The sequence below is a fragment of the Macaca nemestrina genome, chromosome 4, assembly GCF_043159975.1.
Source record: "Macaca nemestrina isolate mMacNem1 chromosome 4, mMacNem.hap1, whole genome shotgun sequence".
NCBI lineage: Eukaryota > Metazoa > Chordata > Mammalia > Primates > Cercopithecidae > Macaca > Macaca nemestrina.
This window is the reverse complement of record NC_092128.1, coordinates 131975711-132119889: the sequence shown is the minus strand read 5'-3', so window position 1 is coordinate 132119889 and position 144179 is coordinate 131975711. Positions and strand designations below refer to the sequence as shown.

The window sequence follows — 144179 nt, the reverse complement described above, 5'->3', positions numbered from 1 at the left end:
AGAGGGGCCACATGCCCTGTCAGTGACGATGGTGTCCCGAGGCTGGGAGGATGACAAGCACAGTTCTCTGCAGAGGTGGCCCACAGAGGTGAGAGCCAGATAAAAATGGTGGGCAGAAGCCCCAGAGGGTCTGTCCATATGCCACGATACCAACAAGCAATGCCATGAGGCTGCGGGGAACTCGTTAGGCACACGGAGGGATTTCCAGGCCTGTGTCTGCCCTTCTGTCCATGTTGAGTTACCAGTGTTGACACCCTGGCACCTGGAGGGATTTGTGTGGGTCGCCTGGCAATCACGCAGGTTCCTGTAAATACAAGCAGCCTAGGTCTGACAGGAATTTCCTTACTGCTTTCCTTCAGAATTGATATTAGAAGTAAATTGTTCTCTTTGAAGTGTTCAACCCTAACATGTCCCACTGGGAAAACTCTCTTTTTCTGTGGCCAAACAGTATCAGGCTTTGTGGATTTTACAGAAGAACCAGAATCGAGGGCCAGACCTCACCCTGGGCAGCCCTGCCATGTCTTTAAGTGATGGGGCTTGTCTGTGAACTGTCCTTGTTGGAAAGATGGGGGATAACTTTAGTGCTGGCCACCATTGCTGGTGACACACAGCCTTATTTAAGAAAGTACATTAAAAACTCAGTGCTTGCGGCCCTCAAAAAGATTCCAGTCTCTTTTTGGAGGAACTGGTTAAACCTATTATGATCTAATCAGACAATGTAATATTTTGCCCTTATGAAAAATCCTGCTTTTGAAACCTTCTTACTGACATTGGAAAATGCAAATGTTACATCCACTGAAATAATATTTAGGGAGTGCCTTTGCCCAGAACATGAACTGAAGAGGGCCAAGCAGAAGCACAAACAAGTCACATAAGAACCTGCTGGGAAGAACTCTGGTGGTAAAAACTGTTTTCCATACCATAGTTGACTGGTTTGCTTTTCAGACCTTGTGAGCCAGAGATGTTCCCAGAATCACGCAGTGCGGGAGCCTTGGTCCTGCAAAACTGGCAGGTGATCAGCAGTGAGTGATCACCGATGTGATCACAGAGGTGTTTCCCAGCCAGGCCTCATGCAGGGGCCACGCCTTCCCACCTCCTCACACACCCTGGTCCCAAAGTCATCTTGGGAGCACAGTCTCTGAACCCTTATCTAAGGATTAAAGAATAGCAGAAAAACCAGACATTTAGGGGTATTTGGATATTTAAAAGAGCCCAAGAAAGCCAGGCGACTTGTGTGACCTTCATTTTTACCCCATAGGAGAGATGCAGGGACTTGGGTGCTGTGCTGTCCTGGAGGCTATGGGACAACCCCCCACCCCACAGAAGTAGGGGTGCACTGTGTGCAGTTGCACTCGGCCCCTCCACCGCCTCCTGTGCCAGGACACCTTCATTCAGTAGGGCTAAGATTTTTTTTTTAATGTTCACAAAGCCTCTTAATCCTGAGAACAGCTTGACTGTGCACTGAGTTCCAGAGAACAGGACTAAAATGTCTATACAATATGAGTCCAATTACATTTACGGCTAAGCATCCAAATATACCTAGAAAAAAAAAACTTAGAAGGAAATGGGCCAACATATTAACAGCTTCCCTCCCACATTCCCACATACACAAATGTGATGGTTTTAAGGAAAATTAAAACATTTCCTTAAAAACAACTTTATTGAGATATAATTGATACTGAACTTTGCTTTAAGCAAACAAAAAATGAACATTAAGGCTGGGTGAGGTGGCTCACACCTGTAATCCCAGCACTTTGGGAGGCCGAGGTGGACGGATCATGAAGTCAGGAGATCGAGACCATCCTGGCTAATACGATGAAATGCCTTCTCTACTAAAAATACAAAAAATTAGCCAGGTGTGGTGGTGGGCGCCTGTAGTGTCAGCTACTCGGGAGGCTGGGCAGGAGAATGGCGTGCACCTGGGAGGCAGAGCTTGCAGTGAGCCGAGACTGTGCCACTGCACTCCAGCCTGGGGGACAGAGCGAGATTCCATCTCCAAAAAAAAAAAGAACATTAAGATTTATTTTTTAAGATTTAGGGTATAAGAAAATGAAATAAATGCATCCAGATTGTAAAGGATGAAGAAAAACTACATTTGCAGATGATATGATCTAATATATAGAAAATCCTAAGGAATCCATGAAAATAAACTATTAGAACTTATAACCAAGTTCAGCAAAATTACAGGATACAATAACAATTTATATACAAATCAATTGTATTTCTTTTTCTTTTCGAGATGGAGTCTCACTCTATTGCCCAGGCTGGAGTGCAGTGGCATGAGCTCAGCTCACTGCGACCTCTGCCTCCCAGGTTCAAGTGATTCACCTGTCTCAGCCTCCCGAGTAGCTGGGACTACAGGCACCCACCACCACACCCAGCTAATTTTTGTATTTTTTAGTAGAGACAGGGTTTCACCATATTGGTCAGGCTGGTCTTGAACTCCTGACCTCAGGTGATCCACCCACCTCGGCCTCCCAAAGTGTTGGGATTACAGGCATGAGCCACCGCGCCCAGACAAATCAATTGTATTTCTATACACTGGCAATGAACTATCCAAAAATGAAATTAAGAAAACAATTCCATGTATTAATAAAAAAGAATAAAATAGGAATTTAATAAGAAGTACAAAAATTATACTCTATAAACTACGAAACACTGTTGAAAAATGTTAGACGGTGTAAAAAACTGGACGTTCATCTCATGTTCATGGATCAGAAGACTAAATATTGTTAAGATAGCAATATTCCCCAAACTGATCTACAGATTGAGCAGAATCCCTGTCAGCACGCACCACCACCCCCTGCCCTCCAGCTGGCTTCTTTGCAAAAATGGGCAAATTAGTTCCAATATTCACATAGAAACTCAAAAGACCTAGAATAGCCAAAATGATACAGTAATAAAGACAGTGTGGTACTGGCATTAAGATAGACATATAGAACAGTAGAATAGAACCAAGCATCCAGAAATCCTTACATTTACAGTCAACTGATGTTCAACAAAAGTGCCAAAATAATTCAGTCAGAGAAAAGAATAGACTTTTCAACAAATGGTGCTGGGACTAGATATCCACATGCAAAAGAATGAACTTGGACTACTAATTTACTAAAAATAGATCAAAGACCTAAATTTAAGAGATTAAAAACTCTTAGAAGAAAACACAAGAGTGAATCTTCATTACCTCAAATTTGGCAATGGTTTGTGAGATGAGACACCAAAACCATGAATAACAAAAGAAAAAAATAAATAGAAATTCATCAAAATTAAAAATTCTGTGCTACAGAGGACATTATCCAGAAAGTGAAAGACAATACACACAATAGAAAAGAATATTTGCAAATCATATATTTATTAATGGAATTGTATTCTAGAATATACAGAACTCTTACAACTCAACAATAAGACAAATAACCCAATTAAAAAGTGGGCCAAAAATCTCGATAGACATTTGTCCAAATATACAACCACATGAAAAGATGTTCAACACAACCATCAAAGAAATGCAAATCAAAACCAAAATGAGATACTATTTTACATCCACTGTATTAGTCAATTTTAATGCTGGTGATAAAGACATATCCAAGACTGGACAATTCACAAAAGAAAGAGGTTTAATGACTTATAGTTCCACATGGCTGGGAAGGCCTCACAATCATGGCAGAAGGCAAAGAGAAGCAATCCACATCTTAGGGGGATGGCGGCAGACAGAGAGATTGGGCAGGGAAACTCCCCCTTATAATACCACCAGATCTCGTGAGACTTATTCGCTATCATGAGAACAGCACGGGAAAGACCTGCCCCGGTGATTCAATTACCTCCCGCCAAGTCCCTCCCACAACACCTGGGAATTCAAGATGAGATGTAGGTGGGGTCACAACCAAACCTTATCATCCACTATGATGGCTTTCATCAAAAAAGCAGGTAAGTGTTAGTGAGAATGTGGAGGAAGCAAAAGTTCCACACGCTGCTGATGGGAATGTAGAATGGTGGATCTACTTTGGGAAACAGCCTGGCAGTTACTTCAAAAGGTAAACACAGTGTTATCATTTGACCTAGCAATTCCACTTGTTAAAAATAAACAGAGGGCCGGGGCGCAGTGGCTCGTGACTGTAATCCCAAAACTTTGGGAGGCTGAGGCAGGAGGTTTACCTGAGCGCAGGAGTTCGAGAGCAGTCTGGATGACATGGCGAAATCCTGTGTCTACAAAAATACTAAAAGTAACCAGGCATGGTGGCATGCAGCTGTGGTCCCAGGTACTCAGGAGGCTGAGGTGGGAGGATTGCTTGAGCCTGCAAGGTAGAGGCTGCAGTGAGCTAAGATCGTGCCACTGCACTGCATCTTAGGTGACTGAGTGAAACCCTGTCTAAATAAATAAATAAATAAAAATAAACTGAGGCACATCAAAATTTTCATGAGTTTATTTAGCATTCAGTGATTCATGAATTCAGCAGTACCAGACCACAAGCAGTTCCGTGAAGGTGTGCAAGAGGAAACTTTTATAAGGTGTTTGTGGAAGCAAGACAAAGAAAATATTTGATTGGTTATGGTGGAAAGTCCTTAGTTAGAGGTTAGTTGGTGGCTTCTGATTGGTTAAGCTTTAGTTTCATTTACTGTTTACACTGAATTGGGTTTTGGTTTCTTACATAGGAACCCAATGTGCCGGAGCTGTCTCAGCCTAATAACCTCCCAATTAACTATTTTAACACATTCCTAGGTGTATACCCAAGAGAACTGAAAGCATGTGTTTACACATAAACTTGCACGTGAATGTTTACATCTGCATTATTCATAATAGCCTAAAGGTGGAAAGAACCTAGTGTGCATCAACTGATGGCTAAACAAAATGTAATATGTCAATACAATGGCATCTTGTTTGTCATAAAAAGGAATGAAGCACTAATACATGCCACAACATGGATGAAACTTAAAAACATTATGCTAAGTGAAAGAAGCCAGTCACAAAAGACCACATATTCTATAATTCCATTTATAGGAAATGTCCAGAATAGACAAATCTATGAAGATGGAAAGAAGATTAGTGGTTGCCTAGGACTGGTAGGTGGGCTGAGGAGATTGAGGGGTGATAGCTAAAGAATGTATACACAGTTGCTTTGGGGGATTATAAAAATGCACTACATTGATAGTGATGATGGTCACACAATTCTGTAGGTATACTAAAAACCATTGAATTGCACACTTAAGATTGATGAATTGTAAAGTATGTGATATCTCAATAAAACTATTATAAAAAAATTTAGGTGCTAATTACTTTGGAAAAGAGTCCTTATTTAAAATAATTCACAGCACTATTTCCTTAACTATCAAACTTAAAAATTGCATTTAAAACTATGGTTCAATTCCAAGGAGGTGTAAGATCTTTACGAGGGGAACTAAAAAATACTGCTGAAAGAAATCATAGATGACACAAACAAAGGGAAACACATTCCATGCTCATGATGGGAAGAATCAACATTGTGAAAATGACCATACTGCCCAAAGCAATCTACAGATTCAATGCAATTACATCAAAATACCATCATCATTCTTTATAGAACTACAAAAGTCCTAAAAGGCATATGGAACCAAAAAAAAAGCCCACATAGCCAAAGCAATACTAAGTAGAAGAACAAATCTGGAGGCATCACACTACCCGACTTCAAATTGTACTACAAGGCTATAGTTACCAAAACAGCATGGTATTGATATAAAAATAGGCACATAGACCAATGAAACAGAATAGAGAACCCAGAAATAAAGCCAAATACTTAACAGCCAACCGATCTTCAACAAGCCACACAAAACATAAATTGGGGAAAGGATACCCTACTAAATAAATGGTGCTGAGAAAACTGGCTAGCTAAGCATGAAACTGGATCCTTGTCTCTTACCTTGTACAAAAGTCAACTCAAGATGGATCAAAGACTTAACTCCAAGACCTGAAACCATAAAAACTCTAGAAGATAACATAGGGAAAACTCCTCCGGACATTGGTTTAGGCAAAAGATTCATGGCTAAGACCCCAAAGCAAATGGAACAAAAATAAATAAATGGGACCTAATTAAACTAAAAAGCTTCTGCACAGCAAAAGAAATAATCAGCAGAATAAACAGAGAACCCAGTGGGAGAAAATATTTGCCAACTATGCATCTGACAAAGGACTAGTATCAAGAATCTACAAGGAACTCAAACAAATCAGTAGAAAAAAAAAATCCCATCAAACAGTGAGCAAAGAACATGAATAGACAATTCTCAAAAGAAGATATACAAACATATGAAAAAATGCTCAACATCACTAATCACCAGGGAAATTCAAATTAAAACCACAATGAAATACCACCATACTCCTCCATAATTTAAAAGTCAAAAAACAGTAGATATTGACATTCTAATGGTGAAAAGAGAACACTTTTTTTTTTTTGGAGACACAGTCTGGCCCTCTCCCCCAGGTTGGAGTGCAGTGGTGCGATCTTGGCTCACTGCAACCTCTGCCTCCTGGGTTCAAGCAATTCTCCTGCCTCAGACTCCTGAATAGCTGGGATTATAGGTGTGTGCCATCACGCCTGGCTAATTTTTTATATTTTTAGTAGAGATGAGGTTTCACCATGTTGGCAAGGCTGGTCTGGAACACCTGACCTCAAGTGATCCTCTGGCCTTGGCCTTCCAAAGTCCTGGGATTACAGGCATGAGCCACCGCACCAGGCCAAAAAGGGAACACTTTTACACTGCTGGTGGGAATGTAAACTAGTACAACCACTATGGAAAACAGTATGGAGATTCCTTAAAGAACTAAAAGTGGAAAGCCATTTGATCCAGCAATTCCTACTACTGGGTACTGACCCAAAGGAAAATAAGTCATTTATGAAAAAGACACACGCAAATGCCTGTTTATAGCAACATAATTCACAATTACAGAAGCTATGGAACCAACCTAAGTGCCCATCGACCAATGAGTAGATGAAGAAAATGTGGAATATATATACCGTGGAATAAAACTTGGCCGTAAAAAGGAACAAAACAATGTCTTTTGCAGCAACTTGGATGGAGCTGGAGGCCATCATTCTAAGTGAAGTAATTCAGGAATGGAAAACCAAATATTATATGTTTTCACCCATAACTGGGAGCTAAGCTATGAGGATGTAAAGGCATAAGAATGATATAATGGCTGCATAAATGTCTTCTTTTGAGAAGTGTCTGTTCATATCCTTTGCCCACTTTTTGATGGGATTGTTTGTTTTTCTCTTGTAAATTTGTTTGAGTTCTTTGTAGGTTCTGGATATTAACCCTTTGTCAGATGAGTAGATTGTAAACATTTTTTCCCATTCTGTAGGTTGCCTGTTCACTCTGATGGCAGTTTCTTTTGCTGTGCAGAAGCTCTTCAGTTTAATTAAATCCCATTTGTCAATTCTGGCTTTTGTTGCCATTGCTTTTGGTGTTTAGATATCTATGCAGCCAACAGACACATTAAAAATGCTTATCATCACTAGCCATGAGAGAAATGCAAATCAAAACCACGATGAGATACCATCTCACACCAGTTAGAATGGCGATCATTAAAAAGTCAGGAAACAACAGGTGCTGGAGAGGATGTGGAGAAATAGGAACACTTTTACACTGTTGGTGGGACTGTAAACTAGTTCAACCATTGTGGAAGACAGTGTGGCAATTCCTCAAGGATCTAGAACTAGAAATACCATTTGACCCAGCCATCCCATTACTGGGTATAAACCCAAAGAATTATAAATCATTCTGCTATAAAGACTCATGCACACATATGTTTATTGCGGCACTATTCACAACAGCAAAGACTTGGAACCAACCCAAATGTCCATCAGTGACAGACTGGATTAAGAAAATGTGGCACATATACACTGTGGAATACTATGCAGCCATAAAAAAAGGATGAGTTCGTGTCCTTTGTAGGGACATGGATGTAGCTGGAAACCATCATTCTCAGCAAACTATTGCAAGAACAGAAAACCAAACACCGCACGTTCTCACTCATAGGTGAGAATTGAACAATGAGAACACTTGGACACAGGAAGGGGAACATCACACACTGGGGCCTGTTGTGGGGTCGGGGGAGGGGGAGGGATAGCATTAGGAGATATGCCTAATGTAAATGATGAGTTAATGGGTGCAGCACACCAAAATGGCACATGTATACACATGTAACAAACCTGCACGTTGTGCACATGTACCCTAGAACATAAAATATAAAAAAAAGTGATATAATGAACTTTGAGGACTCAGGGGGAGGGTGAGAAGCGGGTGAGGGATAAAAGAGTACACTTTGGGTACAGTGTACACTGCTCAGGTGATGGGTGCACTCACCTGAAGAGAAAACAAAAGAAAAAGTATACTCATACCCTTTCATAAATGCCATCTCCTAAGAAGAATGCCATACCCTCTAGGAAAAGAATATCAGGTGTATGTGTGTAAAGAACATATTTTAGCAATTGTTTCAATGCAGCTCCTTGGGCTAGATCCACGCTCTTGGCAGTCTTCCTCTGTGTCAAGCCTTGAGCAGGACACAGGGGCCTGGCTGAGCTTGGGGCCACTGAGAGTGGGCTGAGACCTCAGTCCTGGTGACAAGTGAAACCAGACAGAGCCTGGCTTGAGGATTTCCTGAAAACTCATTCCAGGTGGGCATGGTGGCTCACGCCTGTAATCCTACCACTTTGGGAGGCCAAGGTGGGTGGATCACTTGAGGTCAGGAGTTCAAGACCAACCTGGCCAATATGAACCCCATCTCTACTAAAAATACAAAAATTTGTTGGGCATGGTGGCATGCTCCTGTAATCCTAGCTACTTGGGAGGCTGAGGCAGGAGAATCACTTGAACCCAGGAGGCAGAGGTTGCTCTAGCCTGGGCAACAGAGCGAGACTGTCTAAAAAAAACAACAAAAAAACCTAATTCCACTTCAGGTCTGCTTTATGCTTCTCCTGGGACGTTGACAGGAAGTTGCCAAGTCTAAGTAAACAATGAACCAAATATATTTGTATAGAAATGTAAGGAAGAGGTGAACCACAGGGCTGGGCCTGCCTTGGGAGTCCAACATAAGGAATTCATGGCTCATGAGTATATTGTAAGAAAGAAATAGATCAGCCACGGTCCAGAACTGCAGCATGGGAAAACAAGCCATTCAGACTTATGAATAATCACTCTTCACTGGCTTATCATCACATCCACTCTAGAACACGGGACTCCTCAGGGATGTAGTTTAAGTTCCCTACAATTGGGGTCAAAGGTCACACCTTGACAATGGGGAGACTTCTATTCCCCATTCATCGAACCTGAGTGGGTTTTACTTGTTTGTAGTTTTAGAAAAATAAGCAAAACTGTATATTCCTCCATAAATTTAATCTTAAATTTCTTTATGCCCAGCTTGTTGGCAGATGCTTTTTCATGAGACCGTTTTAGATATCTGCATATATCACACACATATATACACATATCTCACATTCCATTCACAGTGTGACGTTTTCCATCAGTACCTTTCCTGGGCACTGATGAATTCAGAATTGCACTTAAGAGAGTAGATAAAATTCTGAATCTCGGACTGGCCTGAATTCACATTAAGGCAGCCATGATAAGTCTGTGAGCTCAATGAATATCTTCTGCATTTTAGAATTCCAGAGACCTGGATTCTTATAATAGACTCCCTCCCAGACTACCATTTTCCAGCAACCGGACTCAAAGTCCTCAGCTAGAAAGAGGGCTGATCATACCTGCGCAGCCATCCTCACAGATCTGGGGAGGTCATGAATATGAAAGTGCTTTGTGAGCCGCACAGACAGACCTGGGTTTGAAGTTTGTATCCACTTTTGTTTTTTTTCTTTTGAGACGGAGTTTTCCTCTTGTCACCTAGGCTGGAGTGCAGTGGCACAATCTTGGCTCACTGCAACCTCCACCTCCTGGGTTCAAGCAACTCTCCTGCCTCAGCCTCCTGAGTAGCTGGGATTACAAGTGCCCGCCCCAACGCCCAGCTAATTTTTGTATTTTTAGTAGAGATGGGGTTTCGCCATGTTGGCCAGGCTGGTCTCGAACTCCTGACCTCAGGTGATCCACCTGCTTCGGCCTCCCAGAGTGCTGGGATTACAGGCATGAGCCACTGTGCCTGGCTATTTCCACCACTTATTGACGGGGGGACCTTGAAAAATTTACTTCACTTCTTTGATCCTTAGATCTTTTATCTGTAAAGATGGACACTAGTATCTGTCCACAGATGAGCTATACAGATTAAATGGGATCAATGTATTTAAACAGCATGAGGTAAGTGCTCAATAAATGGTAACTATTGTTATTGCGATTACACTGGCATTTACAGCAGTTCCATCAATACTCTCACCAGTTTTATCAGCCTCATCCATATGCTTGGAACAACAAAAAAGATATTTTTGGAGTAGAGGATGGGAAAGTTTGGAAAATGTGGAGAAGGATGCATCATGGGTACGGGGAAAGTTAGGAGGAAATGGCCTTTCTGAAGTGAAGGACTGTGGAGAGTAGGAAACTGGGGCCAGGAAGTCAGGAGGTGCCAGACAGCGAATGCTTCTGAAAGCTGGATTAAGACCTTTGATCTTAGTCCTGAAAGCATCAGCCTCTGTGACTGTTTTCAGTGCTGGCCAGAATGACTGGGGGTCTCTCTGGTTACCCAGACCCTGGCGCTAGGTCCTCACAGCAAGCAGCAGAGCTTCTGAGTAAACAGGGCAGTGGGTGGGGCCCACAGTTGAGAGGGGTCCCAATTGGGTCTCCTCACTTTGCCAAGAGCTCTCATGATCAGCCCCAGTGGTCACTGGCTCCCTGTGGCCATAGCACTAGCTGGACTCATTCAGGCATCAGGCCCTCAGGCATGGCCTAATACCCTGACTATGTTTTTATTTTTAAATCATTTTTTAAGTAATAAATGATTATTAGTGTAGAAAATCTGGAAAATTCTTCAAATGGCAAAGAAGAAAATAAAACCAGTAATTTTGTGTTTTAGTTCTAACTACTGCCTTTTTGGATCTACACAGTTTTAAAAAACAGTTTTGTAATCGACTTTTTTTATTATGATAGAGCATAAACATTTTCTCAAGCCTTAAATATTCCTATACAATCACACTATAATCGATCACATAGGCTAAATGAGTTAATGCATGTATAACTCTTCAATCAATGAATGGCACATGGTAAGCACTCAGTATGTCTTAGCAATTATTATACTAGGGATATGTATTTAAACCACATGTATAATTAAATCAGCCCTTTATCATTGGGCTTGAGGATGGTTTTCGCTTTTTCATTTATATAGTAATGCTCCAGTGTGCATCTTTGTGAACAAGCGTATACTCACATCTCTGATGACTTCCTCAGGATGTATTCCTAGTAGAGTGGCTGAGTCACAGGATATGCAATTTTTAAAATTATCAACACAGGTTGCTAAGTACCTTACCATTCATATGTGCTCTCGGATATTAAATGTTTTTTTTTTCCTCTCCTGATGAGTCTGGGTTTGGAATTGGTTTCCCTCCTGAGAGAGAGAAGTTCTGCAGCTGAAAAAAAACATGACTGCTCCATTTCATGACGGCAGCTGCAAGGTATGACCACAGAGGCTTAAAGAAAAGCTCAGAATAGCTCTGCTATGTAACCAGTTAGGAGGTTTTGGGTAAGGGAACTGACTTTTCTGCATCTCAATTTTTTGACCTTAGAATGGTTTTAACAACACCTGCATCCTTTAAAGTTCGTGAGAGGATTAAATGAGAATTCTAAATCTCTTCCAACACATACTAAGGGTTCCTGCATGACAATACTCATTAGTAGACACAGAAGCTGTACAATCATAGTACAGTAGCACAACAGCAATAACTGTACCAGCCAGAACTGAAAAGCCCAGCCACAACCCTTACCACTGCCTCCTCTAATGGCTTTAGCCAAATGGAGACAACATCGGGGTGCAGTGGGCTGGCCCTTTCCCCGTACCCCAGCAATCTGGACTGGAATACAAGTCTTTGTCTTTCCCCTACCTCTTCCGCTGGCCACAGTGGGAGACACCCAAACCCTCACAAGTTTACCCCTCCCCACTAGCCATGGAAGTGACAGAGACCTAAGCCTGGACAGCCTGAGGCCTACCTCACCCTTGGGAAGCAGGGAAGAGGTCCTGATCTGCCAGTAGTGGGCCTGATCTGCCAAAGGTGAGCCTAATCCATGAGAAGCCAGCATGATACTGTATTCCAGAAATGAGGTGATTCTCCAGAAACACGCCTGACCTAGTGGAAGTGGGCCTAACTCATGGGAAGTAAGCTTGATCCTGTCAGAAGCTGACTTGGCCAGCCAGAAGTGAGGATGAGGCTTAATTGGCAAGGTTGGGATGAGAGGGCCTAATACTTCTCAGGGGCCTCCTGCTTTCTGTCAGATGGAGTGCAGTTTCTTACCTTTTTTCTTTTTGTTTTTTGAAAATAGTATATATATATATATATTTTTCTGAGAAGGAGTCTCACTCTGTCTCCCAGGCTGGAGTGCAGTGGTGCAATCTTGGCTCACTGCAACCTCTGCCTCCCGGGTACAAGCAATTCTCCTGCCTCAGCCTCCTGAGTAGCTGGGATTACAGGCACGTGCCACCAGGTCTGGCTAATTTTTGTATTTTTAGTAGAGACGGAGGTTTCACCATGTTGGTCAGGCTGGTCTCAAACTCCTGACCTCGCGATCCACCTGCCTCAGCCTCTCAAAGTGCTGGGATTACAGGTGTGAGCCACCACACTTGGCAGGGCTAGGCATTTCTTCAGGTAAGTCCTCTCCCAGGTTCCCATTACCCTAGTTCCAGGCCAGGATGGCTAGAAGTGACCAGGGAAGCAATGGGCCATGAGCTGGTGGCCCTGTGGGCAGTACCCCGCCCTGCCCTGGGCCTTGAATTTGGATGTTGGGGGAGTCTCGCCCAAGTCCATTTCTGTTCCAACTCCATTGTCTCTTTGGACTTCCTTTTTCTTTTTTCTTTCTTTCTTTCTTTCTTTTTTTTTTTTTTTGAGATAGTGCCTGGCTCTGTTGCCTTGGCTGGAATGCAGTGGGGCGATCTTGGCTCACTGCAACCTCCACCTCCCGGGTTCAAGCAATTCTCCTGCCTCAGACTCCTGTGTAGCTGGGACTACAGGCATGTGCCACCACATCCAACTATTTTTTGTAGTTTTAGTAGATATGGGGTTTCACTATGTTGGCCAGGCTGGTCTTGAACTCCTGGCTTCAGGTGATCTGCCTGCCTCCTCCTCCCAAAGTGCTGGCATTATAGACATGAGCCACTGCGCCTGGCCAGGACTTCCTCTTCTGAGTGCCCTGCTGACCTGTCCTGATGACCGTTCCTGCAGAGGTCTGCGGGACCCCCAGTTACCTGGCCCCTGAGATTATTCAGTGCTCCATGAATGAGGACCATCCGGGTCACGGGAAGGCGGTGGACATGTGAGTGTGCCGGGGATCACCCGCCTGGGCTGGGCGAGGGAGGGAGCAGGCAGGGCTAGGTCGGTGCCCCTGGCGCTGGGTAAGTGACCCTGGGCCCACGCACGTCCAGACAGAGCACTGACGTCATCATGCACACGCTGCTGGCCGGCTCCCCGCCCTTCTGGCACCGGAAGCAGATGCTGATGCGAGGATGATCATGAGCGGCAACTCCCAGTTTGGCTCGCCCGAGTGGGATGATTACTCGGACACCATGAAGGACCTGGTGATAAGCCAGGCCGACTGGCTCCTGAGTTCAGGGCCGCGATGCCAGGCTCCCCTGCCCGGGGAGGCCCCGCCTCTCCTGACATGCTGGAGGGGACCTACCTTGACGTTCTCGGTTTCCCTCTCCTCCCCTCCCAGGCCTCCCGATTCCTGGTGGTGCAACCCCAGAGCTGCTGCACAGCGGAAGAGGCCTTGGCACACCCCTTATTCCAGCAGTACGTGGTGGAGGAAGTGCGGCACATCAGCCCCCGCGGGAAGTTCAAGGGACAAAGCGTCCCGACCCAGGCCCTGCGGCAGTTGCCTCCAGCTCCCCAAGTGCAAACCTCTGAGCCCTCTCCTCTCCCAGGGGTCCTTACAACCCGTGGGTTCCTAGAGCACCCACCCCTTCCCTCCCAGCAGCCCTGTGATGGCTTCAGAGATGGCAGGTGTCAGCCCACTGGCTCCTCCCTGCAGATGCTGGCCAAGTGGGAAGTGGAGGACACTAGGAGAGCCCCGCAGAAGGCACCCAAGGTTTCGTGGCAGATGAGCCCACAGCGTCCCTGTGCTGGAGGGGCAGGGCCTGGCAGGGGGTTGCTGTAGTCCAGCTTCTCCACCTGGCCCTGCAGGTGACCACTCTGACCGTGCTGGCTTCAGTGCGGATCTACTACCAGTACCGCCGGGTGAAGCCAGTGTCCCGGGAGATAGTCATCCGAGACCCCTAGGCCTTCCAGCCTCTGTGCCGGCTCATCAATGCCTATGCTTTCCGAATCTAAGGCCTATGCTTTCCGAATCTAAGGCCTACGCTTTCCGAATCTAAGACCACTAGGTGAAGAAGGGGCAGAAGCAGAACCGGGCTGCCCTTTTTGAGAACACACCCAAGGCCATGCTCCTCTCCCTGGTCGAGGAGGACTACTGAGAGGATGGCCAGTCAGGGAGGGCTAGGGGACAGGCGGGGAGGGGAAGCCACGCAAATACAAGTCAAAGATCTCCCCTGCAGACCTCTGCAGAAGGAGTGCTTGGCCCTGGCCAGGAACCCCTGGAGCTGAGGTCATGATCTCCTCTCAAAGGCTGTGCACAAGGGAAGCGGGTGTTCTCACCACACAGCAATACCTGCAGGCTGGGGCAGGCCCTGGGTGGGCAGAGATCACAGGTGGACTGAGAACCAGGAGCCGCCTGCTCCTCCACTTCCTGGATGAGCCACCATCTCCGTTTCTCTTTAGGGGAGGCCCAGAGTTACTGACACTTGGGCCCTCTTAGGGTCCCAAGGTGAGAATCAAAGACACAGAAATATCTGAGATACACAATCACAGATTTTATTGACCCCATGACATCAAGTGACAGTGTGGGAGCAGGCTACTCTCCAGGGACATAGTTTTGGAGGCATATGGAGAAGGGGGCCCAGATGAGGTGGCTCACACTTGTAATCCCAGCACTTTGGGAGGTCCACGTGGGAGGCCAGGGGTTCACTTGAGGCCAGGGGTTTGAGACCAGCCTGGGCAACACAGTGAGATCCTATCACTACAAAAATTCAAAAAATTAGCCAGGCATGGTGGTGCATACTTGTAGTCCCAGCTACAAGGCTGAGGTGGGAGAACTGCTTGAGCCCAGGAGCTCAAGGCTGCAGTGAGCTGTGATCACCATGGCACTCTAGCCTGGGCAACAGAGCAAAACCCTGTCTCTGAAAAACAAACAAACAAACAAAAAAACAACATAAAAAACAGAAGGGGAAGCTTCTGATATTTGTCTTTCTGGAGTACTGTTGGCTTTGTGATTCCCACAATGCACTGCTTCATCTAGTACATTTGGTTCTCCCAGACCTTTTTAGGACTGAACTGTGCTTTAAATAGTTACATGCCTGCCTGTTACACAGTGGAAACTAGTTTTCTTTCGAGGGACACAAAACGACAGATGAGGCCATGAAGAAAACATGCTCCTTCCACAGCAACTGGCTGGGAAAATAAACACACAAGTGATCCTCCTGCCTCAACCTCCCTACTAGCTGGGACTACAAGTGTGTGCTACCATGAAGGGCTAAGTTTTTTAAAGCAATTTTAGTAGAGATGCGGTCTATGTTGCCCAGGATGGTCTTGAACTCCTGGACTCAAGCAATCCTCCCACCTCAGCCTCCCAAGTTGTTGGGATTGCAGGCGTGAGCCACTGAGTCCAGCCCTTCATCACATATCTAAAAACAATCATTAGAGGTAGATGCAACAGGTGTTATTGTTATTAACTCCATTTAACAGAAGAGAAACACTGAAGCAAATAGAAGTGAAAAATTGGGCTTTTAAAATAGATTTTTGGCCAGGCATAGTGGCTCACACCTGTAATCCCAACACTTTGAGAGGCCGAGGCAGACAGATTACCTGAGGTCAGGAGTTCGAGACCAGCCTGGACAACATGGCAAAACCCCATCTCTACTAAAAATACCAAAAAATTTAGCAGGACATGGTGGCACGCACCTGTAATCCCAGCTACTTGGGAGGCTGAGGCAGGAAAATCACTTGAACCCAGGAGGCAGAGGCTGCAGTGAGCTGAGATCGCACCATTGCACTCCAGCCTGGGCAACAAGAGCGAAACTCCGTCTCAAAAAAAGAAAAAAAAGAACCCCATAAATATATACAACCCCCATAAATATATACACCTATTATGTATCCACAAAAATATAATATCTAAAAAAAAGTCAAACTGTATTCACTAATGCTGTGATTACATTTCTAATTTTATAAACATATATCCATATTTTCAGGGTTGCTATTGCTAATCATGGTAACAAATGAAGTATTAGTGGGTTTTGAGAGGTTGAAGGATCACTACACCTGACAATTCTCTATCACTTACCATGCATGTGATAAAATAGCTTTAGATTTTAAAAAATATTTATTTATCAAGAAACAGGGCCTTGCTCTGTCACCCAGGGTGGTGTACACTAGCACAGTTATGGCTCAAGGCAGACATACAGTGAATTCCTGGGCTCAAGTGATCCTTCCACCTCAGCCTCTAGTTTTTTTATGTTTTGTAGAGACAGGGTCCTGATATGTTGCCCAGGCTGGTCTCAAACTCCTGGCCTCAGGAGATATCCCACCTTGGCCTCTCAAAGTGCTGGGATTACAGCTGTGTACCACTGTGCCTGGCCTATATGTTTTGAAAATAAAATGTTATTTCCTCCTGGGCTGTCCAACTTGAAATATTATCCTATACAAGATGAGGATATCCTTGGGGAGGTCCAAATCCCAATGATGGGACCATAAGCAAGTTAACCTACAGTAGACTCAATGAGGGAAAATGCTGACATTAGAGTTATACGCAATATTGATATGAAAAGCATGTAGTAGCTGGGCATGGTGGCTCATGCCTACAATCCCAACACTTTGGGAAGCCAAGGGAAGAGGATTGCTTGAGCCCAGAAGTTTGAGACCAGCCTGGGTAACATAGTGAGACCATCTCTCTTAAAAAAAAAAAAAAAAAAAAAAAAAAAAAAAGCTGGGCATGGTGGTACATACCTCTGGTCCCAGCTACTCAGAAGGCTGAGAAGGGAGAATTACATAAGTCTGGGAGGTCGAGATAGCAGTGAGCCATGATCATACCACTGCACTCCAGACTGGGCAATAGAGCAGGACCCTGCCATGCCAAAAAAGAAAAGCTTATGTTATGGCACTTGACTCTCAGTCCATGCAACTGCAGCAAAGGAGAACCATGGCTGTCACCAAAGAAAATGGTGTACACATAAACTATGTAATGAGCAGTTAAAACTCATTTAATATAAAAATTGGAAGGCTGGGCATGGTGGCTCACACCTGTAATCTCAGCACTTTGGAAGGCCAATGCAGGCAGAAGGCTTGAGGCCAGGAGTCTGAGACCAGCCTGGCCAACACAGCGAAACCCCATTTCTACTAAAAATACAAATATTAGTGTGGCGGTGCATGCATGTAGTCCCACCTACTTGGGAGGTAGAGGCATGAGAATTGCTTGAACCCAGGAGGCAGAGGTTGTAGTGAGCCGAGATGTCACTACTGTACTCCAGCCTGGGTGACACAGTGAGACTCTGTCTCCAAAAAAAAAATTTGGAGATATTAACAGAACATAGTATTTTGGGGCACTGGAACCTCTCCCAGATAAACATAGTACTAAGGCTGGACTAGGTGGCTCACTCCTGTAAGCCCAGCACTTTGGGAGGCAGAGGCAGGTGGATCACTTGAAACCAGGAGTTCAAGACCAGCCTGGGCAACATGGCGAAACCCCATCTCTTTTTATAAATTTATTTTTAAAGTAGGTAGAGAGATAGATAGATAGATAGATAGATAGATAGATAGATAGATAGATAGATAGATAGATAGATAGATAGATAGATCTAAGTATTAAACAAATTTGCTACTAGCGTCAGGATAGGCTAGCTCCATGGTAATTGCATCATAATATAACCTTACATTTATTAAGTTAAAGAGAATAAGAAACTTGCACTCCTAGTGATAATGAAATTGATAATTTGGGAGAAATCTCCTGCTGAAGACAATTAGAAAAGCTGGACAAAATACAAAGCCATCTGCTTGAAAGAATGGGAGAGTGAACCATTATCATGATAGTGAAGAATTACCAGACCATGATTCAGAGGGAAATAAGGTCCTGGGAGGCTAAAAACTTTTTTTTTTTTTTTTTTTTTTGGAGACAGGGTATTTTGCCCAGGATGGTGTGCAGTGGTGCAATCATAGCTCACTGCAGCCTCCATCTCCCCAGCTCAAGCAATCCTCTTGCCTCGGCGTCCCTAGTAGCTGGGACTACAGGCGCTCACCACCATGCCTGGCTAATTTTTGTATTTTTTGTGGAGATGCAGATCTCAGTTTGTTGCCTAGGCTTTTCTCAAACACCAGGGCTCAAGAGATCCTCCTGTCTCAACCTCCCAAAGTGCTGGGATTACAGGTGTGAGCCACCACACCCAACCAACATTTTTTTTTTTTTTTTTTGAGACAGGGTCTCACTAAAAATATTTTAAGTAAAAATTAAAAATGGAGACGAAGAGTTAAACACAGGCCAGGTACAGTGGCTTATGCCTGTAATCACAGCACTTTGGGAGGCTGAGGTGGGCGGATCACGAGGTCAGGAGATTGAGACCATCCTGGCTAACACGGTGAAACCCCGTCTCTACTAAAAATACAAAAATTAGGCGGGCATCGTGGCATGCGCCTGTATTCTCAACTACTTGGGAGACTAAGTCAGGAGAATCTCTTGAATCCAGGAGGTGAAGGCTGCAGTGAGCTGAGATCGCACCATTGCCTGGGCGACAGAGTGAGACTCCGTCTCAAAAAAAAAAAAAAAAAAAAAATTAGCTGGGCGTGGTGGCAGGCGCCTGTAGTCCCAGCTACTTGGGAGGCTGAGGCAGGAGAGTGGTGTGAACCTGGCAGGTGGAACTTGCGTTGAGCTAAGATCACACCACCACACTCCAGCCTGGGCGACAGAGCAAGATTCTGTTTCAAAAAAAAAAAGTTAAGCATAGATAAAAGAACACCTTAATATTAAAATATAGCAGCAGTAGAATTGGCAAACTCAAAGAATTTAAGTATTTAAATCATGTTAACATTTTTGTATATTTTGTGAAATGAACCTAGAAGATGCTAACATCTCTCCGGATTTCCCAAGTCTAAAAGTTGACAGCAATACCCTCAGCATGACTTATTCCTCAAGCAGCCCACCTCTCAGTCTCACTCTTCTCCATCCTCTGGGCCCTTCACATTTTCCTCATTGCCTTAGCTCAGAGATATGGACCATTCGGTCCAGGGATTCGAATCCCAGATCAACTATGTTCTTGGCAAGTTACTTGGCCTCTCTAAGCCTCAGTATCTTACTTTATAAGTTAAGGCAGAATGTGTATTTCACAAGTTTGTTGTAAGAGTATACTGGACAATGAGCATGTGAGTTCTTAATACTATACTCTCACGTAATAAATACTGAATAAGGCTGGGCATGGTGATGCAGGCCTGTAATCCCTGCACTTTGAGAGTCTGAAGCGGGCTGATTGCTTGAGTCCAGGGTAACATAATGAAACCTCATCTCTATTTCTACATATAAAAAAGAAAGAAAAGCTGGGCACGGTGGCTGATGCCTGTAATCTCAGCACTTTGGGAGGCCCAGACAGGTGGATCACTTGAGGTCAGGAGTTCAAGACCAGCCTAACATGGTGAAACCCCATCCCTACTAAAAATACAAAAATTAGCCAGGTGTAATGGTGCACACCTGTAATCCCAGCTATTCAGAAAACTGAGGCACGAAAATCTCTTGTACCTGGGAGGCAGAGATTGCACTGAGCGGAGATTACGCCACTGCACTCCAGCCTGGGCAATAGAGTAAGACTGTCTCAAGAAACAAAACAAAACCCAATAAAATGTGTTTCTATTTCCCATTCTGCATAGCAAGAATCTGAATACTCACACCTCATGGGTTACTGTTAGCACTGAATACAGTAATGGAAAGTGTTTCATCACCACGTCTGGCCCTCAAAAAATGTTAGTTCCCTTCCACCTTCCTTTCCTTTGCCAGCTTCCTGTGTGTGTTTGAAGCAAAGAAGTTTAATTTTTTAAAAATTACATATAACTAATTAGTAATGAAGTAATAACCTACAGTTTCTGATTTGGGGAGAAGAAAATGGAACTGACTTTCCAAAAAATATCTGGACCATAAACTTCAGGTTCCCAAAAGTGGTAAAGATTGAGAAATAATTAAGCATTAACTAATCAATAAAATACTAAGTATTTTGTTTGTTAATACTTTCAACTTGATCCCAGTGCAAGAAAACAATCTGAAATGGGAACAAAGATTTACTTTTTTCTAAAACACAAGTTCACTACTATATAGAATTTTTTTTTTTTTTTTTTTTTTTTTTTTTTTTTGAGACGGAGTCTCACTTTGTCGCCTAGTGGAGTGCAGTGGCATGATCTTGGCTCATTGCAACCTCCTCCTCCTGGGTTCAAATGATTCTCGTGACTCAGCCTCCTGAGTAGCTGGGACTACAGGCACGCACCACCATGCCCAAGTAATTTTTTGTATTTTTCGTAGAGACAGGGTTTCACCATATTGGCCAGGATGGTCTCAATCTCTTGACCTTGTGATCAACCTCCCTGGGCCTCCCAAAGTGCTTGGATTACAGGTGTGAGTCACCACATCCGGCCAAGCATCTCACTTCTTCTTCTTTCTTCTTTCTTTTCTTCTTTTTCTTCTCCTTTTCCTTCTTCTTCTTATTTTGTATGTGTGTGTGTGTGTGATGGAGTCTCCTTCTTCTTTCCTCCTCCTCCTCCTCCTCTTCCTCCTCCTTCTTTTTCTCCTCCTCCTCTTCCCCTTCCTCCTCCTCTTCCCTCTTCCTCTTCTCCTTCTCCTTCTTCTTCTTCTTCTTCGTGTGTGTGTGTGTGTGTGTGTGTGTGTGTGATGGAGTCTCCCTCTGTTACACAGGCTAGAGTGCAGTGGCACAATCTTGGCTCACTGCAACCTCTTTCTCCTGGGTTCAAGCAATTCTCCTGCTTCAGCCTCCCAAGCTAGGACTACAGGCATGCGCCACCACGCCCAGCTAATTTTTGTAATTTTAGTAGAGACGGTGTTTCACTATGTTGGCCAGGATGTTGTCGATCTCTTGATCTCGTGATCCACCCGCCTTGGCCTCCCAAAGTGCTGGGATTACAGGCATGAGCTACTGCGCCCAGCCCCATAGCATCTCACTTCCAATCACTGCTCTTTCTGCAGGAGAACATCAGGGCCTTCTTTCAAAACAGTTACTTGGTATTAACGGTACATAATTAAATCAGTAAAAAGCAAAACTTCTCATTTGTTGCACTCATAGCAGACATGAAAAGCTGATGATAATTAGCCAGCACCTTCTGGATATGTCTTCAGCACTGAGTCTCATTGTCAAGGTAATGCCCTGAATTGTTTAGATTAGTCTGATTCATTTGCTAGTTGTGTCTTATTTTAGTATGATAATAATGCAAAAGAATGAGATGCTTTCTCCTATCCTTCCTGGCAACACTTGTGCCATTATCTGTCGTAGTCTCACAAAGGCTGGCTACTTGAAAAGGACTTCTGCAGGTTTGATGTAGTCAGTTCTTGAAATATCACTCTGAAATAAAAAAACCAAAAGGTTGACCAACACAAAAAGATCTGAAGTTAAGCTCTGTAGCAAAATAAACATGTACAATAATAGGGTGCTCAATATTACATTATAGTGTAACTTGAATTATGCTGACATCAGATGAAGATGTTGGCCAGTTTTACAAATTTTTCTTCCTAGAAAAGATAATACGTACAAAATGGCAGGGTAGCATTTGAACTATTGTGACAAGATTCCAGAAATTAACATCCATGGGTCAGAATCAGTCAACATGGTTTTATATTGACATACTTGGAGTCAATACACAAATATCTACTAAACGACAAAGGCTTTTTCTTTTTCCCCAAGTCCAATTCTGTGGTGCAGTGTGCTACTGAAGTCTCAGTAGTGATACAAAGAGATTCCTTAAAGGCATATTTAAGTACATATAATGTCTGCCCTCAATTGAAAGAGTTGGTAGCAAACATTTGTTCCATGTGCCATATGTAACATACGCCAAAATGAGATATGGCTGTTTGGAAACAGAAAAGCAATGGCCGAGAGGTTAGCCCCACCCCCACTACCACCAAAAGGGATAAAATAAAATGAGTGTATCAAGCAATTCTGAAATGACAGCCCTGGAACTAGGCTATTATCACATGGAAAGACACATAAAATAGTGGATAGTCAGTGGTTAAATTTGTATCATATTAACATTACTTACCGTTTTAGCTTCTGAGACACAGCCCATGTAGGTATTACAATTTTTTTCCAGTGGAATTTCATTAGTTGAGAGGCTAGTATGGTAATGAACATGGCATATTAGGCGACTTAACAGTGTCATCTAAGGCCGGGTGCGGTGACTCACACCTGTAATCCCAACACTTTGGGAGGCTGAGGCGGGCGGATCACCCGAGGTCAGGAGTTTGAGACCAGCCTGACCAACATGGAGAAACATCATCCCTACTAAAAACACAAAATGAGCTGGGCGTAGTGGCGCAGGCCTGTAATCTCAGCTACTCGGGAGGCTGAGGTAGGAGAATTGCTTGAACCCAGGAGGCAGAGGTTGCAGTGACCGAGATTGTACCATTGCACTCCAGCCTGGACAACGAGAGTGAAACTCCATCTCAAAAAAAAAAAAAAAAAGTGTCATCTAGTATGCTGCTATTTAAACTAACCAAGCACATAATAGCCCTTTAATATTTTAGGAAAAAAATGCATTAACCAGAGTAAATATGAGAGATTATTTCAGCTTGACTAGAAAAACTTGCAAACTAATTGTCCAGTCATTCAATGAAAGTTAATTAAATGCACGATACTATACCAAAATCACTTGGCTAGAGATATATAAAGACCCTATCTTCAGGAGGTGGATGTTGTAGTGAGCCAAGATTGTGCCACTGCACTCCAGTCTGGGTGACAGAGTGAGACTCTGTCTCTATCTCAGGTTTCTGTCTCTGACTCTAAGATTTCTATCCCTGCTATGCTGGCTGTAAGAACCTGGACATAGAGTCATCAATTTCTTTCCCCTCCCCTCCCCTCCCCTCCCCTCCCCTCCCCTCCCTCCCCTCCCTCCCTCCCTCTCTCTCTCTTTCTTTCCTTTCTTCCTTTTATTTCTCTTTCTTTTTCTTTCTTTCTTCTCTTTCTCTCTCTCTCTCCCTCCCTCCCTCCCTTTCTTTCTCTTTCTCTTTCTTTCCTTTTTCTTTCTTTCCTTTCTTTTTCTTTCCTTTCTTTCTTTCTTTTATTTCTTCCTTTCTTCTCTTTTCTTCCTTTCTTCCTTTCCTTCCTTCCTTCTGGCTGTAAGAACCTGGACACAGAACCATCAGTTTCTTAGTTTCTTTGTTTCTTCTTTCTTCTCTTTCCTTCTTTCTTTTTTCTTTCTTTCTTTCCTTCTTTCTTTCTTTTTCTCTTTCTCTTTTCCTCCCTATCTCCCTCCCTCTTTCCTTTCCCTTTCTTTCTTTCTTTTTCTTTCTCTCTCTCTTTCTTTCTTTCTATGCAGATAATGGGTTTTACTCTGTTTATTTCAAAAGCTTCTTGTAACAATTCAATGAGATAATGAGCGTTAAATGTGCTTGGTAAATTGTGAAATGCTGTACAGATGTGAGGGTTCGATGTCGTGTCTGACTTTTGAGTTCTGCCTTTCAGAGTCTGCTAGATCAATTGAATTTGAGAACTCAATATTATTTTAGTTTGCTATAAATAAAGCCTAGGTGTGCATCTAAACTCTGCTGGCTAGTATTACATGTTAGATTTAAGAGCAGCCGAGGAAAAATGAGAGAGCAATTCATGACCTTTCCAGGTCAGATTCATAGATACCCACATGGAGTCTATTAATTGTATGGACATCTGTGAAAGGAATGAACTCACTAAAAGAAAAATTGATTCCCTCCACCTGGAGAAATAACTATAATATTTTAAACCATGCAAAGGACAGAATTTATATGTTTCCTGAAAAAACCTGGCACTATATATATTTTAAACACAACCAAAATCTGGCAAGAGGTTGTAGGAGAAACAATTTTACAATAAAAAAGTATTTTTTTGAAAAGAGGCTTTGTACTTCTAATGTTTTTTTGATTCTCAAACTGTCTGGGCTGAATAAGCAAGTGAAACCTGATATTTGATATTTGTAGCCAATTTTCTATTCAGTAATCTCACTCTATCCCCAACTGTTTTTCTTTTGCTAAGGAAATGAGATTTCCTGGTGCTTTACTTAAAGCTGAGTCTAACGGATATTCACAAAACCAGAAAAAAAATCAGTTAAATAATGATTTTTTTTTTTTCTGTGTCATGTCAATGAAGTAATTCAGTGACATCTAATTGAACATACATTTATTAAGTGACTATCCTGGGTAATGTGGCAGATGCTAGAAAAACAAACAGCTGAAGTTATGAATTTGTTCTTAAGAAAATAATAGTTTAGTAAGTAATTATAATTTAATGTTATCAGTGCAATAATAAAACCACCTACAGAGGTAAAAATAATCTAACAAAGAAAGAAATCGATTTTCTGGGTTAGATAAGAAAGAATCTCTGGAGGAATAAGTCTCAGGCCTATTTTATTTGTTTATTTTTTAAAATTTTTATATATTTAGGGGGTGCAAGTGCAGGTTTCTTCCATGCAAATATCATGTAGTGGTGAAGTCTGGTCTTTTAGTGTGCTCATTATCCAAATATTGAACATTGTACCCAGTAGGTAATTTTTTAACGCTCACCCTCCTCCCAGTCTCCCACTTCCTTTGTTCAGCTCTCATTTATAGGTGAGAATATGTTGTATTTGACTGTCCATTTCTGACTTATTTCAGTTCAGACATTGGCCCCCAATTTCCTCCATGTTGCTGCAAAAGACATTTCATTCTTTTTTATAGCTCAGTAGTATTCCATGGTAGATATATGCCACATTTTCTTTATCCGGTCCTTCCCTGATGGACACTTAGGTTGATTTCATATATTTTATGTCTTTTTAATGTTTCTAGTGAATTCATCTTTATTGTTCAATTTTTTTTTTCTTGAGACGTAGTTTCACTCTTGTCACCCAGGCTGGAGTGCAATTGGCGTGATCTCAGCTCACTGCAACCTCCATCTTCCTGGCTCAAACGATTCTCCCATCTCAGCCTCCTGAGTAGCTGGGATTACAGGCACCAGCCACCATGCCTGGCTAAGTTTTGTATTTTTAGTAGAGACGGGGTTTTGTCATGTTGACCAGACTGGTCTCGAACTGCTGAACTCAGGTGATCCGCCCACCTCAGCCTCCCAAAGTGCTGGGATTACAGGCATGAGCCACCACGCCTGGCCGATTTCGTATCTTTGCTATTTTGACTAGCACCATGATAAACATACAGGTGCAGGTCTTTTGATAGAGTGATTTCTTTCTCATATCTATTTTAAAGGATCCTACAGGCTATGACAGTTTTACAAAGTCAGGAAAGGTGGATATACAAGGCCAAAGGAATGGATTGTACAAAGACACCATAACATTGCCTGGAAAAATATGTTGAAGAGCTACAAGGTATTTGTATTGCTGGCAAAATTGCAAAGCAGAGAAGAGTGGTAGCTGAGACTAAAAAGGCAGTCAGGAGTTGGAGGCACTCCAACATTTTCCATTAGCATGGCATCCCTGTACCCTACTTAACTTGGACTTTATCCCACAGATCTGCAGCATCCAATATGGACCACCTTAGTCACATATGGTTATTTAAATTTAAATTAATTAAAAATTTTAAACATTCAATTTCTAATTCTAGCCAACCAGTCTTGACATCCTCAATAGCCACATGTGGCTTGTGGCTAACACACTGAGTAACTCCGATACAGAACATTCCCATCATCATTGTCTATTGGCAGCATTACCATGGATGTTTGGGAGTCTTAGAACTGGCATAAGTGGGAAAAGGCTACGTCACTATTCACACTTTAGAAAAATAACTTTGGCAGCAGGATAATTTGAGGAAAAATAAGAAAAGATAGCATGCAAAACTACACAAAATTTCACAAAACTACAAAAGCAGTGAGAATGGGATAGAAGAGGCAGATGTGAGAGAGGTAGAGGTGGAGGAAGCCAAGCTCTATCACTGTGTTAGCCAGTTAGTTGTATGACTAAGCTGATTGAGGGTGCCAATCCAGATGGTCATCGAATAAATAAATATGTATGTGTGTAAAGAAGGGTTTGGCTATTTTGTTTGTGTATGGGAAGTGGAGTAGGGAACTTCCGGATATAATGCGATGGCAAGGATTAACCAGTTTCTATGACTCCATGTAGACCATAAAGTTGGCAGCCTGAAATTTTCATTTTCACACAATATTTCTGACATTTCTGAAGCCACAGGCATATTCAGCTTCACATCAAAGTATTAAATCATCTGTATAAATCTTTGGGATGTAGAGAGGCAGGTTTAGAAAATGAAGTTCTCACAAAAATCTTACCAGGAGATACCGTTCAACTTTTCCAATCTTCTAATCTCTTAGTAATCTCTTTGCCCATGGTAATGACTGAGTCTGATGTCATCTGACTGTGTCTTCTGACTGAATAGATAAGCTAAAGCCCAATTGATGAATGGCCTATTTAGTCAAGGGTATATTTGAGGTTTCTGTCCATTGCATCATTTGCTCAAAAACGGAAGCCACATCATTTGGTTGTAAATTATAATCAGAAGAAGGAGGACATGGCTAAGAGCCAAATAACTTAAATTGGAGATGGGGGCATATTTTGCTCCCTGGAAAAATTGTAAAGTTGGGACATTATTTCTCCTAAGGAACTACTCTCTCTCATGTTTCCTCTTAGCATTTCTTTTCTCTTGACCATTTCTTCCCATATACCCATAATATAAATCTCCTAAATCTAATAATAATAATAATAATAGCTAGAATTGGTTAAGCATATATTATGTGCCAGCCCTGTGCTAAAGTCTTCTGAACACTATCTCCTCACATTACCCCAGTTATGAGTGGTTGAGTCAGGATTCAAACCGAGGTCTGGCTGATTCAAAAAATATGTTCATAAATGCTCTATGCTGTCTCTTCTCTGGAGAATGTTGTGAGTCTCACTGGCTCCTTTATCAAAGAAAGCTTGCAGAACCTGGCACTTAGGTGTCATTTCCAAAGTCAGAGGAATGGCTTTCTTCTTCTTCTCTTCCTCCTCCTTCTCTTCCTACTTTTTCTTCTTCTCCTCCTTCCATCCTCCTCCTCCCATCTTCCTTCTCCTTCTCCTCCTCACTCCTCTTCCTCTTTCTTCTCCTCCAATCTTCTTCCTCATCCTCCTTCCTTCTCCTCATCCTTCCTCTTCTCCTTCCTTCTTCTCCTTCTCCTCTTCTTCATCTTCTCTTCTTCTTTCTCTTCTCCTTGTCCTTCTCTTCTTTTTCCTTTTTCTTCTTCTTCTTTTTTTTTTTTTTTCCTGAGATGGAGTCTTGCTCTGTCACCCAGGCTGGAGTGCAGTGGTGTGATCTTGTCTCATTGCAACCTCTGCCACCCAGGTTCAAGCGATTCTCCTGCCTCAGTCTCCTGAGTAGCTGGGATTACAGGCACGTGCCACCACACCCGGTTAATTTTTGTATTTTTTTTTTTTTTTAGTAGAGACGGGGTTTCACCATGTTGGTCAGGCTGCTCTCGAACTCCTGACCTCGTGATCCACCCACTTCGGCCTCACAAAGTGCTGGGATTACAGTTGTGAGCCACCGTGTCCAGCCTCCTTTTTCTTCTTTTTCCTCCTCTTCTCTTTCTCCTCCTCCTCCTCCTTCTTCTTTCTTCTTCCTTATTTGTATCTCCTCCTCCTCTACTTCTTCTTCTCCTCCTTTGCCTGCTCCTTCTCTTCTTTTTTATTTATTTATTTATTTTTGATGAAGTCTTGCTCTGTTGCCAGGCTAGAGTGCAATAGCGCGATCTCGGCTCACTGCAACATCCGCCTCCTGGGTTCAATCAATTCTCCTGCCTTAGCGTCCCAAGTAGCTGGGACTACAGGCAGGCACCATCGCGCCTGGCTAATTTTTGTATTTTTAGTAGAGTCAAGGTTTCACCATGTTGGTCAGGCTGGTCTCGAACTCCTGACCTCATTATCCGCACGCCTTGGCCTCCCAAAGTGCTAGGATTACATACATGAGCCACCACGCCTGGCCTCTTTTCTTTTTCTTTTAGTGAGTCACACAAGAAAGGAACAGCAACAAGAACAAACAGCCTGCAGAGATGGAGGAAAGAGATGGCAATTTGGTTCCTGTGAACCCAAGAAAGATTTTTCCTTTTCTTCCTTCAGGATCAAATACATTCATGATGACAAGACCAACCTGGGAAAATGGTAAGGCATAAACTAAATGTGGATCTAGAATGAGGTTCGGTGTTTTGTCAGGAACATTTGGAGTCAGCAAGGAAGCCCGAATGCCAACAGGACCAGGTGAGGGAGATGCCACCACTCTCAATGACCGCAGTCCTCAGGAGGATCAAATGATCACTCAAGACGATTGTTCTAAGGGAGGAGAACTACCTTCCAGGGAGGGATTATAAATATCTACTAAAATACATGACAAACATGCAAAGTCACTAAATATTAACAATGTAACATGCTGTACCTTCCAAAGTAGCTAAGATGTTTGGGTGTTTTTTTTTTTCTTTTTTTTGAGAAAATATATGTTTGATAGGAATGTGCTGAAATGGGGAATCATGTACTTTGCTGATGGGTGAGGAAATATGAATAATCTGCTGAGAAAGCAATTTGGCAATGCTCATAAAATGTTCAATGTGATTTCCTTCCACCTTTAAATTCTACCTCAAGAAATAGATCCCTAGTCTGGCCAAGATAGTGAAATTCCGTCTCTACTAAAAACACAAAAATTACCCAGGCACGGTGGCAGATGCCTGTAATCCCAGCTACTCAGGAGGCTGAGGCAGGAGAATTGCTTGAACCGGGAGGGTGGAGGTTGCAGTGAGCTGAGATTGTGCCATCGCACTCCAGCCTGGGCAACAGAGTGAGACTTCGTCTCAAAAAATAAAAATAAATAAAAAATAAAAAATCGATCCTAAAGATATAATAGAAAGATCATTAGCCTTTGTAGTCAAACTTCTTAGATCTAAATACCATTTCCACCCTTGTTAAATGTGTGACTTCCAGCAATTTCCTCTCTGTGTCTCAGTTTTCTCACCTATAAAATGGGGAGGTGATAATACCTATCTCATGGAGGTAAAATGTATATATATAAATAATGTGCTTGGAACAGCGCCTAGAACATAGTGGGATTATCATTGTTATTAATATTAATATTAACATTGAGATTGATGGAGAATGATAGGAGTTTCAATCAAAGTTGGGTTACATATCAGCTGTGTGACATTTAACAAGCTATCAATCCTTGCTGAAATTCAATTTTTTATTTACAAAATGAGTATAATGTATATTTTGTGCTTCTTGAAAGATTAAGGATTATGTACAATACATACATATAAAATATACATAGTATACATATATGATTTAATATGCAATTGGGAATTTTCAAATATATAATTGGGCCTTACATATGACTTACTATATATAATAAAATATAATACAGAGATAATATAAGCCATATATAATATACATATATAGTGTCTCTATGTTTACCTATAAATTACATACATATTATAAACAAAATATACAACATATACATGCATAAGCAAAATACATACATTATAAATGGACATCACATAAGCTAAATTAACAACATCTGTTATTAAATTTAAAATCAGAAGAATTCATCATAAACCTGAAAAGCTCACACGGAGAGAACATTTGAGGGTCACTAGTCTGTTGTAACATCTCATTTGTGTTCTGTAGTGTTTTCCAATGAACAGATTTTTTTTTTTTTTGAGATGGAGTCTCTGTCACCCAGGCTGGAGTGCAATGGTGTGATCTCGACTCACTGCAACCTCCACCTCCTGGGTTCAAGTGATTCTCCTGCCTCAGCCTCCCGAGTAGCTGGGATTACAGGTGTGTGCCACCATACCCGTCTACTCTTTGTATTTTTAGTAGAGATGGGGTTTCGCCATGTTGGCCAGGCTGATCTCAAACTCCTGACCTCAGGTGATCCCCCCACCTCATTAACATAATTTTGGGCTAGGAATGCTTACTTACGACTCTGTGAGAAAAACGAACCCTGTTCATTTCAATGTCATATTCCATAACCCCAAATGTCCAATATACAAATCACATGGACTTGTCACAAAATCACATTTTGGCCCTTTGAGGCAGCAAGAGTCAGCTTGGAGATTATTCCTTTTAAGTGTTACCTTATAATAAACAAATAGATAAAGAATCACTTCTCTAAGGATATTTTCAGGTTAAAGAAGACTATTTCAAAGGTAATTCAGGGTGTGTGTGTGTGTGTGTGTGTGTTGTGGAAAGTTTTCCTTTCCTTAAATTAATTACTTTATATATTATTATATATTTTTTAAAGATGGCGTCTCCCTCTCTTGCTCAGGCTGGAGTACAGTGGTACAATCATAGCTCACTGAAGCCTCGAACTCCTGGGCTCAAGCAATCCTCCCACCTCAGCCTCCCAAGTAGCAGGGACTACAGGCCTGCACCACTATACCTGGCTAATTTTTTTGTAGACATGGGGTCTCTCTATGTTGCCCAGGCTGGTCTTGAGCTACTGAACTTAAGGATCTTCCTGTCTCCACCTCCCAAAGTGCTGGGATGACAGGCGTGAGCCTTGAAAACTTTCCTTAATATCGTTTTCCTCCAGGTCGTATGGATCATGCTCTGTTTTTTCTCAGAGAACACAGATTCTTGGATCCTGATCTGATTTCTCATGGTGGATGCAGTTGCCTCGTAAGAAAACACCTGACAGAAGAGACAGAAGAAGTGTTTATAGCTGTCCCCAGGACAGCAGCTTAATTTCACCTTTTCAGGCAAACTGTCAGCAACTGTCCTAGTCAGTAGACTTGGTGCCCACCCCAGTCTCCTCTGACGCAAATGGTAATGAAACGTTGCTGTTGTTTATCTACATCAGGTCTCAGCACCCTGCATGTTCGGAGCTAAATCAATGACACAGATTAGATACAAATTGTCCCCTTGTATAAGAGCACTCTATGCTCAGATGAAAACTATTGATTTCCAATCTACTACCCAAAGGACTCTATCATCAGGCCACATTGGATACTTTGCTTCAGTTTTGACTTTTGGATTTGGGCCTGAGACTTCATCGTCAGGCCATAACACTCATTGTTGTTTAATTAATATAGAAGAAAAACGAAAGAATTGCTGTAAATCAGGGCATTCCAGATTGTGATATTATCTTGACGCTGCTGTTCCTACCATGCTTCAGCTGTGATCAAGCACGCTGTCAGGACCTCAGCATCTGACTCTTCCTGGTAAATCAAGAACATCATTAACACTCAATTATGATTGCACTTCCAGTTTGGAAAAGCCACCTCTGCTCCTAGTGAGAATTAAGATTTTAACACACTTATCGCCGTTATTGATTTACATTGTAAAGATAGGGTGTAGTATATCTGTAAGATGTACCTTACCTGTCTCTACCTTCATAATTCCATTTCCTCCCCCTCCACAAATTATAGCGCATCATAGACAAAGGATGAATTTCCGAAATTGACAGTGAGCCTTTACAAATGATAAGCAGAAACGTCAGTACCCAAGCTCAGACTAGCCAGAGCAGAAATCCCGTCTATTTGGTTAGCCACTATCCTCCCCGTGCCCAGAAACCATGCTGGCGTATAACAGGTGCTCTAAAAAAAAAAAAATCTAAAAAATATTGTTTGGCCAAGCACGGTGGCTCATGCCTATGATCCTAGCACTTTAGGAGGCTGTGGTGAAAGGATTGTTTGAGCCCAGGAGTTCGAGCAGAGGTGGATCACTTGAAATCTGGAGTTCGAGACCAACCTGGACAATATGGTGAAACTGTGTCTCTACTAAAAATACAAAATTAGCTGGGTGTGATGGCGCATGCCTGTAATCCCAGCTACTCAGAGGCTGAGGCAGGAGAATCGCTTGAACCAGGGAGGCAGAGGTTGCAGTGAGCTGAGATTGTGCCATTGCACTCCAGCCTGGGCAACAGAGTGAGTCTTGGTTTCAAAAAATACATAAGTTTGGCCGGGCGCGGTGGCTCAAGCCTGTAATCCCAGCACTTTGGGAGGCCGAGGCGGGTGGATCACAAGGTCAGGAGATCGAGACTATCCTGGCTAACATGGTGAAACCCCGTCTCTACTAAAAATACAAAAAACTAGCCGGGCGTGGTGGCGGGCGCCTGTAGTCTCAGCTACTTGGGAGGCTGAGGCGGGAGAATGGCGTGAACCCGGGAGGCGGAGCTTGCAGTAAGCCGAGATCACGCCACTGCACTCCAGCCTGGGAGACACAGCGAGACTCCGTCTCAAAAAAAAAAAAAATACATAAGTTTAAGAAATGAATATTAAATTAAATTTTTAAAAATGGATAAAAAACATGAATAAGCCAATGAACATATAAGCATGCCTAATCTCACTAAGAAATAAATGTAAATTATAATGAAATAAATAAAATGCAACTTTTCAGCTTTTATACTGATGAAAATGGAAAATGGTTGGTAATATCCTGAACTGAGACCAGGTGAGATGGCTCATGCCTGCAATCCCAGTACTTTGGGGGGCCAAAGCAGGCTTGAGGCCAGGAGTTTGGGACCAGCCTGGGCAACATAGAGAGATACTTGTCTTTACAAAAAAAAATTTTTTTTAAATTAGCCAGGCATGGTAGTGCACACCTGTATCCCCAGCTACTCAGGAAGCTGAGGTGGGAGGATCACTTGAGCTCAGAAGCTAGAGGCTATAGTGAGCTATAATTGTGCTGCTGCACTCCAGCCTGGGTGACAGAGTAAGATCCCTAGTCTAAAACAGCAGGAACAACACAAAAACTTGGTGGAGTTGTGAATAAGACATGGTGAGGAATTTAAAGTAGTCAATTCTTAAAGGAAAGTCATGTGATATCTATTGAAATTTACAACATCCATATCCTGGACCCAGCAATTCCACTTTTCAGATTTCGGTCTGCAGGAAGATCATTCTCATGCAAAAATATGTGTGTAAGAACGCTCATTTTAGGAACATCTGTAATAGTGAAATATGGGAGAACATCCAAGTTAGTAAATATTTTAATAACTACAGACAATATTTGTTGAGCACTTACCTGGTGCTTGTTTCTTTAGTTCATATTTCACAGACAATAAACTCAGGAAATTGATTCTATTAATATCTTTCAGCCTCAGATAAAGACAGGTTCAAAGGCAGATGCTGAAATAGGAAAAGCTTCGGGCTTTTTTGGTTTCTTTTCTTTTTTATAGCAGTGCAACATACTCTTCTAGGTACTTAAAATTTTTAACACATTTAATTTAATTTAATTTAACAAGATGGGCCTGTTATCGTCACCCTCATTTTACATTTGAAGAAACTGACATGTAAAACAGTTTAAACAGCTTGCTCCATCTCTCACAGATAGCAAGTGGCAAAGACAGGTACACCATGCTATGCGCTTGCCAGGTTAAAGGAATACCTGGATTTTTATCCTTTTTCTGACTTAATTAAATGGTTTTTTTTGTTTGTTTGTTTGTTTTTGAGTTAGAGCCTTGCTCCATCACCTAGGCTGGAGTGCAGTGGCGTAATCTCGGCTCACTGCAACCTCCACCTCCCGGGTTCAGGTGATTCTCCTGACTCAGAATCTTGAGCAGCTGGAATTACAGGCACCTCCCACTATGCCTGGCTAATTTTTGTATTTTTAGTAGAGATGGGTTTCTACCATTTTTGCCAGGCTGGTCTCGAACTCCTGTCCTCAGGTGATCTGTCCACCTTGGCCTCCCAACATGCTGGAAGTGCAGGCATGAGCCACTGTGCCCAACCAATTAAATGTCTTAAACCTCAAGTTCTTTATCTGTAAAATAGGAATAATGCCATTATCTTACAGAATTTTATGAGTTAAAATATCTACATCAAGTTGCATCAACCAACATTTACTGGAAATTCTAGCTAGTGCAATCAGACAAGAACAGATTAGAAAGGAAGAAATAAAACTGGCTTTCTCCACAGATAATATGATTGTTTGTGTAGAAAATACAAAAGAATCTACAAAAATCTCCTGGAACTTGTAAGCGAGTATAGCAAGATTGCAGTATACAAAGTTAATACATAAATGTCAATTTCTTCTCTGTTTTCCAGAATGAACAATTGAAATTTATAACTTAAAAAATACTATTTACAGTTGAACCACAAAAGTGAAACATTACATAAAATAATAGATATAAATTCAACAAAATATTTATAAGGTAGATGGATATGTCCTTCAATAAGTAAATGGATAAACAAACTGAAGTTCACCCATAGAATGCAATATTTTTTGTTGATTAAAAAAATGAGCTATCAAGCCATGAAGAGACATGCATGAATATTAAATTCATATTGCTAAGTAAAAGAATCTAGCCTGTTCAAACTATAAAACAAATGATTCCAGTTACCTGACGTCCTAGAAAAGACAAACTATAGAGATGATAAACAGATTATTGGTCCCTAGGGGCAGGAGTTCTGGGGGAGAGAGGAGGGTTGAATCAGTAATGCACAGAGGTTTTTTTTTTTTTTTTGAGACAGAGTGTTGCTCTGTTGCCCAGGCTGGAGTGCAGTGGCACAATCTGGCTCACTGCAACCTCTGCCTCCTGTGCTCAAGCAACTCTCCTGGCTTAGCCTCCCAAGTAGCTGAAATTACAGGGGCCTGCCTCCATGCGCAGCTAATTTTGTATTTTTAGTAGAGACGAGGTTTCACTGTGATGGCCAGGCTGGTCTCGAATTCTTGACTTCAAGTGATCTGCCTGCCTCAGACTCCCAAAGTGTTGGGGTTATAGGCATGAGCCACCATGCCTGGCCCACAGAGGGACTTTTAGGGTGGTGAAATCATTCAGTATGATATTGCTGTGGTAGATACAAGACACTAGGCTTTAGTCAAGTCATAGAACATTTTACACATAAAGAATAAACCTTAATGTATATAGATTTTTAGAATATCATTTAAGAGTTCAGAAGGTCCCAGGATGGAATGCAGCAAATGACAAACTAATCTATATTATATTAAAAATGCATGAAACAACCTCACTGAAGTAGATTGGGGAAAAATTTGCTGACCAAAGTAGAAATGAGTAGAGTCTGTAAAACTAAAGGCAAAAGGAACAGGACATAAGCATTGTACTCTAGCTGATAAAGTTGTATAGCACAGGGGTACACGCTAACAGTCCTGATACTGCTATACATTTACACTGGAAATGTACAGTGAAGTAAATGGATGGCAGATGGTGAGAGTCAGATTTCTCATTGTTGGAGTGGAAATGTGTAGATCTACAGGTGAGGAGGCTTGAATATTGATGTGATAATGAATTAAGAGTTGAAGACATCAGCAAGAACTCATGATTGCCTCAAGATATTAATAGACAAAGATGGGTTAAATATAGAAAAATAGAACAATGTGTGTATGTACACTTGTTAATATACACACATACATTTCCTTTCCCTATCAACTATGAAGGCCATGAATCAACCTTAGCCCAGTAGCAAGAAGCACATGTGGTATCTACATTTTGGGTTTTAAGACCATGCAAACTATCGTAAAAACAACCCAGCTCCTTGGAGAAGTGGCTGATTCTAGGACTGCAGCAGGAAATACAGAAGATGAGCCTGGAGCAGCCGGGAGCGGTGTCTCACGCCTGTAATCCCAGCACTTTGGGAGGCCAAGGCGGGCGGATCACGAGGTCAGGAAATTGAGACCATCCTGGCTAACACGGTGAAACCCTGTCTCTATTAAAAACACAAAAAAATTAGCCGGGCATGGTGGCGGGCGTCTGCAGCTCCAGCTACTCGGGAGGCTGAGGCAGGAGAATGGCGTGAACCCGGGAGGGGGAGCTTGCGGTGAGCCGAGATTGTGCCACTGCACTCCAGCCTGGGAGACAGAGAGAGACCCCGTCTCAAAAAAAAAAAAAAAAAAAAAAAGTGAGCCTGGAGCATCTTGGAGTGCCAGAAAGTAAGGAAGTGCTCCCTGCTAGGGAAAAAATGACAGCACATGGGTGCACACATACACACATGGGTATTTTTGATGAGGATTTTTGAAAAGAATTTAGGACCCAACTGTAAGAGCTTCCAATGGCTGAAGCTGGAACAATTTGAACAAAAATATAATAATAATATTCAATTATAATTCAAAGTATAAAATACTTTATATATGTGTAGAAAGTATTATATGTATATAATACTTATTTTATATACTTTTTTATACATAAAAGTATTGGCCGGGTGCGGTGGCTCATGCCCTGTAATCCCCGCACTTTGGGAGGCCAAGGCAGGCAGATCACCTGAGGTCTGGAGTTCAAGACCAGCCTAACCAACATGCAGAAACCCCATCTCTACTGAAAATACAAAAAATTAGCCAGGCATGGTGGCGCATGCCTGTAATCCCAGCTACCTGGGAGGCTGAGGCAGGTGAATTGCTTGAACCAGGGAGGCAGAGGTTGCGGTGAGCTGAGATTGCACCATTGCACTCCAGCCTGGGCTACAAGAGCAGAAGAACTTCATCTCAAAAATAAATAAACAAAAAGTACTTTATATATACAATACTTATATATACTTATTTCTATAAAACTATATATACTTATAAACATACCTTTTAATATAAAATATATACTTATATAAATATACATACACTTATTTATATAAACATATTGAAAGGAGCTGGGCACATTCCTCAGCCCCGGGCTCAAAACTCCCTGAGCCTAGCACAAACACATCCCATCCTCCCATCCCACCACCATATATCTCTCAAACTCCCTGAGCCCAGTATAAACACCACCTGGAAAGTCTCCGATAAGGGGACAGCCGTTCAAGGTTACTGAAAGCGCAGGAGCCAAAAGAATTTCTTTGTTCCCCTACAACTTTCGGGCTATAAAAAGCAAACGCTCGCATTGTTCAGGGCCCTCTTGTATACTGTGTATAGGAGGGACCAAGTTCGAACTTGTAGTAAAGATCCTTGCCGCTTGGCTTTGACTCTGGACTCTGGTGGTCTTCTTTGGGGAACAAACAGTCTGGGCATAACATCTGGGGGCCCGTCCGGGATTCCCCAAGCCCACCAGACCCCTGGTCAACGGATCTGCTAAGATCGATCTACTGATAGGTGAGCTGGCTCGTCTCCGTTTGTCTGTCTGTGTCTGTGTGTCTGTTCTGAATCTGAATCTGTGACTCGCGAGGTCTGAAACTGAGGCTGGCACAGTCCTGGCGGACGCGCTATAGGACAGCCAGTGGAGACCGGTGGGAGACGTCCCCTGGCTCTCTTCTGATTTAAATTGCGATCTGAGTTGCCGGGAGCGTGTTCGCGATCCGGGCAACAGCTGAATCTGACCCCGTTCCCCGGGTGCGCGCTTGCGGTCTGAATCTGACCCCGGTCCCCGGGTGCGCGCTTGCGGTCTGAATCTGACCCCGGTCCCCGGGTGCGCGCTTGCGGTCTGAATCTGACCCCGGCCCTCCGGCGCGCGCTTCCAGCCCGGTCCCTGGGCTCCCGGCTTCCGGCGCCGCGCTCCCGGCCCGGTCCCCGGGCTCCCGGCTTCCGGCGCGCGCTTCCAGCCCGGTCCCTGGGCTCCCGGCTTTCGGCGCCGTGCCTGCGGCCCCGGTCCCCGGGCTCCCGGCTTCCGGCGCTGCGCCTGCGGCCCCGTCCCCGGGCTCCCGGCTTCCGGCGCAGATTTCCTTTACAGGGATTCTAACCCACATTCCTTTACAAAAAGAGACACAGAAAGTGAGACTGGGGAGAGGAAGAGAATGAGTGAGAGAGAGACCATAAGAGACGGGAGAGGGAGAAAGTGAGAAGGGAAATCGGAAAGAGAAAGGGGATGAAACGGCAGACGTGGAGAGTCAGAGAGAGAGACAGAAAGAAAAAGAGACTGAATGTGAAGGAGAAAGGACACGGGATGAAAGAGAGAAAGAGAGCGCGCGCGAATGAAAGAGCAGGAGAGAGCAGGCGGAGGGGAGGCAGCCGGCACTCACGGGCCTGCTGAAAGGGAAAGTAACTTTGAGGGACCGGCGGGGCGGACGCAAAGGCGTACTTCGCGCACTAGCCCCCCCCCCAGCCGCCTGACTCCACGGTGGCTTTACCCCTCCGGGAAATAGGACCCCCAGATGACACAGGAATCCCCAGGCTCCAGTACTGGCCATTCTCCACCAGTAATCTGTATAACTGGAAAACTCAGAGTGCTCGGTTTTCAGACAACCCCAAAGATCTACTGGCTTTACTGGATAGTGTCATGTTCACCCACCAGCCCACTTGAGACGATTGTCAGCAGCTCCTCCGAATCTTGTTTACCACGGAGGAGCGAGAGAAAATACAGGTAGAAGCTAGAAAGCTGGTCCCGGGGGACGACGGTCAACCGACTGCCAACCCCGACCTCATAAACGTGACCTTTCCTCTGACCAGGCCGGCATGGGACTACAACACGGCAGAAGGTAGGGGACGGCTACGCCTTTATCGCCAGACTCTAATGGCAGGTCTCCGGGCAGCTGCTCGCAAGCCCACTAATTTGGCTAAAGTATATTCTATTCTGCAAGAAAAGACAGAGAGCCCAGCCACCTACTTAGAAAAATTAATGGAAGCTTTTAGACAGTACACCCCCATAGATCCAGAGGCTCCAGGAAGTCAGGCAGCTGTTGTAATGTCATTCATAAATCAGGCAGCCCCAGATATTAAAAGAAAACTCCAGAAATTAAAAGACTTGGAAGGAAAGCGGATTCAGGACCTCCTTCAGATAGCCCAGCGGGTTTACAATAACAGAGATACTCCAGAAGAAAGGCAATTTAAGGCCACTGAAAAAAATGACCAAGGTCCTGGCAGCAGTAGTACAGAAAAAGCATCTACAGCCAGAGTACACCCAACCCAGGCGGCCCCCCAAGGCATGATAATCTGAAAAAAGACCAATGTGCCTACTGCAAGGAGGCTGGCCACTAGGTAAGAGACTGCCCCAAAAAGAAACAACGAGGACAGGGACCCCCTAGGTCTACACCCGTACTAGTCACTCAAGATAAAGACTAGGGAAGATGGGGTTCGGATCCCCTCCCCGAACCTAGGGTAACTTTGCAAGTGGAGGGGTCCCCGGTCCAGTTCTTGGTCAATACAGGAGCACAGCACTCAGTCTTAATTAAAACTAATGGAAAATTATCCTCCAGGTCCTCGTGGGTACAAGGGGCCACAGGAGTTAAAAAAATACCCATAGACAACACAAAGAACAGTAAACCTCGGAGCCAAGAATGTAACCCATTCTTTCCTGGTTATCACTGAGAGCCCCTGTCCCCTATTAGGGAGAGACCTGCTAACTAAAATGGGAGCACAGATCCATTTCCTCCCTGAGGGGCCCATCGTGATCAACTCCCACAATCAACCCGTATCCGTCCTAACTATAACCCTAGAAGATGAGTACCGGCTCCACCAGGAGCAAACGTCCCCTGACCAGGACATAGCAACCTGGCTCCAGCAATATCCAGAAGCTTGGGCGGAAACGGGGGGCTTAGGACTAGCAAAACACCGTCCTGCTTTATTTATTGAACTTAAACCTGGGGCAGACCCCGTGCGGGTACGCCAATACCTGATGCCCCTAGAGGCCAAGAAAGGAATTGCCCCGCATATCCGCCGGCTCCTTGACCAAGGAGTCCTCCGCTCATGTCACTCACCCTGGAATACTCCATTGTTGCCGGTACAAAAACCTAATAGTGGAAAATACAGACCTGTACAAGACTTAAAAAAAATCAATAAGAAGGTTGTGGACATACATCCAACTGTGCCTAACCCATATACCCTCCTGAGTACCCTAAACCCTAAACATCAATGGTACACTGTTTTAGATTTAAAAGATGCTTTCTTCAGTTTGCCTTTAGCCCCTCAGAGCCAAAAGCTCTTCGCCTTCGGGTAGAATGACCCTGATAAAGGCATAAGTGGCCAACTGACATGGACCAGACTGCCGCAAGGATTCAAAAACTCTCCTACCCTGTTCGATAAGGCCCTCCATGAAGACCTGGGATAACTTTCCTGCCCCCAACGACCTTAAACCCTGCCTCGCTGCTGCCCAACCCGGACCTGGACGCCCCACTCCACGACTGCACCGAGATACTAGCTCAGGTGCACGGAGTTCGAGAAGACCTGCAGGATCGCCCACTTCCTGACGCCGACCTCGTCTGGTTCACTGATAGGAGCAGCTTCATGCATCAGGGCCAGAGGTACGCTGGAGCGGCAGTGACTTCAGAGACTAAGGTAATCTGGGCGGAACCCCTGCCCCCAGGGACATTGGCCCAGAAGGCCGAATTGATAGTGCTCACCCAAGCTCTCACCTTAGGGGCGGGGAAAAAGCTGACGGTATATACAGACAGCCGATATGCTTTTGCAACAGCGCATATACATAGGGCCATTTACAGGGAGCGGGGGTTACTGACGGCTAAAGAAAAAAAGATAAAAAACAAGCAAGAAATCCTAGCCCTGCTAACAGCCCTATGGAGGCCAGAAAAGTTGGCCATTGTGCATTGCCCAGGGCATCAAAAACTAACTACTCCAACTGCTCAAGGCAACTTTCTGGCGGACCAAACTGCAAGAAAGGTAGCGAAGGCTCCCAGCCAACTCCTTGCACTCCAGCTCCCTGACCCGGGCCCCCGGGACTTGCCATATTTCCCTGATTATTCAGAACAAGATCTCCAGTGGATTGACAAGCTTCCCCTGAAACAGATCCAGAATAGGTGGTGGACTGATACTAATGACCAAACTATCCTACCAAAAAATTAGGACAACAAGTGTTAGAACACATCCACCGAACCACCCACCTGGGTGCTCGGCGGATGATAGACCTGATCAGACGCTCTAAGCTCAAATTCAGACATACAGCCGAGATGGCCAGCAACATCGTGACAAGTTGCAAAGTCTGCCAGCTTAACAACGCCTACCCCCAATCCCAGGCTGCAACAGGAACAAGGCTCAGGGGAACCAGGCCCGGTATCTACTGGAAAGTAGATTTTACTGAGATAAAGCCAGGAAAATACGGGTATAGGTACTTACTTGTCTTTGTAGATACTTTTTCAGGGTGGACTGAAGCATTCCCCACCAAGAAAGAGACTGCTCAGGTTGTAGCAAAGAAAATCCTGGAAGATATCCTCCCCAGGTATGGCTTCCCCGTCCAGATAAGGTCAGATAATAGGCCGGCCTTCGTCGCTAAGGTAAGTCAAGATTTGGCTTCCATCCTTGGGGCAAATTAGAAACTACATTGCGCTTACAGGCCCCAGAGTTCAGGACAGGTAGAGAGAATGAATCGGACCTTAAAAGAGACCTTAACTAAATTGACTATGGAGACTGGCGCTAATTGGGTGGTCCTTCTCCCCTACGCTCTTTTCTGGGCCCGTAATACCCCTTACAGACTGGGCCTTACTCCTTATAAAATTATGTATGGCAGACCCCCACCCTTAGTTCCCGGCCTAAAAGATGATCTGCTCAAGTCCGAAACAGAAAATGTCTCTGAACTCTTATTTTCCCTACAAGCCTTGCAGAAAATTCATCAAGAAATCTGGCCCAAGCTGAAGGAACTATATGAGACCGGTCCCCCACCGACACCCCATCCGTACCAGCCGGGAGACTGGGTCCTAGTCAAGCGACACCGACAAGAGACCCTAGAACCCAGGTGGAAAGGACCACTCCAGGTACTCCTAACCACACCCACCACCCTGAAGGTAGAAGGCATCGCATGGTAGATCCACTACACCCACGTCAAGCCAGTGGACCCAACCTCCGATCTTCTGGGACCAATCACGGCGGCGGCTGAAGCACCGGACGCGTGGACTGTGGACAGAGCTAGAAACAACCCCTTAAAACTCACCCTGCGCCGGCAGCATAGCTCACTGCAAACATGCAGTTAGGTAGTCTAACCCTAACGTTAGTCGCCCTAGTGGCCGCTGGGAAATCACAAAACCAGCTCATAATCCCTTTGTCTAGAGATTCTGGCTTTATGAAAACCGAACCCACCCTAGGCAACCTCATAAGCCCGGAAAATTATTGGCCAGTGCTGATTGCCCTTCCTCAGGGTGCAACAGCCCAATTCTACTAAATTTTACTGGTTTTCAAATAGCCAAACCTATGACACCAATAATATGCTTTGAGTTTGATCAGACTAAATACAATTGTAAACACTATTGGTGGCACCAAAATGCCAGCTGCCCTTATAACTATTGTAACATCCATAGACCCCATTATAGAGGAGAGAGAAAACAGTTAGACCCTAAATGGCCCTTCCATCATAGACGGGATAGAGACTTTTCACATACATGAATAGTTAGAGACCCCTGGAACTCCCGCTGGACCACACCTCAACATGGGGCTGTATACTACTCCCCCTCCTCCACATGGCCTAGCAGTCACCTCTATCTGTGGCGAGGCCTAGTGCAAGTACTGCCCCTGGTCCACGGGAATATCCAACGACAGGAAAACAGACTAACACAAGACTTACGTCCTTTCTCCTGGTTAAAGTTATTACAAGAAGGACTAGAACTTGCTAACCTTACAGGACTTCATAGCCTGTCTGGCTGCTTTCTGTGCGCCACTCTAGGGCGTCCACCACTAACCGCTGTCCCTCTGCCATAGGGATCCTCTACCTTTGCCCAAGCTAACAACCTCCGAAACCTCTCGTATGCTCCTATCCTGAACGTGCCCCTATATCTAAACCCCAGTCAGGAGAAGTTTCCCTACTGTTTCTCAGGAACTAATTCCAGCCTCTGCAGCATCACTGCAACGCCCCCTAATATCACCTTAAGGGCTCCATCAGGCATATTCTTCTGGTGTAATAGAACCTTATCTAAGAACCTACCTAGTCCTTCTGTTAATAACCTACTGTGTCTCCCTGTCACATTAGTTCCCCGGTTGACTCTACTAACTGCTGGCGAGTTCCTAGGGTATACCGGTAACTAGACTAGTGCTGTTATTCACCCAGACCCTAGACCAAGACCTGCACGAGCCATATTTCTCCCCCTCATTGCAGGAATCTCCCTCACCGCATCCTTCATTGCGGCCGGACTAGCGAGGGGAGCCCTAGGTCACACCCTCATAGAAAGTAACAAGTTGTACCAACAATTTGCCGTTACTATAGAGGAGTCGGCTGAGTCCCTTGCCTCCCTTCAGCGGCAGCTCACGTCCCTAGCTCAAGTAACCTTGCAAAACCGGAGAGCCCTAGACCTACTCACTGCAGAAAAAGGTGGTACATGTATATTTCTAAAAGAAGACTGTTGTTTCTACATAAATGAATCAGGACTTGTAGAAGACCGGGTCCAACAGTTACGCAAGTTAAGCACTAAAATAAAAACACGGCAGTTTGCTTCAGCTGCAGACCAATGGTAAAATTCCTCTATGTTTTCTCTGTTAGCCCCCTTCCTTGGACCCCTGCTAAGTCTACTATTTCTGCTTACCGTAAGACCTTGTGTTGTTAACAGAATTTTACAATTTGTTAAGGAAAGATTTAACACTGTACAACTCATGGTCCTCAGAGCCCAATACCAACCTGTAAACGCTAAAACAGAATCAGACTTATAAGACCCAAGATTGGCTCTAAAGATACCTGAAGAGAAGGGGGGAATGAAAGGAGCTGGGCACATTCCTCAGCCCCGGGCTCAAAACTCCCTGAGCCTAGCACAAACACATCCCATCCTCCCATCCCACCACCATATATCTCTCAAACTCCCTGAGCCCAGTATAAACACCACCTGGAAAGTCTCCGATAAGGGGACAGCCGTTCAAGGTTACTGAAAGCGCAGGAGCCAAAAGAATTTCTTTGTTCCCCTACAACTTTCGGGCTATAAAAAGCAAACGCTCGCATTGTTCAGGGCCCTCTTGTATACTGTGTATAGGAGGGACCAAGTTCGAACTTGTAGTAAAGATCCTTGCCGCTTGGCTTTGACTCTGGACTCTGGTGGTCTTCTTTGGGGAACAAACAGTCTGGGCATAACAATATAAATATTTTATAATAAATATTTTAATAAATGTATGTTAATACATATATAAATACATATCTATAAATAACAAATAAATGAGGGAAAATAGTCAACTCTCTGATACGGAATTCCAAGTAATTCTATGTAGCTACTCCAGCCTCAAGGAGATAAAGTGTAAAAGAATAAAACTTTTCTTAAGTGTGGGCTACACATAGTGACTTCCTTCCAAAGACTTCAGTATGTAAATGGGGTAAAAAAGTAACTTTCCAGAGGAGAAACCTGAGAAACTCTACCCAGCCAGGCGATCAAAGTCAACATTAACAATCATAAATCATGTTGAAAGTATGAACCTTTGATATAATGTGATAATAGCACTTTACCTCTGTAATCTTCTTCTCAAAAACCCATAACCTCAGTCTAATCATGCAAAGAATATCAGACAAATTCCAAGAGAGAGGCATTCTACTGTATATTTGACCAGTACTGAAAACTGTCAAGGTTATCAAAGACAGGAAAAGTCTAAGAAACCATCACAGCCAAAAGGAGTCTAAAAAGACACATCAACTAAATGTGGCATCGTGGATGGAATCTTGAACATTAGGTAAAGATGAAGGAAATCTAGACAAAGTATGGACATTAGTTAATAATACATCAGTATTAGTTCATTAATTACAATAAATTTACTACATCTTGGACATTAGGTAAAAATTATTGAAATTGGCCAGGCACAGTGGCTCGCGCCTGTAGTCCAAGCACTTTGGGAGGCTGAGGTGGGTGGATCACCTGGGGTCAGGAGTTCGAGACCAGCCTGGGCAACATAGCAAAACTCCATCTCTACGAAAAATATAAAAATTAGCTGGGCATGGTGGCACATGCCTATAATCCCAGCTACTTGGGAGGCTGAGGCAGGAGAATCACTTGTACGTGGGAGGTAGAGGTTGCAGTGAGCTGAAATCGCACCATTGCACTCCTAGGTGACAAGAGCAGAACTCCATCTCAAAAATATATATATATATATATATGGAAACCTAAACAAAGTATGGACTTTAGTTACTAATGAATCAGTGTTAGTTCATTAATTATAATAAATTAGCCAGTAATGTAAAGTGTTAATAGGGAAAAATGGGTGTGAGCTATACAGTTACTTTCACTATCTTCTCATTTTTTGTGTGAATACAAAACTCTTGTAAAATAATTTTTTAAAGTCAGCATTCTCACAAAAAGTATTGTTCTGGACCAACTCCCACATGATCTGCAAGAATGTAGCCCCCTGAAGCAGCCCACAGAATGTTCTGGGAATTTCCAAGAGGCACTTGTAATGTCCCCTTTTCCCCTCTCTTCTCAAAACTTCTTCCCAGAGTTGCCTATGGTGATGTTTCCTGCTGAAATGTTCTTCCCAAATGGCAACACTTCCGTCAATGTTTGCAAAGGCACTGCCACTGCAGCTCACCAGAGGAGCCATGTCTGCAGTGGGAGCCACGTCTGCAGTGGTACCCACTGATCTTCCCACCAAAGCCACTGCAGCAGGTATTGTTACAGTTCTTTGCTGCAACCCCTTTGCCCTGTGTCTTGAGTAGGAATCATGGAGACTGCACTGGACTCCAGGAGCAGAGACCTTTCTATGCTCGATCTCCAGCCTTCTTCTCCAGCATAGGCATATTGCCCTTGAACCAAAACTGCAGTTTCTTATTCCTACATCAGAAACATCTTGATTTATCTGTGGACGTATCCACTGCTAGTTTTACTCAAATAGTTCTGCAAGAAATTGAGTCAGATTCACATTAGATCTCGTCTTCCTCTTCCTCTTTCTCCTCTTGTTCATTCTTCTATGAAATCGGGATATTTTTACTACAGTTAATCATGTGGGAACAAATTCCAAACGCCAAACCACTCTATATAAGGTGACCTTAGAATGAGTCAAGTTGATGGATTCTTCAGGTTGAACTCTGTTTAGGATGTCGACCCCAGGTCTGGGAGCTTTGAAGGCAATGTGTGATGTGGCCGATGTGAAAATTCTCAGCACAATTCCTAGTGCATTATAAATGCTGAGGATTATGAATGCTCAGAAGTCCTTGTGAATTTTGCCAGTAGTTATGTCTACTGTTACCATAAGTTCTTTAAATAAAGATGAAAACAGTTAATGTCTAAAGACAAGAGTCAGAAGATCATAGCTCACTGCAGCTTTGAACTCTTGGGCTCAAGCAGTCTTCCCGCCTCATCCTCCCAAAGTGCTGGGAATACAAGAGGGGCACCACTATACCCAGCCCAGAAGTCTTTTTAGAGAGGAGGGTATCTTTGCTTAGGGAACTACATTTATGATCTGTGGGAGTCTGTCCCGCAGACCCTGACCCAACCATGGATGAATAAAGTACACCAATACACAGATATTCTACTTTGCCAGTTTGACTGAGCATCCGGGCCACTTAGTTGCAGCTGAAGCCCTGACCAGCCAGTGAGACTCACATTTATTCGGTAAGTTTTCATTGACAAAGGCTTGAGTCAACACCACTAGAGGGTAATTGACATTGTGGACTTCCAGAGCAGAAAGCAATTAAGCACCGGAGGTAAATCAAAGGTTAGTCTTACGACCACATGAGTAAACAAGTTAGTTAGATAAACTACTCTGCATTCCTTTGTATTTGTGCCCTAAGCTCTCTGGCTCCTGCAAAGAGACTCTGGCTGCCTTCAGCCAGATCTATTACCAAAGTTAGGCAAACTCTCAGGCCTTCCAAGAGGGTTTGTGATTATTACAACTAATTTTTTTCCCACCAGCCTGACTGAACCCCCACAATGAGCCACTCAGTGTAGAATGCGAGTCGAGGCTGGAAGGAGATGGTGCTAAAAAGAAATGGGTAAGCTATTATTCTACAACAGAATGAATACAAATTCAGAGGAGAATAGAGAAGAGAAAGAGATCTGGTTCAATAATGAACTTTGAGAAGAAGGAAGCTAAAGATCCTATTTTAAATTGTTTGTATTTGAATATCCAGAAGTCTGCTACAAATACAACGATTTTGTGTTAGTGGGTTTGAGGGAAATCAAGGAAAAGAGACAGTTTCCGTGTCTGGATAATGGGAAGCAACATCATTTTGTAGTGATAATGTATCATGACAAGAGTAAATGACAAAGCTTTAAGCCAAAGGTGGCAAAGAAATGCAAGCCCGCCCAGAATCTTCAGAAGTCTTTGGGAGAGACAATGGGCTATCCACAATTAAGGGAATGAGATTGCAAAACAATGTTAAAATCCAGAGTTTAAGGGGAAGGATCATTGATGTCACCAATGTCTGAGTTACAACAGCATACCTTTGAGATTGAGTGAAGTTCGGAGAATGAAGTGAGTTGCGTAGGCTGACCTGGCTGGATCATGTTAGAATTGGGACTAGAATTTGTTCCTCTGACTCACCTCCACATGGGGAAGTAAAAACCTCCTGTCCTGTTGGCCTTGCAGTGAACTGATCTATTGCTTTTTCTGCTTTGATTCAACTAAGGTCAGCTCTGATCAAGCTCATTCTCAGAAACAGCCATTTGCAAAGTTCAACTTAAAGTGCTCACATATGTGTCCCAGGAGACAGGAACAGGCATTGGCACAATCAATAGCTAATGGTTGGTGTTTTATGTGTGGTGAGGTGATGATACCTGCAGAACTCTAACATGAACAGATAAGGCTATTTTGTGGAAGGAACTTCATTTTTCAATAAGCAAAGTGTCTATGAAAGTGGCCTCTTTGGCTGGGTGGGGTGGCTCATGCCTGTAATCTCAGCACTTTGGGAGGCCAAGTTAGGTGGATCACCTGAAGCCAGGAGTTCAAGACCAGCCCGGCCAACATAGTGAAACTTTATCTTTACTAAAAATGCAAAAATTAGCCAGGCGTAGTGGCTCATGCCTGTAATCCTAACTACTTGGGAGGCTGAGGCAGGAAAATCGGTTGAACCTGGGAGGTGGAGGTTACAGTGAGCTGAGATCATGCCATTGCACTACAGCCTGGGCAATAGAGGGAGACTCCATCTCCAAAAAAAAAAAAAAAAGAAAGGAAAGAAAGGAAAGGAAAGGAAAGGAAGAAAGGAAGAAAGGAAGAAAGGAAGAAAGAAAGAAAGGAAAGAAAGAAAGAAAGAAAGAAAGAAAGAAAGAAAGAAAGAAAGAAAGAAAGAAAGAAAGAAAGAAAGAAAGAAAGAAAGAGAAAGAAAAGAAAAAAGAAAGTGGCCTCTTGAAAACCTCCAAGATGAGCTTTTGTCTTGAGTAAATGTCCAATAAGCCTGCTCCAACTTGTACCCTTTTAATGAATCCTTTGTGCCTGTTACATGCCAGATGTTATTTTAGGACATCAGGGAATAGGAGCTGACCTGGAGAGCTTCTTGAAAGCAGTCCAGACCAAAGCAGATGTCTTTAGCTGGTATCTCCATGTTACTCCCACTTTCCTGCTTCTACCACCTTCCCTGGGTTTCTTTGTTCCTGACCTGTGGTTCACATTCAGGATTATTTCTTCCAGAACCTGCCCTTGTTTGGACAACTATATAATGGTTTCTGTTGTTCTTGATATGTTTGCAGATTTTTTTGTTTTGACCTCTAATCAACACTTTGCAATGTTTGCAGGCTTTTAATATTTGGGATGTGGCTTTTTGCCTGACTGTGCCTCTGGAGTCATGACTATACCTCCCTTCCACTAAATGATTTTTGGGACAAATTTCTAAAATGTTTGATTTTCATCTGGTTTCCAGCCTCATGCTTCCAGCACTCAAAGAAGAATTATAATATCAAGCATTTGTTGGCCATGTGATATACTTTTGCTGTGTCCCCACCCAAATCTCCTCTTGAATTGTAGCTCCCATAATTCCCAAGTGTTGTGGGAGAAGCCTGGTGGAGATAATTGAATCATAGGGTGGTTCCCCCCATACTGTTCTTGCGGTAGTGGGTAAGTCTCATGAGATCTGATGGTTTTATAAGGGGTTTCCCCTTTTGCTTGGCTCTCATTCTCTCTTATCTGCTACCACGTAAGACATGCCTTTGGCCTTCCACCATGATTATGAGGCTTCCCCAGACACATGGAACTGTGACTCCAATAAACCTCTTTTTCTGTATAAATTACCCAGTCTCAGGTGTGTCTTTATCAGCAGTGTGAAAACAGACGACTACACTATGCACTGTATACCATCAGAAGCACAAAATTCAACTGTCTGATCACTTCCATGAGGGGAGCTTGGGTAGGTTTATCATATAGGGTTGCAGTTAGGAATTTGCTCCCAGAGGATTAACTATAGTAAAATCCCCTGATTTCAAAAAAGGAAGAAGAGGAGAGAGAGAGAGGAAGAGGAGGAGATCTAGTGTGAATCTCACCCAATTTCTTGCAGAGCCATATGAGTAAAGCTAGGGATATGAAACACTAAAGGCTAATTTAGGTTTAAGGGACATGAAGAGAAATATAAACAGAAGAAGATGCCAAGCATGAAGCGTGAGAACAGGGACATGTTAGGCACAGGGTAAGAGGATCTGTTTGGAAGAAGCCTGTGGAAACTGGGCTCACTTTTATTGGTAACTGGCTGGTGAAAGAGTCTCAAGGCCATAGAATAAGAGGTGGCGGGAACTCTATCCTTTGTGTGTGTGTAACCTCACAATTGATGCAATCTAGTAACTTTTCAAGAGATGTTTCCCAACGGGCTGCCTGCAAATTGAAATAGACCCAGAAATTGCACTGTGGCTCTCATCAATGATTTTTCTCTTGTGAAATGATTTTTGCACCTGTGGAGGGGAAAAGGTCATATAAACTTCTCACGTATTTGCCTTTCAGAATGCAGATAATCTTTCTAGGTTGAGTATAATGGAATGGCCTCTCTTTCCATTTCTGTCCCCAGCCCTCTTAATAGCTGACTCTTACTTCCTTCAGCTGTTGCTTTGTTAGAAATAAAACATGACCCTCTTCCCCAGGGCTTTGCTATTTAACTGTTCTATGATGGTTAACTTTAAGTGTCAACTTATCCAGGCTATGGTGCCCAGCTGTTTGGTTCAACACTAGCCTAGATGCTGCTGTGAAGGTATTTAGTAGATGTGATTAATGTTTGCAACCAGTTGACTTTAAGCCCAGGAGACAATCTGGAAGGGGCTCCTTCAATTAATTGAAGGCCTCAAGAGCAAAAACTGAGGTTTCTAGAGAAGAAAGAATTCTACCTCAAGGCTATAACAAAGAAATCCTGTCTGAGTTGGCTGGGTGCGGTGGCTCACGCCTGTAATCCAGCACTTTGGGAGGCCGAGATGGTAGATCACGAGGTCAGAAGATCAAGACCATTCTGGCTAACATGGTGAAACCCTGTCTCTATTAAAAATACAAAAAATTAGCTGGACGTGGTGGCACACACCGGTACTCCCAGCTACTCAAGAGGCTGAGGCAGGAGAATCGCTTGAACCCAGGAGGCGGAGGTTGCAGTGAGCCGAGATTGCGCCACTGCACTCCAGCCTGGGGCACAGAGCGAGACTTCATCTCAAAAAAAGAAAAAAAAAAAAAAAGAAATCCTGTCTGAGTTCCCAGTCTGACCTACAGATTTACTTATGAATTTGACAATTCCCTAAGTCATCATGTGAGCTGATTCCTTAAAATAAATCTTAATCTCTGTCTCTGTCTGTCTCTCTCTCTCTCTGTCTTGTCTCTCTCATTATATAGAGTAGATCTAGTTTGAACCTGTGAATTCTAGTGTGACTCTAGGGTGAGTGTGAATATACATCCTACTGATCTTGTTTCTTTGCAGAACTGTGAGTGATACATGTTCCCTGGGAACATCTATCTACATGGAGAGGAAAAAACCTAGGGTACGAGAAAGGGGTCTTTTAATACTTGAAGATCTGTCACGTGGAGAAAAGGTACAAGATATTTTTTCTTTTGCCTCCGAGGGTAGTACTAGTGACTGAAAATGATAGGAAAGATTCTTCTAATAGTTTTAGCTGGCTAACAAATTGCCAGGCTGCCTTCTCTCCAACCTTGGGAGAGTTGGAGCATCTGGAAAGAATGTGGTTGGCACTGTGATGTAGCACACACACACACAAATCCGAGTTTAAGGAAAAGATTGGTGTTAAAATCCTGGCTCCATCACTCAGTTGCTGTGCAGCTATGGGCAGTTGCATCACTTTTATCCCTCAGTTTTTAAAATAGATGTATTTAATTATTTCATATTATCTGTGAAATTCAAATAACAGTATTTACTCTGCAGGCATGAGGATGAGAGACACATGGAAGTGCTTGACACTGTCTGATATAGTTTGGCTGTGTCCCCACCAAAATCTCATCTTGCATTGTAGCTCCCATAATTCCCATGGGTTATGGGAAGGATGCAGTTGGAGGTAATTGAAGCATGAGGGTGGGTTTTTTCCATGTCATGCTGTTCTCATGATAGTGAATAATTCTCATGAGATCTGATGGTTTTATAAGAGGGAGTTTCCATACACAAATTGTCTCTTGCCTGCTGCCACATAAGACGTGCTTTTGCTCCTTCTTTGCCTTCCACTATGATTGTGAGGCCTCCCCAGCCATGTGGAACTGTGAGTCCATTAAACCTCTTTCCTTTATAAATTACCCAGTCTTGGGCATGCCTTTATTAGCAGCATGAGAACAGACTAATACATTGTCCAACAGAGGTTGCTCTGATTGCAATTATTATTTTATTGCTTAGTAGGTTAGAAGAGATGAGGGTCTCCACATTTTCTACAGATGTAATTGTAACCTATAAATTTCTGAATATGTGCTGTGGCTGGAGAAGGCATAGATCTGGAGGCTGAGAATGAAGATCCCTTAAACATAAATGGACTTGATCTATGGCGCTCATTGCACATGGGTGGGTTCCTTTGATGTCCACATTAGGTCTAGTCCATCATAAGAGAAATCTCTGTTTTATCATAAACATGGTTGAATGCTTAGCTATTTCTCCTGGAGATCTGGGCAGATGTTCTGGGTTTAGGGGAAAGATCACAGATTAGAAAATTTTACAAGATTTCTTTTCAATTGCTGAGTGCCCTACAGAGAATCCATTTATTTATTTATTTATTTATTTATTTATTTATGTTGAATTAAAATGAAAGTAAACTCTGTGGCTTCTCACATTAACTGGTCTTCTATGATGAGAAATGGTCAACTCTCTATGAAATAATTAAATAAATCTTAAAGAATGGGCCTTGTGGCTTACATTTACTTTAGAGAATATCTTTTCATGTAGAGATGATTCTCTAAAATAATTTTAAAAGAAAAAAAGAGAATACATGACAATCACTTCAGAAATTTTTTTTTCATTTTGCATTTCAACTGATTCAACTATCTCATTTGCTGTTATTTTCACTTGTTTTGAATTCCCAAATTTTATTTTGTTTCATTATTTTTACATAAATATATTCTCTGTTCAATTTAGTGGTAAGCAAATTGTTTATATTTAAATGTGGTTTACTGTATTTCATTATCAGTTCAGTTCAAGCCTATACTTCTAAAAAGTCTACATTTTCTAATCAAGTAGTGAGATAATTGTTTACATGTTTTTTTAATTTATATTTTGTTATGCCTTTTGATATAATTTCCTTTGATTAAAGTCTAACAGATGTGCCATTTAAGAAATCTTTAAACAGTATTTACTTATTCCTTTAATATTTTTGAGTATCTACTATTCAATGGCATATGTACATTTAAAAGCTTCATTTCATCCATTAATCCAAAAAGAGAGTTTCCAAAGTTTTAACGCAATACATGCCACCCTGGTCATGTAGAAATGTCTGTGAAGAACAGAAACATCAAGGCATTTATATTTTTGCCCAAGATTGATCCATTTATAGCTTAGACTACTAGGAGGACATTATTCTTTCTCCCAAAAGGGATTTGAAATGTCTATTCCTTGTTTCCATACAAAAGGGAAAAATGTAGAATCTGTCCAAGATATAGATCCAGCAGTGAAGTTAGACACTTGCAAAATCACAAAATCACCTGTTTTTGCTAAGATGTAAAATTCTGCCAGGATTTTTCAAAGCACATTGAAGAAGAGAAAGTTTTCACAGGATCTAAGAGTAAAGGGTTCATGGATGCTGACTGCATTATTAAGATACACTAATTGACAAATAAATAAATTACAAAAGACCATGAATGACCAAGAATGAGTGTGCCATAAGACAAGGCTTACAATGAATCCATTCTGTGCACCTGAGCTCTCTTTGACACAAAGCAAAACAAAGCAAAAGCCTCAGTGTTTAGACACTGCAAGCTGAGCTTCAACTAACACCAGATCCTTTCTGAGATGTGTAATGCAGGTTCTGAAGCTGATGCATAGCCTGGATGAGTAAACTGCTGGACACATCAGATCTTCCTGAACTAGAAAGAGCAAAAGTGCACTCTGAACAAGAATTAGAGCTTTAACCATATAGCTTAAATTATATTGTTACTTCCCATTGAGCATAAACTGGAATAAACATTTCTGATGATTCATTCCATATACATATTCAGAGAAAAGTGTATACAGTTCCTCCCACGAAGTATGTGTTTAGTAATTCTCAAAACATTGTTATGCTGCCAATTTCTTATACACCTGCATCAATATCCCTTCCACATTTTGCTCTTTGTTTAAAAATGCACTGGATGAAAACCCTACCTCATGATTATGGTCTTGCAATCAATATTCCATCAACAAACAAAAGCCACCCTAGGTATTCTAAGTAGAAAAGGCTTTAACAGAGGGCATGACGGGCTTACATAATTATTGGAAGGGCTGCAAGAATGATTGAGAAGCTTTGAGAAGGAAATAATGAACAAGAGCTCACCTGGAACCCACAGCAAATCTCAGGAAGCTCAAATAATGCCAACACCACCAATGTCAGCTGCCCACAATTGCAAGCCAGGTAAATTCTAGGAGCTTTCTCAAGAGGCACTACTTCATATTGGCTATCTGTCTATGTGACTATGTGCACCTGCCTTCAATACTACTACTAATCATAATAGTAATAGCTTCTCTTTCTTTTTTGCCATTTTTTGGGGGGCTTGTTTTCCTTTTTTTTTTTCTACATTCTTTTTTTTAAATTATACTCTATGTTTTAGGGTACATGTGTACAACGTGCAGGTTTGTCACATATGTATACACGTGCCATGTTGGTGTGCTGCACCCATTAACTCGTCGTTTACATTAGGTATCTCTCCTGATGCTATCACTCCCCGCCCCGGACCCCACAACAGGCCCTGGTTTGTGATGTTCCCCTTCCTGTGTCCAAGTGTTCTCATTTTTCAATTCCGACCTATGAGTGAGAATATGCGGTGTTTGGTTTTCTGTTCTTGCGATAATTTGCTGAGAATGATGGTTTCCAGCTGCATCCATGTCCCTACAAAGGACATGAACTCATCCATTTTTACGGCTGCATAGTATTCCATGGTGTATATGTGCCACATTTTCTTAATCCAGTCTGTCACTGATGGACATTTGGGTTGGTTCCAAGTCTTTGCTATTGTGAATAGTGCCACAACAAACATATGTGTGCATGTGTCTTTATAGCAGCATGATTTATAATCCTTTGGGTTTATACCCAATAATGGGATGGCTGGGTCAAATGGTATTTCTAGTTCTAGATCCTTGAGGAATCGCCACACTGTCTTCCACAATGGTTGAACTAGTTTACAGTCCCACCAACAGTGTGAAACTGTTCCTATTTCTCCACATCCTCTCCAGCATCTGTTGTTTCCTGACTTTTTAATGATCGCCATTCTAACTGGTGTGAGATGGTATCTCATTGTGGTTTTGATTTGCATTTCTCTGATGGCCAGTGATGATGAGCATTTTTTCATGTGTCTGTTGGCTGTATGAATGTCTTCTTTTGAGAAGTGTCTGTTCATATCCTTTGCCCACTTTTTGATGGGGTTGTTTGTCTTCTTCTTGTAAATTTGTTTGAGTTATTTGTAGGTTCTGGATATTAGCCTTTCGTCAGATGAGTAGATTGCAAAAATTTTCTCCCATTCTGTAGGTTGCCTGTTCACTTTGATGGTAGTTTCTTTTGCTGTGCAGGAGCTCTTTAGTTTAATGAGATCCCATTTGTCAATTTTGGCTTTTGTTGCCGTTGCTTTTGGTGTTTTAGACATGAAGTCCTTGCTCATGCCTATGTCCTGAATGGTATTGCCTAGGTTTTCTTCTAGGGTTTTTATGGTTTTAGGTCTAACATGTAAGTCTCTAATCCATCTTGAATTAATTTTTGTATAAGGTGTAAGGAAGGGATCCAGCTTCAGTTTTCTACATATGGCTAGCCAGTTTTTGCAGCACTATTTATTAAATAGGGAATCATTTCCTCATTTCTTGTTTTTGTCTGGTTTGTCAAAGATCAGATGGTTGTAGATGTGTGGTATTATTTCTGAGGGCTCTGTTCTGTTCCATTGGTCTATATCTCTGTTTTGGTGCCAGTACCATACTGTTTTGATTACTGTAGCCTTGTAGTATAGTTTGAAGTCAGGTAGTGTGATGCCTCCAGCTTTGTTCTTTTGGTTTAGGATTGTCTTGGCAATGCAGGCTCTTTTTGGTTCCATATGAACTTTAAAGTACTTTTTTCCAATTCTGTGAAGAAAGTCATTGGTAGCTTAATGGGGATGGCATTGAATCTATAAATTACCTTGGGTAGTATGGCCATTTTCATGTTCATTCTTCCTATCCATGAGCATGGAATGTTCTTCCATTTGTGTCTTCTTTTATTTCATTGAGCAGTGGTTTGTAGTTCTCCTTGAAGAGGTCCTTAACATCCCTGGTAAGTTGGATTCCTAGGTATTTTATTCTCTTTGAAGCAATTGTGAATGGGAGTTCATTCATGATTTGACTCTCTGATCGTCTGTTATTGGTGTATAAGAATGTCTGTGATTTTTGCACATTGATTTTTATATCCTGAGACTTTGCTGAAGTTGCTTATCAGCTTAAGGAGATTTTGGGTTGAGACGATGGGGTTTTCTAAATATACAATCATGTCATCTGCAAACAGGGACAATTTGACTTCTTTTCCTAATTGAATACCCTTTATTTCTTTCTTGATTGTCCTGGCCAGAGTTTCTAACACTATGTTGAATAGGAGTGGTGAGAGAGGGCATCCCTGTCTTGTGCCAGTTTTCAAAGGGAATGCTTCCAGTTTTTGCCCATTCAGTAGGATATTGGCTGTGGGTTTGTCATAAATAGCTCTTATTATTTTGAGATACGTCCCATGAATACCTAATTTATTGAGAGTTTTCGGCATGAAGGGCTGTTGCTGAATTTTGTCAAAGGTCTTTTCTGCATCTATTGAGATTATCATGTGGTTTTTTTCTTTGGTTCTGTTTATATGCTGGATTATGTTTATTGATTTATGTATGTTAAACGAGCCTTGGATCCCAGGGATGAAGCCCACTTGATCATGGTGGATAAGCTTTTGGATGTGCTGCTGGATTTGGTTTGCCAGTATTTTATTGAGGATTTTTGCATCGATGTTCATCAGGGATATTGGTCTAAAATTCTCTTTTCTTGTGTGTCTCTGCCAAGCTTTGGTATCAGGATGATGTTGATCTCATAAAATGAGTTAGGAAGGATTCCCTCTTTTTCTATTGATTGGAATAGTTTCAGAAGGAATGGTACCAGCTCCTCCTTGTACCTCTGGTAGAATTCGGCTGTCAATCCTTCTGGTCCTGGACTTTTTTTGGTTGGTAGGGTATTAATTATTGACTCAATTTCAGAGCCTGCTATTGGTCTATTCAGGGATTCAACTTCTTCCTGGTTTAGTCTTGGGAGAGTGTAAGTGTCCAGGAAATTATCCATTTCTTCTAGGTTTTCTAGTTTATTTGCGTAGAGGTGTTTATAGTATTCTCTGATGGTAGTTTGTATTTCTGTGGGGTCAGTGGTTATATACCCTTCATTATTTTTTATTGCATCTATTTGATTCTTCTCTCTTTTCTTCTTTAGTAGTCTTAATAGTGGTCTATCAATTTTGTTGATCTTTTCAAAAAGCCAGCTCCTGGATTCACTGAGTTTTTGAAGGGTTTTTTTATGTCTCTATCTCCTTCAGTTCTGCTCTGATCTTAGTTATTTCTTGCCTTCTGTTAGCTTTGAATGTGTTTGAATGCTTCTCCTGTTCTTTTAGTTGTGATGTTAAGGTGTCAATTTTAGATCTTTCCTGCTTTCTCTTGTGGGCATTTAGTGCTATAAATTTCCCTCTACACACTGCTTTAAATGTGTCCCAGAGATTCTGGTATGTTTTATCTTTGTTCTCATTGGTTTCAAAGAACATCTTTATTTCTGCCTTCATTTCATTGTGTACCCAGTAGTCATTCAGGAGCAGGTGGTTCAATTTCCATGTAGTTAAGAGGTTTTGATTGAGTTTCTTAATCCTGAGTTCTAGTTTGATTGCACTATGGGGTCTGAGAGACAGTTTTTTATAATTTCTGTTCTTTTACATTTGCTAGGAGTGCTTTACTTCCAACTATGTGGTCAATTTTGGAATAAGTGCTATGTGGTGCTGAGAAGAATGTATATTCTGTTGATTTGGGGTGGAGAGTTCTGTAGATGTCTATTAGGTCCGCGAGGTGCAGAGTTAAGTTCAATTCCTGGATATCTTTGTTAACTTTCTGTCTCATTGATCTGTCTAATGTTGACAGTGGGGTGTTAAAGTCTCCCATTATTATTGTGTGAGAGTCAAGTCTCTTTGTAAGTCTCTAAGGACTTGCTTTATGAATCTGGGTGCTCCTGTATTGGGTGCATATATATTTAGGATAGTTAGCTCTTCCTGTTGAATTGATCCCTTTACCATTATGTCATGGCCTTCTTTGTCTCTTTTGATCTTTGATGGTTTACAGTCTGTTTTATCAGAGACTAGGATTGCAGCCCCTGCTTTTTTTTGTTCTCCATTTGCTTGGTAGATCTTCCTCCATCCCTTTATTTTGAGCCTATGTGTGTCTCTGCATGTGAGATGGGTCTCCTGAATACAGCAAACTGATGATCTTGACTCTTTATCCAATTTGCCAATCTGTGTCTTTTAATTGGAGCATTTAGTCCATTTACATTTAAGGTTAATATTGTTATGTGTGAACTTGATCCTGTCATTGTGATATTAGCTGGTTATTTTGCTCGTTAGTTGATGCAGTTTCTTCCTAGCCTCGATGGTCTTTACATTTTGGCATGTTTTTGCAATGGCTGGTACCGGTTGTTCCTTTCCATGTTTAGTGCTTCCTTCAAGAGCTCTTGTAGGGCAGGCCTGGTGGTGACAAAACCTCTAAGCAATTTGCTTGTCTGTAAAGGATTTTATTTCTCCGTCACTTATGAAACTTAATTTGGCTGGATATGAAATTCTGGGTTGAAAATTCTTTTCTTTAAGAATGTTGAATATTGACCCCCACTCACTTCTGGCTTGCAGAGTTTCTGCTGAGAGATCTGCTGTTAGTATGATGGGCTTCCCTTTGTGTGTAACCTGACCTTTCTCTCTGGCTGCCCATAACACTTTTTCCTTCATTTCAACTTTGGTGAATATGACAATCATGTGTCTTGTAGTTGCTCTTCTCAAGGAGTATCTTTGTGGCATTCTCTGTATTTCCTGAATTTGAATGTTGGCCTGCCCTGCTAGGTTGGGGAAGTTCTCCTGGATAATGTCCTGCAGAGTGTTTTCCAACTTGGTTCCATTCTCCCCATCACTTTCAGGTACACCAATCAGATGTAGATTTGGTCTTTTCACATAGTCCCATATTTCTTGGAGGCTTTGTTCATTTCTTTTTACTCTTTTTTTCTAAACTTCTCTTCACGCTTCATTTCATTCATTTGATCTTCAATCACTGATACTGTCTCTTCCAGTTCATTGAGTCGGCTACTGAAGCTTGTGCCTTTGTCACATAGTTCTTGTGTCACGGTTTTCATCTCTATCAGTTCTTTTAAGGACTTCTCTACATTGGTTATTCTAGTTAGCCATTCGTCAAATCTTTTTTCAAGGTTTTTAGTTTCTTTGCACTGGGTTTGTAATTCCTTCTTCAGCTCAGAGAAGTTTGATTGTCTGAAGCCTTCTTCTCTCAACTCATCAAAGTCATTCCCTGTCCAGCTTTGTTCCATTGTTGGCAAGGAGCTGTATTCCTCTGGAGGGGGAGAGGCCCTCTGATTTTAGAATTTCCAGCTTTTCTGCACTGCTTTTTCCCCATCTTTGTGGGTTTATCTACCTTTGGTCTTTGATGATGGTGACATACAGATGGGGTTTTGGTGTGGATGTCCTTTTTGTTTGTTATTTTTCCTTTTAACAGTCAGGACCCTCAGCTGCAGGTCTGTTGGAGTTTGCTCGAGGTCTACCTGAGACCCTGTTTGCCTGGGTATCAGTAGTGGAGGCTGCAGAAGAGTGAATATTGCTGAACAGAAAATGTTGCTGTCTGATCATTCCTCTGGAAGCTTCGTCTCAGAGGTGTACCCGGCCGTGTGAGGTGTGAGGTGTCAGTCTTCCCCTAGTGGGGGATGTCACCTAGTTAGGCTACTCAGGGGTCACGGACCCACTTGAGCAGGCAGTCTGTCCGTTCTCAGATCTCAAACTCTGTGCTGGGAGAAACACTACTCTCTTTAAAGCTGTCAGATAGGGACATTGAAATCTGCAGAGGTTTCTGCTGCCTTTTGTTTGGCTATGCCCTGTCCCCAGAGGTGGAATCTACAGAGGCAGGCAGGCCTCCTTGAGCTGCAGTGGGCTCCACCCAGTTCGAGCTTCCCAGTCACTTTGTTTACCTACTCAAGCCTCAGCAATGGCGGGCACCCCTCCCCCAGTCTCACTGCCGCCTTGCAGTTCGATCTCACACTGCTGTGCTAGCAATGAGGAGGGCTCCGTGGGCATGGGACCCTCTGAGCCAGGCGGGGGATATAATCTCCTAGTGTGCCTTCTGCTAAGACCCTTGGTAGAGCGCAGTATCAGGGTGGGAGTGACCCGATTTTCCAGGTTTTGTGTATCACGGTTTCCTTTGGCTAGGAAAGGGAATTCCCTTCCCCCTTGCACTTTCTGGGTGTGGCGATGCCTTGCCCTGCTTCAGCTCTCGTTCGTTGGGCTGCACCCACTGCCCAACATGCCCCAGTGAGATGAACCTGGTACCTCAGTTGGAAATGCAGAAATCACCCATCTTCTGTGTTGCTCATGCTGGGAGCTGGAGGCTGGAGCTGTTCCTATTTGGCCATCTTGGTGCCACCTTTTTTTTTTTTTTTTCTTAATGCTTGCCCTGTCTTTGGAGAGTTTTAACTTGGAACCACATGGAGATGGAGATTCTAAGAAATATATCTCGAGACTTCTCTCCTGCAAGGCAGGAAAGACTCTAGAAGGGTTTGTGATGATGTCAAGTTCTTAAAAAAAATAATCAAGCACAATGAGGAATCAAATGGAAAATACAGTGAAAGCAAGAGACATTACCATAGTCTGGTTTGTAACATGGCAAAAGGTTGAATTATTGGCCAGAAAATCTTCATTTTCCCTTTCCTCCAGCCCTGTGAAAGAAGCTTACTTTTTCTCTTTCTAGGGTTTCGGTAGATATCCTGGATTTGGGGGAAAGACCACAGACTAGAAAAATTTACAAGATTTTTTTTCCAATTGCTGAGTACCCAACAGTGAATTCATCTATTTATTTATTTATATATTCATGTTGAATTAACTTGAAGGTAAATTCTGCAGTTTCTTACATTCACTGGCCCTCTGTGATGGAAAATGGTCAACTCTCTACAAAATGATTAAATAAATCTTAAAGAATGAGACTTGCAGCGTGGGGAAGACACAGAAAGAAGCTAGAAGGGTGCCAAATACCAATAGACAAAAACCTGACACAGACAACCCTCTGACTTCTCCTTATCTGTGAATACTTTCTTCATATTTAACTTCAAAATATGAAGAAAGCAGCAATGTTATACTTCCTCTTAACATAATACAGCTCTACATTGTATAAATAAAGATGTACTTACTCTCTGCCCAAAAAGGAAAAGGTTCTAGTCCCGTCAGATACTGTATCCATCTCTGGCTGATGTTGGTTATTCTGCTCAATTCCAATCTCTCTTTAATATTCTTGTATTAGTCCATTTTCACGCTGTGGATAAAAACATACATGAGACTTGGCAATTCACAAAAGAAGGAGATTTAATTGGACTTACAGTTCCATGTGGCTGGGGAGGCCTCACAATCATGATGGAAGGCAAGGAGGAGCAAGTCACATCTCACATGAACGGCAGCAGGCAAAGAGAGAGAGAGAGAGAGAGCTTGTGCAGGAAGATTCCCATTTTTAAAACCATCAGATCTCAAGAGACTTATTCACTATCACGAGAACAGCATGGAAAAGACCCCATGATTCAAATATCTCCCACTGAGCCCCTGACACAACACAGGAGAATTATGGGGGCTACAAGATGTTATTTCAGTGGGGAAACAGAGTCAAATCATATCAATTCCTTAACGTGAATAATAAACACTTGGTTTAACTCCCATCAACATTCCTTATGTATAATTTTAAGAGAAGAGGAGAAGAATCTTAAAAGGTAATTGATTATTGTAAGCAAATATTTACATAAAGCAAAGAAGTGGTGCATATATTTTATAGTGCTCCATTTTGCTTGTTTGCCTGTAATTGCTTATGAGGCCACAAGTGTTATTCAGAACTCGCCTTTTCCACTATCCACGTCATGTTCCCTTTGCACTCAGCCTGCATCTCAGCTATAGTTTTTCTCTGCTTGGGTAACAAACTTAACATCATGAAATATCAGATCCCTCATGAAACGCGGCCATGCCTATATTTGCTACACTCTTCAAAAAACTTAAATTTTATGGAATGGAATTACTAAGAGCCTCTCCCAAAAGAAAAATATTCCCAGATTTCAGATCTGCACCTCTCGGAATTTATTCCCATCCGTATTCCTTGAAATTCTACCAACACTAATTACAAATGATTGCTATTATTTTGATAGCAATAGGTCAGATCTTGCACATATCTCTCTAGAATAAGCTGAGGTTTCACCTAGAGACAATGAGAGGCGGCAGGGGTGGCTCTTGAGAGACATCTTGAGGTTGGTTCTCTGCCGATGACTCTCTCAAGTAACATCATTGCAGAGTTTAAGCAAGGAGAGATGAGATTCCTCAGGGGTGGAGGGGCTGCTTCTGCCTTTAAGGTGTCTCAGTACAATTGGGCAGATGATTGGAGGGGAAGACAAGCCACTCCTATTCATTAGAATCGCTAATACTAAGAGCCCCAGTCTTCTCTGAGCAATGATTATCAAGGGCAGAGCAGCAAAAGTCAAGAAAGACTTCCTGTCTCTGAGGTACAGCGCTACTATTCAAGCAAACAAGAAACCACCACTGTCGCTCGGGCCAGGAACCCACAGGGAAGATCACAGCTGCCCGCAGCACCACCAACAGGTGTTGCAGTGCCAAATTGCATGTCTGCCCAAACCTTTGATTCTGCCTGTGACTGGCAGGGGAGTGGAAATGGCTTCTGCTTCTCTTCCTCCTTCCAAATCTTGCATGTGTGACTCTCAGAGCACAATGTAAACCAGAATCCTGCTGGCAAGGAAATGGGGGAAACAAGGCCCCCGGTCCTGTTCTGCACCTAAAATTCCAATGAGGGCATATAAGGAGTTGGAAACGGGGCTGTGTGCTGCAGACGCATGTCTGGTCCATCAGGGTTATGTATTCCTCCTACTCATTGATGGTTCTCAGTACTTTCCATGCCACTGCATAATTTTCTCTGAGTTCCCTACTCATTGCTGTAACCTCAGCACCTACCCCATGGTTTATCACACAGTAGGGGCTCAGTAAACATTGAACATTAGAAGGTTATTACTTGGGTTCATGACTATGAAAGCCAGACTCTCCACTCTACTCTATTCTTCTCTCTTTTTTTTTTTTTTTTGTTTTTGAGTCTCACTCTGTCGCCCAGGCTGGAGTGCAGTGGCATCATCTTGGCTCACTGTAATCTTCACCTCCCAGGTGCAAGTGATTGTCCTGCCTCAGCCTCCTGAGTAACTGGGATTACAGGTGCCCACCACTACGCCCAGCTAATTTTTGTATTTTTAATAGAGATGGGGTTTCACCATGATGGCCAGGCTGGTCTTGAACCTCACCTCAGATGACCCACCTGCCTCGGCTTCCCTAAGTGCTGAGATTACAGGCATGAGCCACTGGCCTCTACCCTTCTCTTTACTAGAGCAAAGGAATATTTCCATTTCTATTAGGCACTAGCTCAGAGAAGACAGAAACTGCTTTTAATATTCTTTTGCTGCTTGAAGAATTAACTCAATCATATTCCCTGACCATTTCACATGGAATTAAACTCCTTGGTCTATCAAATGGTGTTTACTTCACTAGAGGGAGGAGAAACATTTATGAAGTAGGTCTACAGTGGAGCCAACCTTATCTGCTGCTATAATTTTTCCCCCAGTTTTTAAAGGCCTCATTAAAGAGATCGAGGCCATGATTCCACAGGGATTTATAAACTGAGCAGGGAAATGTCAGAGAATGAGATAATGAAGACAACAGACTATTTGGTGAATTATCACCGGAGCCACACTGTATTTGGCTGTGAGCACTGTATATTGTGGCTTAATTAGAAACACTCATTAACCAGGAGCCAGACTGATATTTTTATCTTGCGGCCACACGTCTAAATTATTCCTCAAATGGAGTATGTCGTAGCAGCCAAGATATCCAACCCTGACATTACACACATGGGCCCAACCAAGCAATAGGCCTGGAAGAAAATCAGACAGTAGCATCCTGACATATTCTCTTATTTAACATGTGTGTTCACTCATTTAATAAGGAAGCATGGTGCTAGATGCTCTGGAGAATAGAAAAGGTCTTCTCTGGAGAATGAAAGGTCTTTTCTGCATCTATTGAGATTGTCATGTGGTTTTTGTCTTTGGTTCTGTTTATATGCTGGATTATGTTTATTGATTTGTGTATGTTTTTTTGGTCCCAAAGTTCCAATAGGATAAAATCAAAGGAAAAAGTGGGCAAGTGGCTTCATTGCTCTGCATCTCAGTTTCTGCTTCTGAAAAGGGGATATTAGTTTATACTCCAGAGTGTTGTTGGAAGCAATAAAAGATAAATGACACAAAGGCATGCCATGAAGAATAAATGAGATAGATAGATAGATAATAGATAAATAGATATGTATAGATAGAGAGAAACAGATGGATAGGAATAGAGAGACTAATTAGATAAATAGATGATACATAGATAGATATGTATAGATGGAGAGAGAAACAGATGAATAGGAACAGATAGGAACAGATGATAGATAGGAACAGATAGGAACAGATAGGAACAGATGATAGATATATAGATAGGCATACAGAGAATAGATGGATACATAGATGATAGATAGATAAATAAATAAATATAGATATATATAGATGGAGAGAGAGAAAAATGGATAGATGGATAGGGATAGATACATAGATAGATATAGATCAATATATGGATACATAGATAGAAGATAGATAAATATATATGTGTAGATGGAGAGAGAGAAACAGATAGATAGATGGATAGGGATAGACAGATAGATGGATACAGAGATGGATAGATAGATAAGCAGACAGATATAGACAGATAGGATAAATACATATATATATGTGTAGTTATAAATATGTATATATGTAGTAATATGTATATATGTATTTATACACCTGTGTGTGTGTATGTGTATGAACTCTGCATGCATCCCAGGTTGTCAGAGACAAGAGGGAGCCCAGCAGAAAGTACCTGCTGAGGTAGACAGAAAACTATCTGAATGTTGAACGTGTTCCCCACACCACACAGATGCATAGCACAGCATAAAACATTTGGCATTTGGAAGCATTTTGTGCTTTTCTGTTTGTTTTGGGTTAAATTTTGTTTGTAGTTATACGTATTTAGGGGGTGCGAGTGCAGGTTTCTTAGAGAATATATCGTGGAGTGGTGAAGTCTGGGCTTTTCATGTACCCATCGCCTGAATAATGAACACTGTACACAATAGTACTTTTTCAGCCCTCATTTCCTCCCAGCCTCCCACCTTTCGTAGTCTCCACTCTCTATTATTCCCTCTGTATGTCCATGTGTACCCATTGTTTAGCTCCCACTTACAAGTGAGACCATGCAGTATTTGGTTTTCTGTTCCTGAGTTATTTCACCTAGGATTATGGCCTCTAGTTTAATCCATGTTGCTACAGAAGACATTTTATTTCATTCTTTTAAATGGCTGAGTAGTATTTCATGGCATATATATACTAAATTTTTTAAATTCAATCTTCCCTTGATAGGCACTTAGGTGGATTCCACATCTTTGCTATTGTGAATAATGCTATGATAAACATACTATTGCAGTTGTCTTTTTGACATCTTTATTTTTAGAGGCATTTTGAAGCATGAGTGGACTGTGGGAAGGCAGAGATCCATCTGTGAGAAGGGCATTTCAGGCAAAAGAAATGACTTGGACAAAGGGGTGACAGTGTAGAAATATATGGTGTGAATGAGGATAAAATGCAACAAGCCCCATTTGGCTTGAGCCAAAAATACTGCAGGAGAGAGAACTGGATGCAATTAGCGCATGAATCAGAAATAATTTCAACATCTTAAAGGGAAGCAATGAAACTTGATTTCCATCATATCTGGGAAGTGAATAAAGCCCAGAAAGTTTAAGGTATCAGTTTGAGGAACTTGAGTGTCATGGTTCATGCCACTGGGCCTCTGGGGACTGTGTTGAATAAATATTTAGAAATAGTACTTTATGAGTATTGCTGTTAATTAAGTATTAAGGAGTATTCGGGAGTAATCATGTAATTGCCTGATGGATTCCCCCACTGCACAGATAGAGCCAATTTACCGAGACAGCAGTATTGTAATAGAGAAACAGTTTAATAAACACAGTGCCAGCTAAGCAGGAGACAGGAGTTTATTACTCAGATCAGTCTCCCTGAAAGCCTGGAAGTTAGGGTTTTTGTGGATAATTTGGCAGGGAGGGGCTAAACAATGGGTATTGCTTACTGGCTGGAGATAAAATATGGGGGTATGGAAAACAGTCCTCATGAGCTGAGTCGGGCTTTGGGTGGGGACCACAGGACTGGGTTGAGTCACGAGGGTCCAAATGGAGTTAGGTGTAAGAATGCAATAGTCTGGAAAACATCTCAAAAGGCCCCTCTTAGGTTCTACAATAGTGATATTATCTATATGAGCAATTGGGGAAGTCACAAATCTTGTGATGTTTGGCTTCATGAATCCTGAGTGATTGGGGATTATAAGAAAGCAAGCTATGGAACAATGGCAGGTTATTATTTAACTATGCCTACATCTTAGCAGATTTCAGACCCCTCCTACAATTCCAATCTCATGGCCTTTCATGTGTCTTACAAAGGTAGTGTCGGTACTGGGACAAGGAGAAGGTCAGTTTTAGAAAAGGACTCCTATCATCCTTGATTCAAAGTCAAATTATAAATTAAATTTCTCCCATGGTTAGGTTGGTCTATACCCAAGAATGAACTAGCTTGGAGGTTAGAAGCAAGATGGAATCAGTTAGGTAACATTTCTTTCCCTATCATAATTTTTCTATGTCATATTTCTCTCACTGTCATAATTTTTGCCAAGGTGGTTTCAATAATAACGGAGATACCTGAGCTATGACATTTCCAAGTTTTATCAGCATCTCTTCTAGAGATTAAACAGGTGCTGCAGAGACTTGACCTTCAAACCCATAGGTGGAACGAATGGTACCTTGTGCCAGGCTCACAAAATGAGCCCATGAGAAAAGGTGACACATCCTGTGGTCTTCCACGAAGTGTCTCTAGCAGTCATGGTGGCAGCATTCCAGCAGATGGTAGCTGAGGGCTGCAGGATAGAAAATTCCCAAAGCAATGGTTTCTTCCAGTTGTGCAGTGCAAGCCTTCTCCTGCAAGAAAGAAACCAAAGATCAGACTACAAGCAGCAAGGTCAGAGTCCACGGGAAGAAGGTTTACAGGCACCTTCCTGCAGAAAGCCAAACATCAGGAACCAGAAAAGAAAGCTTCCCAAAGAAGCCAGAGAGGTCAAGACTAGCCCCACCTGGCTGGAATTTCCAGAGACAAATGTTAAACCACAGCCTGAAAATACAGTTGCATGTTTCAGCTTGGTCTTATCCTCTAGGTGAGGCTAGACCCTGCCTGCCTGGTCTCATGCTTATTACTCTACACAACGTAGGTGGACAAGAAATATCCCTGGAATGACCTCGGAGGGGAAAACAATGCCATCTTCAGTTTTGATTTTCAGAGAGGGGTTCACAAGGAAAGTATATTTGTCCAGGAATCAGGATGTCTGAGTGCCAAAGCCCCTAGTACACAGGCTATGGAACCACCAAATTTGAGTTCCAACCCAAAACTCTTGTCTCCAAACCAGATGAAGAGACAGGGTCCCAGGCCATGTCAACCTGTCATACTAAATCAGAAATGTGGTCTCTGCTCTGGACTTCTGCTGTGGTGGTTTGCCCTTGACATGGTAGGTGATATGCTGATCCTGACCTCACTGAATAAATAGTGAACAAGTATTTAAAAGAGGTACAAGGCTGGGTATGGTGGCTCATACCTGTAATCCCAACTCTTTGGGAGGCCGAGGCAGGAGGATTGGTTCAACCCAGTTCGAGACCAGCCAAGCAACACATCGAGACCACCATCTCTGCAAAATAAAAAAAAAAAATTAGCCAGGTGTGTTGGTGTACACCTGTAGTCCCAGCTATTCATAAGGCTGAGGTGGGAGGATTGCTTGAGCAAGGGAGGTCGAGGCTGCAGGCAGCTATGATTGTGCCTCTGCACTCTAGCCTGGGTGACAAGCAAGACTCTGTCTCAGAAAAAAAAAAAAGAGAGAGATATAAACATTTTAACATTATTTTATGAAATACTATAAAAGATAAAAATTACAAACTTATCCTGGATGCTCTGTCTGCTCTTCTCTGCTTCTTCTTACTGTGTGATCTTTGGACAGTTGTTTAATGCCTCCAAGTCTCACTCTTCTCACCTGCAAGAATGTAATAGGTCCTGTAATCCCAGAACTTTGGAAGGCCAAGGCGGGTGAATCACTTGAGATCAGGAGTTCAAGACCAGCCTGACCAACATGGTGAAACCCTGTCTCTACTAAAATAACAAAAATCAGCCAGGTGTGGTGGTGGACGCCTGTAATCCCAGCTACTTGGGAGGCTGAGGCAGGAGAATTGCTTGAAACCAGGAGGTGGAGGTTGCAGTGAGCCAAGATCACGCCACTGCCCTCCAGCCTGGGTGAAAGAGCAAGACTCTCTCAAAAACAAACAAAAAAAGAATGTAACAGCAAGTGCAATATTTTTCCTAAGGCTGTTCAAAGAGTGAGTGGTGGGTGTTCTATAAATTGTGATTCATCCCTAGCTCTGCCAGTAAGCGTTTGCTCTTACATAACCCATTTTTTCCTTTCCAAAGTTCAATGTTCTCATGTGCAAAATGGGGGGTTCAGACCAGATAACCCCTATGAAATAAAAGTGAGCTTTCTGCTTTTCATTGTGCTGTGTTGCCATAGCAGCACCTGGTGAGTAAGTAAGCAGTGCCCCACCTGGCAGCAGGATGAGAACTAGTGCCTCGAGGTTACTGTGTTAGTCCATTTTGCATTGCTATAAAGCAATACCCGAGACTAGGTAATTTAGAGAGAAAGAGGTTTATTTGGTTCATGGTTCTGCAGGCTGTATAAGAAGCATGGTGCCAGCATCTGCTTCTGGTGAGGACCTCAGGAAGCTTCCGATCATGGCAGAAGGTGAATGGGGAGCCAGTATATCACATGGAGAGACCGAAAGTAAGAGAAAGAGGAGGAGGTACTGGCTCCTTTAAACAACCAGCCCTTCATCCCTGTAATCCCTGCACTTTGGGAGGCCAAGGCGGGTGGATCACAAGGTTAGGAGATTGAGACCATCCTGGCTAGCATGGTAAAACTGCATCTCTACTAAAAATATAAAAAGTTAGCTGGGCATGGTGGCCAGTGCCTGTATCCCCAACTACTCAGGAGGCTGAGGGAGGTGAATCGTTTGAACCTGGTAGGCAGAGGTTGCAGTGAGCCATGATCATACCACTACACTCCAGTCTGGGTGACAGAATGAGACTCTATCTCAAAATAAATAAATAAATAAATAAATAAATAACCAACTAACTCTTCAGTGAACTAACAGAGAAAGAACTCAGTCATTACCTTGGGGCGGGCACCAAGCCATTCATGAGGGATCCACCCCATGACCACACACCTCTAACATTGGGGATCATATTTCCACATGAAATTTGGAGGGGACAAACATTCAAATTATATCAGATACTTTGAGTTATTTCAGATAAAAGTTGAGTCTCTAACCTCCTTGATAGCCAGGATACACAAAACTGGTTTTCATAACTTTCAAAAGTGAATTAACTAAAAAGGGAGAAAAGGGATTTTTGTTAGGTGCTTTGTTTGAAGAGAAATCCTTAGAGGGCTTATTTCTCCTTGGAGAATAATGTCAATTCTTATTAATAGCTTAGAATATACTCTTGATAATATTTGAAGGGGTGGAACGAGTCATCACCATTCTCTTAATCTCAAGTACCCAGGGAACTTGTTTAACAAAGCACACTCTGCACAGCCCCAAATCCGTTAAACCTTGAGTCACCACAGCACATGTCTCTTGCAAGGACAGGGTTGGGGGTAGGGTCACAGATTAACAGCATCTCAAATACAGAACAAAATGGAGTTTCTTATGTCTACTTTTTTCTATATGGACACAGTAACAGTCTGATCTCTCTTTCTTTTCCCCACAATATTAAGGAAGTATTCTATGTCTTTATAAGACTTTAAAATAATAATGGATTGACTTGATAAAACGCCCTTTAATACCTACTTATTCATTGATTTATAGACTCATTTTTCAGAGATGTACTATAAAGTATAGTAATATATTAATGTTTTCCTTAATATTGATTACTTCTATACCTGGGATAAACCTTTTGTGCTTTTATATTATTATTTTAATGTATCATTAAATTCTACTTACTGACATTGTTATTAATCACATAGTTTTGTATTCACAAATGACATTATTCTAAAGTACTTTTGGTTATCTTGGTCAGGTATTGGGAACAGGAACATCTACCAGATAGGATAAATTTTATAGCTTTCTTTTTGTAAAGACAGGGAGCAGAAAACACTCACATTAAATATTTCTCATTTGTTTCATTCCTTAGTATAATTTCAACTTCTTATTTGATCTTATATCAATTTGCCATTGTCAATTTATGTTATCTAAAAATACATCTCATTAAGATGTTTCATTATTGATAGAATATAATTACGTATACCTCATAATTGCATTTATAATAATGCATTGTTATTATTTTCTATTGTTACATCTCCTTTTTTCTCTCATTTTTTGATACTTGCTAGTGTTTTAGTCATTCTTTTTTTTTTTTTTAAGATGTAGTCTCACTCTGTTGCCCAGGCTGGAGTATAGTGGCGTGATCTCTGCTCACTGCAACTTCTGCCTCCCAGGTTCAAGCAATTCTCCTGTCTCAGCCACCCAAGTGACTGGGATTACAGGTGTGCACCATCAGGCTGGTCTAACTTTTGTATTTTTAGTAGCAATTTCACCATGTTGACCAGGCTGGTCTCAAACTCTTGACCTCAAGTGATCCACTGGCCTCGGCCTCCCAAGTGCTGAGATTACAGGTGTGAGCCACCACACCCGGCCCCAGGTATTTTAGCATTTTATTTACTATATTTTATTTAATATTAATTACTATTTGTTTACTAATTAATATTACTAAAATTATTTTATATCTAGTATATTTTATACTAAAATAACTAGTACTTTAGTCATTCTATTAGTCTTTTCTAAAATACATTTATTGATAAGTTTCATGTAAGTAGATACTATAATTATTTTCTTTATTTTTAAATTTTAGTTAGAATGCTTCATTTTGTTTATTTTCACCTTTTTATTTTATTACAAAATATTCAAAGCTAAGAATTTATTTTGGAGTCCTGCTTTGACCACACTGCAGTCACTTAAAAACAGAGTTATTTTCTGACGAATGCTTTTTTAGGCAATTCCATCATTGTGTGAACATCATAGAGTGAGCTTACACAAGGTTAGATGGCAGGGCCGACCACACACCTAGGCCATATGGTAGAGCTTATTGCTCCTTGGCTACAAATCTATTCCGCATATGACTGTATTGAATACTGTAGGCAACCGCAACACAGTGGCGTTTGTGTATCTAAACATATCTGAACAAAGAAAAGAAACAGCAAAAATACATTATAATAATCTCATGGGACTACTGTCACAGACAAAATTCATCACTGATCCAAGTGTCATTATGTGGCGCATGACTGAATATATGTTTCTATAATGGTTTTGGTGGCTAGGGGTTATTTTGTGTGTGTGTGCGTGTGTGTGTGTGTGTGTGTGTGTGTGTTTCTGAGACAGATTCATACTCCGTTGCCCAGGCCGAAGTGCAGTGGTGCAATCTCGGCTTACTCCAACCTCTGCCTTCTTGGTTCAAGTGATTCTCCTGCCTCAGCCTCCCCAGTAGCTGGGATTACAGGCATCTGCCACCATGCCTGGTTAATGTTTGTATTTTTAGTAGAGATGGGGTTTCACCATGCTGGCTAGGCTGGTCTCGAACTGGTGACCCCAGGTGATCCTTCCGCCTCGACCTCCCAAAGTGCTGGGATTAACAGGGTGAGCCACCGTGCCCAGCCGGTTTCTATAGTGTTTTAAAATAAAAAAAGAAGTTTCTTTATTTTCTGAATAATCTGTGGTTTTAAAGTTTTGAGACAATTGTTACTTAATAAAATGTTTGTTGAAATTCTGTATTTATTGAATGTTTTTGAATCTTTGTGCTTTTTAGTGTGTATCATATAATCAATTTGTATAAATAATCATAAGAAAAGAAGGTATATTTTCAATAAAGTAAAAAAAGCTTATCCTATTCATTCCATCTAACTTATTTTCATTGTTTATATCATTTATATCCACATTTAATTTTTGTATCGCTAATCTGTCATTCACATATAACAATCAGAATCATTCTCTAGGCTGAGTGAGATGGCTCTTGCCTATAACCTCAGCACTTTGGGAGGCCGAGATGAGCAGATCACTTGAGGTCAGGAGTTCAAGACCAGCTTGGCCAATATGGTGAAACCCCATGTCTACTAAAAATATAAAAATTAGCCAGGCATGGTGGCAGGTGCCTGTAATCCCAGCTATTCGGGAGCTGAGGCAGGAGAATCATTTGAACCCAGGAGGCTGAGGTTGCAGTGAGTCAAGATCATGTCACTGCACTCCAGCCTTGGTGACAGAGCAAGACTCTGTCTCAAAACTGAGCAAGAAAAAAAATTATTCTCTAGTTATGATTTTCATGTCTTTCCTATGGATTGTATTTTATTTATTATATTGATTCAAAGAATAAAACTTTGATAATCTCAAAATTGTATTATTGATTATAGATTTTTATCATAAGTCATTTTCCTGTTTGTCATGGTCAATAGTTTTGCTTTAGATGATATGTTACTATTTTCTATACTAGAAGTCACCTTTTCTGTTTTAATTAATATTACCCTCCTCAACTTTGCTTTTAGACTTTTGAGGTCATTTAGCTTTAGCAAGATGTTTCACAAGCAGCAACTTGTTAAACAAATACAGTCCTGTAGTGTGACAGTGTTTGTTTCTTGGCAGTGGAATTTAAACCATTAGGTACAAATCATTGGGGTAAGTGCCTCCTGGATCCAGCCTCTGTCAGTCTATTTCATGCTGCATTTTAATACTCTGCTATTGAATCTTCTATTTGGTCTTCTGATGTCTGGGCAATTCTCTACCTGTTTTCGTCTTTGTCACTTATTTGGAAGACAAACATGCAGTTTTTGATTCTGCTAAGAATTCCCTTAAAACATTAATACCAAAATTACCTCTCCATAACTAAGCTCTCCAATAAAAATAGCCAAAACAGCTACTTTTATTAGAGAGCTTAGTTATCTTAGCTCTCTTTCTCTGGTCTTTTTTTTTTTTTTGAGATTGAATTTTGCACTTGTTGCCCAAGTTGGAATGCAATGGTGCGATCTCAGCTTACTGCAGCTTCCGCCTCCCGGGTTCAAGCGATTTTCCTGCCTCAGCCTCCTGAGTAGCTGGGATTACAGGTGCCCACCACCACACCTGGCTAAATTGTTTTGTATTTTTAGCAGAGATGGGGTTTCACCATGTTGGCCAGGCTGGTCTCGAACTCCTGACCTCAGGTGACCCACCCACCTCAGGCTCCCAAAATGCTGGGATTACAGCCGTGAACCACCGTACCCAGCCTATCTTAGCTTTCTTTTATGAAAGACAAGGAAATGATACTTTTCAGCTTTTTTCTTCACTCCATTCATTTTCACATTTCACAGTACATCTGGGAGCCTGCAACTCCTCCCACCTTCACACTGCCCCCCACAACCCTCCCACACCACCCTTTCCACCTCTACCCTCTCCACTCTGCAATTAATCTAAGAGTCTGGAAACTGCTTCCCTCAACCCCTTTGACTATCTTATTCTTTTTTCAGGATCTTTTTTGATCTTCTGCAAGAGACTCTATTCTAAGTACAACTCAAATATTGGCAGACTTCATCAATGTTTCAATTATACATGAGGTCACACAGACGTCGGCAAATGTGCTTCTTTTCTACCCTGCTTTCTCCTTTGGTATCATTTCACCCCAAAATATTTGTTCATCTCTTTGGTGGGCAGAATAATGGTCCCTTGAAGATGCCCAAATCCTAATCCCCAGAACATGTGCAATATGTTATCTTACATGGACAAAATGATTTTGCAGATGTGATTAAGGTTAAGGACTTTGAGATGAGGGTATTATCTCAGATTATCCAGGTAGGCTCAACCTAATTACATGAGTCCTTAAAAGAAACTTTTCCAGCTGAAGTCAGAGTCAGAGAGAGAGGCTGGGCACAGTGGCTCGTGCTTGTAATCCCAGAACTTTGGGAAGCTGAGGCAGGAGGATCACTTCAGCCTAAGAGTTTGAAAGCAGCTTGGGCAATATAGCAAGACTCTGTCTCTACAAAAGAAAATTTAAAAATTAGCCAGGCATCATGGTGCATCCTTGTAGTTCCAAGCTACTTGGAAGCTGAAAAGGGAGGATCACTGAGCACAGGGGTTGAGGCTGCAGTGACCTATGATTGCATCACTGCACTCCAGCTTGGGCAACAGACCAAGACCCCATCTTAAAAAAAAAAAAAGGTCACAGAGGGAGCTGTGATTATGGGACAATGGTCAGAGAGATGCAATATTCGTGGATTTGAAAACAGAGAAAGGGGCTATGAACTGAGAAATGTGATGTGAGCAGCTTCTAGAAGCTGAAAAGCGCAAGGAAATAGATGATTCCCTAAGGCAGGTGTCCTCAACCCCCAGGCTATGGCCTGTTAGGAGCTGGACTGAGCAGCAGAAAGTGAGTGGAGGGCAAGCAAGCGAAGCTTCACCTGAATTTACATCTGCTCCCCATCACTCACATTCCTAAGATGGAGTCTTGCTCTTGTTGCCCAGGCTGGAGTGCAATGGTGTGATTTTGGCTCACTGCAACCTTCGCCTTCTGGGTTCAAGCAATTCTCCTGTCTCAGCCTCCCAAGTAGCTGGGTTTACAGGTGCCCGCCACCACATCCAGATAATTTTTGTATTTTTAGTGGAGACTGGGTTTAGCCATGTTGGCCAGGCTCGTCTCGAACTCCTGACCTCAGGTGATCCACCTGCCTTGGCCTCCCAAAGTGCTGGGATTACAGGCGTGAGTCACCGTACCTGGCTTCTCTCTCATTCTTAAATAACAGAGTAATTCATTCCTTCAACAAATAATCATTAAGTGCCTGGTGTGTGTTAGGCACAGTTCTAGGGATGGAGGGTACAAGGTTGAAAAGGTTTTTGCCTGTTGTTGAAAACAACAAATCTCTGCCATACAAAGCTAGGATTCTAACAGGGGAGAGAGAATAAACAAGGAGATATATACAGCATATCAGACAGAGATAAATACAATGAAAAAATAATCATGTAGAGAGGTGGGATAGTGGATTCTCAGAATATATCCATTTAACTCCTTAACCTAATTTGCAAACACCGAGAAGGGAAAGCTGCAGTAAAAATTAAATACAACATGAATTCTCAGCTAAATGCAATAACTTTGTATTTCTCCTCTCAATCATTTGAGGTTTGTTGTTGTTTATTTCTATATTTTGTATCAGCACCTACTTTTCATATGACACATCACTGGGAATTATATATAAACTTATAAAACAGGTTCTTCTAACTCTACTCCATGGCAACGAAGAATGTCACCTGACATAAAGTTGAACTTTCTTGTATCCAGAGCACCTTGGGCTGGAGTCAAAGGCTTTGAGTTACTGGCCGGGGGCGGTGGCTCACGCCTGTAATCCCAGCACTTTGGGAGGCCGAAGCAGGTGGATCATGAGGTCAGGAGATCAAGGCCATCTTGGCTAACATGGTGAAACCCAGTCTCTACTAAAAATACAAAAAATTAGTGGGTGTGGTGTCACGTACCTGTAGTCCCAGCTACTCAGGAGGCTGAGACTGGAGAATCTCTTGAACCCAGGAGATGGAGGTTGCAGTGAGCCGAGATCTCAGCACTGCACCCCAGCCTGGGCGACAGAGTGAAGACTCCATCTCAAAAAAAAAAAAAAAAAAAAAAAAGACTTTGAGTTACAAGATATTTAAAGATATGTAGCTCAACTCTGTTTTTTACTTAATTGTGTCTATATTGTATGGCCTCTAATAAATTCTGAGCTGCATAAGGGGATTGTCTATGTTTTCATATCCCCATAACAATTATTTGAAAGTTAAGGGTAAATACTTCCTTTTTTTTTTGTTTTTTGAGACAGTTTCGCTCTGTTGCCCAGGCTGGAGTGCAGTGGCTCGACCTCGGTTTACAAAGCTCCGCCTTCCAGGTTCATGCCATTCTCCTGCCTCAGCCTCCCGAGTAGCTGGGACTACAGGCGCCCACCACCATGCCCAGCTAATTTTTCTTGTATTTTCAGTAGAGACGGGATTTCACCGTGTTAGCCAGGATGGTCTCGATCTCTTAACCTCATGATCTTCCTGCCTCGGCCTCCCAAAGTGTTGGGATTACAGGCGTGAGTCTCCGTACCCGGCAACACTTCCTTGTATAACCTTTCCCTCTCTCAGCACAATGCTGGCACCCGTATTATGTGCTTGACAAATGCTATTGATGGTGGTTAGGATACTGTTTACTGGAATATAGTCTTATGTTGAAAGTCTTCACCTGAATTTTAAACAAAAGTATATGCCATTTGACTCTGATTCAATCAGTAACTTAATAACCAGGAGCTTTTTCACTTCATCACTTAAGTCTTATTGCCATAATATAATGCTACTAAAAATTTCAAAACTGTGTGTTTCATCTGAGCTGGCATTTTTCAACTATTATCTCATTAAGTTTTACAAAAATTCTATGAAGTCAGATTTAGTCAAGGTTATATTCAGTACAAGTAAAGGAAGTACACTTCAAATTACCTTTAACAAAAAAATTAATGTATACTTCTTTGAGATGTAATTTATTGGAAATTTCATTGTGTATTTAACAGAATTCAGGCAAGAATTTTATAATCAGCTCAACAATTCCCTCCTTTCTGAAGAATTCTCTCATCTCATTCTTTTATTTATTGCTAACTTCCTGTTTTGCCCCCTTTACACCATGTAATTCCTTACCATGTTTCTTTCATAACTTTTGCCTAATTATAAAAATAACAAAGAATCCTCTTTAAATTTCTGAAAATATAAATGAACATAAAGAAAAAATAACTCATAAGTACTTTTAAAATTAAACCACTGCTGATATTTGGTGTGCTTATTAGCATTATTTCATAGTAAATGGAAATAATTAGGAAATGGAAATAATTTAGGAAAAAATTGTGGGCAAACTTTTACTTAAAGCTATATATCAGACCAAGCACACACACACACACACACACTTCCTAATGCAGAACACCTAAAAATGCTGAACGACATATTTAAAGCATATTTTAAGTATGCTGAGCTTAAATACAAGCTGGAAGTGAAAAACAATAATAAAGAATGATGACCAGGCACAGTGGCTCATGCCTGTAATCACAGCACTTTGGGAGGCCGAGGTGGGTGGATCACGAGGTCAGAAGTTCAAGACCAGCCTGAACAACATAATGAAACCCCGTCTCTACTAAAAATGCAAAAATTAGCCAGGCATAGTGGCACGTGCCTGTAATCCCAGCTACTCAGGAGGCTGAGGCTGGAGAATCACTTGAACCCGGGAGGCAGAGGTTACAGTGAGCTGAGGTCGTGCCACTGCACTCCAGCCTGGGCGACAGAGTGAAACTCCATCTCAAAAATAATAATAATAATAATAATAATAAAGATTGAGACAAGAATGATACACAGTTTTTGAAGCTGGCTTTTTTCCTGAGGATGAATGTTTGTCTATCAAGGGTGTTAGAGAAACATACACACAAAAATGTAAACAAAGTCTTAAGTCCCAATATGACCAAAGGACAGGTCAGAAGCTTTGTCATAGAGAAGGGGCCCTAGAGCAATGAAACCCTCACTGAATACATTAAATGAAAATCCTGTTCTATAGAGACAAATGTTGGAAAAATCGCTGGTCTTTTTCTTAGGTCTGTGTTGAATGACTGAAAAAAGAAAACAGTCTCTGAGAATCCCTAATGACAAATACATAATGAGGAGTTGGGCCAGAATTCATACCACATATATGTCCTGGAAAACTCCAACTGAAAATGTTAGGTTAAAGCAAATTCACACAGGTATATTTTCTTGGAGCCCGGAATAAACAAACACATCTCTGAAGAAAACAAGTCACTATGAGCAATGGCCAACAGAAACAACAAAGTATAGAGTCAGATCTACAAAGACTATAGACACTGGGATTACGAGCAACACTATAAAAATGAATACATTTAAATAATAAAAGTGGATTGAAAATGATAAACAAGAGAATGTACAGATAATCAGAAAGATTTGAGAAAGATCTCAATGAACCACTAGAATTTGAGAGTATTAAAATTGGAGGGGAAAACTATATATATGGACCTGATGCTAAACCACAGTCTTTGAGACCTGAAGGACGGGTTAGAACACTACCCAGATCCCATACTGGCCCTTAGGTGGTGCACCAGTGGGACACATCTAAATAGCTCTTATAAGGGCCTTGAAAACAGAATTGGTACTAGAATGAACCAATGCACACAGAAGGTGGGTAGGAATTTGTGGCTTGAATCTAGTAAGGTTACTACCTGCTTAAATAAAAAAAAAAATCTCTATAGCATTTTATCAAGATTCAGATTCACAGAGTTTAGTGTGCAAAATGTCCAGAATACAATAAAAAATTGCTCAACGCATTAAGAATTAGAAAATTAGAAAATTTTTTAAATTTCTAATTTTTTTTTCTTTTTTTTTGATACAGAGTTTCGCTCTTGTTATCCAGGCTGGAGCACAGTGGTGCAATCTTGGCTCACTAAACCCTCTGCTTCCTGGGTTCAAGCAATTCTCCTGCCTCAGTCTCCCAAGTAGCTGGGGTTACAGACATCCACCACCAGGTCTGGCTAATTTTTTGTATTTTTAGTAGAGATGGGGTTTCACCATGTTGGCCAGGCTGGTCTCAAACTCTTGACCTCAGGTGATTCATTGCCTTGGCCTCCCAAAGTATTGGCATTACAGGCGTGAGCCACTGTGCCCAGCCTCTAATTTTTTATAATTAGAAAAATCTGAACATCTCAAAAAGATAAAAAGACAACCAACAGACACCAATACCAAGTTGACAGAGAAGCTGGGATTATCAAAGACTGTAGTGCAGCTGTTATAACTATCCTTCAGGAAGTAAGATTGAAGACTGTTGAAATAGAATGAAATTGGTTGGGCGCGGTGGCTCACGCCTGTAATCCCAGCACTTTGGGAGGCCGATGTGGGCAGATCACGAGGTTAGGAGATCAAGACCATCCTGGCTCACGCGGTGAAACCCCATCTCTACTAAAAATACAAAAAATTAGCCGGGCATGGTGGTGGGCACCTGTCGTCCCAGCTACTTAGGAGGCTGAGGCAGGAGAATGGCGTGAACCTGGGAGGCGGAGGTTGTGGTGAGCCGAGATTGTGCCACTTCACTCCAGCCTGGGTGACAGAGCGAGATTCCGTCTCAAAAATAAATAAATAAATAAATAGAAATAGAATGAAATTGAGAAAGTTTCAACAGAGAAATCGAAGATATTTTAAAAGAATGGAATGAAAATTTTATGCAATTACCAAAATTCTCTAAAAATTACTGAATGGCTCAGGAGCAAAATAAAGAAGACAAAGAAAAATTGATGACCATGGAAAAAGATAATGAGAAATTATCTAATCTGAACAGGAGAGTAACAAAAATAATAATTGAAAAAAATTAAGAGAGCCTCAGGGATCCATGAAACAATAACAAAAGTTCCAACCTCTGTGTTCTTAGAGTCCCAGAAGAAGAGGACAAATAAAATGTAAACTTTTTTTTTAAGAAAAGTAATTCATTAAAACTTGAGTGAAATGAGCAAGTACCTAAAAAAAAATTGAAACATACTTCTTCTAGAAGAAATAGAAAATCAAAATGAACCAACAACGTTTTAAAAACTGAAAATTATAGTTTAAGAGCTTTCACAAAGATAGCACTAAGCTCAGAAAGTTTTATTCATGAAGTTTTAAAATATTTAAGAAAGAAATAATTCTAATATTATCCATTTTAGGGAACAGGAAAAAGAGCAGCATTCTACAATTTATTTTATGAATCTAGAACAACCCTGATGCAACACCATGCAAAAATCAAATGAGGAATTCACATAGACGCAAAAAAAATTAATCAAAATAATAGCAAATTGGTACCAGCAATGTATTAAAAGTGGCCACACATCTCAAATAAATTAGGTTGATTTCATGAATCTAAGAATTCTAGGGTGGGTGCAGTGCTTCACACCTGTAATCCTAGCACTGGGGAGGCCAAGGCAGGAAGACACTTGAGGCCAGCGGTTCCAGACCAGCCTGGGCAATAGAACAAGACCCAAGACCCAATCCTAAAAAAAAAAAAAAATTAGCCAGGCATGGTGGCACATGCCTGTAGTCTCAACTACTGGGAAGGCTGAGGCAGAAGGATTACTTGAACCCAGGCACTCAAGGCCACAGTGAGCCATGATCACACAGCTGCACTCAGCCAACAGAATGAGATCCTGTCTCAAAAAAAAAAAAAAAAAAAAAAAGGCAGTAAGATCCAGCAATCCAGATTCTTAATATTTATTCCAAAAAAACTGAAATCAGGATGCTGAAGAGATATTTTTATTCCCATGTCCTTTGAAGCATTCTTTGCAATAGCCAATACATGGAAGTAACCTAAATGTCCAATGACTGATAAATGGACAGAGAAAATGTGGCATATATGTAAATGGAATATCAATCAGTCTTATAAAAAGAGGGAAATCCTGTCATTTGCAATAATGTGCATGAAACTTGAGGATATCATGCAAAGTGAATGAATGAGCCAATCACAGAAAAACAAACATAGCCTAATTCCATAACATGAGGCATTTAGAGGTATCTAAAGTTGCCAAACCCATGGAAGTAGAAAGTTGAATGCTGGTTACCAGGAGCTGGGGGTGGGTGGAGAAAAATGAAGTTGCTGTTCAATGAGTTTAAAGTTTCAGTTATGCAAGATTGGGAAGTTTCAGAGGTCTGCTTTACAACACTGTGCTTATAGTTAAAAATACTGTAATGTACACTTAAAAATTTAAGAGGATAGCCCTTATGCGTTTTAGTAACCACAATAGAAAATGAATAAAGATAAGCAAGAGAGTTAATGCAAATTTCAATCTAGCAGCTACTTCCAAGCGGGTATGGTGACCTGCAATCAAGGAAAGAATAAACGTCTTGTTTGTGTTCCAGCCTAAGATGAGAAATGGGTATACGAAGTTCCTTTTAATTTTTCCCTTTTTCTTCTTTTTTTGACAGTGTCTCACTCTGTCACCCAGGCTGGAGCGTAGTGGTGCACAGTCACAGCTGACTGCCACCTTGACCTCCCAGACTCAAGCAATCCTCTTACCTCAGCCTCGATGGCAGCTGGGACCACAGGCATGTGCTACCACACCTTGCTAATATATATATATATATTTTTTTTTTGAGCTGGAATTTCACTCTTATCACCCAGGTTGGAGTACAGTGTCACGATCTCAGGTTACTGCAACCTCTGCCTCCCAGGTTTCAAGCCATTCTCCTGCCTCAACCTGCTGAGTAGCTGGGATTATAGGCATGTGCCACCATGCCTGGTTAATTTTCATATTTTTAGTAGAGAGGGGTTTCACCATGTTGGCCAGGCTGGTCTCCAACTCCTGACCTCAGGTGATTCACCCGCCGCAGCCTCCCAAAGTTCTGGGATTACAGGCCTGAGCCACAGCGCCTGGCCTGTTAACTTTTAATTTAATTTTTGGTAAAGATGGTAACTCCCTATGTTGCCCAGGCTAGTCTTGAACTCCTGATCTCAAGTTATGCTCCTGCTTTGGCCTCCCAAACTGCTAGAATTACAGACATGAGCCACTATGCCTGGCCCTATTTATTTATTTTTTATTACACCTTAAGTTCTAGGGTACATGTGCATAACGTGCAGGTTTGTTACATATGTATACTTGTGCCATGTTGGTGTGCTGCACCCATCAACTCGTCAGCGCCCATCGACTCGTCATTTACATCAGGTATAACTCCCATTGCAATCCCTCCCCACTGCCCCCTCCCCGTGATAGGCCCCGGTGTGTGATGTTCCCCTTCCAGAGTCCAAGTGATCTCATTGTTCAGTTCCCACCTATGAGTGAGAACATGCGGTGTTTGGTTTTCTGTTCTTGTGATAGTTTGCTGAGAATGATGGTTTCCAGCTGCATCCATGTCCCTACAAAGGACACAAACTCATCCTTTTTTATGGCTGCATAGTATTCCATGGTGTATATGTGCCACATTTTCTTAATCCAGTCTATCACTGATGGACATTTGGGTTGATTCCAAGTCTTTGCTATTGTGAATAGTGCTGCAATAAACATACGTGTGCATGTGTCTTTATAGCAGCACGATTTATAATCCTTTGGGTATATACCCAGTAATGGGATGGCCGAGGTATATGGTACTTCTAGTTCTAGATCCTTGAGGAATTGCCATACTGTTTTCCATAATGGTTGAACTAGTTTACAATCCCACCAACAGTGTAAAAGTGTTCCTATTTCTCCACATCCTCTCCAGCACCTGTTGTTTCCTGACTTTTTAATGATTGCCATTCTAACTGGTGTGAGATGGTATCTCATTGTGGTTTTGATTTGCATTTCTCTGATGGCCAGTGATGATGAGCATTTTTTCATGTGTCTGTTGGCTGTATGAATGTCGTCTTTTGAGAAATGTCTGTTCATATCCTTTGCCCACTTTTTGATGGGGTTATTTGTTTTTTTCTTGTAAATTTGTTTGAGTTCTTTGTAGGTTCTGGATATTAGCCCTTTGCTGATGAGTAGATTGCAAAAATTTTTTCCCATTCTGTAGGTTGCCTGTTCACTCTGATGGTAGTTTCTTTTGCTGTGCAGGAGCTCTTTAGTTTAATGAGATCCCATTTGTCAATTTTGGCTTTTGTTGCCATTGATTTTGGTGTTTTAGACATGAAGTCCTTGCCCATGCCTATGTCCTGAATGTTATTACCTAGGTTTTCTTCTAGGGTTTTTATGGTATTAGGTCTAACATTTAAGTCTCTAATCCATCTTGAATTAATTTTCATATAAGGAGTAAGGAAAGGATCCAGTTTCAGCTTTCTACTTATGGCTAGCCAATTTTCCCAGCACCATTTATTAAATAGGGAATCCTTTCCCCATGTCTTGTTTTTCTCAGGTTTATCAAAGATCAGATGGCTGTAGATGTGTGGTATTATTTCTGAGGACTCTGTTCTGTTCCATTGGTCTATATCTCTGTTTTGGTACCAGTACCATGCTGTTTGGTTACTGTAGCCTTGTACTGTATTTTGAAGTCAGGAAGCGTGATGCCTCCAGCTTTGTTCTTTTGACTTAGGATTGTCTTGGAGATGCGGGCTTTTTTTTGGTTCCATATGAACTTTAAAGCAGTTTTTTCCAATTCTGTGAAGAAACTCATTGGTAGCTTGATGGGGATGGCATTGAATCTATAAATTACCTTGGGCAGTATGGCCATTTTCACGATATTGATTCTTCCTATCCATGAGCATGGTATGTTCTTCCATTTGTTTATGTCCTCTTTTATTTCACTGAGCAGTGGTTTGTAGTTCTCCTTGAGGAGGTCCTTTACATCCCTTGTAAGTTGGATTCCTAGGTATTTTATTCTCTTTGAAGCAATTGTGAATGGAAGTTCATTCATGATTTGGCTCTCTGTTTGTCTGTTACTGGTGTATAAGAATGCTTGTGATTTTTGCACATTAATTTTGTATCCTGAGACTTTGCCGAAGTTGCTTATCAGCTTAAGGAGATTTTGGGCTGAGACAATGGGGTTTTCTAAATATACAATCATGTCATCTGCAAACAGGGACAATTTGACTTCTTCTTTTCCTAACTGAATATGCTTTATTTCTTTCTCTTACCTGATTGCTCTGGCCAGAACTTCCAACACTATGTTGAATAGGAGTGGTGAGAGAGGGCATCCCTGTCTTGTGCCAGTTTTCAAAGGGAATGCTTCCAGTTTTTGCCCATTCAGTATGATATTGGCTGTGGGTTTGTCATAAATAGCTCTTATTATTTTGAGATACGTTCCATCAATACCAAATTTATTGAGAGTATTTAGCATGAAGGGCTGTTGAATTTTGTCAAAGGCCTTTTCTGCATCTATTGAGATAATCATGTGGTGTTCGTCTTTGGTTCTGTTTACATGCTGGATTACATTTATTGATTTGCGTATGTTGAACCAGCCTTGCATCCCAGGGATGTAGCCCACTTGATCATGGTGGATAAGCTTTTTGATGTGCTGTTGGATCCGGTTTGCCAGTATTTTATTGAGGATTTTTGCGTCAATGTTCATCAGGGATATTGGTCTAAAATTCTCTTTTTTTGTTGTGTCTCTGCCAGGCTTTGGTATCAGGATGATGTTGGCCTCGTAAAATGAGTTAGGGAGGATTCCCTCTTTTTCTATTGATTGGAATAGTTTCAGAAGGAATAGTACCAGCTCCTCCTTGTACTTCCAGTAGAATTTGGCTGTGAATCCGTCTGGTCCTGCACTTTTTTGATTGGTAGGCTATTAATTATTGCCTCAATTTCAGAGCCTGCTATTGGTCTATTCAGGGATTCAACTTCTTCCTGGTTCTTTGGGAGAGTGTAAGTGTCCAGGAAATTATCCATTTCTTCTAGGTTTTCTAGTTTATTTGCATAGAGGTGTTTATAGTATTCTCTGATGGTAGTTTGTATTTCTGTGGGGTCGGTGGTGATATCCCCTTTATCATTTTTTATTGCGTCTATTTGATTCTTCTCTCTTTTCTTCTTTATTAGTCTTCCTAGTGGTCTATCAATTTTCTTGATCCTTTCAAAAAACCAGCTCCTGGATTCATTGATTTTTTGGAGGGTTTTTTGTGTCTCTATCTCCTTCAGTTCTGCTCTGATCTTAGTTATTTCTTGCCTTCTGCTAGCTTTTGAATGTGTTTGCTCTTGCTTTTCTAGTTCTTTTAATTGTGATGTTAGGGTGTCAATTTTAGATCTTTCCTGCTCTCGCTTGTGGGCATTTAGTGCTATAAATTTCCCCCTACACACTGCTTTAAATGTGTCCCAGAGATTCTGGTATATTGTATCTTCATTCTCAGTGGTTTCAAAGATCATCTTTATTTCTGCCTTCATTTCGTTATGTACCCAGTAGTTATTCAGGAGCAGGTTGTTCAGTTTCCATGTAGGTGAGTGGTTTTGATTGAGTTTCTTAGTCCTGAGTTCTAGTTTGATTGCACTGTGGTCTGAGAGACAGTTTGTTATAATTTCTGTTCTTTTACATTTGCTGAGGAGTGCTTTACTTCCAACTATGTGGTCAATTTTGGAATAAGTGCTATGTGGTGCTGGGAAGAATGTATATTCTGTTGATTTGGGGTGGAGAGTTCTGTAGATGTCTATTAGGTCCACTTGGTGCAGAGTTGAGTTCAATTCCTGGATATCCTTGTTAACTTTCTGTCTCATTGATCAGTCTAAAGTTGACAGTGGGGTGTTAAAGTCTCCCATTATTATTGTATGGGAGTCTAAGTCTCTTTGTAAGTCTCTAAGGACTTGCTTTATGAATCTGGGTGCTCCTGTATTGGGCGCATATATATTTAGGATAGTTAGCTCTTCCTGTTGAATTGATCCCTTTACCATTATGTCATGGCCTTCTTTGTCTCTTTTGATCTTTGATGGTTTACAGTCTGTTTTATCAGAGACTAGGATTGCAGCCCCTGCTTTTTTTTGTTCTCCATTTGCTTGGTAGATCTTCCTCCATCCCTTTATTTTGAGCCTATGTGTGTCTCTGCATGTGAGATGGGTCTCCTGAATACAGCAAACTGATGGATCTTGACTCTTTATCCAAATTGCCAATCTGTGTCTTTTAATTGGAGCATTTAGTCCATTTACATTTAAGGTTAATATTGTTATGTGTGAACTTGATCCTGTCATTGTGATATTAGCTGGTTATTTTGCTCGTTAGTTAATGCAGTTTCTTCCTAGCCTCGATGGTCTTTACATTTTGGCATGTTTTTGCAATGGCTGGTACCTGTTGTTCCTTTCCATGTTTAGCGCTTCCTTCAGGATCTCTTATAGGGCAGGCCTGGTGGTGACAAAATCTCTAAGCATTTGCTTGTCTGTAAAGGATTTTATTTCTCCTTCACTTATGAAACTTAGTTTGGTTGGATATGAAATTCTGGGTTGAAAATTCTTTTCTTTAAGAATGTTGAACATTGGCTCCCACTCTCTTCTGGCTTGTAGAATTTCTGCCGAGAGATCTGTTGTTAGTCTGATGGGCTTCCCTTTGTGTGTAACTCGACCTTTCTCTCTGGCTGCCCATAACATTTTTTCCTTCATTTCAACTTTGGTGAATCTGATAATTATGTGTCTTTGAGTTGCTCTTCTCGAGGAGTATCTTTGTGGCATTCTTTGTATTTCCTGAATTTGAATGTTGGTCTGCCTTACTAGGTTGGAGAAGTTCTCCTGGATATCCTGCAGAGTGTTTTCCAACTTTGTTTCATTTTCCCCCTCACTTTCAGGCACACCAATCAGACATAGATTTGGTCTTTTCACATAATCCTATATTTTTTGGAGGCTTTGTTCCTTTCTTTTTCCTTTTTTTCTCTAGACTTCTCACTGCATTTCATTCATTTGATCTTCAATCATTGATACTCTTTCTTCCAGTTGATCGAGTCGGTTACTGAAGCTTGTGCATTTGTCACGTATTTCTTGTGTCATGGTTTTTACCTCTGTCCATTTGTTTATGTCCTTCTCTGCATTGATTATTCTAGTTATCCATTCTTCCATTCTTTTTTCAAGATTTTTAGTTTCTTTGTGCTGGGTATGTAGTTTCTCCTTTAGCTCTGAGAAGTTTGATCAACTGAAGCCTTCTTCTCTCAACTCATCGAAGTCATTCTCTGTCCAGCTTTGTTCCATTGCTGGCGATGAGCTGTGTTCCTTTGGAGGGGGAGATGTGCTCTGATTTTTTGAATTTCCAGCTTTTCTGCACTGCTTTTTTCCCCCATCTTTGTGGTTTTATCTGCCTTTGGTCTTTGATGATGGTGACGTACTGATGGGTTTTGATGTGGGTGTCCTTTCTGTTTGTTAGTTTTCCTTCTAACAGTCAGGACCCTCAGCTGTAGGTCTGTTGGAGATTGCTTGAGGTCCACTCCAGACCCTGTTTGCCTGGGTATCACCAGCAGAGGCTGCAGAAGATAGAATATTGCTGAACAGCGAGTGCTGCTGTCTTATTCTTGCTCTGGAAGCTTCGTCTCAGGGGTGTACCCCGCCGTGTGAGGTGTGAGGTGTCGGTTTGCACCTAGTGGGGGATGTCTCCCAGTTAGGCTACTCAGGGGTCAGGGACCCAGTTGAGCAGGCAGTCTGTCTGTTCTCATATCTCAACCCCTGTGCTGGGAGATCCACTGCTCTCTTCAAAGCTGTCAGACAGGGTCATTAACATCTGCAGAGGTTTCTGCTGCTTTTTGTTAACTATGCCCTATCCCCAGAGGTGGAGTCTCCAGAGACACGCAAACCTCCTTGAGCTGTGGTGAGCTCCACCCAGTTCCACTTTCCTGGAGGCTTTGTTTACCTACTTAAGCCTCAGCAATGGCGGGCACCCCTCCACCAGCCTCACTGCTGCCTTGCAGTTAGATCTCAGACTACTGTGCTAGCAATGAGGGAGGCTCTATGGGCGTGGGACCCACCAGGCCAGGTGTGGGATATAATCTCCTGGTGTGCCGTTTGCTAAGACCCTTCATAAAGTGCAGTATTAGGGTGGGAGTTACCCGATTTTCCAGGTTTTGTGTGTCTCAGTTTCCCTTGGCTAGGGAAATGGATTCCCTTCCCCCTTGTGCTTCCCAGGTGAGGCAATGCCTCGCCCTGCTTCAGCTCTCGCTGGTCGGGCTGCACCAGGTGACCAGCACCGATTGTCCGGCACTCCCCAGTGATATGAACCCGGTACCTCAGTTGAAAATGCAGAAATCACCCATCTTCTGTGTCGCTCGCGCTGGGAGCTGGAGGCTGGAGCTGTTCCTATTCTGCCATCTTGCTCCCGACATTTTTATTTTTATTTTTTAGACATGGGGTCTTGCTATATTGCCCAGGCTGGTCTCAAACTCCTGGGCTCAAGTGATTCTCTTGCCTCAGCCTCCCAAAGAGCTGGAATGACAGGTGTGGGCCACCATGCCCAATCCAGAATGGGACTTTCTTTGGAAATAGAGTCATGACAGACTCAATCAAGTTAAAATGAGTTCATTAGGCTAGATGGACAAATATGTCTGGTGTCCTTAGAAAAGGGGAAATTTTGGATACAGAAACAGGCACACATAGTGGGGGAATGCTGTGAAGATACAGGGTGAATGGCATCTATAAGCCAGGTGACACCTGGGGCTGCCAGAAGCCGGGAGAGAGACATGGAACAGATTCAGCCCTCAAAAGGAACCAATCCTGCTGACATCTTGATTTCAGAATTCCAGCTCCAGACCAGTGAGACAATAAGTTCCTGTAATTTAAGCTATTCCATTTTTGGTACGTTGTTGTGGCAATTCTAGGAGACTCACGTAGGGCACATCCTTTTACCTCCTGACCTCCCATCATTCAGCTTTCCCTACTAACAATTATTCTTCCTCTATTTCTCACATCTAATTATTTAGAGACAGAATTTGGTCTACATCTTCTTTGCATACTCATCATGCAAAGATTGGATAAGTTAGGGACCCATGCCTGGTTCAATCAGTTGTGATTTAAAACAGATTGCATCCCATCATCTGGGAGGTGTGGGGGTTCAGGAAATGTTCATGACTCTGGAAAAGGATGAGGCCTTGTAGGAGCTAGATTGATTCATCTTTTACCATTATAAGGAAAACTGCACGTGAGGTATAATGTTAATGATTTGCAAAGCCGTATTAGGACAGAGTTTCCAAGCCAAAATAGTAACACGTTGTGAAATATGGTTGCATAGTAAATAAAGTTGCCACCTAATCAACTGTAAGAAAATATTTGAAGAAAAAACATTTCTATATAGGGAAGGTATCATAAAAAGTCTGTGAAACAAAGCAATGAGTCTTTGACATGACAATACTTCTCTGTGTGTGTGTGTGTTTTTTTAGAGAGACATTGAAATTTCCCCATCACATAAGACAGGACTTCAAGAAAGGATCATCTGCAAGCTGCAAGATTCTTCAAAGCTGCCTCCCATACACTTTGGTTCTAATTTTACACTTGCTAAGCGGCCTTCTGCTTAGTAATTCACTTATCAGGTTTATGGGAAGAGGTCATCTGGAGGATAAACATGAAAATTTTGCTCACTCCCTTGCAAGAGAACAGAGTGTCATTTAGGCATACATATCAGTCTCCTGTGAGATTAATGTGAATCAATTCCCCGAGACTCACATACTTTTTTTTCTTTTTTGTGACCCAAAACTGTTAGGCAGCAGAACCAAGGCTGAGAAGTAGACTCTGAACATCAGTAACTCCAACAAAAACTACTGAATAAAGTCCCCTCTGACCAAGCATGTGGCTTTCTTTCTTAGTTTCCACTAGGAAACTAAGAGATACAGTCAGTCCTCTGTATCTGTGCCTCTTCCATCTAAGGACCGAACCAACTGGGGATCCATACCTGTAGATATAGTGGGGCTGACTGTATGAACCCATTTTATTATTTATTTATTTATTCATTTGTTTATTTTGAGACAGAGTCTTACTCTGTCCCCCAGGCTGGAGTGCAGTAGTGTGATCTCGGCTTACTGCAAACTCTGCCTCCTGGGTTCAAGCAATTCTCCTGCCTCAGCCTCCCAAGTAGCTGGGATTACCAGCACCCACACCACACCAGGCTAATTTTTGTATTTTTAGTAGAGATGGAGTTTCGCCATGTTGGCCAGACTGGTCTCGAACTCCTGGCCTCAGGTGATCTGCCTGCCTCGGCCTCCCAAAGTGCTAGGATTACAGTTGTGAGCCACCACACCCGGCCAACTAAGCCATTTTATAAAAGAGACTTGTGTATCTGCAGATTTTAATATCTGCAGGGGTTCCTGGAATAAATCCCCCCAGGATACAGAGGGCCTACTGTGTTAGAATTGAAAATAGTCTCATACAGGAAAAAAATGACCAAACTCGGAGTCAGGCAGACATGCTTACATTCTGTTCTACCACTTAACTCACATATAATTCTGAGCAAGTTGCTTTACCTCTGTCATCTCCATTTTCTCAACTTTAAAATGGGAGCATTGATTGGGAGGGCGAGAGGTGGGTGGATCACCTGAGGTCAGGAGTTCGAGACCAGCCTGGTCAACATGGTGAAACCCCGTCTCTACTAAAAATATAAAAATTAGCCAGGCGTGGTGGTGGGCACCTGTAATCCCAACTACTCAAGAGGCTGAAGCAGGAGAATCACTTGAACCCAAGAGGGGGAGGTTTCAGTGAGCCGAGATGGCGTCCCTGCACTCCAGCCTGGGTGACAGAGCCAGACACCATCTCAAAAAAAAAATAAAAATAAAATAAAAACATTGAAATCAGCCTCACAAGCTTGGGAGAAAGAAGATACCTTGCACGGAGTATGGCACAGAATGAGCAGGTAACAAATGGCAGCTTCTTGCACTCACTTGTAGATAACACTGGTATACAATGGGTTTACCGCTCAATCTCCTGAGTAATTTCCTCTTATCAGTAGGTGATGGCTGTTCAGGGAATGGAAATTAATTTTTATTTTAGCCAAAGAAAAATATAATTAGGAAATCAAATCTGTTGCTTAGCAGCCATAATAGTAAAAATAGGAATGTACATCATAGATAATGGCATATTTAGCAGTCTGGAGTGTCCTAACAAGCCAGTCCTTTACACAGATGGGGACTTCATGGCACAAAGAAAAGAGTATCAGGCTTGGGATTTTAAAACCTTCATGTTATTTCTGCTTCTGTCATTTTTGGGGGGACCTTGGGTATATCATCTCTCTCTATGCTGCAGTTTCCTTGTCTTAATATGACAACGTTCTCAGCTCAACCTGAAGATGTGCTTATTCTAGGACTCAGGGAAGCTTGGAAAGTTGGGGCTTGTGAACTGAATATTCTCAGGGTTTATCTATGAAAAGGAATGGGGGCATGCAGAAGCTAGGGAGCTGAGCAGCTCAGATCATCCTTCAATAGAACTTATTGTGAAGAGGATCTGCTCACAATAGTTGATGGTCAGCCCCGAGTGACTGTCCCTTCGGATCCTCCACCAATCTTCTTCAAGACTTACATAGAGGCCGTGCTTTCCTCCTAGTGGCTAAGCAGAGCAAGACAAACAAGCCAAACTGTTTCTGTCCACTGTGGGGCTCCTCCAACAGTCCATTTTTGCTTGTGGAGTGTGGCAGCCAGCCCCCACAACCCCAATGATCCTTGCCTCCTGGTATTCACACCCCATGTAGACCACTCTCATGATGGGTTGAACCATGCAACCACAGGTCCCATGATGGGCGAACCCATGCAATTCTATAGAATTCAGTAGGATCTACAGAACTCATGCTGCCAGTCTTTGGAAGCCAGATGATAATAAACACCATAGCTTCTGTCTTGCATGCTCTTGGATCACTCACTCTGGGGGAAGCCAGCTACCATGCCTTGAGGACACTCAGGCAGCTCTTTGGGGATGTCCCTATGGCAAGGAAATGAAGCCTCCTGCCAACAGCCAGTATCAATTTGCCAGCCACGTGAGTGAGCCACCTTGAAAGTACCTCCTCCCACCCAAATCAAGTCTTCAAATGACTGTAACCAACATCTTGCTTGCAACCTCATGAGAGGACAGGAACTAGAGCCACCCAGCTCAGCTGCTTCTGAACTCCTGATCCACAGAAACTGTGACATAAGAAAAGTCTGCTTTTGTTTTAAGCCATTGCATTTCGAGGTGATTTGTAAAACACTGAAAGATAATTAATTCAGACTCTGCAGAGATCTAGCCGATACTCTCCCAGAGCTGTGCTGTGGCCCAGGGCTTTTTCCATCCAGGCTCCTCTCCTTCCCATCTCTGCTCACAGGTGTCAGACCCGCATGGCAATCCAGAGGTGCTCCTCACCAGTTCCTGCTCCTTCTTTTTATCCTTCAGAGGCTTTTCCTGCAATGAATCCTGTTCATGTCCAACTCTTTTTGGTTTTTTTTCATATTTTGGAGATGATCTCATTCTGTTGCCCAGGCTGGAATGCAGTGGTGCAGTCATAGCTTACTCACAACCTTCAAATCCTGTGCTCGAGAGATCCTCCCACCTCAGCCTCCTGAGTAACTGGGACTTCAGTGCACATCAACACCACACCCAGCTAATTTTTAAATTGTTCTGTAGAGATGGGGTCTCTATATTGCCCAGGCTGCTCTTGAACTTGTGGATTCAAGTGATGCTCCCACCTCAGCCTCCCAAAGTGCTGGGATTACAGGAGTGAGCCATCACACCTGGCCATGTCTAACTCTTTCTTTTCTTCTGTTTGTCTAGAGATTTGAACTGATACAGGTTGTCCTCATCAGCTGGGGCTGCTATAACAAGAATGTCATAGACTGGGTGGCGTTATTTCTCACAGTTCTGGAGACTGAAAGTCCAGGATCAGTGTGCTAGCATTGTCAGATTCTGGTGAAAGGCATCTTTCCGATTTGCTCACATGAAGAGAGAAAAGAAAAACAAGCTCTCCCTCCTATCTTATCTTAGAAGAGCTTTATTCCTATCATAAGGCGTCCACCCTCATGACCTAATCACTTCTCAAAGGCCCATCTTCAAATACCATCTTCAAATACCCATTGGTGACTAGAGTTTCAATATATAAATTTGGTGGTGGAGAGGGACAAACATACAGTCCATGACACAGGGGGAAACGTAGATATTGGAGATGTCCAAGATTGGCCCAAGAATGACCATTGTTTATGGATAGAGTAGCTCTAAGGACAGCAGTGTTTACTCCTCACTCTGCACCTCAGTGCTGGCAATTGGGAACAGGGATGAAGAGATGATACAACAAAACAAGCAACAGGCCAGGCGTGGCGGCTCATGCCTGTAATCCCAATACTTTTAGGAGGTCAAGGAGGGAGAATCACTTGAATCCAGGAGTTCAACACCAGCCTGGGTAACAGAGCGAGATCTTGTCTCTAAAAATATTATTTTTAATTAGCTGGATATGGTAGCTTGTGTCTGCAGTCCCAGCTACTTAAGAGGCAAGGCAGGAGGATGGCTTGAGCCCAGGAGTTGAAGGCTGCAGTGATTCATGATCAGGCCACTGAACTCTAGCCTGGGACACAGAGCAAGCCCCCGTCTTGAAAAAATTTTTAGTTAAAAAAATATTAAGCAACAGGGCTCAAGCAATCTTCTCACTGCAGCCTTCAACTCCTGGGCTCAAGCAATCTTCATTCTTTGGCCCCCACAAGTAGCTGGGATTACAGACATGAGCCCCTATGCCTGGCCTGGTCCTGTGATTTCCTGCGGATGCATATAATTTGCTTATTGTTTGAATAATCATCTCTCTTTCTCCCATACTGTAGGCTCTGAGAGGAAACAGCCAGGTTTGTGTGACTTCCAATTGTAGCTTCAGCACAGTTATTAGCACATAATAGATTTTGGATAAACATTTCTTAAATAAATAAATGAGTGATTTCCTTCTATACTTCTCCAGGTTGGGCTTTTGAGTCTAGGGATAAAAACTTGGTAGCTCTGACTCTTCTCCCTTTCACCCACATAATAACAATCATGATAAAAACAGATGATCCCCATTTATTGAGCTGAGAATTTTGCCAGCCACGGTGCTGGGTCTTTGTAAGGGTGAGACATGATACCACTGACCTGGTCTCATGAACTTGGTTTTAGAACAAAAGATATAGAGACTAAGATCAGAAAAGTAACAACACAATCAATGTCCATGGGGAGGTTTGGTGACACAGCACCTCGATTCAGAGTTAAACCCATCCACAAGGTCTTCCAGGGAAACCAGAGTGTCTAACACTCAAACAACTGGCTCTTCCTACAGATTCCAGGGCAAACACCACATTGGCCCTCTGTGTAACCAACAATTGGTAAAATGGCTTAGCAGATTGCTTCAATTTGTCTTTTCTGGTGTCAGAAACAGACTAAAGTCTTCCGGGATGTAGATTCCATAGCTTCTCCCTGAGAATCCCTGGGGTCCTGAAATACAATTCCTATCTGCTACGTTTTGTCAAGGGGCCTGGAAAGGCCCTCTCAAAAGCAGGATCTGCTACTTAATGCAGAGGTGAGCCTCCAAAATCCTTCTGCCCTTGGTCCTTAAAGGTAATTTGGACTTGGAACAGTATCTGTGGAGCTGAACTCATCATCGAGAAGAGAACACTGCATTGGAAGTGCTTTAGTCAGAGTTCGCTAAAGAAACAGAACCAACAGAATTCTGTGTGTATATACACACACACACACAAATATTTATATATCTAAACAATAAATGTTCATATATAATAAACAGTTTATATAATTATAATTTATATTGTTATATATTTGTAAATAATGCATGTATTTGTTTATAAATCATTTATAAATAACTTGCTTATATATCTATATATTTATAAAATAAATAATGTATGTATTTATAAAATAAGTAATATATTTGTAAAATAAATAAATAATGGCTGGGTGTGGTGGCCCATACCTGTAATCCCAACACTTTGGGAGGCCGAGGAAGACAGATCACGAGGTCAAGAGATCGAGACCATCCTGGCCAACATGGTGAAATGCCGTCTCTACTGAAAATACAAAAATTAGCTGGGCATGGTGGTGCACCTGTAGTCCTAGCTACTCTGGAGGCTGAGGCAGGAGAATTGCTTGAATCTGTGAGGTGGAGGTTGCAGTGAGCTGAGAGCACGCCACCACACTCCAGCCAGGTGACAGAGCGAAACTCAGTCTCAAAAAATAAATAAATTAATGGAGGCTTGGTAGGCAAGGGTGAGGTGGGGATGGTTAACGGGTTCAACAAATAGAACAAATAAGACCTAGTATTTGCCATTACAACAGGGGGACTGTAGTCAGTAATCATTTAATTGCACATTCTAAAATAATGAAAAGGGTCTCCTTGGATTGTCTGTAACACAAAGGATAAACACCTGAGGGGGGATTGATATCATATTTTTCACGATGTGATGATGATTCACTGCATGCCTATATTGAAGTATCTCATGTACCCCATAAACATATATACCTACTATGTACCCACAATAATTAAGAATTGGTTTTTTTTAAATAATAAAGGCTAAGTCCCATGATCTGCTATACGCAAGCTAGCAAACCAAGAAAGCAGGTGGTGCAGTTCAGTCTGAGTTCAAAGGCTCAGGAACTTCGATAGCCCAGGGCAGGAGAAGGTGAATGTCTCAGGCCAAGGAGAATGGAAGACAGAATTGGCCTTCGCTCTGCTTTTCTGCTCTTGTTGGGCCCTCAGTGGACTGAATGATGCCTACTCACATTGGTGAGACATGATCTTCTTGACTCAGTCTACTTATTCAAATGCTAATCTCTTCCAGAAACACCCTCACAGACACACTCAGAAGCGAAGTTTTACCAGTCATCTGGGCATTCCTTAGCTCAGAGGGAGTCAGGTGGCTCCCTGGGTTCTGCAAAGGCAATTAACTACTCCACACCTTGGTTACCTTTCTCGTAAAATGATATGGTTGGAATAAATGATCTGTAAAGTTTACTTTTTCCAGGCCAGGAGCAGTGGCTCATGCCTGTAATCCCAATATTTTGGGAGGCCAAGGTGAGCAGATCACTGAGGTCAGGAGTTCAAGACCAGCCTGGCCAACATGGTGAAACCCCATCTCTACTAAAAATACAAAAATTAGCTGGGTGTGGTGGCACAGGCCTGTAATCCCAGCTACTCAGGAGGCTGAGGCACGAGAATCATTTGAACCCAGAAGGTGGAGGCTGCAGTGAGCCGAGATAGTGTCACTGTACTTCAGCCTGGGTGATGGAGTGAGACTCTGTCTTAAAAAAAAAATAAAGGAAGAGTGGTGCTGGATAAGAGTTTTAAGGTGGCTTAGAGCAACAGTAGAGTGGGGGATAATTCAGTTAGAGGAAGTTAATTCATATAGAGCTTACCACTTCAAAACTCTTTTCACATCTTAAATATTTTACTGAGTGCCTACTATGTGATAGGCACTGAGCCAGGTCCTAGTTTTTCTTCTTTCAAGGTCACTGTCAGCCATTCCAACAATGTCCTCATCAGCATCTTACAACACTTGCCCTCTGTGTCCTTCCCGTGTTCTAACCTTCAATCATAAATTCATCCAGCAAATATTTGTTGAGCACCTATGATATACCCAGCCGTGTGCTAGGTTTAGAGGAGACACACATGCACACACAAAAGCTATGCTTCCAGCTTCTGGTGCAGGGATTTAAAAAAATTAAATAATGGGATAGAATTAAAACTGAAATATACTCTGAAAGAGACACAAATATATTTTAATATCTAAAATAGCTAATAAGAAGGAAGAAAACCATTATAAGAAACTATAAGATCATGCTTCTCTCCTCTTAGATTGACAGAAATCTTTCTAAGCATAAGGAAGAAAAAATAGTAAAATGCCAATAGATCCAGCCTTCCAACTTTTTAAAAAGTACACATACACACACAAATAATATACAATATTGACAGACATCTTTCAGGACAGTCTGATGCTATGAGTTCATGACTGAATGAGGCTTTTTGCTAAAAACTGAAGGATGATGGATAAAACATCAAAAAGAAAACTGATAGATCGAGGCTCATAAACATCTCATCTATTGGACACAGGAGAAACCCAAGCCAAATAAAACCAGGGCTTTCTGGAGCCTGGATCTGGAATCAGGATTGGGAAGACATCTGAGATAAACCATGGCTCTGTTTGAAGATAGGGGCTGAAGAGAGGCTGAACGCGCTTATGAAAGGAGGCTGGAAAAAGTGCTGCAAATCCTGCCTAAGAAAAATATTTTTAGATTATATATCTGATAAAGGGACTTTCATCTAGAATATATAAATAACTCTTACAACAATAAAAACATAATCGAATTAAAAATACAATGAGATACAATCTCACACCAGTCAGAATGGCTATGATTAAAAAGTAAAAAAATAACAAATGCTGGAGAGGTTGTAGGAAAAAAGGAACGTGTTTACATTGGTGGGAGTGTAAATTAGTTCAACCATTGTGAAAGACAATGTGGTGATTCCACAAAGACCTAAAGACAGAAATACCATTTGACCCAGCAATCCCACTACTGGGTATATGCCCAAAGCAATATAAATCATTCTGTTACAAAGACGCATGCAGGTATGCGCGCACTGCAGCACTATTCATAATAGAACAGAGATGGAATCAACCTAAATGTCCATCAATGATAGACTAGATAAAGAAAATGTGGTACATATACACCATGGAATACTATGCAGCCATAAAAAGAAACAAGATCATGTCCTTTGCAGGGACATGGATGGAGCCGGAGTTCATTATCCTTAGCAAACTAACACAGGAACAGAAAACCAAATACCGCTTGTTCTCACTTATAAGTGGGAGCTAAATTATGAGAACACGTTGACACACAGAGGGAAACAACACATACTGGGGCCTATCAGAGAGTGGAGAGTAGGAGGAGGGAGAGGATCAGGAAAAACAACTAATGGGTATTAGGCTTAATATCTGGATGATGCCCTAATCTATTCAACAAATATCCATGGAACAAGTTTACCTATGTCAGAAATCTGCACATGTACCCGTGAATCAAGATTAAAGTTAAAAAGAAAGCTCCCCCCGCCCCCCGCAAATAGGTAAAGGATTTGAGTAGACATTTCTTAAAATAAGATATACAAACGACCAATGAGCGCATGAAAAGGTGCTCCACATCATTAATCATTAGGGAAACACAAATCAAAAGCACATTGAGATACCACTTCACACCCAGTAAGATAACTATAACAAAAAAAAAAAGATGGACAAAAAAAAGTGTTGACAAGGACGTGGAAAAAATGGAATCCTCATGCGTTGCCTGTGGAAATGTAAAATGGTGCAGCTACTGTAAAAAAAAACAATCTTTCTCACATTTCTTTATCCATTACCCATGTGATAGGCATTTGGGCTGGTTCCACGTTTTTGCAATTGCGAATTTGCAGCTGAGCTCTGGCGGCAGCCACGCAGCAACCCGCTGCGAAAGGTTAAAAAGTCATAGGGCAGCCAGATAGGAAAACTAAGTTCTGGTGCTCTACAGCACTGTAGGGTGAACATATCTAACAATAATTTATTATGTCTTCTCAAATAGCTAGAAAAGAGGATTTTTAATATCCCCAGCACAAACACGGCCTGCCGGAGCGCATCTCTGCTTGGAGATTTGCAAGAGGCTACCCGCGTCCCCGGGTATTTGGCGCCCGCGGCTTGGTCATCCGGGTTTGTTAGCCCGGACCTCGGGAAGTGCTCGGCGGGTCCCGCGGGCAGCCCCGGCGCACGGGAGGGAATTTAAACGTTTCTTTCCAGCAAGAGCAGGGGGGTGTGAAGGGATGCCATGCAGGGGAGTTCCCGAGCAGGATCGAGACCCCACCTTTCACCCTAAAGTCCAACTCACCCCGCGGACGATCACACTCTCCCCCAGGCCACGGTCCCTTCCCCGATCCTCCTGTGTCTTCCAGCCCACGACTCGCATCCCCACTTCCAGGTCCCCCGTGCTCTGCCCGCTACCTCGAGGTTCTAGAGGCGGTCCTTGAAGGTCTGCAGCGAGCTGCTGGCTGAACTGCTCCACGATGTGGCCGGGATCCCGCGGCAGATGGACCGTAGTGTCCTTGCCTGTGGCCCTACGCACCGCGCGCCGGCTTGCCCGTGAGCTCCTGGATGGCCTAGCGCTGCGCGCCCAGCATCTCTTTCAGCTGTACGATGGTCTCCCGCAGCCGCAGCACCGCGACCTGCAGCTCCTCCTCGGAACTCAGCGCACCGCCCTGCATGGGCGTCGCAGGCAGCGGGCGAGCACCGCCTCCGGGGGCAGCGCCGTGTACACTAAGAGCCTGCCGAGGGCCAGGCGCCAGGCTGTCCTGGGCCCTGTCGGCCACCACCAGCCCCAAGCAGGCGGCCAGCGCCAGCATCCCGCCGCCGCGCTGAGCTCGGCATGGGCTGGCGGGCGCCTTTGAGGCGCTCTGCGGAAGGCTCCTTCGCGGTTGGAAAGCGTCTTGAGGACCTCGTGCACCGCGCGGCCGGCGCCGCCTGCAATCCCCTACGCTCACCTTCCGCGCAACGCGGTGCTGCGGTCCAGCCAGTCCCTCGCGCTCTTTCTTAAACTGGGGGGCGGAGAGAGCTGGCGCGCGGTGCCGAAGCAGCGAGCTCTGATTGGCTCGGCCGGGGGCGCGCCACGCAGTGGGCGGGGCGAGGGCGCTTTCAGTTGCGCGTCCGGCTGCCGGGCTGGCAAGTGGGCCGCAGCCTGAGGCGAGAACGAGAAGTTCCGGGCCCTGCCTCAGGAGGGGAGGCCTGAGGTGGAAAACGACCTTGGGGCCCTGGAGAGTCTCGGCCTCGCTGTGCGTTAGCCGCCGCCCTCAGGGAGGCTTTCCCCTCCCCACCGTAGGAGCAGCCCTTGACTCGAACCCTGTCCGCGGTCGGGAGCCACCCCCGCGGCGGGCGTGGACCTCCTCCTCAAGGCCCGGCCCCCTCATTCTGTAGGCGGGAAGGAGCCGCACGATGGCCGCTTCCGGATGCAATGGTCCCCGGGACGCGCTACACAGTCACGCCTCCACCCTCCAAACCGACTCGCAAAATGCTCAGGGAAGAATCCCCGGGTCCTCACGCTGCTATGGCCGGGCGCAATGGCTCACACCTGTAATCTCAACACTTTGAGGCAAGATGGGTGGGTTGCTTGAGGTCAAGTATTTGACACCAACCTGGCCCACATCAAAAATTAGCCGGACGTGGTGGCACATACCTGTAACCCCAGCTGCTCAGGCTGCTGAGGCAGAATTGTTTGAACCGGGGAGGCGGAGGTTGCAGTGAGGTGAGATCACCCCACTGCACTCCACCGTGGGAGACAAAATGAGACTCCCTCTCAATAAAAGGAAGGAAGGAGGGAGGGAGGGAGGGAGGAAAGAAGAAAGGAAGGAAATGAACATTCACCTGCAAATATTTGTGTTACTATATGCTTTAATTTCTTGGGTGGGTTTCTCTATGAGTGGATTTGCTGGGCCATATAGCCCTGTGTTGAACATTTTGAGGAAGTGCCAAACTACTTTCCAGCACAGCTTCATCATTTTTACATTCTGCATTTTACATTCCCACCAGCAATACATAAGTCTTCTGGCTTCTCCTCATCCTGTTACTGTCTGTCTTTTTTTTATTAAAGTCTTCCTACTAGATGCGAAATTTTATCTCATTGTGGTTTTGATTTGGATTTTGCTAATGACTAATAACATTGAGTGTCTCTTCATGTGCTTGTTGGTCATTTACATGTTTTCACTGCAGAAATGTCTGTCAAGATCCTTTGTCCATTCTGGGTGATTTATATATACATATATACTTTTTATTTTATTTTATTTTATTTTATTTGAGACAGAGTCTAGCTCTGTTACCCAGGCTGGAGTGCAGTGGCCCGATCTCGGCTCACTGCAACCTCCACCTCCTGGGTTCAGGCAATTCTCCTGCCTCAGCCTCCCAACTAGCTGGGATTACTGGTGTCCGCTACCACGCCTGGTTAATTTTTGTATTTTTAGTAGAGACAGGGCTCCACCATGTTGGCCAGGCTGGTCTCAAACTCCTGACCTCATGATCTGCCTGCCTCAGCCACCAAAAGTGTTGGGATAACAGACGTGAGCCACTGTGCCCAGCCGATCTATCTTTTTACTATGGAGTTATAGGGGTGCTTTATGAATTCTTGATACAAGCCCCTTATCAGATATATCATTTGCAAACATTTTCTCCTATGCTGTGTGTTGTCTTTTCATTCTCTTGAAGGCATCATTTGCAGCACACATTTTTAAAATTTTCATCAAGTCCAATTATGTGTATTTCCTTTTACCACTTGTGCTTTTGGTGTCATAGCTAAGAAACCATCACCTAACCCTGACCCAAGGTCATGAAGATTTATTCCTATGTTTCCTTTTAATTTTTTAATGGTTTTAGCTCATATATTTACATTTTTTATCTTTTTTTTTTTTTTTTTTTTTTTTTTTTTTTTTTTTGAGACAGTCTCTCTCTGCTGCCCAGGCTGGGGTGCAGTGGCATGATCTCAGCTCACTGCAACCTCCACCTCCTAGGTTCAACCAATTCTAGTGCCTCAGCCTCCTGATTTTGGGAGGATTGCAGGCATGTGCCACCATGCCCGTCTAATTTTTGTATTTTTTAGTAGAGATGGGGTTTTGCCATGTTGCCCAGACTGGTCTTGAACTCCTGGGCTCAAGTGATCCTCCTGCCTCAGCCCCCTGAAGTGCTGGGATTACAGACATGAGCCACTGCACCCAGCCCTTTGATCCATTTTTACTGTTTTTTGTATGGTCTGACATAGGGATCTCACATCATTCTTTTGCAAATGGATGTCCAGTTGTCACAGCATCATTGGTTGAAAAGACTAATCTTTCCCCCATAAATTGTCTTGGCAACTCTGTCAAAAGTCTAATGTCAGGGGGCATGCCCAAGATGGCCGAATAGGAACATCTCTAGCCTCCAGCTCCCAGCATGAGCGACACAGAAGATGGGTGATTTCTGCATTTCCAACTGAGGTACCAGGTTCATCTCACTGGGGCGTGTCGGACAGTTGGCGCTGGTCAGCAGGTACAACCCAACCAGCGAGAGCTGAAGCAGGGTGAGGCATCGCCTCACCTGGGAAGCACAAGGGGGAAGGGAATTCCTTTTCCTAGCGAAAGGAAATTGAGACACACAACACCTGGAAAATCGGGTAACTCCTACCCTAATACTGCGCTTTACCAAGGGTCTTAGCAAATGGCACACTAGGAGATTATATCCCACACCTGGCCCAACGGGTCCCTCACCCATGGAGCCGCCCTCATTGCTAACACAGCAGTCTGAGATCTAACTGTGAGGCAGCAGTGAGGCTGGGGGAGGGGCACCCACCATTGCTGAGGCTTAAGTAGGTAAACAAAGCTGCCAGAAAGCTCAAATTGGGTGGAGCCCACCATGGCTCAAGGAGGCCTGCCTGCCTCTGTAGACTCCACCTCTGGGGAGAGGGCATAGCTAAACAAAAAGCAGCAGAAACCTCGGCAGAGGTCAATGTCCCTATCTGATAGCTTTGAAGAGAGCAGTGGATCTCCCAGCACAGAGGTTGAGATATGAGAACAGACAGACTGACTGCTCAAGTGGGTCCCTGACACCTGAGTAGCCAAACTGTGAGACATCCCCCACCAGGTGCAGACCGACACCTCACACCTCACACGGCTGCATACACCCCTGAGATAAACCTTCCAGAGAATGAATCAGACAGCAAAACTCGCTGTTCAGCAATATTCTATCTTCTGCAGCCTCTGCTGCTAATACCCAGACAAACAGGGTCTGGAGAGGACCTCAAGCAAACTCCAACAGACATGCAGCTGAGGGTCCTGACTGTTAGAAGGAAAACTAACAAACAGAAAGGACACCCACACCAAAAATCCCATCAGTACGTCACCAGCATCAAAGACCAAAAGCAGATAAAACCACAAAGATGGAGAAAAAGCAGTGTAGAAAAGCTGGAAATTAAAAAAATCAGAGCACATCTCCCCCTCCAAAGGAATGCAGCTCATCGCCAGCAACGGAACAAAGCTGGACAGAGAATGACTTTGACGAGTTGAGAGAAGAAGGCTTCAGTCGATCAAACTTCTCAGAGCTAAAGGAGGAACTACGTAACCAGTGCAAAGAAACTAAAAACCTTGAAAAAAGATTTGATGAATGGCTAACTAGGATAACCAATGTAGAGAAGTCCTTAAAAGAACTGATAGAGATGAAAACCATAACACGAGAACTATGTGACAAATGCACAAGCTTCAGTAACCGACTCGATGAACTGGAAGAAAGAGTATCAGTGACTGAAGATCAAATGAATGAAATCAAGTGAGAAGAGAACTTTAGAAAAAAAGAGTAAAAAGAAATGAACAAAGCCTCCAAGAAATATGGGATTATGTGAAAAGACCAAGTCTATATCTCATTGGTGTGCCTCAAAGTGAGGGGGAAAATGGAACCAAGTTGGAAAACACTCTGCAGGAAAATATCCAGGAGAACTTCCCCAACCTAGTAAGGCAGGCCAACATTCAAATTCAGGAAATACAGAGAACGCCACAAAGATACTCCTTGAGAAGAGCAACTCCAAGACACATAATTGTCAGATTCACCAAAGTTGAAATGAAGGAAAAAATGTTAAGGGCAGCCAGAGAGAAAGGTCGGGTTATACACAAAGGGAAGCCCATCAGACTAACAGCAGATCTCTCGGCAGAAACTCTACAAGCCAGAAGAGAGTGGGGGCCAATATTCAACATACTTAAAGAAAAGAATTTTCAACCCAGAATTTCATATCCAGCCAAACTAAGTTTCATAAGTGAAGGAGAAATAAAATCCTTTACAGACAAGCAAATGCTTAGAGATTTTGTCACCACCAGGCCTGCCCTACAAGAGCTCTTGAAGGAAGCACTAAACATGGAAAGGAACAACAGGTACCAGCCATTGCAAAAACATGTTAAAATGTAAAGTCCATCGATGCTAGGAAGAAACTGCATTAACTAACGAGCAAAATAACCAGCTAATATCATATTGACAGGATCAAATTCACACATAACAATATTAACCTTAAATGTAAATGGACTAAATGCTCCAATTAAAAGACACAGACTGGCAAATTGGATACAGAGTCAAGAACCATCAGTTTTCTGTATTCAGGAGACCCATCTCACATGCAGAGACACACATAGGCTCGAAATAAAGGGATGGAGGAAGATCTACCAAGCAAATGGAAAACAAACAAACAAAAAAAGCAGGGGTTGCAATCCTAGTCTCTGATAAAACAGATTTTAAGCCATCAAAGATCAAAAGAGACAAAGAAGGCCATGACATAATGGTAAAGGGATCAATTCATCAGAAAGAGCTAACCTAAATATATATGCACCCAATACAGGAGCACCCAGATTCATAAAGCAAGTCCTTAGAGACTTACAAAGAGACTTAGACTCCCATACAATAATAATGGGAGACTTCAACACCCCACTGTCAACATTAGACAGATCAACGAGACAGAAAGTTAACAAGGATATCCAGGAATTGAACTCAACTCTGCACCAAGCGGACCTAATAGACATCTACAGAACTCTCCACCCCAAATCAACAGAATATACATTCTTCTCAGCACCACATCGCATTTATTCCAAAATTGACCACATAGTTGGAAGTAAAGCACTCCTCAGCAAATGTACAAGAACAGAAGTTATAACAAACTGTCTCTCAGACCACAGTGCAATCAAACTAGAACTCAGGACTAAAAACTCAATCAAAACTGCTCAACTACATGGAAACTGAACAACCTGCTCCTGAATGACTACTGGGTATGTAACGAAATGAAGGCAGAAATAAAGATGATCTTTGAAGCCACTGAGAACAAAGATACAATATACCAGAATCTCTGGGACACATTTAAAGCAGTGTGTAGAGGAAAATTTATAGCACTAAATGCCCACAAGAGAAAGCAGGGAAAATCTAAAACTGACACCCTAACATCACAATTAAAAGAACTAGAGAAGCAAGAACAAACACATTCAAAAGTTAGCAGAAGGCAAGAAATAACTAAGATTAGAGCAGAACTGAAGGAGATAGAGACACAAAAAACCCTCCAAAAAATCAATGAACCCAGGAACTGGTTTTTTGAAAAGATCAACAAAATTGATAGACCACTAGGAACACTAATAAAGAAGAAAAGAGAGAAGAATCAAATAGACACAATAAAAAATGATAAGGGGGATATCACCACCAACTCCACAGAAATACAAACTACCATCAAAGAATACTATAAACACCTCGATGCAAATAAACCGGAAAACCTAGAAGAAATGGATAATTTCCTGGACACTTACACTCTCCCAAGACTAAACCAGGAAGAAGTCGAATCCCTGAATAGACCCAATAGCAGGCTCTGAAATTGAGGCAATAATTAATAGCCTACCAACCAAAAAAAGTCCAGGACCAGATGGATTCACAGCTGAATTCTACCAGAGGTAAAAGGAGGAGCTGGTACCATTTCTTCTGAAATTATTCCAATCAATAGAAAAAGAGGGAATCCTCCCTAACTCATTTTACGAGGCCAACATCATCCTGATACCAAAGCCTGACAGAGACACAACAAAAAAAGAGAATTTTAGACCAACAACGCATCCACCATGATCAAGTGGGCTTCATCCCTGGGACGCAAGGCTAGTTCAACCTACGCAAATCAATACATGTAATCCAGCATATAATCAGAACCAAAGACAAAAACCACATGATTATCTCATTAGATGCAGAAAAGACCTTTGACAAAATTCAACAGCCTTTCATGCTAAAAACTCTCAATAAATTCGGTACTGATGGAACGTATCTCAAAATAATAAGAGCTATTTATGACAAACTCACAGCCAATATCATACTGAATGGGCAAAAACTGGAAGCATTCCCTTTGAAAACTGGCACAAGACAGGGATGCCCTCTCTCACCACTCCTATTCAACATAGTGTTGGAAGTTCTGGCTAGGGCAATCAGGCAAGAGAAAGAAAGCAAGGGTATTCAGTTAGGAAAAGAAGAAGCCAAATTTTCCCTGTTTGCAGATGACATGATTATATATTTAGAAAATCCCATCGTCTCAGCCCAAAATCTCCTTAAGCTGATAAGCAACTTCAGCAAAGTCTCAGGATAAAAAATCAACGTGGAAAAATCACAAGCATTCTTATACACCAGTAACAGACAAACAGAGAGCCAAATCATGAATGAACTCCCATTCACAATTGCTTCAAAGAGAATAAAATACCTAGGAATCCAACTTACAAGGGATGTAAAGGACTTCTTGAAGGAGAACTACAAACCACTGCCCAGTGAAATAAAAGAGGACACAAACAAACGGAAGAACCTACCATGCTCATGGATAGGAAGAATCAATATTGTGAAAATGGCCATACTGCCCAAGGTAATTTATAGATTCAATGCCATCCCCATTAAGCTACCAATGAATTTCTTCACAGAATTGGAAAAAACTGCTTTTTAGAGCAGTTCATATGGAACCAAAAAAGACCCCACACTGCCAAGACAATCCTAAGTCAAAAGAACAAAGCTGGAGGCATCACGCTACCTGACTTCAAACTATACTACAAGGCTACAGTAACCAGAACAGCATGGTACTGGTACCAAAACAGAGATATAGACCAATGGAACAGAACAGAGCCCTCAGAAATAATAGCACACATCTACAGCCATCTGGTCTTTGACAAACCTGAGAAACACCAGAAATGGGGAAAGGATTCCCTATTTAATAAATGGTGCTGGGAAAATTGTCTAGCCATAAGTAGAAAGCTGAAACTGGATCCTTTCCTTACTCCTTATATGAAAATTAATTCAAGATGGATTAGAGACTTAAATGTTAGATCTAAAACCATAAAAACCTTAGAAGAAAACTAGGTAATACCATTCAGGACATAGGCATGGGCAAGGACTTCATGTCTAAAACACCAAAAGCAATGGCAACAAAAGCCAAAATTGACAAATGGGATCTCATTAAACTAAAGAGCTTCTGCACAGCAAAAGAAACTACCATCAGAGCGAACAGGCAACCTACAGAACGGGAGAAAATTTTTACAATCTACTCATCTGACGAAGGGCTAATAACCAGAACCTACAAAGAACTCAAACAAATTTACAAGAAAAAAACAACCCCATCAAAAAGTGGGCAAAGGATATGAACAGACATTTCTCAAAAGAAGACATTCATACAGCCAACAGACACATGAAAAAATGCTTGTCATCACTGGCCATCAGAGAAATGCAAATCAAAACCACAATGAGATACCATCTCACACCAGTTGGAATGGCAATCATTAAAAAATCAAGAAACAACAGGTGCTAGAGAGGATGTGGAGAAATAGGAACACTTTTACACTGTTGGTGGGAATGTAAACTAGTTCAATCATTGTGGAAAACAGTGTGGCGATTCCTCAAGGATCTAGAACTTGAAATACCATTTGACCCAGGCATCCCATGACTTGGTATATACCCAAAGGATTATAAGTCATGCTGCTATAAAGACACATGCACACATATGTTTGTTGTGGCACTATTCACAATAGCAAAGACTTGGAATCAACCCAAGTGTCCATCAGTGACAGACTGGATTAAGAAAATGTGGCACATATACACCATGGAATACTATGCAGCCATAAAAAAGGATGAGTTCGTGTCCTTTGTAGGGACATGGATGCAGCAAACTAACGCAAGAAGAAAAAACCAAATACCACATGTTCTCACTCATAGGTGAGAATTGAACAATGGGATTATTTGGACACAGGAAGGGGAACATCACACACCGGGTCCTATTGTGGTGAGGGGGTAGGGAGGAGGGATAGCATTAGGAGATATACCTAATGTAAATGACGAGTTAATGGGTACAGCACACCAACATAGCACATGTATACATATGTAACAAACCTGCACGTTGTGCACATGTACCCTAGAACTTAAAGTATATTAAAAAAAAATCAAATGTCCATGATTTAAAAGTTTATTTCTGCACTAAAAATTCTGTTCCATTCATCTGTATGTTACCCTTATACCAGCACCACACTGTCCTGGTTAATGGAGCTTTGAAGTCAGTTTTAACTCAGAAAGTGTGAGTCCTCCTACTTTGTTCTTCTTTTTCAAGATCATTTGGTTGCTCTGGGTACCTTGCATTTCCATGTCAATTTTAGGGTCTACTCGTTAATTTCTGCAAAAACAAAACAAAAACAAAATAAATCACACGCACACACATCAGCTGGGATTCTGATAGGGATTGAATTGAATTTATAGATCAGTTTGGAGACTATTGCTATCTTAACAATATTAAGTTTTCTGATTGATGAACAAGAATGTTCTAAATAAGTGTTTTCATTTATTTAGATTTTCTTTAATTTCATAGAGCTCTTTCTTACATAGAAAGTCAGCAAATAATTGTAGAAGGAATGAAAGCATTGGAAGATCACCATTTGGCAGTTACCCTAGGGATGACTGATTTGGGTAAGAACCATCAGTGGATGATAAAATTGTCAGAGGCATTTAAACTAGAGCAACTCCATCTTGAATAGGAGCTGGGTAAAATGAGGCTGAGACATACTGGGCTGCATTCCCAGACAGTGAAGGCATTCTAAGTCACTGGATGACATAGGAGGTCAGCACAAGATACAGGGCATAAAGACCTTACTGATAAAACAGATTGCAGTAAAGAAGCTGACTAAAACACACCAAAACCAAGATAGCCATGAGAGTGACCTCTGGTCGTCTTCACTGCTACACTCCCACCAGCGCCATGGGAGTTTACAAATGCCACGGCAATGTCATGAAGTTACCCTATATGGACTAAAAAGTGGAGGCATGAATAATCTACGCCTTGTTTAGCATATCATCAAGAAATAACCATTAAAATGGGCAACCAGCAGCCCTTGGGGCTGCTCCATCTATACAGAAGCCATTCTTTTATTTCTTTCCTTTCCTAATAAACTTGATTTCACTTTACTCTATGGACTCTCTACGAATTCTTTCTTGTATAAGATCCAAGAACCCTCTCTCGGGGTCTGGATTGGAACCTCTTTCCTGTAACAAAACTAATGGGTACAACTTTGAAGAGTAATAGGATATTTAAATAATCTCAAAGTACCACCTTAAAAGATACTTAACTGAGGTCGGGTACGGTGACTCACGCCTGTATTCCCATCACCTTGGGAGGCTGAAACGGGCAGATCACTTGAGGCCAGGAGTTTGAGACTAGCCTGGCCAACATGATGAAGCCCCATCTTTACTAAAAATACAAAAATTAGCCAGGCATGGTGGCGGGCATCTGTAATCCCAGCTACTCGAGAGGCTGAGGCAAGAAAATCACTTGAACCCAGGAGGTGAAGGTTACAGTGAGCCGAGATTGGGCCGCTGCACTCCAGCCTGGGTGACAGAGCGAGAATGTCTCAAAACAAAAAACAAAAAAACAAAAAATCTTACTGATAGAAAACGTGAGATATAGTATCTTTACAGTGGAGAAACATTGTAGGCACCAACCTAACCTTCCTCTATCACTAAACCCTCAGAACAAAATCCTTTGATAGAAAAACTATCATTAACCCTATTTACAGAAGAGGCAACTAAGACTTGTAGAGACAAAATAACTTGCACAAGGTTGCACAAGTTTACACAAGATGGTAAGCTGGCAAAGTTTTCTGACTCTAAAGCCTATGTTCTTAATTGCAGTATTACACTAAACATTTTATTCCTGCAAACAAATCTATTTAGTAAATAATTTATTTAAGTGGAGAAATGTCGGTATTGTTCTGAATAGAAGTCTTTAGTATATCAATAAGTGTCATGTATAATGGTTCTTTATGCAAATGCCCTGCTTGGAGTCTTTGCCAGGAAAGAGCATTTCCCTTGAGAAATGTGTCTTCATTGTTTTATCAGACAATGAGGATTATACAACCCATTTCCCTTTTTTCTTCTCTGCCAGGGGACTTAAGCTAAACTAACTGCTCAAATGGAGAAACTCATTTGAGTGCCTGGCAAAGCCTCTTTTCTTTTCTTTTCTTTTACTTTTTTTTTTTTTTTTTTTGAGACAGAGTTTCGCTCTGTAGCCCAGGCTGGAGTGCTGTGGTGCGGTCTTGGCTCACTGCAACCTCCGCCTCCCAGGTTCAAGCTATTCTCCTGCTTCAGCCTCCTGAGTAACTGGAACTACAGGCACACACCACCAGGCCTGGCTTATTTTTTTGTGTTTTTAGTAGAGAGGGGGTTTCACCATGTTGGTCAGGCTGGTCTTAAGCTCCTGACCTCAAATGATCTGCCCTCCTCAGCCTCCCAAAGTGCTGGGATTACAGGTGTGAGCCATTGCGCCCAGCTGGCAAAGCTGATTTCTATGTAGGGGGAGCCATATTGTTTTTATTAGTTGTCCTGTTCCTATTGTGTTTAATTTTGTAAACAAATAATGTCAAATCCTACTCAGAAGTCACTAAGATCTAAAGAACAAATCAATTCATGTGAATATACTAAACACCACGGACCTATAAACTTCAATGGGTGAATTTTATGGTCTGTATATGTCAACAAAGTGTTTTTAAAGGGCAAATTGGCAGGGTGCAGTGGCTCACACCTGTAATCCCAGCACCTTGAGAAGCCAAAACTGGAGGATCATTTGAGCCCAGGAGTTTGAGACCAGCCTGGGCAACACTGCGAGACCCTATCTCTATAGAAGAACATAAAAATTAGTTGGGTGTGGTGCTGCATACCTGTTGTCCCAGTTACTTGGGAGGCGGAGGCAGGGGGATCACTTGAGCCCAGAAGTTTGAGACTACAGTGAGCTACGATGGGGCCACTGCACTCCAGTCTGGGTGACAGAGTGAGACAATCTCAAAAAATAAAAAAAAAAGAATGAGGGTGGAAAGAAAAATTTTGGGGGGAAAATTAAAACAGGTAGGACTCTGAAGCTACCAAAATCAGGAGATGAAAACCCTTGTGCACAAAGTCTGAGTTGCTGGGGAGGAGACATTTAAGGGTTCATATACTGGATACTTTGCGGGTATAGTACTGTATGCCAGCCACCTTTCACTGCACAAAGGTTATTACTTGCCAAGCTCCTGCCTCTCCTCCATCAGAGCTATCAGGGGACCAGGTGCCAGCCCTCACCTCCAATGGGATCAATCTGCATGGCTGAGATATAGCCTCAGCCCCAGTGTATTTGCCTTTGTCTCAATGGATTGTCACATCTCTTGACTTCTAGTTAATTCAAGATTTTCTGCTGATTGCACGTTCACAAATGTCCACCATCTTTGTCCTAGAATACCATATCCTGGGTCTGCTGAAGAACGGAATCTTTGGGCCCATCCTGTTTCTGTTTTGGAAAAACCTCTCTGTCTATTCCACTGCAGTTCCTCCTCTACCTTCCTTGTTTCCTTCTTTTCTTTCCTTTTTATTTTGAGATAGTCTCACTCCGTCACACAGGCTGGAATGCAGTGGTGCCATCTCAGCTCACTGCTACATCCGCCTTTCGGGTTCAAGCAGTTCTTGTGTCTCAGCCTCCCAATTAGCTGGGATTACGGGCGCCCACCACCACACCTGGCTAATTTTTGTATTTTTAGTAGAGACGGGGTTTCGTCATGTTGGCCAGGCTGGTCTCACACTCCTGACCTCAGGTGATCCACCTGTCTTAGTCTCCCAAAGTGCTGGGATTACAGGTGTGAGCCACCACACCCAGGCTGTTTCTTTCCAAAGTGGAGAAAACAGAGTTTTGTTTCTGCCTTGGTGGTACAAAGCCAGAAAGACTGTCACTCCTATCCTAACAATAAGAAAACCGTCACTTTTTCTGAATCTATCGGAAAGCTGAAGTTGCAGGGCAACCAAATAGTCTGAAATCTAAGGAAAGATGGGCCTTTCTAAGGAAAAATGGGATGCAAGCACTGAATCGACTCTGACAGAGCACAGGAGGAAAAGGCTTCAGTTGACATATAAATAGGTAAGAAGAATTTAGGTAAAAATTTCAACAAATTTCTAAAGCCCAAGGGAAGTCTAGCATGAGACTACAGAGCTCTGGTGTAAATGCAGGCTTTTCTCTTCATATCTCCACTGGGAGCTTGCACAAAAGATTAGACATAGGATGGGACACTATAGCAAACCTCCCTTGCATGCATGCCTGGATAAGGGGAGGAGCTGCCACTGTAGGAGAGGCACAGAACTCACTGAGACACTTGTCCCCTTGAAACAAAGGCCATAAGCTGTGGGTGAAGTTGGGTGAAGAGCAGAGAACGCTGTCACCCCCAGGACACAGGTGAGGACCATTGCAGGTGGGATGAGGGTAGAAGAATAAAAATATATCTCGCAAGGAGGAGCAGGAAATCATACTGGGCCCAGAATTTTATACTAATTCCACTAGAGGTCTTTTGCTGGTTGAGGGACAACAAATTTTCTCCTGGAGAAGACACACTGAGGATGCAAGGCAGAGTTTGCCTTCCATAGGTGGGAGGGCAGGATCACTGAGAAAATCCCACTGCCAAGACCCTGAGACACAAGACCTGCCTAAGATTGAGGCTGGGCCAGGAAAACAAGGAACATCTTTGTCCACCACCACCAGGCTAGTAAGTACCAAGTGACAGCAATCAGTCTACTGAAGTAGGAGAGGCAAGAGTATAGAAATCTTCTCTGAGATGCAGGCACCCAGGGAAGGCCAAAAGATGACAGTGTTATGGGAGCATTGACAAAAACCCTCAAGCAACCCAGCCCCACAATAAGCACAAGACACCTCTAGAAAAATGCAAGCTGGTAGTGCATTGACGGTAAATATAACAACAACAAAACCCAATTCCAGTTTCATTCCTGAAAAGATTGACTCAACTCTCCCCTCCCCCATACTGGCAGCCAAGCAAAAGAAAAGACTTGCCATTTTCAGACATAAATTTTTACTTCAGTCTCTACTGTTCTGTATGCCATGTCTGGCACTCAATCAAAAACTGCAAGACACATCCAAAAAGCAAGTGAAAACACTCTCTGTCAAGAGACAAATCAATCGGCCGGGCACGGTGGCTCAAGCCTGTAATCCCAGCACTTTGGGAGGCCGAGACGGGCGGATGGCGAGGTCAGGAGATCGAGACCATCCTGGCGAACACGGTGAAACCCCGTCTCTACTAAAAAATACAAAAAAAACTAGCCGGGCGAGGTGGCGGGCGCCTGTAGTCCCAGCTACTGGGGAGGCTGAGGCAGGAGAATGGCGTAAACCCGGGAGGCGGAGCTTGCAGTGAGCTGAGACCCCGCCACTGCACTCCAGCCTGGGCGACAGAGCCAGACTCCATCTCAAAAAAAAAAAAAAAAAAAAAAGAGATAAATCAATCAAGAGAACTAGACTCAGAAGTGACTTAGATGTTAGAACTATAAGACAGAGATTTTAAAATGACTATGATTGATACATTAAAGGCTGTGGTAGAAAAGGTGAAAAATATTCATGAACACATGAGAAATTTCAGCAGAGCTATGCAAGGTGTAAGAAAGGATCAACTGTAAATGTTAGAAATATTTTGTGAACAGCAATAACAGAGATTTTTAAAAATGGTTTTAAAGAGCTCATCAGAATATTTGACACTACTGAGAAAATAACTGAATGTTAAGGGAAGTCAACGAGAATTACCCAAACTGAAACACACACACACAAACACACACACACACACACACACACACACACACAGAGTAAAAACATTTTATGAGACATTTTACAAGATAGAGCACCCAATTGGTGTGGGACAATAATTAATAATCTAACATATGTGAAGGCTGAGCACAGTGGCTCATGTCTGTCATCCCAGCACTTTGGGAGCCTGAGGCAGGAAGATCACTTGAGCCCACCACTTTGAGACCAGCCACATTATGAGATCTTGTCTCTACAGAAAATTTTTAAAAATTAGCAGGGTATGGTGGCACACACCTGCAGTCCCAGCTATTTGAGAGGTTGAGATGGGAGAATGGCTTGAACCTGGGAGGTCAAGGGTGCAGTGAGCCAAGATCACGCCACTGCACTCCAGCCTTGGCAATGAGCAAGACGCTGACTCTCTAAAAAAAAAAAAAAAAAAAAAAAAAAAGAAAGAAAGAAAGAAAAAGAAAAGAAAAGAAAGAAAAAAGTTAACATAAGTGAAATTGAAATCCCAGAAGGCAAATAGAAACAAAGAGGGAGACTAGTTGAGGAAATAATGACCAATAATTTTCCAAAAATGAAGTCACAACAAATTATAGATTTAAAAATCATAGGGATGCATAGAGGGGAACAACATACACTGGGGCCTGTCAGAGGGCGGGGGGTGGGAGGAGGGAGAGGATCAGGAGGAATAGCTAGTGGATGCTGGGCTTAATCCCCAGGTGATGGGAGGGTCTGTGCAGCAAACCACCATGGCACATGTTTACCTACGTAACAAACCTGCACATCCTGCACATGTACCCCTGAACTTAAAAGCTGGAAATTTAAAAAAAAACTTAGTTAATATTAAATGTGACTTTTAAAAAATCATAGGACCACACTAGAACAAATAGCTCATCCCCCAAATACAAAAAACCAAAAAGCTCAGACACATCCTATTCAAACTTCTAAAAACCAGTGATAAAGACCGTATCTAAAAGGAAGCTAGAAAAAAAGCAGACACATTACATACAGAAGCACAAATAGAATTATAGTGCAAGACTTCTTATCAGAAACTGTGCATGCCAGAAGATAATGGAGTGACCCTGGTAAAGGAATGCAAGGAAAAACACTCTCACCCCGGAATTCTAGTGCTCAAAAATAAACAATAAATAAAGACTCTTTCCAGACACACAAAAGCAGAGAGAATTCATTATTTGTGGATCTGTAATACAAGAAATGTTAAAGAAAAGTATTCAAGCAGAAGACTATGATACCAGGCAGAAATCTGGATTTACACAAAGAAGAGAAGATCTCTAAAAATAGTTTGAAAGGAGATAAATATTTTAAAACTCTTTTTCTTGTTCTACATTGTTCTAAGAGATAACTGACTGTATAAAGCAAAAACCATAGCAATATATTGTGATTAAGGACTTGTATGTAGAAGATTTAAAGAACTCTAAAACACTCAAGAAAAAAAAAAAGAACACGCAAATGATACAGTCGAGCAAAAGATCTGAACAGACACTTTACCAAAGAAAATATACGTATGGCAAATATGCCCATGAAAAGAGGCTCAATATCATTAGTCATTAGAGAAATGCAAATTTAAGCCACAGTGAGACACCATTACACATATATTAGAATGGCTTAAAACAAATAAATTACAAAAGCCTGACAACGCAGAATGCCTGTGAGCATGGGAACAAGTGAAACTTCCACTCATTGTTGATGGGAATACCAAATGGTACAGTCACTTAGGCAAGCAGGTTGGCAATTTCTTTATTTCTTTTCTTTTTTTTTTTTTTTAAAGACACAGTCTTGCTCTATGTCCCAGGCTGGAGTGCACTGGTGTGATCTCAGCTTACTGCAACCTCCATTTATGAACTCCTGGGTTCCAGCGATTCTCCTGCCTCAGCCTCCCAAGTAGCTGGGATTACAGGCACGTGCCACCATGCCTGGCTAACTTTTTTATATATTTAGTAGAGACAGGGTTTCACCATGTTAACCAGGCTGGTCTCGAACTCCTGACATCAAGTGATCCGCCCGCCTTAGCCTCCTAAAGTGCTGGGATTATAAGCATGAGCCACCGCACCAGCCACGAGACCGCCATCTCTACAAAATATTTAAAAATTCGCCAGGTGTGGTGGTGTGCACCTGTAGTCCCAGCTACTCAGGAGGCTGAGGCAGGAAGATCTCTTGAGCCCAGGAGTTCAAGGCTGCAGTGAGCTATGATCACGCCACTGCCCTCTAGCCTGGGGGACAGAGCAAGACTGTCTCTAAGAAAGAGAGCAACAATTAAAATTAAATTAATTCAAATCACTGGTTATTAACTTGAAACTTTTTTCCCCAAAAAGCAAGACAAAAAGGAGGCACCTGGCCCAAATTCAGCTGGTTTTTTCTCAAAGTAGCCTTTGACGGGAGACATGACCTTAGACTCTGAAATCAACCTGTCTTATGGGAAAGCAGAAAAGAAAACAGGAAGAGGGACCAGAGAGACACCCCAGAACAGACGAGCATTTCAGGAACCCCACATCACGACTGGCACTCACATCCAGCCACCTTAAACTCCCAAAGTGCCTTCTCTTCAGCTGACCCCTGAGATCCTGATTGGAGAGGCAGAAAGCGCACCTCCAGATCCTCGTTGGACAGATGAGGAAACAGGCTGTGCAATGAAAGAATCTTCTTGGAGCTCCAAAGTCTCCCCTTACCTGTCCTGCCTACCCTGGAAGCCCCAGAGGGGCTGAAGGCTGCTGTCCCCATGCCCAGGTCCCCCTCAAAGCCCTCACAGCCCCTTTACAGCCACTAGCCTAAGACCCAAAGTCCTACCTCCCAGAACCACACTCTTGAATACACCTTGTCTCTTCCTGCAATCAAGGTTAAGAACTTTTATTTATATTTCTCCTTTATAGTAGTAAAAAAGATGCATGTGTCTTTAAAGTTCTTCAAATAGTTCATGGGCACCTCTGTTCCATACTACCTAAAATCTGTCTGCCCTAATTAGACTTTTCCCAATCCACTCTCTTGAAGGATGTGGTGGAATAATGAAAGGGCCTTACTGGAACTTGGGGGGATAATGAACCTGTTACATTGAAAAGGAAGTGGTGGCCAGTGCAGTGGCTTATGCCCGTAATCCCAACACTCTGGGAGGCCGAGACAGACAGATCACCTGAGCTCAGGAGTTCAAGACCACACTGGCCAACATTGTGAAACCCTGTTTCTACAAAAATACAAAAATTAGCCAGGCATGATGTCGGATGCCTATAATCCCAGCTACTCGGAAGGCTAAGGCAGGAGAATCGCTTGAACCCAGGAGGCGGAGGTTGCAGTGAGCCAGATCATGCCATTGCACTCCATTCTGGGTGACAGAGTGAGACGTGGTCTCAAATAAATAAATAAATAAATAAATAAATAAATAAATAAATAAATAAATAAAAGGAAGCAGTAGCTTGATAAGGAAGCCCAGGCTCTCTCCAAGCCCATGTATCATGAGGGTATGTAACCACAACTTAGACCTTTGGATCAAAGATGTGCCCAGGAGAGAGAGACCAGTTCAGTCTCTTGCCACAACTCTCAAAACCCTCCTTTCCGAAGCACACTTTAAGCTTTTTTGGAAAACCCTTTAAAAAGAGCCAAAATCCTTGCTTAGAATTGAAAAAAATAAATCTTTTTATAAGTGTAATGGCTCTATCACAAAGCATACTAATTCTGCTCTAAAATTACGTTTGCCAAACCCTCCAAGGGGGTGATCCAATTGCACACCCTGAGAGCATGATTCAGTCCTTCTCAATGCTCAAAATGCAACTTTTCTCCCCAACGGCCTCAAACAAATTGACGTATTTATATCCTTACCAATCTGTAAGTTCTCAGGGTGTGAAGGGGCTGTTTACTTTAAAGAGCAGACACAAGTAAGAATCATAATCATGGTTGTTCTGCTCGAGGGTTGAACGCTAAGATCAGACAGAACCTTCTGAGTCCGTGCATGATGACCCACAGGAGTTTGCAAGGAGAGAAGGTAATCTCTTGTTGGGGGTGACTCTGAGGGAGCAAGGCCCACCTCCTACTGCTGATCACTTCAAAATAATTCACTTGTCAATGCATTCACCTAGCCAGTGTGAATAATGGTGGCTGACCTGCACTGAGCTGAGCGCCCACAAGGCATACTTTGCACTGAGCTAAACTGTGCACAGAAGGAGGCATTGAATCCTCATTGCAGGCTTTGAGGCAGGTGCTGGCTTCATTCTCATGGTACCCAGGAGGAGACCTGGAGCTCAAAGAGGCTGAGCTAGGCAGCACAGCACAGAGTCTCAACTCAGGCTCTCAGCCAATGTTTCCCGTGTTCTACTCTTCCCTGGGATCCCAGACCTCTGGGTTCCCCACCCACCCCAACCCCAACCCAAATGCTATGACCTTTGCAGGAAGCTCTCATGACTGGGCGTGGTGGTTCACGCCTGTAATCCCAACACTTTGGGAGGCCGAGGTGGGCAGATCACCTAAGGTCAGGAGTTTGACAACAGCCTGGCCAACATGGTGAAACCCCGTCTACTAAAAATACAAAAATCAGCCAGGCATGGTGGCATGCACCTGTAATTCCAGCTACACAGGAGGCCGAGGCAGGAGAATGCTTGAACCCAGGAGGCAGAGGTTGCAGTGAGTCAAGATTCCGCCACTGTACTCCAGCTGCCACTGCATTTCAGCCGCCACTGCACTCCAGCCTGGGCAACAGAGCAAGACCCTGTGTCAAAAAAATAAAAATTAAAAAAATTTAAAAAAAGGAGGAGGAGCAGAAGGAGAGGGAGAAGAAGCTCCCACGGATTGACTCTGTGCTCAGAGGAAAACATCTTTGTTCAGCAGGGCTGGGTCCTACCCAGGTGTTGCAGGGCAGAGATGCCCACAGCAGTGAGCATAAATGGATCCATCTCCTCCCACCTCCTTCCTTCAGGATGTCGCCACCCTAAACAGCCTGCCAGGGAAACAGCACTTCGCTTACTTCTCTCCAGACTGAACCATCACTGAAGATGTTAATTAACATAAAATATTTGAATTGCTATTTTAATTTTTACTCATACATTTAGGGTTATAGCCAATTGGTGACGATTTGCCTTCTTTTTTCCCATCAGATGTTTGGTCATATCTTCATTTCGGGAAAACTGGACTCATGACACTGAAAGTTGTTATAGGACAACTTTTACACAAGAAGCTGGAGGATGCTGACAAAAGCGTGCCATGAGGGAGAATCCGACCACTTCATGGGGAGAGGCAGATCTTGAACCAGGGGCTTGAGCAGGGACTCCCATCTCTACCACTGTGGGACCCAGGGCCTCAGGCACATCACATGCCACTGAGCCTCAGGGTCCCCAGCTGGGCTGAGAGAGGATGGCTGAGGATCAGACGGGTGACTGTGATCAGAGGGGCCCTCCCCTGTGTTCTCATGACAAAGCTCTGGAAATGCGGGCAACTCTTAATTTTTTTTTAAATTAATTAATTAATTTTTTTTTTTTTTTGAGACAGAGTCTCACTCTGTCACCTAGACTGGAGTACAGTAGTGCAATCTTGGCTCACTGTAATCTCAACCTCCTGGGCTCAGGTGATTCTCCTGCCTCAGCCTTCCAAGTAGCTGGGACTACAGGTGTACACCATCACACCCAGCTAATTATTTAAATTTTTCTGTAGAGATAGGGTCTCTGTATGTTGCCCAGGCTGGTTCAAACTCCTGGCCTCAAGCAATCCTCCCATCTCAGCCTCCCAAAGTGCTGGGATTACAGGCATGAGTCCCCACACCCAGCCTCAACACCAGATTTGAATAGTGTCCCTGCCAAATTTATGCCCACTTCGAACCTCAGAATGTGGTGTTATTTGGAAACAGGTCTTTTCAGATGTAATCAAGTTGCAATGAGGCCATCTGGATCACTCATCTGTCTTAAAAGAAGAAGAGATAAACAGAGGCACGCAGGGCTGAAGGCCATGTGATAGACAGAAACAGACTGGAGTGATGCATCCTCAAACCAAGAGACCCTGAATATTCCTGGAGCCACCAGACACTGCAAAGAATCCTCCCCTAGGACTTTCGGAGGAACCATGGCCCTGCCAACAGCTTGAACTGCTGGCCTTCTGGTCTTCAGAACTGTGAGAGAATAAATTCCTGTTGTCTTAAGCCACCCAGTTTGCAGTACTTTGTTACGGCAGCCCCAGAACACTCATATAGCGTGGACATTACCAATCTCAAAACAGAGTCAGCACCGAGCAGTGTGCCTGCTGCCAGGAGGCCATGGAGTGAGAACCCTCATGCATCTATGCCTGTAATAGGACTTATCACACACAAAAAATGCCTGCACATATGATGGGAACTACGCAAGGAACTCCTCTAAAACCCCGGGTTCCAGGCTGGGCTTGGTGGCTCATGCCTGTAATCCCAGCACTCTGGGAAGCGGAAACGAGCGGATAACTTGAGGTCAGAAGTTCGAGACCAGCCTGGCCAACATGGTGAAACCCTGTCTCCACTAAAAATATAAAAATTAGCCAGGCACAGTGGCACGTGCCTGTAATCCCAGCTACTCGGGAGGCCGAGACAGGAGAATCACTTGAATCTGGGAGACAGATGTTGCAGTAAGCCGAGATTATGCCACTGCACTCCAGCCTCGGTGACAGAGCAAGATTTCATCTCAAAAAACAAACAAACAACAAAAAAAACCCAAGGTTCCAAATAAGCCCCTCACACAAGAACAGTTGCCCAACAATGGCTGCTTCACCAATTCCTGCAATGAGCCCCTGTAATCAATGTCTTTGTTTCAAATAAGCTTACATGGACTTCTCTTCTTTTTTGTCTTTAAAAGCTTCCCTGGCTGGGCACAGTGCCTCATGCCTATAATCCCAGCACTTTGGGAGGCTGGGGTGGGAGGATTGCTTGAGGCAAGGAGTTCAAGACCAGCCTGGCCAACATGGCAAAACCCCATCTCTACAAAAAAGTAAAAATTAGCTGGGCATTACACACCTGTAATCCCAGCTACTCGAGAGGCTGAGGCAGGAGAATCATTTGAGCCCAGGAGTAAGAGGCTGTAGTGAGCTATGATCACACTGAGAGGTGACAATGTGCTAGCAGCCCTCACTCTGGGAGTCTCCTTGGCCTCCAGCCTCGGTATCCACTCTGGCGGCGCTTGAGGAGCCCTTCAGCCCACCACTGCACCGTGGGAGCTGGCTGAGGCCAGAGCCTCCTCCCTCTGCTTGCAAGGAGGTGTGGAGGGAGAGGCACGGGCGGGAACCAGGGCTGCGCTCGCGGGCCAGTGTGAGTTCCGGTGGGCGCGGGCGCGGGCTCGGGCTCGGCAGGCCCTGCACAGTGAGCGGCTAGCCGGCACCGCCTGCCGAGGGCAGTGAGGGGCTTAGCACCCGGGCCAACAGCTGCGGAGGTTGCGCCAGGTCCCCCAGCAGTGCCAGCCCGCGGACGCCGCACTCAAATTCTGGCTGGCTTAGCTGCCTCCCCACGGGCGGGGCTTGGGACCTGCAGCCTGCCATGTCTGAGCTCCCCACACTGTGGTGGGCTCCCACGGGGCCTGAGCCTCCCCGACTGGCGCCGCCCTCTGCTCCGTGGCGCCCGGTCCCATCCACAGCCCAAGGGCTAAGGAGTGCAGGTGCGGCTGAGGACTGGCGGGCAGCTCCTCCTGCAGCCCTGTGCAGCATCCACTGGGTGAAGCCAGCTGGGCTCCTGAACTGGATGGGGACTTGGAGAACTTCTAGCGGGAGGTTCTAGCGGGAGGATTGTATGTGCGCCAATCAGCACTCTGTATCTAGTTAACCTAGTGGGAACTTGGAGAACTAGCACTCTGTGACTCTATGTCTAGTGCAAGGATTGTAAAGGCACCAATCAGCACTCTGTGTCTAGCTCAGGGTTTGTAAATACACCAATTGGTACTCTGTATCTAGCTAACTCTGTATCTAACTAACTAGCACTCTGTGACTCTGTCTAGCTCAAGGATTTTAAACGCACCAATCAGCACTCTGTCAAAATGGACCAATCAGCTCTCTGTAAATGAACCAACTCTCTGTAAATGAACCAACTCTCTGTAAAATGAACCAATCAGCAGAATGTGGGTGGGGTCAGATAAGGGAATAAAAGCAGGCTGCCAGAGCCAGCAGTGGTAACCTGGTTGCTGGAGTGCCCTTCCACATTGTGGAATCTTTGTTCTTTCTCTCTTTGCAATAAATCTTGCTGCTGCTCACTCTTTGGGTCCAGGCTGCCTTTATGAGCATGAGCTGTAACACTCACACTCACTGCAAAAGTCTGCAGCTTCACTCTTGAAGCCAGCGAGACCAGGGAAGAACGAACAACTCCAGATGCGCTGCCTTTAAGAGGTGTAATACTCACCACGAAGGTCTGCTGCTTCACTCCTGGCAGCTAGACCATGAACCCACCAGAAGGAAGAAGCTCCAGACACATCTGAACGTCTGAAGGAACAATCTCTGGACACACCATCTTTAAGAACTGTAACACTCACCGCAAAGGTCCGCGGCTTCATTCTTGAATACAGTGAGACCAAGAACCCACTAATTCCGGACACAACACGACTACACAAGGCGACAGAGCTAGACCTTGTCTCTAAAAAAAAAAATAAAATGAAATAGATAGATAAAAGCGTCCCTCAGCCCCGAACCCTTTGGATGCAGCTACAACTGGTCATAGCATACATACATATTCCAGACTGCAATTCTTTGCTATTCCTGAATAAGCTCTTCTTTGGAGAGCTGATCTCTCTGATGTCTGTTTGTTTGTTTTGTTTGTTTAGAGAAAGGGTCTTGCCCTGTAGCCCAGGCTGGAGTGCAGTGGTGCGATCATACCTCTCTGTGGCCTCAACTCCTGAGCTGAAGCCATCCTCCCACTTCAGCTTCCCACTGGGACTACAGGTGTGCACCACCATGCCCAGCTAATTATTTAATGTTTTGTAGAGATGTGGTCTCACTATGTTGCCCAGGCTGGTCTCCAACTCCTAGGCTCAAGTGATCCTCCTGCCTTGGCCTCCAAAAGAACTGGGATTACAGGCGTGATCCACCAGGTCTGGCCCTCTGATGTTCACACAGGAAGCCTCCTATGTTGACAACAGCCTGGTTTGCCTGTAAGTTCAGAACATCCTTGAGCCTACTGACCTTCCCCTAGCCTTGGGACAGGAGAACAGAGGAAGAGAATGGTGGTCCCTGTCTGCCCTGTCTGTATGCTCAAGCTTAGACTGTAGGTCTCACCAAGCCTTTGGAGCCCATGATCTTGAAGGCTTTGTGGGGCAATAAAGAGGGAGCAGCTACCACCTCAGAGACAGTCCCTGGTGCACCGTCTCATCACCCATCTCCTTTGTGACTTGGGGCCGGTCACCATCTCCCTCCCTCAGTGGACTCCCTATTTGATGGGCATGTCAGCACCTGCTCACATGAGGGACCCTTACTAAATGGTGACCAGCAGGCAAGACACAGTGGCAGACACGGTGAGACTGCAGGAGGGGTGGCAGGCGTCTGGTCAGGAAGTCTCTCTTCTGTGCGCACCCCAGAAGAATCCAGAAGGACGGGCTCAGCCACAGTCCAAGGGTTCGGCCACAGTCAGCAGCTGATACGGATGGTTTTTTTGTGGACTACACTTGTCCGCCTTTCAGGGTAATCCGGCAAAGTGGGAACCAGAAGGCAGGCCTGCCTCCTGCTCTGTGACATTCATGGCTCTGGCCTGCTCACCTCCATGGGCACCTAGTCAACTGTCTGCCCTCCCTATGCCCAGTCCTCTCCTGAAGGCAACCTTACTTCAAGGCATCCATGCCCCTGCAGATGCTATGCTGCCCAGAGGGCACAGTGGGTCACCTCTCTGCGTGGCCTGGCCCTGCCTGGACACAGGCTGCTTTGTGCAGGGTTCAGCGGCTCAGAAAATAGGAGCCCCAAATCAAGGCTGATGGGTCATTGAAGCAGAGCCATGGAGCAGTGATGGTAGCCACGCCATGTGGATGGTCTTATGCAAGCCCACTCTTCTCATCTCAGAGCTCCCAAGAGACAAGGGAAGGCAGAGGAGGAAGGTGAGGCTGAGAAAGGGAAGGTAGGGGATTCCCTGAGGCACGCAGCCAGCGTGGGAACCAGGCAGCCCTGGAGCCCCAGGCCAGAGCAGCTGCAGAGACTTGACAGCCTCCCAACAGCCTCCAAACTGCCGTACAGCTGCTGCTCTCCCATCAAGGGAGGACGAATGTTAATTAAAGCATGATTTAGCAAAGAAGGTAAAATTTAAACAAATAGGATGTACTGAAGTGCCGGAGAGGTGATCAGATGGCCTCCTGGCCTCTATTTATTTATCAAACACCTGTCACCTGGCAGCAGGCGCTGTGCTAGGTGCTGGGAACAAGCCCAGCCCACTCCCCGCCCAGGGATGCAGGCATGGAGAAGGAGGGCATTTGATGCATTTAAACCTGCATGCCAGGCCTAGCACAGTGCCTGTTTCTGAGCAGGTGCTCAAAAACCTCTGAGGAATGAATGAATGAATGAATGAATGAATGAATGAACAAATGAATCTACCAGAAGAAATAACATGAACATCTAAATGCAACCAGGATGGGAAGAGGATTTGAGCTATAAAGAGCAGTCAATTCAATCTGCAAGCAATCCAGGAAGGCTGCCTGAAGGAGGCAGCACTTGGTCTAAGCTTGAAAGATTGAGTAGAGCTTTGAGAACTGGAGAAGGAGGCCACAAATCAAAAAGTACACACATTTTTTTTCAGAAGCAGGGGCAGTATTCCTAAAGAGCCTGTACAAGGTCAAACCTAATCAGATTCTAGAACACTGAGGCATTTTTGTAAGTGATAGTGGCTGGGTGCAGTAGCTCATGCCTGTAATCCCAACATCTTGGGAGGCTGGCAGGAGGATTACTTGAGGCCAGGAGTTCAAGACCAGCCTGGGCAACATAGCAAGACCCCCAACTCTCCAAAAAATAAAAATAAATAGCTGGGCATGGTGGTGTGAGCCTGTAGTCCCAGCCCCTCAGAAGGCTGCGGCAGGAGGATCACTTGAGCTCAGGAGTTCAAGGCTGCAGTGAGCTATGATTGTACCACTGCATTCCAGCCTGGGTAGCAGAACAGGACCCTGTCTCTAAAAATAAAGAAACAAAAATAAATGGTCCCAGTGAGATCTGGAGGAAATCAAGGAGGCCCAGAGTCTGACCATAACTTCCAAGGAGAAGTTCCAGCTGCTACTCATTTGTGAATTGCTATTGTTACAGATTGGGATTGCTTACTCCTTGGCAGGAGTAGGGGCAGAGCACGGAGTGACCCCTGGAGAAGGGCTCACCCTTCAGTGCTAGGGCTAAGGAGCAGGTCCTGCCCTAGTACCAAAGGACACTGGAGTCTGTGAGCCTAAGAAGGGACACAGGGTCGGGGGCAGAGTGGCAAGAACTAGTGTTCCTGAGTCCCATTCTATCTAGGGTGTGCACAGGAAACAGATTGAGGGACTCGACCAGGAGACAACTGGAGTCTTGGAGAGTAAGTAGTGAGGGGGCCAAGCCCAGCTGTTTATCTTTTTTTATTTTATTTTTTTGAGATGGGTTCTTGCTCTGTCATCCAGGCTGGGGTACAGTGGCATGATGATGGCTCACCACAGCCTAGAACTCCTGGGCTCAAGTAATCCTCTCACCTCAGCCTCTTGAGAAACTGGGACTACAGGTACATACCACCAAGCATGGCTAATTCCTTTTTTGTAGAGATGGGGTATTGCTATGTTGCCAAGGCTGGTCTCCAACTCCTGGGCTCGTGGTTCTCCCACCTCGGCTCCTGAAGGTGCTGGGCTTACAGCTGTGAGCAGTCACACCTGGCCTGCTTCTCCGTACTTAAGCGGTCCCAGCCCCTGCAGTTCCTCTTCTCATGACCAAACTTGGAGAGTTGGGATTGACTGTGTAAGGGAGGTGTGTGCCCTTGGTCTCACCCCAGCGCAGTGGATGGCCCCACCTTCATCAGGTTGCAGTCGATGAACATATAAACCTTGCTGGGCGTTTCTGAGTTCCGTGGGAGTTTCAGCATAAAAAATCATTGTGCTGCCAGACAGGCTCGCAGCCAAAATACAAATGGGATGCCTCAATCTACACAGGACCAAGGGTTTTCACTCTTGGGAACCCTGGGTCAATCCCCTAGCCAGGACTCAGCTTGCGAGCACACTTAAAGAGTCTCTCTCAGGCCGGGCGCGGTGGCTCATGCCTGTAATCCAAGCACTTTGGGAGGCCGAGGCAGGCAGATCACCTGAGGTCAGAAGTTCAAGACCAGCCTGGCAAGCATGGTGAAACCTCATCTCTGCTAAAAATACAAAAATTAGTCGGGTGTGGTGGCGTGCACCTGTAATCCCAGCTACTCATGAGGCTAAGGCAGGAGAATCACTTGAACACAGGAGGCGGAGGTTGCAGTGAGCTGAGATTGCACCACTGCACTCCATCCTGGGCAACATAGTGAGACTCTATAAAAAAAAAATTCTCTCTCAGTACCCTGAACTCAGAACTTCCCAGGTAAGTTTCAGAGAGGGGTCTGCTTTTTCTCAGATCTTCAGCATTATGGAAAACTTTGACCCATCAGAAGAGCACATCTAAAGACACGTATCACCTATCAGCATCTTATTAAAGGATTTTTTTTTTCAGGTAACAAATGACTCTCACACAAATACAAAGTGAATACATGTCAAAGATCTTCTTTAACTCATTAATTAATGAGGGAATCAGTGAGATATTGCAAATAATTTAAAGAAGGATTGAAAGCATCACAATAAAGACTGCTGAAGCGAATTTGCAAATAGACACAAAACTGATCTATCCATGACGTGATATTCATTGCCTTCCAGTAGACACACTTCATTTGCATTTTGATGGATGAGAATCACTTACCTCCTATCAGTTGTCTACAATGTGCAGAGTGGTAAAAGAGCTCAAACACAACAAAAGGCAGAGATAACTCAACTTGACAGGGCGCTACATAATTTTTTTTCTTTCTTTCTTTAAAAAAATTTTTTTTTGGCTGGCCTTGTAATTCCAGTGTTTTGGGAGACTGTGGCAGGAGGATTGCTTGAAGCCAGGAGTTCAAGGCCAGCCTGGGCAACATACAAAGACTCTACAAGAAATAAAAGTTTAAAAGTATTACTCTGGCATGCCTAGTAGTAGTAATCCTAGCTACTCAGGAGGCTGAGGCAGGAGGATCATGAGAACTCAGGATTTCAAGGCTGCAGTGAGCTGTGATAATGCCACTGCACTCCAGCCTGGACAACACAGTGAGACTGTCTTAAAAAATTTTTTTTTAAATTGACACATTGTAATTGCACATATTTATGGTGTACAATTTGATGTTTTGATACATAAATATGTTGCATAATAATCATAAAATCATATCAGGGTAGATAGCATGTCCATCACCTCATGCACTTATTTCTTTGTAGTGAGACCAGCCTGGCAATATGGTGAAACCCTGTCTCCACTAAAAATACAAAAATCAGCTGGGTGCCTGTAATCCCAGCTACTCAGGAGGCTGAGAGAGGAGAATCACTTGAACCCAGGAGGCAGAGGTTGCAGTGAGCCGAGATCACACTATTTCACTCCAGCCTGGGTGGCAGAGCAAGACTTCGTTTCAAAACAAAACAAAAAACCTGTAGTACCTCTCCATCTCATTCAGAGTAAAACCCAAAATCCTTTCATGGCTTCACTTATCTCCTGCCTCTGTGCCTGAAACACACCAGGCACACTCCTGCCCCAGGGTGTTGGCACAGACTGTTCTCTCTGACTGGATGCTCTTCCCCTAGATCTCCAGTTGACTACTCCTCTTGTGTAATGCAAGTCTTTAAAAGTCACCTTCAGGCCAAGTGTGCTGGCTCACACCGGTGTAATCCTAGCATTTGGGGAGGGCAAGGTGGAAGGATGCCTTGAGGCCAGGAGTTCCAGACCAGCCTAGGCAACATAGTGAGACCCCATCTTCACAGAAAGTAAGGAAAAAAATTAGCTGCGTATGGTGGTGGGTGCCACCTGTGGTCCCATCTACTCGGGAAGCTGTGGCAGGAGGATCCCTTGAACCCAGGGGATTGAGGCTGCAGTGAGCTATGATCATTCCGTTGCTCTCCAGCTGACAGAGTGAGACACTTTCTCTAAAATAAATAAATAAAAATTTTAAAAACAGTAATAAATAAAAAATAAGTCACCTTCTGACTGAGCCCATCTTCCAGCAGCCTTATAGGATTTGCAACCCCTCCCCAGGAGCTACCTCTCACTCCTTACCTATACTCACAGCCCCTTACCCAGCTTGATACTTCCTTTTCCCATGATGCTTGGTACCCTCTAGCATGCTGCAGAATCTTTTTTTTTTTTTTCTTTTTTGAGACAGATTCTTGCACTGTCGGCTGGGCTGGAGTGCAGTGGCACATCTCAGCTCACTGCCACCTCCGCCTCCCAGATTCAAGCGATTCTCCTGCCTCAGCTTCCCGAGTAGCTGGGATTACAGGTGCTTGCCACCACCCCTGGCTGATTTTTTGTATTTTTAGCAGAGATGAGCTTTCACTATGTTGGCCAGGCTGGTCTCAAACTCCTGACCTCATGACCTGCCCCCCTTGGCTTCTCAAAGCGCTGGGATTACAGGCGTGAGCCACCACACTCGGCTGCTGCAGAATCTTTTTAAGCATTATGCTTTCTGTTTACTGGTTCTCTCCCACTGGAACATGAGCCCAGGAAGGAGGGCTGGCTGACTCTACACTGTTGTGTCCCAAGCACCTAGAACACTACCAGGCAGCAAACCCCCTCCCCAGTTGCACACAATTTTCTTCCTGACACCAGAAAGCATCTTCTTTCCTAGCAGGGCACACTCTGGTAGCCACTGAGGACAGAGCCTCCACCAAAGCCACGATACTACAGGAGCCAGGAGACAGGACTACAGATGTGACCAGGCAGGCAGAGGAAGGGTTTGCAGCTGATGGTCAGGTCAGGGAGAAAGATCCTGCCCACCAGACACCTCACTCCTACCTTAGACCGGGCTGACATTATTTTTTTTCTTTTTTTCAGATGGGTCTCACTCTGCCACCCAGGCTGGAGTACAGTGGCACAATCATAGCTCACTGCAGCCTTGACCTTCTGGGCTCAACTGATCTTCCCACCTCAGCCTCCCAAGTAGATGGGACTACAGGTGCACACCACCATGCCAGGTTAATTTTTTATACATACTTCTAGAGATGCAGCCTTTCTGTGTTACCCAGGCTGGTCTCAAACTTCTGGCCTCAAGTGATCCTCCTGCCTTGGCCTCCCACAGTGCTGGGATTATAGGCATAAGCCACTGCACCCGGCTAGACTGACATTTTTTGATGGAGTGAAGAAAAGGGAAAAAAGAATATAGCATCCACATTAAAACAGACTGAGGGCTCATATCTTGCTTAATCCATTTAAACTCAAGTGATAACCCCAGAAGAGTGTATTGTGCTTGCTTTAACTGAAAAGTAGGAATTTCTGACTCTGGGGGAAGATATTGGGAGCAGAGAGAACAAACACAGCTTGACCACAAAGTATGTGCCAGGCCCTGTGCCTTCTCTGATTACATTTGCACCACAACCTTACGCTGTGACCCATCTCCCAGGTACAGACCCTGGGGCTCTGGCTGGCAAAATGAAGTACCTAAAGCCACCCAGCCAGTAGGATGAGAAGCTAAGAATTCCAACCCAGAACTCACTCCCCACATACCTGGGGTCTCTCCCCTAAGAGGCAGGCAGTCCCAGAGAGCAGTGTCTTTGTCATCTCCTTGTCCCTGTCCCACAGGCTCCACAGCAGAGTTCCCCTCAGATCCAAGGGCACCAACTTTCACAGAAGCTCATGTTTTATGAGGAAAGACAGGGCCCCATCTCCATGGAATAATTTAATCTCAGAGCAGCATGCCCTTGTCTAAGACGACGTCCAGTTGGCTTGCAACCCAATAAGGTCCTGACAAAATTAGCCTCTCAGGGCGGCAGCCTTGCTGTGTGATTTGGGACCAGGCTGGCAGCTGTGGTGCCAGAATCCCAGCCAGAAAAAGGAAAAGATGAGAAAGAAAGAACAAACGGCCTCATGCGGAGAATTTTGGTGGAAGGTCCATGCTAGAGGGGGCTGATTCATCTCAGGAGTGCTGTATCTCTCGGTGGCAAGAGAAAGGACTTCCAGGGTCACGCCTGATTTTAAAACCTGGGTGATAGTGTTTGCCCCATGAGAGGCCCAAAATGTGTGCCTGGCAAAATAGCCTTGGGTGCACATGGACAAGCGGCTTCATCACCTTTACTCTCACTTCTGCTCAAGCCAACCACAGACATAGTACATCCACAGCCACATGCCCACCCCAAGTGAAGGACTGGAGGGTATTTGGAGAAAAATCTTCGAGTCTCATTTCTAGCTATCATGGTGCATGGTGGTGAGGCCAGAGAACTGTGGTGGGGCACAGGGAGTGGTGGGGCATGGGGGAACTTGACCTTGACCTCTTCCAAATCTGCAAAGCTCTCTGCTCCCTTGGACCAGGCTCATGCCTTTGGTACCTGATGCCATCCGCTGCTGGCTACTAGAGATAAATACTCCCCCAGAACAATGCAAGGTGTGCATGAAACCCCTGGTTTCCTATTGCCCACTGGAGAAATCTCACTACTTCACAAGACCTCACCAAGTAAGACAGGAACGGCCGAGAAGTAGTTCAGGAACTGTAAACAGCCTCATGTCAAAGTCCCACAGTGACCATAGCCAGTCCTGAGAGGCCGCTCCCACCTTGCAGTTCAGCCTGACTCCTGCCAAGAAGACCCCAGAGAAACCTGAAAAACTGAATTTTCAGCCATGATAAGAAGGGAGGTTGGACATGTCTCGTTATACCCCCTCCCTCTTGGGATTCAGGCACAACTGGCCAGCATTAACACTAAAATAGAAATCATAAGACTGACGGGACAGACTTTGTGGCAATAAGATCTCAAATTCCAACTTGACTCTGGTATAGCATCACATGACAGATACTGGACTCTGAAGGACATCAAAATATTTTACCCCAAAATACATTTCTTTGACATATTTTGAAATGGCCCTGCAAAGCCATCTTTGCTGGTGGAAATTTGCATCATTAGAGAATCTCCATTAACGAAGCCAGGACTTTCCCAGATCTAGGAGAGATCAACTCAGAGTCTGACACCTTTTAAGGTCAGAAAAGGGACATTTTCTACCTCTTTTCTCTGAGGGCTGCCACCCTTCATCTACATAACAAAAGCCTTGGTGTCCACAACGCCTGTGTATCAGTTCATTCTTACACTACTATAAAGAAATACCTGCTGGGAGAGGTGGCTCACGCCTGTAATCCCCAACACTATGAGAGGCAAAGGTGGGCAGATCACCTGAGGTCAGTAGTTTAAAACCAGCCTGGCCAAATGACAGGGTTTCACACCCTGTCACTACTAAAAATACAAAAAATTAGTCAGTCGTGGTGGCAGGCACCTGTAATCCCAGCTACTCGGGAGACTGAGGCAGGAAAATCACTTGAACCTGGGAGGCAGAGGTTGCAATGAGCCAAGATTGCGCCACTGCATTTCTGCCTGGGTGACAGAGTGAGACTGTCTCAAAAAAGAAAAAAAGAAAAAGAAAGAAAGAAAGTGTACCTAAGGGGGTTGAGTTACAGGTTGGTTTTATACATTTTAGGGTAGCAGGAATTGTAGGTAAAATTATAATTGGGACTAGGGACCGCTTGAACTCAGGAGGCAACCTCTGCCTCCTGGGTTCAAGTGATTCTTTTACCTCAGCCTCCTAAGTGGTGGGAATACAGGCTCCTGCCACCACACCTGGCTAATTTTTGTATTTTTAGTAGAGGCAGAGTTTCACCATGTTGGACAGTCTGGTCTCGAACTCCTGACCTCCTATGATCCACCATCTTCAGCCTCCCAAAGTGGTGGGATTACAGGCATGAGCACCACACCTGGCCCATAGGTACACTTTCTCGGGACCTTTTGAGGCAGTTCCAAGGGCCATGGTTACTCATACTGGCTTGTAATAAACATTTTGGAATATTTTACAGGATTTGTTGTGCTTGTTTCTCTTTCTTTCTTTCTTTCTTTCTCTCTCTTTCTCTCTCTCTTTCTTTCTTTCTTTCATCTTTCTCTCTCTTTCTTTCTTTCTTTCTTTCTTTCTTTCTCTTTCTTTCTTTCTCTCTCTCTCTCTCTCTCTCTCTCTCTCTCTCTCTCTCTCTCTCTCTCTCTCTCTTTATTTTAGATGGAGTTTCACTCTTATTGCCCAGCCTAGAGTGCACTGGCACAATCTCAGCTCACTGTAACCTCCACCTCCTGGGTTCAAGCGATTCTCCTGCCTCAGCCTCCCAAGTGTCTGGGATTACAGGCATGTGCCACCATGCCCAGCTCATTTTTTGTATTTAGTAGAGATGGCATTTCACCATGTTAGTCAGGTGGGTCTTGAACTCCTGACCTCAGGTGATCCACCTGCCTCACCTCCCAAAGTGCTGGGATTACAGGCATGAGCCACCATGCCTGGCCTATTGGGGTTGCTTTTGAACAGAACTCTACTTGATCATCCACATGGCTGGGGACCTGGGGGCTGGGGGCTGTCTGGGAGATGAATCCATGGCACCTGTGCCCTATCTGCATCACGGGCAGGGGCTGCAGACCTCAAAGGGTGAATCAGAGCATGAGAGAGGTTGGCAGCAAAAGCCAACTGCACCCCAGGGTACGATCAGCCAAATCCAGCCAAGGGGGGCTCTGCAGGACAAATGACCTAGTTTCTTTAAAAAATTAAATTAAATTAAAATGTTAAAACCATCAAGGGTGAACCTATTAAGAGAGATATTTCCTTAGGTCAGGTCCCAGGAAGCAAAGCCTGAGTTGGGAATTGGAGAGGACACAATTTATTGATGGAGGCCGGGGCAAGATGGGGCACAGGGGAAGTTCAGAAAGGATGTGACCTCAGGGCACAGCAAGATGGGATTTAAGGGGTCTGTGGTGAGAAAATTGCCCTACAGAGCTGTCCTGCTGTGAAGCAAGGAGTTGAGGAGGGTTTATACCCACAGGCTGCCTCTGGAGTGGAAGGTAGCTCTTCCCCTCTACTCCCAGGAGGAAGAGAGGCCCTCGGCCACCATGGCTGTAGGCACCAGCGCTCAAAGCAGCACCTTCATGCCCACTGATCCCAAAGTATGGCCCCACTGGGGGTTGAACCCAAAAAGACATGTAGAAGTCTCAACCCCCAAAACCTGTGCATGTGATCTTGTTTGGAAATAGGGTCTTTGCAGAGGTCATTAATCAAGTTAAAATGAAGTTGTGTTGGATTAGGGTGAGCTCTAATCCAAGGACTGGTGTCCCCAGAAGAAGAGACACAGAGTCACACACACACAAAGGAGAAGGCCGCTGGAGGTGGAGGCAGAGACTAGAGTGATGCAACTACAAACCAAGGAACGCCAAGACCGCCGGCCACCCCAGGAGCTGGAGAGAAGCAGAAGATGACAGTCCCTCAGAGCTTCTAGAAGGAACCAGTCCTGTTGATGCCTGGATTTTGGACTTCTGGCCTCCAGACTGTGAAAGAATCAATTTTTGTTGCCTTAAGCCATCCAGATTGTGGTAATAGGTTACGTTGGCCCTAGGAAGTTTCCTTTTTGGAAGAAGAAGGGGGAGAAAAATGATGTGAATCCTGACAAGTTACTTACCCATATTGGAGATTAACAGATTTTTTTTTTAAGTGAGATGATGGTATTGCATTTGTATTTATATTTTCTTAACAATGCAGTCCTGGCAGGGTATGGTGGCTCGTGCCTCTAATCCCAGCATTTTGCGGGAGGCCGAGGCGGGCACATTACTTAAGCCCAGGAGTTAGAGACCAGCCTGAGCAACACAGCAAGACCTTATTTCTACAAAACATACAAAAAAGTAAATAAATAAGCTGGGCATGGTGGTGCACATCTGTAGTCCCAAATACTTGGGAGACTGAGGCAGGAGGATTGCTTGAGGCTGCAGTAAGCCATGATCGTGCCACTGCACTTCAGCCTGGGTGACAGCAAGACCCTGTCTCAAAAAAAAAAAAAAAAAAAAAAGCAATCCCTATTCCCAATTGCCGATGAAATGATATACGGATAAGGATTTGTTTCAAAATAGTCCTGGTGGTGGTAGGTAGGGGAGGAGAGGGGATGGGGAACTAATCAACGAACTGTCAACGAACTGTTGAAGCAAGGAGATGAGATCATGGGCCTCCTTCATTAACTACAAGACTCTCTCCTTTACGTGTGGGTTTGTATTTTTGTATACTAAAAAGATAAATATGTCAAAAATATATAGAAAAGGCCAGGCACGGCGGCTCATGCCTGTAATCCCAGCACTTTGGGAGGCCAAGGCAGGCAGATCACCTGAGGTCAAGGGTTCGAGACCAGCCTGGCCAACATGATGAAACTTTGTTTCTACTAAAAACAAAAATTAGCCAGATGTGGTGGCACATGCCTGTAATCCTAGCTACTAGGGAGGCTAAGCCAGGAGAATCACTTGAACCCGGGAGGCGGAGGCTGCAATGAGCTGAGATCATGCCACTGCACTCCAGCCTGAGCAACGAGTGAGACCCTGTCTCAAAAACAAAACAAAACAAACAAACAAACAAACAAACAACAAAAAAATATATATATATATATAGAGAGAGAGAGAGAGAGGGAGACAGAAAGAGAGAGAGAGAGAGCAGAGGCCATAGAACAGCCTGGGCACAGCTGAGGCAATTTATTAATCCCAGCTGAGCATGGTGGTACACACCTGCTAGTCCCAGCTACTCAGAAGGTTGAGACAGGAGGATCACTTGAGTCCAGAAGGTTGAGGCTGCAGTGAGCTATAATTGCAACACTGAACTCCAGCCTCAGTAATGGAGTGAGATCCTGTCTCAAAAAAAAAATATTGGTCCCCCAAGAGCCTGTGCCAGAATGAGGCAGGGGTGGCATTGACCTGTGGCCCATGGAGGCTTCATCCCTAAGAGAAGTCCCCCTAGACCCCATCCACCAGCCTCCCGTGGCCCACCAGCCCCCTGCCTTCTCCTATCCATGGACTCCCATGTCCTGGGGCTGCCACAAAATTTGAGATAACCCTTCACTGTTTGCAGCCACAGTCTGCCTGAGCCTGATGTTCAGGCTAGGGGTGCACAGGCTGCTCCCATCAGAGGAGATGATGTCCTTCCTCTGAAAGTCCCACTTATTTCCAGCCCAAGTGAAGAAAGTGAATGGGCATCATGGGATTTGCCTGCAGAGAGGGCCACACGCAGGCATATCACTGGGTGTGCAGGGAGCAGATATGACAACGCCTTGGACTCCACATCAGGGTGCTTCATGCAGCCCCAAGTGTGTAACAGGAATAGGACAACAGAACACCCCCATCCCAGCCCATGCCTATCCCCAGGCCCCACCAGGAACAGAGGGCAGCACTAGGCATCTGGAGGACCAGGTGTATGGGAGGGGGCGAACCTGTTCTGGGGACACTGTGGGGTAGCTTCGGTGTCCCATCGGACTTCACTTACAAGACACAACTGCAAAGATGAAACTAGGAGAATTTCAAGATGGCGACCACAGAGCATTAAACCCCAAGAGAAGGGCCTTTCCAAGCACGGGGCTCCATGAAACTGCACTGGTCACACACCCAACTGAGCCCAGAAATGAGACCCAAGTGCCATCCACACAAACCTGCATGATGGTCAGGTCCTGAGCATGCTGGTCACTTCAAAGGAAGGATGGGGCGGGATCTAAGGGTGAGTGGAGCCACCCCATTATGGTCAGGGCAGCTTCATTCATTGTCAGCTCTGTCTTTGGAGGTGGCCATCTTTCCAGGATGTAGAGATCTTTTCCTACCTGGGAGACCCCGTTTTCCATGCCCATTCTTCTACCTGCACCAGCAGCAGCCCTGAAGCCCTGTCACCAAGTGTTGGCAAAGTCCCCATAGAGCTGGATGCCCCTTCCCTGGATCCTGCAAGTAGGATCCCTACCCCCACCCACAAATACACACACCTCCTCTCCCCAGCCCCAAAACCATGTCTCCCACCCTCCCTTTCTGGAACACCAAGCACCTCTCTTCTATGATAATAGAGTTTTACAAAGACAGCAATAATGCAATTTTCTACACTGCATTTTGTAAATTCCTCAAAGCCAGGAAATGCAAATAATTTAGTTTGGGTTTCCTGGGGCCACTATAACAAAGTACCATGAACTAGGTGGTTTAAACAACAGAGATTTACTATCTCACCCTTCTGGAGGCCACAAGTCCAAGATCAAGGTGTGGGCAGGGTTAGTTCCTTCCCAGTGCTGTTAGGGAGAATCTGCTCCGGGCTTCTCTCCTTGGCTCGTATGTAGATGGCTGTCTTCTTTCTGCATCTTCACACCATCTTCCCTCTATGCGTGTCTCTGTGGTGAAATTTCCCCTTTTTATAAGGACACCAGTCATATTGGATTACGGACCACTCTAATAACCTTGTTTCATCTTGTTGCCTCCATAAAGACTCTATTTCCAGATGAGTCACTTTCTGAAGTACTGGGAGCTTTCACATATGAATTTGGGGACTCAGGGAGGTGTAGGGCAGGGGTCCGCAGTCCCCCGGCCACAGACAGGTAGCAGTCTGTAGCTGTTAGGAACCGAGCTGCACCCCAGAAGGTGAGTGGCTGGCAAGCAAGAGAAGCTTCATCTGTATTTACGGCCACTCCCCATCACTCACATTATGGCCTGAGCTCTGCCTCCTGCAGATCAGCAGCAGCGTTAGATTCTCGTAGGAGCTCAAACTCTGTTGTGAACTGTGCATGTGAGGGATCTTGGTTGCACCCTCCTTATGAGAATCTAATGGCTGATGATCTGTCACTGTCTCCCATCACTCCACCCCCGATGGGACCATCTAGTTGCAGGAAAACAAACTCAGGGCTCCTACTGATTCTACATGATGGTGAGTTGTACAATTACTTCATTATCTATTACAATGTAATAATAGTAGAAATAAAGTGCACAATAAATGGAATGGGCTTGAGTCATCCCACAACCATCTCTTGCCTCTGTCTATGGAAAAATTGTCTTCCCCTAAGCCGGTCCCTGGTGCCAAAAAGGTTGGGGATCACTGATACAGAGGACACAGCTAAACTTATAATGGAACCTGCAGGAAAAAAACATATGGCAAATGCACACACAAATCAGGATCCCAATAGGTGATCAATTGTCTGTGAGTACCTCGCCTGCCTCAGTTTGGACAAAGACATGCTGATTAATTGTGTTCAAAGGGCAAACTCAAGGAGAGTGGGGACCCCCACCCCAAAAGTGAAGAGTACACAGATCCTAAAAGAAATGGATGCTTGTTGATTACCAACCTGCTTGTTTTGCCACTAACAAAGTGAATTTCATGGCTCACTGGTTCTTAGAACTAAGCATTTGCTATCAGTGACTTCACACATCCTGAGACACCAAAGCTTGACTTATGTAACTCTGCTTCCTCTCCGGGGAGGTAAAAGAAAACTATTGAGCTAGTTAGGCAAGGAGATAAAAGATCCCTTTCTGTTCGTCTTTTGCATTAGCTAATATTTGTATTCCTGGAAAAGTTGTTGGTCAATTGATTTTGCTAAATGGAATCATTTTAAATGCAGCAGGGAAGTCTGTGACTTAAAGGGAACCACACTGAGTTATTTGGAAAATTGGGGTGCTCAGTTGGGGTGGCTGTGTTTGTTCAGAGGGTGCAAGGTGTGGGAGAGAAATCCCACCGTGGGCCCCAAAAGTGATGGCAGCTGATACATATGGGACACTGAGCACAACGCTTAACACATAGCAAACTGTCAGTGACTACCAAAGGTCATTGCCATGTTATGTTCAGTCTTCCCTTTCTGGCTACCCAATGATTCTCCACCCCTCTGCTATGGACTGAATGTTTCTGTACCTCCAAAATTTATAGGGTGAAGCCCTATCTCATGATATAATGGCATCTGGAAGTGGGGCCTTTGGGAGATAATTAGGGTTTGATGAGGTCTTGGGGTAGGGTCCCCATGATGGGATTAGTGTCCTTACAAGACCAGCAAGCTCTCTCTCTCCCTCTCTCCCCACCTTGAGGACACAATGAGAAAGTGGCTGCTTGCAAGCCAGGAAAAGAGCTCTCAACAGAAGCTGTACCCTAATCTTGGACTTCCATCCTCCAGAACCATGAGAAGACAAATTTCAGTTGTTCAAGCCACCCAGACTATGCTATTTTGTTATGGCAGTCTGAGCTGACTAAGACACCCCTGTTTGGAGTGTTTGTGCATACAGACCCCTGAAGGCATCTCCCAGGACGTGGGGATCCTCCTTTTTCCTCTTTTGAAAGGCCGTGTGCCAGGCACCATGTGAGTGCCCCACAGGCAGCTTTCCATTTGATCTGCATGAGGTGACGGTTGCTGATGAGGAGACTGGGGCAAAGGACTTTTCCATCTTATGCAACTGACAAGCAGCAAAGCTAGATTCTAGGTTCAGAAGCCATGGCCTCTCCCTGACCACACTTTCACACTTTCTCCCACAGCCCCCGTTTGTCCTCCCATTACCAGTCTTCCAACCACTGCTGACAGGTCCAGATCTGCACCCATGCATGTCCCTGCACACCCCTATCCAGGGCACCGTCCAACTCCTCTCAAAGCACCACCATTTCTCATCCAGAGCCCTGCCCACCCCCAGCCAGAGACCCACCCACTCTCATCCAGAGCCCCACCCAATCCAGTCAGGCCCTGTGAATCCTCATTCAGAGCCACGCCCATTATCATCCAGGGCACCACCAATTCTTATCCAGAGCCCTGCCCACCCTATCCAGAGCTCCAGTCATCCCCATTCTGGGCCTTGTGCATCCCCATCCAGATCCACACCCACTCCCAGCCAGAGCCCCACCCATTCTCATTCAGAGTCCCACCCACCCTATCAGAGCTCCACCCATTGCCAGCCAGGCCCTGTGCATCTCCATCCAGAGCCCCGCCCCTCACAGTCAGGCCCCACCCATGGAAAGCTGACAGTTTCCCTGTTCACACTCAAGTTGCCTCTGCTTCACTGAGTGGGTGTTCCCAGGCCAACACTTTCAGCCTGATTCAATGCAGGATACCTCATTGCATTTCCTTCCCTTTCCTTCTCCCTCCCTCCCTCCTTCTTTTGACAGGGCCTCGTTCTGTTGCCCAGACTGGATGGAGTACAGTGGCATGATCTCGGCTCACTGTAGTCTGTACCTCCTGGGTTCTAACAATTCTCCTGCCTCAGCCTCCTGAGTACCTGGGATTACAGGTGACTGCCACCAGTCCCAACTAATTTTTGTATTTTTGTTTGTTTGTTTGTTTTAGTAGAGATGGTTTCGCCATGTTGGCCAGGCTGGTCTCAAATTCCTAACCTCAGTTGATCTGCCTGCTTCGGCCTCCCAAAGTGCTGGGATTATAGGCATGAGCCACCGTGCCAGGCCCCTCATTGCATTTAGTTGTCATTTCTCCTTGATTTCCATGGAGTTCCACACAGCTCCTCAGTGTTGAACGGTTCCACTGTTCTCTTTCAACATAATTTCTCAGTATTTGCCTTTCATGACATTGGTAGTTTTAAAGAATCCTCATCCTTTATTTTGTAGAATGTCCCTGAAATTGGTTTTTAAGAAAATTTTTGTAGAGACAGGTTCTCACCGTGTTGCCCAAATTGGTTCAAACTCTTTGCCTCAAGGGACCCTCCCACCCTAGCCTCCCAGTGTGCTAGGGTTACAGGCTTGAGCTACTGTGCCTGGCTACTGAAATTAGGCTTGTTTGGTACTTCCTCATGATTAAACTTAGGATATGCATGTTTGGCAGTAATCCACAGGAGCTAGGTGCCATCCTCTGTGTATCATGTCAGAAAAATCACATTACCTGGGTTAACTTTGATCTCTTGGCTTAAGAGTTTTGTAGAAATCCTTGGCCAGGTTTCACCTCTGTAAAACTGCTGTTTCTCTTTGTAATTAACAAATATTAATATATTGTGGGGAGATACTTGGAGACTACGTAAGTCTTTTAATCATATTTAACGTCTACTTTGCCTCCAACACTTATTAATGTGGTGTTTACCAAATAGTCATTTTATGTTTCTACCATTCCTTTTACATCTATTAATGAAAATTCTACTGTAAAAAAAAAGTGCTGTCATTTTGTCCCATTCATTCAATTATTTGTTATATTAGTATGAACTTATAGCTATTTATTTTATTCTATGGGCTCTAAACTATTACTGACAGATATATGAGAGGTTAAAGAAGAGTGTTTTTGACTTGACATCTCAGGTTTTAAGGAATGAAAATAGGACTGTTGGATAGAGGGGAGGAGGAAACAGCCTACTACATACTGTTTTGAGGTAGTTTCTTATTACTTTGGGTACTTGTAAAGGTTGAGGAATCACTTAATAGAGTTAACAGAGTCCACCCCTCGCATCGGTAGGTGGACTCGGTGCCCTTGAGGTCTCTTCTATCTTTGAACTGCTCTCAATGGCTTAAGCAGAAAACACAGATGGCCACTTCATAACTAACTTAACTACTAAGCTTGCATAGTCAGGGTTAGCCTCTGGTGTATCAGTCACAAAATTAGTAAAATCCAGCAAGAACACCAGGCAAATAGGCAAGGCGTATAGAACTTCAGTGTAAATGATCGAAACAGGCCATTCCTGACTGAGGCAGGCGGACGACCTGAGGTGAGGAATTCGAGACCAGCCTGGCCAACATGGTGAAATCCCATCTCTACTAAAAAAAATACAAAAATTAACCGGGTGTGGTGGTAAGTGCCTGTAATCCTAGTTACTCGGGAGGCTGAGACAGGAGAATCACTTGAGACTGGGAGGAAGAGGTTGTAAGGAAGGAGACCACTACTACTCCTGCTGCCCTCCTCCCCCCACCCCCACCTTGCCTAGTTCACAAGACAGGAGGAAAGACAGAAGGAAACAAAAGTAAGATAAATAGCCAGACAACCTTGGCACCACCACCAGGCCCTAGGAATTAAACAAAGTAATAATAATAACATCAACCCCTGGCCTAAACTACTTGTGTTATCTGTAAATTCCAGATATTGTATGAAAAAAAGCATTGTAAAACTTTCTGTTCTGTTAGCTGATGCATGTAGCCCCCAGTCACGTTTCCCATGCTTGCTCGATTTATCACGACCCTTTCACGTGGACCCCTTAAAGTTGTAAGCCTTTAAAAAGGCCAAGTATTTCTTTCTTGGGGAGCTCAGCTCTTAAGACGTGAGTCTGCTGATGCTCCCACCTGAATAAAAAGCCTCTTCCTTCTTTAATCCGGTGTCTGAGGAGTTTTGTCTGCGGCTCCTCCTGCTACATTTCTTGGTTCCCTGACCGGGAAGCAAGGTGATTAACAGATGATTGAGGCAGCCCCTTAGGCAGTTTATGCTTGCCCTGTAGAGCATCCCTGCAGGGGACTCTGGCGAGCTTGAGCAATGCGGATCCTGAGAGTGCTCCCAGGTAGGCATTTGCCCCAATGGAACACCTCATCATAGCAGTGCACAGCAGGCCCCCGTGGCGGATCAACACAGTGGCTGAACACCAGGAAGGAACTGGCACTTTAAGTCCAGACATCTGAAACTTAGTAAGACTAGTCTTTGGAACTTGCCCACTCCATTTGAGTGGAAGCATGGCCTGATCACCCACGGTGTGCCTGTACCGGCACTTTGGTCTTCGTTTTTGACTTGACTTGAATTGTTTGATACTTTGGTTTTGGTTTTGACCTGGCTCAGATTTCTGGATACTCTGATTTTGGTTTTGATTCTGGTTTGGTAAAAACTGAAAAGGTGTGTGTGCACCCTTTTTACCCGTTCTTTGTTTTGTGGTGTGCGTGTGGTGTGAGCATGGTGTTTTGTCTCGAGGAAACATGGGTCAGACACAAAGTAAGCCCACTCCGCTAGGAACTATGTTGAAAAATTTTAAGAAGGGATTTAATGGAGACTGTGGGGTTACTATGACACCAGGAAAACTTAGAACTTTGTGTGAAATAGATTGGCCAACATAAGAAGTGGGTTGGCCATCAGAAGGAAGCCTGGACAGGTCCCTTGTTTCTAAGGTATGGCACAAGGTAACTGGCGAGTCAGGACACTCAGACCAGTTCCCATACATAGACATTTGGTTACAGCTGGTGCTAGACCCCCCCACAGTGGCTAAGAGAGCAGGGAGCAGCAGTGCTAGTAGCAAAGGGACAGATAGCCAGGAAGGATCCTGCTCCACTCGCTGAGGGAAATCAACTCCTGAAGTTCTGTTCTACCCAACATCGGAAGATCCATTACAGGAGATGTCACCAGTGATCCCAGTGGTGCCCTCCCCTTACGAGGAAGAAAGGCTCCCCACTCTTGAGCCCAGAGTGCTTGTGCCTCTGCAAGACAAACATATCCCTAGGCCACCCAGAGTAGACAAGAGAGGAGGTGAAGCCTCGGGAGAAACCCCTCCCTTGGCAGCTCGTTTATGACCCAAAACTGGGGTACAAATGCCCCTGAGAGTAACCAGTGTGCTTATTGTAAAGAAATGGGACATTGGAAGAACAAATGCCCTCAGTTAAAAGGAAAACAAGGAGACTCCAAGCACGAGGCCCCAGACAAGGAGGCCTCCACCTGGCAGAAGGGTTATTGGACTGAGGGGGACTGGGCTCAAGTGCACCCAAAGAGCCTATGGTCAGGATGACTGTCAGGGGTAAAGACATTGATTTTCTTGTAGATACTGGTGCTGAACATTCTGTAGTAACCACCCCCGTCGCCCCCTTATCCAAAAAGACTATTGACATAATTGGAGCCATGGGGGTTTCAGCAAAGCAAGCTTTTTGCTTGCCTTGGACTTATATTGTAGGAGGACATAAAGTGATTCATCAGTTTTTGTACCTGCCTGACTGTCCCTTGCCCTTGTTGGGAAGGGACTTGCTTAGCAAGCTGAGAGCCACTATCTCTTTTACAGAGCATGGCTCTTTGCTGCTAAACTTACCTGGAATGGGAGTCATTATGACCCTTACGGTATCCCGAGAGGAGGAATGGAAACTTTTCTTAACTGAGCCGGGCCAGGAGATAAGACCAGCTCTGGCTAAGCGGTGGCCAAAAGTGTGGGCGGAAGACAACCCTCCAGGGTTGGCAGTCAACCAAGCCCCCGTACTTATAGAAGTTAAGCCTGGGGCCCAGCCAATTAGGCAAAAACAGTACCCGGTTCCCAGAGAAGCTCTTGAAGGTATCCAGGTCCATCTCAAGCACCTAAGAACCTTTGGAATTATAGTTTCGTGTCAGTCTCCATGGAATACTCCCCTCCTGCCAGTTCCCAAGCCAGGGACCAAGGACTACAGGCTAGTAGAGGATTTGCGCTTGGTTAATCAAGCTACAGTGACTTTACATCCAACAGTACCTAACCCGTACACACTGTTGGGGTTGCTGCCAGTTGAGGACACCTGGTTCACCTGCTTGGACCTGAAAGATGCTTTCTTTAGCATCAGATTAGCCCCTGAGAGCCAGAAGCTGTTTGCCTTTCAGTGGAAAGATCCGGAGTCAGGTGTCACTACTCAGTACACTTGGACCTGGCTTCCCCAAGGGTTCAAGAACTCCCCCACCATCTTCGGGGAGGCATTGGCTGGAGACCTCCAGAAGTTTCCCACCAGAGACCTAGGCTGTGTGTTGCTCCAGTACGTTGATGACCTTCTGCTGGGACACCCCATGCCAGTTGGGTGCACCAAGGGAATGGATGCCCTACTCTGGCACCTGGAGGACTGTGGGTATAAAGTGTCCAAGAAAAAAGCTCAGATCTGCCGACAGCAGGTACATTACCTGGGATTTACTATCCGACAGGGGGAGCGCAGTCTGGGATCAGAAAGAAAGCAGGTCATTTGCAATCTACCGGAACCTAGGAGCAGAAGGCAGGTGAGAGAATTCTTAGGAGCTGTGGGATTTTATAGACTGTTGATCCCAAACTTTGCAATATTAGCCAAGCCTTTGTATGAGGTCATAAAGGAGGGGACCGGGAACCTTTTGAATGGGGATCCCAACAACAGCAAGCCTTTCATGAGTTAAAGGAAAAACTTATGTCAGCCCCAGCCTTTGGGCTATCTGATCTGACAAAGCCTTTTACATTGTATGTGTCAAAGAGAGAAAAGATGGCAGTTGGAGTTTTAACCCAAACTGTGGGGCCCTGGCTGAGGCCGGTGGCCTACCTCTCTAAACAACTAGACGGGGTTTCTAAAGGATGGCCCCCATGTTTGAGGGCCTTGGCAGCAACTGCCCTGCTAGTACAAGAAGCAGATAAGCTGCTGACTCTTGGGCAAAACTTGAACATAAAGGCCCCCCATGCTGTGGTGACTTTAATGAATACTAAAGGACATCATTGGTTAACGAATGCTAGACTCACCAAATACCAAAGTTTGCTCTGTGAAAATCCCCGTATAACCATTGAAGTGTGTAATACCCTGAATCCCGCCACCTTGCTCCCAGTATCAGAGAGCCCTGTCAAGCGTGACTGTGTAGAAGTGTTGGATTCAGTTTACTCTAGCAGACCTGACCCCCAGGACCAGCCTTGGGCATCATAGACTGGGAACTACACATGGATAGGAGCAGCTTCATCAACCCACAAGGAGAGAGATGTGCAGGGTATGCAGTGGTAACCCTGGACACTGTTGTTGAAGCCAGATTGTTGTCCCAGGGCACTTCAGCCCAAAAAGCTGAACTTATTGCTTTAATTCAGGCCTTAGAACTCAGTGAAGGTAAGACCGTAAACATTTACACTGACTCTCGGTATGCCTGTTTAACCCTCCAAGTGCATGGAGAATTATATAAAGAAAAGAGTCTGTTAAACTCTAGGAAAAAAGGGGAAAAAAACCACCCAGAGAATGCAACTCAGCTTCAGTGTTTGCAGAGGTACTGAGAAGCACTTCTGCAGAGGCTAAGAGTTGGCAGAAAAAAGCAAGTAATATAAAAAAAGATTCCAGAAATGCTTCAAGGAGCTGACAAAAGCCTAAGTCAGCTTTATAAGAGACTCTATAAAGCATTCTGGCTTTATACCCCATTTAACCCTGAGGCTGCTGAAAATCAGTATATAGTGAATACTTCATTTGTAAAGCAAGCCCAGGTTAACATCAAGCAGAAGCT

The 144179-nt window shown here is 43.5% G+C and overlaps 1 protein-coding gene, 1 long non-coding RNA gene and 1 pseudogene across 2 annotated transcripts; 1 reads left to right on the top strand and 2 right to left on the bottom strand.

Annotated features, from left to right (window-relative positions):
• Positions 1-13074: 13074 nt before the first annotated feature.
• Positions 13075-14581, top strand: LOC139362575 (phosphorylase b kinase gamma catalytic chain, skeletal muscle/heart isoform-like; annotated as a pseudogene).
• Positions 14582-32897: 18316 nt separating this feature from the next.
• Positions 32898-101811, bottom strand: LOC105466768 (uncharacterized). Its single transcript, XM_071094149.1, has 7 exons — positions 101725-101811; positions 101542-101637; positions 98527-99284; positions 67703-67792; positions 66860-67034; positions 61087-61208; positions 32898-34103 (listed from the first exon to the last, which is right to left on the bottom strand). Exons 1-3 carry the CDS (start codon positions 101809-101811, stop codon positions 98682-98684), a joined length of 786 nt encoding a protein of 261 aa, XP_070950250.1. The 3' UTR covers positions 32898-34103; positions 61087-61208; positions 66860-67034; positions 67703-67792; positions 98527-98681.
• Positions 101812-107516: 5705 nt separating this feature from the next.
• Positions 107517-142990, bottom strand: LOC139362935 (uncharacterized). The gene is made up of 4 exons (XR_011622567.1): positions 142866-142990; positions 135331-135488; positions 121621-121721; positions 107517-107734 (listed from the first exon to the last, which is right to left on the bottom strand). It is a non-coding gene; the product is annotated as an uncharacterized lncRNA (long non-coding RNA).
• Positions 142991-144179: the final 1189 nt, after the last annotated feature.

Coding starts and splice junctions, on each gene's coding strand:
- LOC105466768 (XM_071094149.1), bottom strand. CDS start 101,811: ATGGGTGAGGGACCCGTTGGGCCAGGTGTGGGATATAATCTCCTAGTG. Junction 101,638..101,724: donor TGGTAAAGCGCAGTATTAGG/GTAGGAGTTACC, acceptor TGTGCTTCCCAG/GTGAGGCGATGCCTCACCCT. Junction 99,285..101,541: donor GCCCCAGTGAGATGAACCTG/GTACCTCAGTTG, acceptor CTCCTGAGGCAG/GGCCCGGAACTTCTCGTTCT.